The sequence below is a fragment of the Taudactylus pleione genome, unplaced genomic scaffold (genome assembly GCF_031769625.1).
Source record: "Taudactylus pleione unplaced genomic scaffold, aTauple2 ptg000055l, whole genome shotgun sequence".
NCBI lineage: Eukaryota > Metazoa > Chordata > Amphibia > Anura > Myobatrachidae > Taudactylus > Taudactylus pleione.
The window spans coordinates 8,558,341-8,702,519 of record NW_028284457.1 but is presented as its reverse complement, the minus strand read 5'-3'; positions in this window follow the sequence as shown (position 1 = coordinate 8,702,519).

Genomic DNA, 144,179 nt, shown 5'->3' with positions numbered 1-144,179 from the left:
CCACTATGTTGCTGACGATAAATGCTCCTGTGGGTATTCAGTGTCATCCTCCGTCGGCCCTACATGCAGGGCCGAAAGGGGATGTAGTTAGCGATCAACATGCTGTCGAATGCAGCCTGACCCCTGCCGCTGCGCCGTCGCTGCCTGCATCAACAAGTGTGTATGAACTTGTCAATACCGGTTCCCCTGCCGGGTCCCATAGCTGCTGATGTCAGACTGGCTACACATCATCTAATGTGTATCCAGCATTAGTCTTCCAGTCAATCACAAATATAAAGTCAATATGCAAACATATACAAACTGGCTTACTTAATTATCTATTCATTTAGCTTGAACAATGAATGAACTTGCACAGCCAATTTATATAACTATGAATGTTGATATCTATCTTTCAGTCTATATGTAACAAATATCTACAAATGGTGAATAATTAAATATTCTCTAACAGTGAACTTGAAAGTACACTTTCTGAACAACCACTTAGAATTCTTTCCTGAAATTATTGGAGCCATTAGTGAGGAGCAAGGAAACTATTCCACACATACATAAAGAGATACCAAGGAAGATAGAACATTAATATGATGGGAGACTAATGTTGGAGACCCACAAGCAGAGTATAAAGAAAAAGTATCAATAAAAGCTTTGGTACATATTTTTGTACATCAGAATATTTTTAAAATTTTGTTAATAAATTTAACATTTCACCAGAATACACAATAGTTTATTTCTATATCTTCATATTCTTTTTGTGAAATCTTTACGTCTTAGAAAAAAATCATATTCAGTTTTTAAATCAGCACACAAAATACCTTTGGAATCAGCCAGGGAAATGCAGACAATTTTCAGTGAAGTTCTGTGATTATTGGAAGTATAGGTCTCCAAAGTTACAGAAGCACAAAAAGACATACTGTACAGAATTAGATTAAAAAAAAACTTTCAAGTCATGTCAAGTGCTTCAAAATATGTTTTATTTAATTAAGAAAAATATAACTTCTTTTTCTAAAAACAATAAAATTTGTATGCTTTTTATTTTTAGTTAGCTGTGCTTTTAAATTTACCTGTGTCAATTTTGTATACAATTCTTTATTCAATAATATACAGCTTTGTACAGTTTGGGCTACAAACTACCCTAGTGGTGAATTGTTTGTTGTGTGTCTGATGAGCATTTTTTATTTTGCATTGAGTAAGCTAATACATTCTGAGCAAAAAGCAGTTTCAGTTCCTTGCTCATTGTCTCCCCCCTTGGTGACACCCAGAGTCAGTCTGCCTCTCCATAATAGACTGTAATCTCTCAAAAGCAGGCCCTCTGTCCTCATGTGCTTTGCCTTCCCTCATTATACCATCAACTAACCACTACCTACAACAGAACCTATGCCTTTGGTATTTTGACTGCTGATGCAGTAATGGTTATAAACCATGTCCATGTCCTGTAATGTTCTGTACTGTAAGTGAGTCTGTTCTTATTTTATTCATACTGTTTCTGTCTGTATACTCCGCAAGGTGCTGCAGACCCCTTGTGGCACCATATAAATAAAATAATAATATTATTATTATTATTATTATTATTATTATTATTATTATTATTAGTAGTAGTAGTAGTAGTAGTAGTAGTAGTAGTATTAACAACTATGAATCTACTATCAACATTTCAGGGGCATGTAGAGAATTTCTAGACAGGGTATTCCAAATGCTTGATTTAGAATCAATGCAAAAAATATATATTTTAATCACTTGCTGTTTATATAAAAATGTTTTAAAAGTTGTAGTAGCATGGACACACATGTCACTTCCTTGAGGGGTAGATATATTACCAGTGGAAATCCCTCAAAATTGTTTGAAGTTAATTAAAATGATTGCATTAGCTTGTACACTCCAGGAATACTAATTATTAGATATGTGTGCAGACATCCATGTTTCTGTATTGGTTCTATAGGTAAATCATCATCATGTTTTGGTTTTGACAAAGCCACCCTCAATTGTTTTGCTTTTGGGCCTGGATTTCTGTACAAATTGATAAAAAACAGCTAATATCATGTAATGTTAACCTTTTTTGATCCTACAGTATTATTACCATCAATAAAAATATTTTCTAATAATTTCCAGTCAATTTTGACCACCTCACCACTCACAATATTGTTTTAACCAATATTGGTCAAAGGCTGCAGCAAGCAGGTTGGCTAAACTAAGCAACAGAGCAGCGGCACAAACACATGGCAGTTTAAAAGAATATAGTACATCTATAACACAGTGGCACAGTAGTGGCAAACAGGATGGCAGTTTAATAAACTATATGACCCTATAGAATGCTTTTATTAATCAATAACTAATAGCCTAAAAGTAAAAGCCTAGTAAAAAAAATATTATATTTTAGCAACATACTTCTCAAACCAGCAAATCATAGGCCTTGGTCGAACACAAGTGGTTGGAGGTGGAGGTACTGTAAAGCATTTATAAAAGAAAAAGAAACTTGGAAACATGGAAAAAACAATCAAAAAACAACATCCAAATGTACGTTTTCAAACACACTGAGGGCCTGATTCAGCTTTGGGAATATAGCAAGTAACTGAGCATCTTGGTAAAACCATGCTGCACTTCAGGTGGGGCAAATTTAAAATATGCAGTGACTGGGGAGGGGTGTGTTCAAACTGAAATCTAACTTGCAGTGTAAAAATAAAGCTGTACAGTATTTGTGGGCTTCATGCAAAAGCAGCCAGTATTTTTCCAACATGCAAAAAACATTATATGTATTTACACCCCTTGCATTGCAACATGGTATATCCAGGTTCACAATTACTTGATATATCGTACTCTATTCCCAAAGCTGAATCAGTCCCTGAGTCCAACCAGCAAATCACTGGTCTCAGGACAATAAAAAATGATAATTTTAGAAATCAGAATGTAAGAATCACTAATTATATGGGGGCATAGTGGTGATAATTGCATGGAGACTTGTAACCTTGACTTTATGCCTTGTATTAATATAATTTTGATTCAGTGCCAAAACTCTTAGTAAGTAAATAATATCCACTGCCTCTTCATAATGAAAATATATATCTTGGTTTGTTAAACCAAGCTACCAATGGGTTTAAGGTTAACCACGTTAATCATCCTCACAGTTGAAGATGACATCATCCTCATCCTATCCCTCATCACTGTTACTAATATCTTCATTACAAAATATTAGTTCATCCACATTGGAATCTACCATTACACTCTGTATTTGTTGCAATTGTCAGCAAAGGTCTTCCTCATAGAATTTGTAGTTCATTCTGATGAACTTCAGTTTTTCCACTGATTTGAAAGTATTATAGTTACCAATGTCAATTGCTTGCCGGGTTCTTGAGTGCTTAACACTCTTTCCAAGTACACACTGGAGGGTGGGCTGATTTATTTTGACACAAACAACATCCTCACCCTGAATTTTATAAACTTCTTGTCCAACATATTCATCATCATCATCCTCATTAGTATCAGATACAGAATTATCCCCCTCACCTTGAAGCACTTCTAGAGTAGTGTCCTCAATTTCTATGTCTAAATAATTAACAACATTACGTTTACTGCTACTCATCCTCACATGTGCAGAGGCTGCAGAAATGGTGGAAGGATTATAGTGTCAGAAATGTCAGACTTACACATAGCACAAACTCTCCTCAGAGATCTGTGAAGTTTGTGAACACACAGTTTGTTCTTCAGCCTTAGGGGATAAATTTACTAAAGTGAGAGTTTTTAGAAGTGGAGATGTTGCCCATAGCAACCAATCAGATTCTAGCTATTATCTTCTAGAATGTGCTAGTTAAATTAAAATATATAATCTCATTGGTTGCTATGGGAAACATCTCCACTTCTTCTAAAAACTCTCACTATAGTAAATATACCCCTTAGTGTTTTTGTGCCAAGATTTGACTGTTTAAAAGGTGACATCTCTAGATTAGAAGGTGTTGCATGATTGGCTACAGTAGATACCTGACTGTATTTGGCCTTGGCAATAGACATTCTAGTGCATGAAAGAGCAGTAGCAGGACCATTACTTTCAAATGAAAGCAATTGAATGAGCCTTTCCTTGCCACTGTGTATGGTGTATGGCATGTTGGCAATTTTAAGTTTTTTAGCAGTAACTTTTCCCTTCATAGTTAGAGGGGGATAAATTTACTAAAGTGAGAGTTTTTAGAAGTCGAGGTGTTGCCCCTGGCAATTAATCAGATTCTAGCTATTATCTTCTAGAAGGTGTTAGTTAAATGTTAAGTAGAATCTGATTGGTTGCTATGGCCAACATCTCCACTCCTAACGACTCACACTTTAGTAAATATACCCTATGATGTTTTCTGTAAAACACCTTCTTACCCCTTGACCTTTTTAAATGTATTTGTTGAAAAAGTACTATAGAGCCAGCCTTAGTACTGGGTTGCTCCTGTACTTTTATAGACAGATTCATGATTGATATACACAAGAACTGGAGTAAAGCTAATTACTGCAACCACACCAAGTGAACGTGCAATAGGGAAATGAGGGACTGTTACCTTTACCATGCAGTTTTATTAAAAGACTAACGCCGAGAAAAAAATATTTGTTCAACTTTTATTATTTTGGGGTGCAGTTGACGTGGCCGCAACACCCAGTATATACAGTAATATATGCTGCCTCTACAATACACATACTGTTGAAATACGATTTAAATAATATTAAAAAAAACGTTTTGACACTAGAATTTATTTTTTATTTGTTCTACTTTAATTATTTAAGGGTGCAGCTGATGGAGCTATGATTGCACCCAGTAAGTACAGTAATATATATTACCTCTCTCACATACACATACTCTTGAAATATGACTTAAGATGAACTATAAAAAAAAAAAAATTGTTTTTTGATATCAGAATTTTTTTTTTTTCCAATTTTATTATTTTGGGGTTTAGCTAATGGTGACACCACACCCAATAAGCACAATAATCTATGCTGACTCTCTAAAGCACACACTCTTGAAATATAATTTAAATTGAATTATTAATAACTTAAAAATGTTTTTTTACTGTAGATAAAAAAATATTTTCCCACTAATTATTTTGGGTTGCTGCACCCAGGGTCTGATTAAGAGATCAGATCAATGCTGATGTTTGCACAGATTGTGTGATAATTTGTTATTGTGCATGCATGTAAGCCACACTGTCCAAGCGCATTGATTAATTGTGAATATGCTCACACAGGTTTTGTGCATGAGCAGCGAATGTCAGATTTTCTTAATGGGCATCTATAAGCATGGGACATTGAATGAGTCATTAGTATATTTTTACAATTGATGACCCAGAACAAAATCAATTTACAAAGTGTGAGGCAAATCCAGTGCTGGTGACTGCCAATCATAACATTTGTGAACAAAATGAAGTGCGACCACCACATAACTGAACCTAAGGATGTTGGGTAAGCACAATTAAGTTTATTATTGAGAAATTCAGGAAAAATAAATAAACTATTGGCCTAGGGGTTATGTGAAAAAAATTGTGCCCTGATTTAAGAAAGTGTGGGAACCATTGCAGTTTAAAATCAAATCAGCAACATATAAAAAAAATTCAAAACATTAAAGGAGAGTGAAGCTCTTACACAGCTATGTATGTGGACAACAAAGTGAATATATGATTATGTAACTGGTTTCCAACTCCTATGTGCAGAAAGTGAGCAGCTGGAGCTAGTAACCAGTGATCCTATCTCTACTTAGTAATTCACCATAGGTTAGATCTAATTATACTGAAAAAGAGTCTCAAGTCAAGCATACACACAACAGCAAAAATGTATTTTTAAATTCAATCCAATTAACCACTCTTGGCATTACTAAACTTGCTTCTACATTGGATACAGGCTTGGAATAAATGATTGCTATATACAGGGCCAGATTAACAATGGGGCAGATGGAGCTACAGCTCCAGGCCTCCACATAAAAATAGGCCCATTGTCATGACAACATGATGACTGGCCATCTGCTCTCCACATGGTCAGTCATAAATCATAAGTAGTAAAATTCTATTCTATTTACCTCACAAAATGAAGCATTTTTTTCTTTTACATATTTAGGGAGACATTGGGGCTGAGAGTATAGGGGTGTACATACCCACATGGCACTGGCCACACCTCCTCTGCTTCTCATAATAGGCCCTTGTTTATTTTCAGCTCCAGGCCCATGTGGCCCTCAATCCGGCCCTGGCTATATACGACCAGTTCTAGCATTGGTGGTTTTGTGCATTGGCTCCCTCCCTCTTACCACATCTATTATATATGAGATGAAGAATGCACAAGTTTATTTTTTGCTACTGACCATTGTATCTTTATTGATAACATCCATTCATCCATGCTGGATATAGCGACCTAGGTGGTGGTTCTGTCTTGAAGAAAGACCAGTCTGTGGCCAAAATGTTGACTACTATGCTGTGATTGAACTTGTGATTAATACATTTATTTTGAAAAGTCCCTGATGAGCGCACTCTTTTTTTTTAAGACTGTGATTGTGGTTCTATTTTGTGGATACACTGGGTTTTCACCCCAGGCAGCTGTGATAAACTGTAAGTGTGCATGGCAATTTACTATATTATATATATATATATATATATATATACATTTATTTCCATTTTTAAAAATAGGCTATAACCTGTATGTTTTTAATGCCAGCTTGTTGTGTCAAGCATACAGCACATGTTCTATCAGTGTAATCCTGACCTAGGTAGACTTTCTATTTTTCACAGAGCATTGACTCTAATAAGCACAACTTAAAAAGTAGAAAGAAAAATTCACTCTAGAGTGGGTTATGGATCCATGTGTACTTAAAAACTATCAGTCAGACCAGAGAAGGAGCACTGATTTTCATGTTATTTTACATTTGAATCATTTTAGCTCCAATGAGTTATTACTTCTATAAATTTTAAGAGCAAAATGTTAAGTCTTCCCCATGGGAAACAAAAAGCAGTGCAAGTTTAGCAAGGTAGCTACATTTTAATGAGAATATGCATACGTTTCAACAATGTAGACTTTTACTCTATTAAATCAAAATGCCTCTAACCATCTAAATTCTTCATTCACTTTATAATAAAATTGTCAAAAATATATTAAAATGAGTAATCCTAACGGCAGTTGTATTCATTTTGAGAAAATTATGTTTCTTCTTAATTAATGAAAAAGCTTAATATGATTAAATATTTATATGGATTTACTTGAGTTGCATCAGTATATGTCAAATATTTTTTAACTGGAATGTTTTGATCTGCTGATAAGCAAGAGGAGAAAATATATTAACTTGGATGCTTTTCTGAAATGTGTTATAATTTCATTGGGCTATAAAGAGATAACTTTATTAGTCAATACTTCTTATGGTTTACATATTTTGTAAAAAAAATAATTAGAAATTGGTGAAATAATTTTTTTGCCAATATATGTTATATTATAACAAAGAACATTTGCAGAGCATCCATATTTGCAATTTAAATAAATAAAACATCAAGCCCTCTGTACTGTAAGCTGAACTAAATGCATCAATAAGAAACTTTAAGACAAAAAATATAAAATTGTCACATTTTGTTGTGCTGATCTGCCTTTTTCCTGTTTTCCTTTTTTGTGTACGAGTTGCTATTGCTTTTCACCCTGTTTTCTTCAGCTCAATAGTTCTTAGCAGCTAATTAGACAGCACCTGCCCTGTTTAAACAGCTCTTAAAGCTTCTGCTTCACAGCTGATTAATAAAGCACTGTTTTAATTTTGATGCTCACATGATTCTCTCTCAGCACCTGATTGGGTAAAATTTACATAAATACACTCAGTGCATTCCCTGCTGTGCTGGTGTTAGGTTTAAGGAGGAGGGGTCTTGGACTGCACACTCTAATTTTAAACATAATAAGAAGTACTACCATGCTGAGACTTGTAGTACAATGCAGGGGATAAAGAACACAGATGCACACTCTGAGAACTAAGAACAATGAAAGTCAAAATAATCCTGATAAACTCTACAATTAAAATGTTGTATAAGTGAGGTTCTTAATACAAGTTTGGTCAAAACTGTTTGCCCATCCACCAGGTGAAGATGAACCCCATAAGATGTGTCACTAATACTAACACATTATGTCAATGAATCTCCTTCTGCTTGGTATTTGCATCCCACCCATCTGCTCTTAGGTGCTTTTAATCATCTGCACTGGTTCCTACATCAGCACGGATCGCTATTGCGATAGCATACACAGATGGCTGATTGTTGCGCACTGCGCATGCATATGCACAGCAGTGCACAAATTAGCATTGTGATCGCACTGCAATCACTTACACAGATACAAAGCAATTGCAGAGTGAGTGATGTTGTTAGGTCAGCATTTAGGGGTGGTGATCGGAGTGGTCGGAGAAATGTAGGTGTGCCTGTCAATTTGAATGCCATTACTTGGGCATGCATAAATTACCCACTGCTACAGCATGCACAGCTTGAGTACTCACTGCATGCGAAGAGGTTATGACATTTCTGAGTAAGGTCAAACCTGTTGTAATTGTGCATGAGGGGCCAATGTTACTCCTGATGTACAGTATACGCAGGATTGCAAAGTATTATGAATGTGAGAAAGCGGTAGTGGGCATCTCTATGCTGGCTCTGGATATCTCTATAATCTCTATGCGATTACAGTCATTAGCATATTTTTGCAGCAGACCTGCATGCGTAATTGCAGCTGCAATCGCAATAGCAATCCTTCATGAATCAGGCCCTGTATTCAGTCTCATTGTGGTGGAGGGTGTTATTTGGAATGTGGAGTTTCAGAGTTTGTTACAGCAGTTTAAAAGTATGTGAGTGTTGCATCTGATAGACTACCAAGCATATTGAAACCAACAGCTTAAACACAGGTGTAGTGATGTACTAATCATGGGCATAACTAGAACTTTGTGGGCCCCATAGCATAATTTCTAAGGGGCCCTCCAGGTCAGGTATCCACCACAATGCCCCTCACAGCTGCTTCCGGACTCATGTGATGATGGTATCATCATCTTGCAAGATTCGGCTCTCCTCAGTACAGGAATCCTGGTAATACCTGAAGGCAGTGGGCCGGCATAACTACAGAGGGTGCAGCAAGGCTGGATTAAATAAACTTTCTAGTGACATAATCTTTTTTTTTTTAAAAAGGTGCAGATTGCTTGATGGAACTTGCCCCCCCCTGCGGTGGGCCCCATTGCAACTGAACCCTCTGTAGTTATGCCACTGGTGCTTCGTGCTAATCCTGCCTACTTTGTAGATTCTGCCTATAGTTGTTTTAGAGCTGTACATGTGAAGCCACTTTTGAAATATTTCCGGGGCCACTTTCAGTTCCTAATCTGCCCTGGATGCTGGGTCCCTCAACTCAGCAAGAGGGAGTCATTTGTTTAGTTAGAGCCGGTCAGGCTAGATTTTTCATTTATGTTTTATTTATCTTTATGCTGAAAAAAAAACTAGCTGCAGATACTTGTACCAAGGCCCTGGACTGGTGAGCTACTATTTGGCTGCTGTGTGAAAGTGCCCTGTCTAGCCAAGGAGATAACATCCTTACCCTTATCTTGCCACAATACCAATGCCCTGGAGCTTGTAATTGTAATACTGATCTCCATACAGATGTGTCCTCATACACCTAGCTTCAATACGCCATGCAGACTGAGAGACCTGGTGTGAGTGAGCTGCCAGGTCCCATGTGACTCAGCATGCTCCAAGAATCTTTTTTGGACATTTTACACCCAAAAATGCTTCTCAGTTGCAAATACATGCAACAAATCACTTCGTGAAACTGCAATGATTAATTTGCTATGTGACACTTGTATATCTGTGTGAGTCTGTATATGAAGCACAATGGAACTTGGCATAAAAAAAGCTATGGATGCTGCATCATAACACTTTCATTTTTTTGCATCTGATTGAGACTAAGAAGAATTTGCTTTGCAAAAAATGCCCCATGGGCACAAGTAGAGTCGTACAGGACCTGATGCGCCTTTAAAGGCTATTTGGCATGACTGCTGCAATAGTGTTTTTGGAAACATCTGTATAGCCCAGTGGTTCCCAAACTGTGTGCCGTGGCATCCTGGGGTACCTCAGTACACTTGCAGAGGTGCCTCGGGTTGGTGGTCCAGCACCAAATTATTTATGGTCAATGTAATCTAAATATGTGGACAAACAGAAGCATAAAACTTGTCCACCACCACATAACTGTTAAGGATGACAGGTAAATACAATTTACTTCATTTTACTACTTTACTACATTTCTCAATAACAAACTTTTGGCTTAAGGGTGCCATGAAAACAATGATAATACTCTAGGGTGCCGTGGTTCAAAAAAGTTTGGGAACCACTGGTATAGCCACAAAATGATGTGACCTCTGGAAATAAAATATTGACAATAAATATGTAACCATGGATTATTATAACATAATAACAGATTTTGGTTTAATTAATATTTTAATTTTATCTTACAAAATAATTGTATTAAGAAAATAATAAATCAACATTTTTTTTTACTATATTAACAATATTTACAATGCCCTAGTGAGCAGTGGTGATTTTTTGGCCACTACATTGAGTTCACAGGCCAGTTAATTAATGTCAGCAGCAAATTGGTTAATTGTAAATGAATAAGAAAGTAAACATTCAGCAACAAATTTGAACAAAAAAAATTAACCCAACAACTGATATACTTTTTGATAAAGGCCCAATTTCTTCCTCCCAGGAAAGATCTTGTGGTCCACAGATGGATCTGTGGATCCAGGTAAAGGGAAAGTAATGGATGGATGAGGGATGGAAGCAAGGAATTAGGGACTAAGTGGGGTATAGAACCCATCAGGTGTGGGAGAATGGTGAAATGGCTAGGAGTGCGAGGGAAGATAACATGGCAGGAGGAACTGGGTAGGTGATGGATTTAGGAAAGGAGGATTTTCAAAATAGGATAAAGGATTGGATGAACCATGAGATGAATATGTGAGGGGGCTTGTCCAATCTTGTCAGCAGCTGAGGCATCTTCTTCTGCTTCTAAAGCTTGGGGCATCTAAGCCTTAGATGCCTCCTCAGCCAACTTCCTTGCTGACTTCTCCCTTGGGTTGTTATCAGCATCCTCTAATTCCTGAATGGGTACCTGTCGGATGACATCTGTCATCACAGCAACATACAAATATGTGTTAATAAAATGACAATATGTATACTTTATACAAGTAAACAAGTTAGGTACTTTGTTTATATTCAATTGTTTGGCAAATATTAATGTCCACTGTGGAAACATAGGTGAGCCAAAATATATGAAGGGAACAGTAATTTGAATGCATTCTTATTCTTATTCTTATTTGAACATAAACAAAGGCAGACAATAACCCTGTGGTGGGCACAGGGAGAAGGTCGCTCCAGAAATACTCTAACTGCACCACAGTTTTAGAGCCAATCATCCATCCGATTATTCTCATCTCCGCTGTTTAAGCAGTCACCTTCAAACTGTTGGTTATGAAGGGCACAGCATGATCCAGATGATCAGATAAGTTGCAGCAGGGCTTCTTAGCTGCCTTTATGTTAGCACAGTGGTCTCTGCATGAAACATATACTTACAGCAACTTGACTTTTAAGTTCTAAGTAGCAGCAGCAGCATTGTCTCCTATGTTTCGATACATCATTCCAATATGGACTTGTTATACAGTACATGTATCTAAAGGTTTGTTCAAATATTTCACAATTAGTCAAAATTATATTTTTACATTTAATGCTAAGTACTATTTTTTTCTTACTGGACCAATGATAATGCATCTATTCTGCACTACATGATTTCACATGACTTTATAAGCATCACTGACAATATTTCCATTGTGTTTGAATTAACTTTAGAAAAATATTTGCTTATAAAAATTTGTATTATAACATTGCACAAAAAAAGATTTATATGAATATAAGCTATAAACTACATGAAAATCCTAAGAATCGGAATTACTTAATATTTTAATAGATACAATAAGAGAATTTTTATATATCACAACTCAGACTATCACAACTGATTTGTATTAATAAATTATTACCAATAAAATTAGTTATTTGAAGAAAACTAAGAATAAATTTCTGTTTTACATACTATTCACAATTGTATTAATATGAGACATAGATATAAATAAAAACTTAGCATTTTATATTGTCATTTTTCACAGTATTAAATCAAATACTAATATTGACTATAAATTGTGATTCTGGAGATTAATCTCCAGATCGATATAGAGAGGAAGGGAGAAGGGAAAATGATAAGTAAAATTTTAAACATATTCAGGTTAAGATAACGCTGGAATATCCAAATGCTAATAGACAACTAAAATGGTGAGAAGAGGTAACATTGTGTGTCACTGTAGAGGTGGAAAACCAAAAGAAGACTGTGTCTTGGAGACCAAAGGAGTAAAGTGTTTGCAGAATTAGAGGGTAGCCCACAGTGTCCAAGGCAGCAGTGAGGTCCAGGATGAGTAAGAAGAAATTACCCTTAGGTGTAGCTGTGAGAAGGTCATTAGTGACTTTGGTAAAGGGATGCATAATACTGTATAATCAATTAAGTTTATTGAAATGATAGCTCACTCATTACCTATTCACCAACTTTACTACATCAATACTCTTTACCTTGAACTTTGCTGAGGTTAACCATTTGGTTTTTCAAAGGCTTTTATTTTTTGTTATTCAATTTTATGTTGCTAAACAACTTTATTTAAATTTAATAGACACATAAAAGTATATGCAGCAAATTCTCCTTATAGAATCAAGTCCAAGCCAGGAATATATTGAACTTTCCTAAGTGGCATTTTTATAGTCAGAAGAATACTAACAAAATTAAAACTGAAAGTTTTTGCTTGCATAAGTATTCAATCCCATGTGCTGTGGAAGCTACACGTTTACACAGATGGAAGATATGGCCCTAACAATTGGCTTTGAAATAACATGTACAAGTACTGTAAATCATAAATATTGCTGGTTTTATAGTTAAAAGATCCCCTAATAAAATAATATGGTAATTCTGAAGGAAAGCTGTGAACATTAAGACCATTAAGAGCATTCTAAGACAATTATACATCTTGTTATAGATAAGCACAAGATAGAAAAAGGCATGATTTAGTATTGAACTCATTGTGAGTGATACTTAAGAATCCAACTCACAGCAAGGGATAGCTTACACTTGAGAAATTCATCATTGCCCCGGTGAGGGGAGGGGACAGCTTCTCTGAAAAGCAGCTGTCCCCTTGGTTAGTATCACATCTACAGATGTAGCTGCATTACTTACCACCTCCCAGTCAGCCTTGCTATACATGTGTGACCTGAGGTCATGCATGCTCACAGGCACCAAGGAGAGAGTGAGGAGGCAATGGAGGGATCTGCTTGGATCCTTCTTGGCATTCCTGAAACTCCTTCCCATAGGAAGGAGTGGGGTTCTGAGAACAAGCGCCGTCTGAAGTTGGCGCTTGATCTTGACAGCAAACTCCAAAAACTTTTGGTTTCCAGAGTTTGCTGAATATCAGGGGGTCCTATCTGACCCCTGATGATGATGATGATGATGATGATGATGAATAGGCCCCTTAGACTGGAATGAAGATGCATCTGTCAACCATATCAAGAGCTCTGTATAGAACTGGCCTGTATGGGAGGGTAGCTAGAAGGGCAGCATAAGGCAGTTAATATCTGTTTGAGCCAGGTTAAACCCTGGGGTTGTAGTAGCAGGGTACCTCTAAGAATTATTGTGGTAATTAGTGACAGGCATTTGAGTTAGCCTTTAGTGTTTTTTGTGCTAATATTAGGGCTGGTCACCAGGAATCAGTCTCTTTGCTTCTGGAACTCCCTCCATCCCTCCCTTGTTTTTTTTGTTGTGTGTTATGCAGAAAGAAAGACAGTGTGTTGTTTATTCATTATATAATTTAGATGGGTGCACTCTCCTTACTCAATATAGGCCAAATTGTCCCTATAGGGAAATGACACAGCCCATCCAGGCATGCTTTTCTGGAGAGTTGAACACCAATATGTGAGTGGTTTGGTCTGCATGTGGTTTGGGAGTTGTCCATTCTTTGTTGTTCGCCACCATACTAACTTTAAGTTACTTCAATACTTAATTCAATAATGAATAATCAGAAAAATACATTTCAATTGGCATATGTCAAAATAAAATGTGACCTTTATTTGATTCCAACTCCTGTCGTCCATATGTTTATTTTAGATAAGTTTCAATCATGATAAGTATTTAAGGTATAATGCAGATATCAACCATTAGGGATTTTAACAAGTCATTACAGAAGAAAAATAAACATCATCAACGTAACCAAGCCAAAATGTGGGATACATGTTTATGGTTATATGAAACAAAAATGTAGCTTTTTGGCCTCAATACAAAATACTTTCTTTTGCACAACTCTAACACTGGCCTCTCATCAGCAGACACCATCCCAACAGTAAAGTATGGGAGTAGCAGCATCATATTGTAGGGCTACTTTTCCTTGCTGGGGACTGAGCATCCTGTTTAAATTGAAGGCCTGACGGTGGGTAAAAAATACAGAGGGATTTCTCTAGACAAACTGCTTCAGTCTACTGGAAAACTAAAGCTTGTGAGAAAGTACTGTACTGTAGGACAATGATCCAAGGCCAAAGCAACACTGGGTTGGTTGAACACCAAAAATGTGAATGTTCTACAATGGTCAAGTCAAAGTTCAGATAACAATCCAATTGAGAACCTATGGCACTATTTGAAAATTGCAGTAATCCAACCAAGATTAACAACATGGGGCATATCTTCAAGGAAAACTGGGAAAAATTACTGTAAAAAAAATGTGTGGCAGAAATTTACTCTGACATACTTAAAGCTGTTAATGCAGTGACATGTGGTCCTACCTCCATGGGTGTAACTAGTACCTTGTGGTACTAGTACCTAGCAAAAGGTTGATGGGCCCCCTGAAGCTTCTAGAGAGACACCTCTCTGCAGAGCTGCCCCTGAGTGTGCAGGACTAGTGCTGCCCAAGGGGTTTGCTTATTGCTGCCTATACATTTTTAATACAAGCATTAAGCCATAGATATTTGAAACTGAATAACTCCATTAGTTGATACATATAGATCATTACACCCCAAGGGATTAACTAACTGACCCTTACCAGCACACAATGACCCCCTCCTACACTCAATGACTCTCTCCCAGCACTCACGAACCCCTGGCAGAATGCACTGACACACAGCCCTTCCCAGCACATAAAGACCTCCACCCTGAATTAAAAGACCCCCTCCCAGAGCTCACCAAGCCCTTCCCAGCACTCATTAACCCATCTCAGCATGCACAATCTACCTACCAGAATGCACATACCCTTTCCAGCACTCACAGACCCCCTACCAACATGCACTGACCCCACCCTGCACACAAATACCACATACCAGCATTTACTGAACCACTCCCAGCACACACTAAACACATTTCAGCATGAACTGAACCCCTCCCAGCACTCATTAACTCCCTCCCAGGACTCACTCATCTCCTCTCAGGATGCACTGATGCCTTCCAAGCACTACTGACCTCCTTTCAACACTAGCTGCCCTCCTCCCAGGACTCAATAACTCCCTTCTGGGATGCACACAGACCCCCTCCCAGCATGTACTGACCCCCTCCTAGCATTAACTGCCTCCCTCCCAGCACTATGCACCCCACCCCTGGATGCAGTGACCACCTCTCGTCATATACTTCTATCTTATGGTTTTATCTCCTGTTGTAATCCAGTCTAATAGTTGACAACACTGTCTTATTTGCCGCTGTTCCAGCTCGGCTCTGCACTTGTTAGACGGCTGGCTCCCCTTCATTCTGCAGTGGTCTGCAGTGCATCATGGCATAATTACATCACGATCACACCTCCAATACCCACTGAGAGAGGAGCACAAGGAAGCAGAGCTGTTAGACTTCCATATCGATCCCCTCAACAAACCTCCACTGGTCAGTCACACAATCCCTCCCAGCATATAAGCAGCCGTGTACTATTAGGTGACATGACTGGGTGCAGGGGGAGGTGAGCCCTGAATATGGAACAGACCTCATAGCAACCATGCCACCTACAACCACAGTAGCTATGCTTTTGCCTACCTCATACTAGTGTGTAGGGACTGAATATTTAAGCAAGCAGAATTTTTCAGTTATTTTATTTTATTTTTTTAAATCTGCAGGAAGTGATGAATTAGAAGTTAAAAAATGTACTTCACAAGCCTACTGGTTCTCATTAAATATACTTTCTAGGACATTCTGAAGTATTTTTTGAAATACAGACAAATATATTGAGCTGTTAGGTGGTGAATACTTTTGCACACTCATATGCATTCCAACTTAGGAGTATACTAGAGGTAATTGAATCTCTGTTTTTTGTCCCATAGGTAGACATGGCAATGCTATGCTGGTTATTGTGAAGCTCATAATTCGATGTGTCTGAACCTGCGGTTTGACTAGCTTAGTCTTTTTTGTTTGGTCACAGTGAGTGGAAGATCTTTGTACATTTTGTCATGGCAGATGAGGAAGACGTGTCTGTGAGATGACGTCAGAGATGTGTGATTGAATTTTGTATTAAACTTGGAAAAAGTGTAACTGAAATTTATGAAATGTTATGGCAAGCATACAGTGGAGAAAGAATTCGGGTATCCTCTTTGACATTCAAACAGTGTTCTTGCGTGATTCAAAACATTGTTACATCTGCTCTTCTGTGAGATTTCTGGGTATCCACCTGGTATACATGCATTGCATTTTCAGTTCCTTTGTCACAATGTGCTGAACCCGTTCTGATGAAATGCCAAGTGAAGCCAAAAGTTTGTGTAAAGTTATCCTTCTGTCATTTTGCAACATCTCCACAACTTTGGCAATGTTGATATTTGTATCCACGGTGAATGGTCTCCCAGAACACGCTTCATCGGTCACTCACTTTTTTTCTCTCTTTCGCTTCCACCACCGAAACACTGTAGCACAGCTAATTATTTCTTCTCTGTATGCTTGCCATAACATTTCATGAGTTTCATTTCCGCTTTTTCTAAGTTTAACACAAAATTCAATTACACATCTCTGACATAATCTCACAGATACATCTTCCTCATCTGCCATGATGAAATGTATGAAGATCTTCCACTTGCTGTGACTAAACAAAGAAGCCTACGGCAATACGACTGCTGGTTCAGACACATCGATGTATGAGCTTCACAATAACCAGCATAGCATTGCCACGTCTACCTATGGGACAGAAAAACAGAGGCAGTCTCATTATTTTTCAATCAGCCCTTGTATTTACTAAAGTGTTTGTTTTTAGAAGAGGAGTTGTTGCCCATAGCAACCAATCTTTTTCAAGCTAGTATCTTTTAGAAGGTGCTAGATAAATGATAAGTAGAATTTGATTGGTTGCTATGAGCAACAACTCCACTTCTAAAAACCTGCACTTTTGTAAATATACAGTACCCCTTAAACTCTACATATAACAAACTGCCCTGGTGCTAGTCCAGAAAAACTAACAAAGAAAAGACAGCACTCAGGTTCTGTTATCACTTCTTTTACAGGGAGCTGTAAAACTTGAGGGAACTGGGTAACCAGTGTATTTTGACTATGGCCATTTTAGAAATACAGGGTATGTTTTACTGTGCAGCAACATAACAAAAACTATAGAACACTCTAATGCATTATTATAATTGGAATTATATTGTGTGGTAGTGTCCTTATTTAAAAGGAACAGTCTCTCCTTGATCTATATCCTAATATGTTTACCTGGTGCAGTGCCAAGTACTTGTTAATTGAGGATCAGTCAATGGAAGAAGACCATCATCACCCCAGTACCAGTAACAGCAGTAGCACATCTAGAACAAAATGTACATGTTTGAAAACAGAGTAAGGGAGTGCTCTCCAAATGTACACACTGTTTGCCATTCTCTAATGAGAAAAACCTCTTTTTATGTAAGTATTAGCTGAAGAGATAATGATGAATGTGGTGAGTTGCATAAAAAAGGAAAATAGCTAACATTTCATATACGCACACAGTGGCAAGGAATGGATCAGTCCATTTGAAGGTTCTGCTTGTAGTGGTCCATTTGTAGGTTTTGTTTGTAGTGGTCCATCTACTGCTGTTACACATACTAGATTAATGCCCACCAGTGCAACAGCCAGTGCCCAGCACTGTTATACATCTTCTGTAACTTCCCATGCACCACCTTTTGCTGAAAGTATAGTGTCACATCCAAAACTGCAACATCACTTCATGGAAAGTACACTGAGGCTGAAGACTAACTAACTGGGCTTTCACAGACTCCTGAGGTAAGGATGTCCCTGAGTGTAATGTGGTAGCCTGATATTTATGAATCTGTAATATGGCATTCTCCCTCTGAAATCTCTGCTTAATCAGAAATGTGAGGATGGGTAATAATTCTGATCATTTAGAGTTAGATACAGCACTTGAGAATGTTTATGTGGAAGTTGATAATGTGCAACATAATAAATAGGATTTTTGTGGATCTGTCAATAATAAGTGTAACACCCTCTAGGGGATGATATTTGTAAATACACCCCTCTCAGTGTTAAAGCTTGCTTCCTGTTGTAGATATTGCATTCCTGAGACCCTGGGGATCAGTTTTCAGATAAAGGAGGGGCTGGAGAGATAGACACGCAGGGGTGGGAAGACTGGGTGTGTAGCAGGCAGATAAGAGAAAGGAGAGGGGAGGAAGGACAAAGAGATTGAGAAGGAGAAGTTGGGAGAGAGCAGAAATCTTTGGGGAGAGTCAGAGCTGGAAACAGAAATGTAGCCCTCATGCTCTCCTTGCAGGGGGAGATTGTCGGGGCCGTGGTGGCTGCAACGATGCCCATCTAACACCAAAGGAGAGAGAGAGGTCTGGAGTGAGACCGCTGAGATAAAGTCTGTGAGAGACCACATAGAAAGAGCTGGAAGCCTTCAGCATGAGCAGCCCAATGAAGTGTTTAGCACCCATGAGAGAGGTAAGAGCTGTCAGTATATATGTTGGAGAGATGGGGAAGAGGAATTTCCCAGGAGCTTTATTGTTAGGGGACAAGTGGAGTCCCTTATGCATAAAAGCCCAACAGCAGCCATTAAAGGGGGGTCACTGTGATAGCAGTGTGGCTATAGGAGCCATTCCTGTATGATAGTGATGGGCTTCACCTGAGAGTGTGATAGCTGCAATAGAAAAGTCTGTGTATTGCTGTCCCATGTGAAAGAGAAGAGGAGCAGAGAGAGGCAGACTGTGTATGAGATACTCTGTATATTGTCTTAGAAGAGACAAAGAAGAGGCAGAGTGCAAAAGAAGGTATGTGACATGTGTGCACCAGCTAGCAAACTGCAAAAGTGGACCTGCATGTATGAAGTGGAGAACTACAGGCACCAGCCAGCAAAGGGCCAGATGGACCTGTGTGTGTAAAATGCAAAGCATTCATTGTGACTGTTCTTAAAGACTGTGCTGGTGTAGAAGAGTGTGGTATAATGTAACCATATCCATAAGATTGTCATATACCATCTGACATGCCAAGTATATCAGCTGGAGGGAGAGGAGAAGCCGCTATAACCATATTCTTGTCCTTTAAAGTCATGTACAGGAGGAGAGAAATAAAGTGGTATATTTTTATAAGATAAGGTCTGGCGTCCAAGTTATTCAAAAGAACTGTTGCTGAATGTGTCTATCTATACCTTTAACTATATGTGTGACTGTTATAAAGCCTGCATGGGATGGGACCCCCTTCTCAGGTATTGCCTACACCCTGGAGAGCTAGCCTGAGGCAATAGGAGGTGTATCACTCCAAATGCACCTATGTACCACACAGCACATTGAAGGGGGGGTTACATAAGTGTAATGATAATGAATGTTATTGTTGAAAAAGATGAGCATGATGTTGCTTATGAAAAAAATCTAAATAAAATGTATTATCAAATCTGCAAAAAATCCACCTCTTCTGTGTTGAACTTTTTTGTAGCCCAACCCAAACAATGAGTGTCAAGTAATATATAGTCTTTGTGATGCAAAACTAAGTTGAGGAAGGGATGCTAACCATCTGGGTGCCACCTCACTGGTACATCATTTTCAGCAAATTAATGCAAGTGTTTAAAGCAAAAAAGGAAATTATGTACAGCATTAGCTGCCAGCAGTATGGATAGCTTTCTTTATACATTCTTCACCAACAACACCTTCATCATCAGTCTCAACCTCATTATTGTTATAATATAGCCTTGCTGCAGAAAATAAAAGCCAAAGTAATTAGTTCCCTTGAAAGTTACATTATGTTTGTCTTCTTAACTACAGATTTATGGTCAAGTGTGCTGGTCAAAGAAAATTCTACATGACTGCGACACTCCTGGGTAGGTGGATCATCATCCGCAGCAGTAGCAGTGCCAGTAACATCATAATCATCATCATTACCATTATCAACCTCATCCTGTTAGCATAGTAGTGATAGCACTTAATGCCAGCTCATTCATAGGCAAGATGCTCTATGTACTCGTACTGTATAACTGGATTCACTAAAATGCATACTGGTGTCAATTTGTTGCAAAAAAATTATAATCTCCTCAGGATTCCTCATTACTGATAATGGAGTAAACATTGTGCATGCACTATGACTGGGTGGATATAAATACATACCATGATTTGAACAAACAATAAACTTTGTGGTTTAGTATTCAGTATTTCATTAAAAAAGAGTGCTCTGTGCAAGAGATGCTGTCTGCAGCCTATAAGATTTCAGGGTATTTTTGGCACTTAGCAATTGCATGTAGACAATTTAACCACCTGCAAAAAATATAAGAGCTAACATAATAATAACTTAAGCAGTGCTCTCACCAGAATTGTTTTACAGCATTGTGAATTATGAACTGAACTATAACTGAATTATAAAGACTCAGGTGGTTAGTGCCCACTTGCTGGCTGTACTGAACACTTTAGTAATAATCATAAATTCTTAGGTGGCTAGTGCACACTAGGTGACTGGACTGAACACTCTTAAATTAATTATAAAGACTTAGGAGGTTAATGCTCACTTGCTGGTTGGACTGAAAACTATACATTTTTGCAGCTCTAACATGTGCAGTAGCACAGATAAAATCTGATTTTGTTCTCCCTGCTTCAAATTCATTCCTAAACTTCAGTCCCTAAATATTTTGAACAGCGATTCACCTAGTATATAGTGGAACAATGTACAAAATATCTGTGAGTACTGAACAATAGCATGGCACCACTGAAATAATCTGTCTTTGCACTTTTTACAATATGAAGTATGGAGTGCTGGGTGTGAAGAGCATGTCTTCACTTTCTGACTTTCTGCACAGAAGTGTTTCCCTCTGAATTATAGAGAGCTAATGAGGAGTGGATGGATCTAATCAGATCTAATCAGGAGTGGGATGGTCAGTGAGTGGGAGGGACTGAGTGAGGATGGTGATAACTGGGGCTTGCTGCCACAACTCCCTGGCTGTTAATCACAGACATTGAAATGTATTGACAGATGGGCAAGTTTGGTAAAATGCAAAGTAGTGCATCTATGAAAAGGCGAGAACACTGACTTGAAATGCTGGAGTGACTAAATGATCAGTAAAGAGCTATCAAGAGCCAAACCTGCCATGAGATAGGGAGAGGGAGGACATGTTATATTATTGCAGAACACTGTAGAATCCTTTCAGTTTTATGCAAGCTACTAAAAACATTTGAAAGTGTAATAAAATAAGTGAGTTAAGAAAGTACCAATCTGAGTCAAGTCATACCCCTTATAGGGGATGCAGTCAGGAAGTCGACAGTCGAAATGCTGAGTGCCAGCTTCCAGAATGTCAAATCCTGGCAGGGGTACTAATGACAGGCACTGAATTCCCGACGCCTGTCATTGTACCTATGCCGGGAGCCCGGCATACCAAATAATGGTAAGCTGGGTGGCGGATGCAGACAGCCATGGGGGGGGGGTTAGGTTAGGGGCTACTGGGGGGGATTTAGGATTAGGCACTGCCTAGGAGGTTTAGGGTTAGACTAGGGGAAGGGGGGGTTAGGGTTAGGCACCCCAGGGGGGAGGTTAGTGTTAGGCAACCCCCTGGAGACTTAAATTTAGACTGTAGGGATGGGGGGGTTAGGTTTAGGCACTTAGGGGGGGAAGTTAGGGTTAGGCACCCCTAAAGGAGGGTTAGGGGGGAGTTGAGTTAGTCTTACTTACCTTTTTAGCTGTCGGGATATTCACTCCTACCGGTCTTCTGGTATCGGGATTTGAACTGCCGGACACAGGTCTGGCGGTATTTCATACCGATGCCCAGGGCCAGATTAAGGTCTGTGGGGGCCCCTATATACCACTGTTTCTTGTCACAGGAACATTTCACCCTAGGAAACAGTTGTCACCATAGGAACACCCTAGCAGTGCCCCCAGTAATGGTCCCCCATGCAGTGCACTGTAGTAGTCCCCCCTATGCAATGCCCCCTGTAGTAATGTCCCTTATGCAGTGCCTCCAGTAGTGGTCCCCATATGCAGTGTCTCTTATATAATGCCCCCAGTACTGGTCCCCCTATATAGTGCCCCTTATATAGTGCCCCTAGACCCAGTAGTGGTACCCCTATGCAGTGCCCCTTATATATTGCCCCCAGTAGTAGCCCCCCTATGCATTGGCCCCAGTAGTATTCCCCCCTATACAGTGCCCCCAGTAGTAGTCCCCCATACGCATTGACCCTAGTAGCACCACCCCAGTGCCCCCATGAAGCAGCCCCCTATACAGTGACCCCTTACACACACACACACAAAAAAAACACAACTTACCTGAATCCTCACTCCTCCCCACTCAACTGCCGCTGTCCGCTCTGAGTCCTGGCTCTTCCACTGCACTGTGGGAGAGACATCAGAATCATGATGTCTCTCCCATCATCACCTGCTGCGGAGGGAGCCGGAAGGTGGAGCTCATGATTGAGCTCCAGCCAGCTCCCTCTGGGGTCGCAGCAGCCAATGAGAGTCTGTCTGACTCTCATTGGCTGCTGTAACAAACACACAGCTGCCAGCGGCAGCTGTGTATTTGTAACTGTGTAGTGTGGCGCACTCACTGCGGTCTACACTACACTAGAAGTGGGTGTAGACAGCGGACCCCGGTGCAAGCACTTTCTGCACTGCTGCTAGTGGGGGCCCTTCTGTGTGTGGGGGCCCAGGGACAAATGCCCCTGTCACCCCCCCCTTAATCCGGCCCTGCCAATGCCCCTTATAGAACTACCAAAAAGCAATAGGAGAGGTTGAAGATAGATATGGAGGCAATCAAGTCTGCTAAACATACTGGCCTTGTCGATCAATTTTTTTCATCCTTTCACAAGGATACAAGTCTATGCAAGATCTTAAAAAATTATGATTACGTTTTGGTAACCATGCTTGCTCCTACTGTAAGTTTTAGATTTATGCCACTTCTTTACTCCCAAATTATCCTGGCTTTAAAAGATGCAAACACATTCTTGTGAGCAAGTTGTTGGTTCAAGTGGCAGATTTCATGTCTCCTGATTTAGCCTGTCCTACTGCTACTGTTAAGAAAAAACTTAGTTTTTCATAGCATTGCACTGATGATTAGTCAACACAGCACAATAATGCCAAAGGTGTCTATGACATATAGGAATGCTTAATCACTTTTCTGCCCCATGTGATCACTTGGCAAAACCCCCTGCACCACAGAAAAATCATGGATCCCTGGTATGGGGGTCTACCTCCAACCTGGCATCCATGAAATCAGGAACACCCATTTTAGAAAGAAAAAAAGGAAAAAGTATTGTCTCATTGTTAGGCGCAATATAGAAGTTGATATGTAATATTAACTTTTATTTCATTAATTAACATTGTGTACCGTACAAGTGAAATATTAAAATAAATAATTCATATTAAAGATAGCATGAAGTAATACAGGTTGCAAATTTGTAAAAAACAGATTTTGATTTTTTGGTGTCATCTCGCTCTCAGTTTTATAAGCTATAATATTGTAAGTAAATAATGCTTTATATTGTTGGATGAGGGTGTTCCCTCTTATTGATGAATGCACTTGCACACTATTAAAAGTGGATGTGTCAATTAATTGTCCCCACAATTGTATCTGAATTCAGTAAATACATATTAGCAGTATACTGAACAAATTATGAGGTTACCAACATATCAATATGATATTGAGAATAAAGTAACTGACCCTGTAATTTATTGATCAAGGCAAGTGACACTCATTTATATCATTTAAATTATTTGGTTTATCATGCAACCTTATTCTTAAATAATGTTCTTTTAGATATTAGGATTCCAATCATCTATTTATTATCAGTATTAGCTGCCTTACACTATTGTGCAGAGATTGGTATTTGAACTTAAGTACTTATGTCCACTTAGTGCCACTATGTTTTTCAATAGCCTCAAAGGTCTGAGGAAAATAATCAGAAAATCTGCACTATCCTACAATAAATGAGCTTGGAGTTATAGTTAGTATTAGTATTAATGAGATGGGACTCCAGGCAAAAACTCCTGGGTAGGTCAAGGAAAGTCCAAGGTATCAGGTACCTTTTTTTCCATTAAATATTTTGAAAGTGTGTGACAACCCTTTCTGACCTTAAGCTAACCTTTCACAGTCCTCCCCTCAGAGAACTTTATGTGGAGAGGCTGAGAAAATACTATAACCCATTCCATACCCTTTGTTGTTCCATGTTATGTATAGTTGTACTGTAAGTTACATTTATATATAGATGATTTCTAATAAGTCCTGGCCAGAAAAATATTACTACCATTAAACTAGAGATGTGCGCGGACCCCCGTGTTTTGGTTTTGTTTTTGCCAAAACCACCACCAAAGGTTTTGGTTTTGCCAAAACCAATCTCAAGTGTTTAGGATTTGGATTTCTTTAAAATTTAATAAAAACAGCTAAAATCATGTAATTTGGGACTGATTTTGTTCCTACAGTATTATTAACCTCAATACCATTCATTTCCAGTCCTTTCCAGTCTCAATTTTGACCATCTTACACTTCACAAAATTGTTTTCACCATTATTTTCCAAAGGCTGCAGCAAGCTGACTGGCTAAACTAAGCAAAAGAGCAGGGGCACATGACTGTTTAAAATTAATATAGCACATCTAGAAAACAGTGGTACTACAGCGGCAAACAGGATGGCAGTTTAATATAAACTATATGATGTTGTTGAATGTTTTCATTAATCAAGAACTAGATCAGACAACCAAGGCCAGCACAGGTAAATGGAGATGAAGTATTATTTAGTGGAATCCAGGTACAACATGGATTGATTGCTTGATTGATTAATTTATTGTTTCACTATCTGTGAATGCATTTGATTACTGAAAACTTGCCATTTGCAGACATTCTGTTTAATGAAGTTGTGTGTTTTCATTATTGATTTCATGTATCAAAATGACTGCTAAATTAAAAAAAAAGGAAAAAGATTTTCAAAATGAACCTTAAATGGACCACCTTAATTGACCACCTTTGGTAGATGTTGAAGCACTATTGACTGGGAGCATCCACAGCACCAGCACTGAGTTGCTGATTCTGTTCTTCTTTCGACTGGTGATTGTTTTTATTTTTACACCTCCACAGGAGTAAAGATACTGTTGCTCAACTTATTTGCCAGCTAAGCAAGTGAATATACAACAAACAATGAGATAGGGAAAGGAGGAATTGTTAGCTTTACCATGCTGTTTTATTAAAAGAATAAAGATTTTTTTTTTACACCAGCCAAGAGATTATTATTTTACACTTGAGAATTGTTTTGTGGTGCAGATGATAAGTTGCACCACACACCATTGCTTGGACTTACAAATAATGTAAATTGTTTTTGTGCACTAGGAGGAATAGATGATCTTTGTGAGAATTGTTTTGGCGTGCAGATGATGGGGGGACACCACCACACACACAGTTGCTTACACTGGAAGAAAAACACACAATGAAAATTGTTTTGCACTAATTTATTTGTTTTTTATACACAAACATGCACTTGGAGAACAGGTCTTTCTGAGATTTGTTCTGAGGTGCACATGATGGGGAGACACCACTGCACACACTGTCATTTACATTAGATGTCAAACACACTATAAAAAGTTGTTTTGCACACATAACAGTAATATATGCTGTGTCACTCATCTCAGCACACCCTTCACAGCAGCCTAAGACAGAGAAGAGAATTTTTTGGGATAGATAAACATATATATATATATATATATATATAATAGTATTCTTCAGTAATAAATTTCCTAGGGGAAAAAAGGTGCACATTCACTTTAACAAACAAAAATAAAAACAATCATCAACACCACACACATACAGTAGCTTGTTTGTTTGCAGAGTGTGTGAGTGTGCAGTCAGTGTGTGTGTGTGTGACAAATTATACACACACACACCGACAATGAGGATGCCTGAGCCACCCTGTCCCTTTCCACCATTCACTTACTCCAGCTACTATTCAAAAAACTAATTAGTAATGTTTAAATGAAAACTATGATAAGCCATACTTGCAGACATTGGAGTTTTCCTCCCCAGGAGAAGCAGGTGGGAGGTGTTGGGGGTACGGAGGGATGGGCCTCATCATTAAGCCCTACCCCCTCATGGCAATTACCCATGAACGACGCATATAGAAATAATGGGCAGGCCCAATATGATGCGGTTCTCATAGAATCGCATCATTGGGCCATGCCCCCTACTCGCAGACACACCGGTCCAAAAGAAAATCTCCTTATTCTGCCCACTTCACTAGGAAGTGGACAGAAAGTGGGAGAAGTACCTACCCTTCCTGGATTGTGGGGGGTTACCCAAAAAATCGGGAGCCTCCTGCAACTTTCAGGAGGGTAGGTATGTATGTGACAAGTCTGTAAATATTAAGCATGTCTAATCTAGTAGAATATACTGTATTGATTTTTTTTAAATACTGTATATACCATAAACCACTGAACTTAATTAGCTTTAATAACATAACCTAACTGACATTCATTGTTGCAAGCTCAGGTATGTACAATTTTTGGCTAAATAACTATTGATAAATGTAACCCTCCTCTATTTCAACCAAATCTCTAACCCATTCTTATCCAGCCTTACCTGTAATCTGGTAAAATAAAATATATTTTAAATTATGCAGTTCATCAGGGTTGAAATATCTCTCACAAGAAGAAAGTTTTCAGTGAACCCTGACTAGAGTGCCACAGCTCTTATCTACTGTATATTTGATTCTTATTACTCTAATAAATAGCTTCCAGATAAATTATTCTCAGTAAATAAAAATGAATGAAAATGTTTAATTTTGCTTAGCCTCAATATGACTTAAGTAGGGATTATTTGTGTTCAGAAACTCAATGTACTGTAGAATAATTGCAACTAAATTATATTCCCAGGTTATTTTCTTTGTGAAAAATGTTATGTATAAAATTATGCGAGACAGGCTTTTGTGTTTTTTTGTTTTTTTGTATTTGGATGTACGTGCTGGCAAAGTGCCTAGAGAGAACTTATTTTTGGCAGCAACCTGCTATGTAAACGCACTATGTCATGGCCATTAGCTACTTATGCTGTGATAAACAGCCTCTCTACAGTTTTAGATATGCAGAGGTAGCCAATGTCATGTTATTGTGGGTATGTGTTTATGTAATATACTCCGTACATCAGAAGTTTAAAAGTGAATAAACATTATATAATTTGTGTACATAATGGATTATATTTACTGGTCTATTCCAAAACCTTTGTTGCTCATCGATACAAAATATTTGTAAGATATGATGAATTATTTTCAAATAATCACATTTTGTGAATTTTTTTTAAGTTAAAAAATCAGACACATCTCTGAATTTCTTGTCAGCTAAAATATTGAACTTCAAATGCAACCAAACTTCATTATGAGTAACTGCTCTATAAGCAGTGAATAAAATATTAGAAATAAATAATTGCAAATAAATAATTCATGTTAATTTCAAATGTACTGTATATCATCTCTATTCACCTTAATGAACTTATTATATAAAGCAGACCATGTAGAAAAGATGGACCATTGCCTTAACTTTCATTCCAAATATTCTTCTTTATTAGAGTACAGTATACTACTAAAAGCTGATATTTGACTGGTGCATGTGTTTACAATATTGTCGTTCTTTGGACCAGTGGTGTCCCTTCCAGTGGTGACATCTGTTGTGGGGAGGGTTGTAGTGTGCACTGCCAATGTGTGCACCAGCAAATGTGGACATGGCCTCGTGGGCCAAACCCCCATTTTAATCACTCTGGGGGTCCCAGAGATGAAAACTGCCCCCCGGGGACCTCTCTGTGTGCAGTGCCAACTGCCTCACTCCTTCTGAGTTCTGGCAAACTCTCACAGCCAGAAACTCTTAAGGGTAAATTTACATATTTTGCTTTGAATAGTATTGTCATTTTATATTTCCTGATTCATCTCACTTTTGAAAACTAACACTTAGTAAATTTACCCTTTAGTGTATTCTGGCATATGTATAACTACAAGTACCAGCATACAAATGGCTGCCAGAACATGCTGGCACTTGTTGTCCCATATTGTAAGCAAACAAAGGCAGGCTTGCTGGGATCTGCAGTCCCATTGTAAAGAATAATACCACAATCTATTTTTCTTCATTGGGGTCCATATGGACAACAGTAATTACCTTGGGGTATGTGGTTGGAGTGATACAGGCACCAAACAGTTACAAGCTTTAGCTCCCAGGATGCACTAGGTCCTCCTCCATATATACCCTGCCCCTGGCTACAGGCATTCAGTTTTTTTGTTTGGTGCACAGGAGAGCACCTTGTGATCGGGGGACTGCTTTTTTATTTAGCGCTGAGCCCAGGACTGCAGCCGGAGACATCGGGGATGCAGGTAACGTGGTTCCCCATGGACCTCTGATGGCGGGGAACCACATGGCAGTCTGTACCTCCAGCAGTGGAGACCTCCCGGAGGCAGTTGTAAGTAACCAGGTAAATGGCTTCCCAAACTAGACCCCCGGGACATGAGATTCTCCTGACAGTCGGGGACGATAATGGTGGTGGCAATGTATAAATCAGTCAGCCCAGTGGATCCATACAGCCTAGGGGAGCTACGCTCTCCCCGGCGGCCCCTCCCCCAACCCAGACGCTGGTCCACAGCCGAGGTTTCCTGTATCTGGGTTGCTCCTCCCTGCCTCCCTGTATATGAGATGGCCAGAGACCACTCTGAGGTGATCTTGGTGGCTGCAGATCTCAGAAGGTTTGGTTAATCTCCCTGTATACCTCTCCTTGGATGGCCAGGTTATACAGAGCTTGATATCCTACTCAGTCTTGTGTGCTGTTCGTAGTTGACTAAGAGCTTATTGCATATATATATATATATATATTATATATTTTTGTATTGCATGTTACTTGTGTAAATATGCTGTGTTATACTTCCTTTTTTATTCCTGAATCACTGTCAGTTATAACTATCACTGCTGTTTCTCGTCATAAGCCCTCTGCTATAGATGTGTGGGTTATTTTGGGTGTGAAACAATGTCACATTGTATTATATTACTTTGCATAACAATAGGGATATTGTTATGTCCAAAGAAAACAAGAAGCAGGAGGCAAAAGCCCCTGTGCTGGTTTCATGTATAGCCTGTCATGCGGGTTGTCCCCTCAGGATTTCATACAGAATAGATAATGTGGTCATTGTTACAAAGAGTCACCACATTAGTCCAGCCTACCAGTTCCTGGGCAGGATACCCCTTGGGCGTCTTTATCCTAGATCATGGCCCTGTATAACTCCCCTTTGGTGGCCAGGTTATACAGAGCTCAATATCCTACTAAGCTGTTTGTGCTTTTTGAAGTTGATTAAGAGCCTATTGCAAATATATTGCTTAAATGCATTACATTTTGCTATATGTTATACTGCCTTTTCTCTGAAAAAACTGTCAATTATAACTGTACTTCACATTTTCTAGATATTTGTGAAGGTGGTCACATTACACTGTTGCCTTTTTATGACTAAGGAAAGTGCTCCAGTTAACCACCAGCTGCAGATGTGTAGGGGTTAAAATGTACTTCACATATACTTGTGAAGACTGGGCTGCCCATCCCCCTCTCTCCTAATTAATTAGGGATGCTCAGCTGCAGTTGAGTGCTGGCTGAGGGGAGATTTGGTCTATCTGAGTATACCTTTTTCCTGTGAAGGTATACTCTATAGCACTGGAATCCTACCAACTTTTGTTGCTTGTGGTTCAGTGCCTATTTGTATGCATTGCACATATCCTACCAATATGACCGCGATTTAGTGCCTATTTGCAAATATATTATATGCAGGTAGATCCTGTAGTTCCATTGAAAAGAATAATATCACAATCTATTTTTCTTCTTCAGGGTCCATAGGGTCCTCCGGAATTACCTTGGGGTATGTGGTTGGAGTGATCCAGGCACCAAACAGTTACAAGCTTTAGCTCCCAGCAATGCAGGACCTGGGTTCCATGGTATTCACCTTCAAACATGGTGGCATATGTCCAGTTCCCTGCCAGGTCCCTGCAGTAATGGACTGTGTCACAGTGGGACAGTCAGTATAATCGGGTTTGGTCTCAAATGATCCTCATCTCGCCAGAAGTTTGGCTTTACCTCTCATGGTGAATACAGAAAGCTCATGAGAACAGGGGTCACCCCTTCTGGATTACACTACCAATGAAAGCCTCCGCGATTGGGTCATCACACCTTTTAGGGTGGATGGATGACCAAGGAGGGTGTCCTGTCCATAAATATATCACAAGGTCCCCAGGTATGGGTCCAGAGCCAAGGATCCCTCAGCCGATTTTGAGGGATGCTCTAGTAGTGAAGTTGGTCTTCAAGCTCACGTATCTCTGTCCTCTGATTTCCTTCCTCCCAAGGGTCATCAGGAAATTCAATCAGGAGAGCGGCACAGTAATACAGATAGCCCCTGCTTAGTCAAGATGTCATTGGTTCACCGACCATCAGTGTCTCTTCATAGACACCCCATTGCCTCCTCCTCTAAGGCTGGACCTATTAACAAAGGGTCCCTGCCTGCATCCAGAACTTCATCATCTGTCTTTGACGATGTGGCTCTTGAATCTTTCAATCTTAAGAGCCAAAGTTTTACTAACTCTGTAATTCAGATGATGCTTAGGGCATGGAAGGCTACCTCTGCCCGTATCTATTATAGGATTTGGCACTTATATTTTCAATGGTGTAAGCAGAGAAAATATGATCCTAAAGATTTTAGGGTCTCCCAAGTGCTTGATTTTCTCCAGGCTGGTTTAAACTTGGGTCTCTGCCTGGCCACCGTGAGGGTTTAGGTATCTGCACTCTCAGTTTAATTTCAGCAAAGGATCGCCACACTGCCTGATGTTAGGACATTTTTTCAGGCTGTTCTGAGGGTTCAACTTCCCTTTGTCCCTCCGTTAGCTCCGTGGGATTTGTCTTTGGTTCTCAGGGCTCTACAGGCTCCAACATTTGAACCCCTGAAATCAGTAGACCTTAAGTGGTTGACAGCGAAGACCATTTTTCTTCTTGTTATCTTGCCTGCCTGCATGGTCTCTGATTTGGCAGCCCTTTCTTGTCACTCTCCCTTTTCGATTATTCATCAGGATAATGCTGTTCTTCTTACCAGGGCAGGTTACCTTCCTAAGGTTGTATAGTAGTTTCAGGTAAATTAAGAAATTGTAGTTCCAACCTTCCAGTGTTCAGGCCTCTCTGTAGGTGAACCTTCTCTGGATTTTGTACGTGCCCTAGGTATCTATGTAGATCACCTTGGGCAGCACAGATGGTGTAATGGTTAGAATTACTGCCTCCAGCACTGAGGTCGTGGGTTTGATGCCCACCACGGACCTAAATGTGTGGAATTTGTATATTCTCCCTGTGCTTGCATGGGTTTCCTCCGAGTACTCCAGTTTCCTCCCACACTCTAAAAATACACTGGTAGGTTAATTGGCTCCCAACAAAAAATTAACCCTAGAGTGTATATGTGTGAGCATGTGATAGGGAACATAGATTGTAAGCTCCACTGGGGCAGGGACTGATCTGAATGGCCAACTATGTAAAGCGCTGTGGAATATGTGTGCATTATATAAATAACTGGTAATAAAAAAAAACAACACCGACTCCATTAGGAAATCGGATACTCTTTTTGTGTGGTATGGCTGTCATAAGCGAGGCTGGCCAGCTAACAAACAGACCCTGGCTAGATGGCTTTGTGTGATGGATTTCTCAAGCTTACAGAAAAGCTGATCTCTCTGTTCCAAACACAGGGGCAGCACATTCTACTCGATCCACGGAACCATAGTAGGAATTTCATTGTGGTGCCTCTGCTGAACAATGGTGCAAAGGCAGCCATGTGGTCTAATGTCCACATTTTTCTCAAATGTTATGCATTTGATACATTTGCCTCTCAGGATGCTTTTTGGGCATTGGAAGCTCCTTTCTACTAAACAGGAGCATCCTTACCCTTAGGGGAACTGCTTTGGGACATCCCCAAGGTAATTCCTGTGGACCCTATGGACCCCAAAGAAGAAAATAAGAGATATGTATAACATACCTTTGTTAACTCTATTTCTTTGAGGTCCATAGGGTCCACAGAACACCCACTAATCTTTTTATTTTGTATTTCAATGCTTCCTTCTTCTTAGAGTGTTTCTGTGTTACAATTGTACTTCCTTCTCTTCTTTCCTTCTCCTGCCTTGGGCGTGGTAACAAACTGAATGCCTGTAGCCAAGGGTGGGGTATATATGGAGGAGGACCCAGTGCATCCTGGGAGCTAAAGCTTGTAACTGTTTGGTGTCTTTATCACTCAAACCGCATATCTTAAGGTAATTCATGTTGACCCTATGGATCTAAAAGAAAAAGAGTTAACAAAGGTATGTTATAAAATAACTCTTATTTTTACTCCATTAACCCTTAATCTGCTGCCACCAGGGGTACGGGGGACCCAATTTTATTTTTTGGTTCCTGACTTTCTAAGGATTTCCATCCATGAGTTGAACAGTTTGGGGCAGGATTTACATTATCGCAGGTCCCTCTGTTGATTACTGGAAAATCGGGGTGACCCCAAGCCAGTTTTTCCCACAGTTTTCCAGTACCAGACCAGACTGAAAGGTTCAAGGCTGATTATGGATTTAGGGAAGGACTACCAGCAGTTTTAATTTTTAATTTGTAACTGTTTCATTGCTTAAACCTAAGAAACCTATACAGATCTGTACAGTGCTCCTGTTTAGATGGGTTTGCCATCATATTGTAATTTCTATATGCATCAGAATTCAACTGAAACAATAAACAACATACATCCACATTGGGTTTCAATTGAAGCTGCAACCTGATGGATGATGCATCAGGGTTCAGCCTATGATTGGGTATCTCTTACCTCCGTGCCAGCTTCCCTTGACTTCCTTGTGGTCAGATGCATGGTGCAGTGAGGGGTGAGATGCTGAGTATTCAACCTTAGGTGCTTTTGCGGACTTCCATGGTCAGCTGTGTGTTTTGGGGATTGGAGTTCCCATCATGGGCGCCGCCATGACAGTTCCTCTCATGTGACAGTCCTCCTAACCAATGGTAACATGATCTCAGTCAGCTGACACTGTGCTCCAATAATCTGCTACCCCTGGGTATAAATCCGCCCCCAGAACTTCAGGAAGATGCTGTTCAACATCGTTATTCCAAGTGCCTGTGTTACTCCCACTGATTTAGCTCTGTGCTAAATCCTTCAGCGTGTTGCTTCAGCCTGCTCACAATTTTCCAGTTTCCTGTATTAGCTTCCATGCTAACCCTTACTCTGAGACTTTAGCTTTCTCACAGTACTTCAGTGTTTCATGTCCCTTCCCTGTGTGTCTTTGTATATGTGCTGCTAATTCTATTGCAGCTTTCCTGTGGCTATTACCCTGTGTCACTGAGGTGTCAGATTACCTGCTAGTACTATTAGCTCACAGCTGGACCTCCAGCACTCTCCTAGTAATTGCCTTTGTCCAGTACCAGCATTACTAGCTTCCCCAGTTTATTCCTGCCTTCCCTCTGTGTTTTACTGTGTATATCAGCTCCAGAATCTGTTGCAGTTCCTGTACATTTTCCTGTGTTTCCAAGCTAGCCTGCGACTGGGATTATTACATGTACCTGTGTCCACTTCTCTCTGTGTTTTGTTTGTGCAGTCAACACCTACATTTATAGCTTTCCATTGCATGTTGGTGTTCTTTGCTCTGTGTCTTGTCTCTGCAAATCAGCTCTAAACATATCTTGCAATTCCCAATATATGCCTCTGTTTTTCTGTGCAATCAGCACTTGGATTTCTTAGTGATTCTCAGTACACTTTCCAGTATTCCTATGCTAGCCTGTGATTAGGATCCCTAAACAGCATTTCAATATCTAAGCATCCAGTTTACCTCCTGTGCTCTAGCATTTGCTTCATTAAATATAGTTTCCGGTCTTCTGCCATTCCCAGGTACCTGTCCAGAGGGCCGCGACCTGCTCACTTGGTGCAGTGGAAAACCAAATCCCAATTGGAGGGATCACTGGAGAAAACCACCAAGTGAGTTAGACTCCATGCCTCTGGGCAGGTCTAGCCAAACCTGTGTTCAGCCGCAACTAGGAGACCTAGTCCAGTCACTTCCCAGGTCACCCGAACCCCCCGGCTTACCATCCTCCACAGAGGAACATTTGCATCGGATCGTGACAATAAGTAAATAAAGAAAACACACACTCCATAGAAAAAAAAGAACTATTAATATTACTATTATTATATATAATAACTCATCAAATCTCTTTTCCCTACATTTTTTACACCCCTAAAGAGACTAATATTTTGGTACTACAGGTAAGTATTTTATCTTAAAAGTAAAACAAGTAAGTAAATTCCCTGTTCTTTTAATATTTGTAACTGAGTTTAAATTAGATTGGTAAGCATTATACTGTAGTAATGGTTCAGTTGCATTAGTGGTTGCAAAACACATATTACCTAATATATTGTACTTTTTGTTCAACTAGCCTACAGTCTTTATTCAGCTCAACTCTATTCAACATTTATATTCTAGTTTGTCATGAAATCCCAATGGATTTCCAAATAGGAATAAGAGTGAGTTCAGAACTTAACAAAGAGCATATAGTAGTCTGTGTGATTATTCAGTGCAACTTTTTACTACTACTTCAATAAAATTGATTTTTAGCAGAGAAAATAACTTTTAGCATGTAAATATGTGATATTTGGCACACATTCTAGCTGGATAAGAATACACAATAATTTATATTCATGTCCACTGTCAACAGCACTAAAAGGAAGCTTAACTAGTTTATTTTGGAAGAATCATTCACATGACTATGAGCTTCAGATTTATTTAAAAAAAACCTGTACTGTATGTGAAAAATTATTTAGAAATGGTTTGGAAACTAAAGTGCTGATGCAGAGTGAGTTTGGCAATTTGCAACAATAATAGCTAATTGGGCAAACGCGAGTAAGAGTATTTTCTGCTGTGGTTGTTCTGTTGAGTTATGCAAATGTTTTTTATTCTGTTTACACAGATTCATACATGCATGTGTCTTGTTAGCAAAGAAAATTACTTCAAAGATTTATGCTTAGCAAATTACAGTGCAATTAGATTTTGCTAGATTTATTCAACTATGAATTCTAAAGTTGGGTACACATGTTAAGATTTTCTGTGCAACCATCCAACTAGTTGATTGGTTGGAATGAAAATCTGGTAACATATGGGAGTAAATGCCAATCAGCAATTTGCTCCCAAACACTGGAAAATGGTCAAAAACTGTTGTTTGAACCAATTGTTTAGATCAAACATTTAACAAACTTGTCTGACGACCATTTTCATCTATTTTTAGGAGCAAATTGCTGATCATCAGTTACTCCCATACGTTACCAGATTTTCATTCCAACCAATTAACTAGTTGGATGGTTGGACAGAAAATGTTTGTGTTTATGCAGCTTTAGTCTACACCTATTTGGCCTGCAGAAGAACATTTACCTTAAAGTGGTCACAAATCTGGGTCTTAGCATTTCAGACAAGCTTAGACACTCTTTTATTGCTGTCTCCAGGACTGTGCAGAAACATTCCATTGCAATTACCTAAGCACCTGTGTGCTCACCAGGTCAGCCAGGCCAAAAGCTATTCACCACTCCCTATTTAAACTAGCTCTTGGAAATAACGCATTGCCTGAACAATGTGTTCTTCCTATGATAGTTATAGGTTCCAAGTTTACACCTTTAAATTTGACATCATGTCCTCTGTGACTCTCATTGCTACTGTACTTTGTGGACTCTTCACTATTTACCATCTCAACCTCCAGTGCCATTCTCTGTAGCCATAACCTGCATTCCATCTGCTGAAGTGTATTCGCTATCTTCCATGCTGCATACAGACCTGCTCCAACCACTTCACTCAGCCAGTGAGTATACCATTACTTGCTTTCCATCTGCCGCTGTGTGTCCACGCTGCATATCAACTTGCTTCTCCTCGGTGCATAGCTAGAGAGTGCAGCTGTGGTCTTCATTCTGTCTACCGCTAGAACAACATACTGCTGGGACAGTGCATGCAAGTTACCTATACTGTATTACTTTGTGCCTTGTGGTTATTCAGGTTATTGTGTTATACTACTGTGCTAACCTTGTATTGGTTTCCCTGTGCTATAGGCTATTGTCTTGGGCTGGTTCAGAGAAGTGTGCTGGTTCCAGGGGTAGGGTTCAGTGTAGAGTATAGAGTTTGTAGACTGAGGTGTCCAGTAAGCAGTTTTACTTATCCTGGCTTTCATTTTCTGAATTCCTCACTAGGTCCAGTCCCAGGTCTTGCTTCAGAGCAGTACCAGAGTTGCAGCTTCCTCAAGTTGTACTCTAACTACATTAGGTTCCAATTCCTAGTTTGAGTTTTAAATTCCAATCAACCAGTACTATATTGTTCTGAGTCCTGGAGGTCACCTTAGTCCCTGTAGTGTATTCTTGGTATTGCTGCATATCACAAGTCTATGGTCCCTACACTGTCACTATTGTGCATACACTCCAGTTTAAACTTACATTAAGCCTCCACATTTCATCTGCACCTCTAATCAGTCCATGGGTCCCAAGCCATATCTACAGAATATCAAAACCATGCAAGACGGGGGATTAACCCTGAGGCATTTAATGTAGGTGCATGTGTCAGATATTGGGTTGTTTCTCTAGATTAGTTACCAGTGCGAAAGCAGGGAGTGGTTTGATTGAGGGATTCTATATTATGCTCTGTGCCTCTGACTGAAGCCTCTTCTTCAAGACATTATACAGGAAATTCCTGAATGTCATATGCTATTCCTGTTTTTGCCTGTCTGCACTAAATAGCTTAGTTGGCTTTCTCTCCCTCCTTGATTTTTCCCTTGTTTCTTCACCGCTCTTTGTTGGTTATTTTCTCTTTCTGCATAATCTCCTCTTTCCCTCTGCTCTCCCTTTCTACCCTTTATCCTCTAGTGCTGTATATAGCAAGCCATCTCTCCAGCACTTGGTTGGCCCACCTGTCTTTTTATATGTTTGGTGACTGCTTCCTTTGTTAACAACTATTCTCCTATGGGCTTCTGTTATCGGTGGCCACGTAAAAATGTAAACCACCACTAGCTTTGCCCTCTCTCACTGCCCATATATGACAGATGGTGGGCATATTGGAGCAGGACAGTTTCTGTTGCTGCATTCTTATAGTGGATACCTGCTCTACAGCACTGGCTCAAGTTATTTGTTCCTGAGTACAGTATGTTTCTAAATGTGTTCTCAGTGAAAGATATTAATGATACTGCTAAGTTATTATACCAACAGAATTGTGAAAACTACCCATACTTCATTAAATCATAATGAACTGTTCATTTTTCCAGAATTAATTCCATAGCTTGCACTATTTAATTTAAACCACATGTTGTAGGTAATGTATGCTATCATATGAGATATATATATATATATATATATAATATTTAGAAAGGAGGACACTCAAAAGGGACTTTAAAATAAACATTTTCTTGAGAAAGCTGTGGTTATATGGAGAAATGCGTTGAAGGCACAGGTGCTATGCTGTTGCTCTGTACTTGCTCTGACCACCTTGTCTGCATATTGGATTGAACAGTCTTACCCAGAACGCCACCAGTGTGGTATTCCCTTTGCTCTGAGGTTACTTACTCAGCCCAGCTTATTTACATCTGTAGATGTTATACTGGCCGGCAACCTGAGCGTGAGACTTCCACATATAGCGGGAGTATCAGCCGGCACTTACCCCTGCCGCCAGGGACACCACATTCCTGGCTCCATTCGCGCAGCCGGTCACTAGAACAGCATGCTGACTGGCTTCAACACTGGCTGTGAGACTGCAGCTCCCCAGTGAGACAAGTGATAGCTTGCGGTAGCTGATCCAAATAACATACGCTATCGACCTATCCACTCTTCATTCCTGGCAATTTTGAGGACATTTACCCAGCCTTGATCTGTGAGTATATTGGAATATTTCTGAAGGTGGACTAGAGTCCAGAGACTGCTCTATGTATTCATTATTTACTCACTAACATCTATATCCAAGGCAATCAGACTACAAGCCTAGGCTAGTTTGAGTTACACGCTCTGTGACTTATTTCACAGTTTTTGACACTTTGTTCTAATTTATAAGAAAAGACAACATTGTGTCATTTATATCAATCCAACTCCTGGAACAATCTATCTAAACCTGCTTGGGTTGAGTATGTTCCAAAAGTTATAGGACAAATTATCTCATCTTGTCCATTCTGGTTTACCTGGAGTTCTTTTAGGAATATTTCACACATCAATAACAAGTGCAATATTTGAAGGATTTCACTGTGTATTTTTTCTGTATCTTTTCTGTACAATATTATTACTATTTTATGTGTTGTATTATTGATCATTCATACACTCCTGAGAGTTATTAATTATGTATTCAATAAATTATATTTAATAAAACATTTATAAATGTACTTTACTCATCTTGTATTGTTGAGCGCCACTAAGCACTGCACACTTTTTCTGTATTTCTTAATTGTGTGGAGATTGGCCTTCTCCACGTGGTTTGTGCTGAAGGTTGCTAAAGATACCGGTTTATCACTATAGACAGATGTCACTTCTAGCGCAAGGTGAATTGTTCTTTTTCTCTTTAAAGATATTAATGATTCAGCTAAGTTAGTACACCAACAGAATTGTGCAAACTACCCATACTTCACTAAATCATAATTAACTGTTCATTTTTCCAGAATTAATTCCATTGCTTGCACTATTTCATTTAAACCACATGTTGTAGGTAATTTATGCTATCATATGATATACATATATATAGTATTTAGAAAAGAGGACACTCAATAGGGACTTTAAAATAAAACTTATCTTATGGAAAATATATTTTGGCCCAGGACAGTTAATGAGCAGTTCAGAAACTGAGTTCTTGCTTGTTCCTGCTGAAAAATAGCACTACCTAAAACTCTATCACAATTGCAAAGGCTCAGCCACAAAAACTAACATGCAGTTAGCTTGGTTTTCCTTTGCTTCTAGCAATCAATAACAGTTATAGTGTACACTCTATAACAATTAGGCAGGCTCAACGACACAGACTGACACACAGTTAGTTGGTTTTTACCTGTTTCTAGCAAACAATAATAGATATAATGTAACCTCTATTAGCTTCATCAAAGACTGGGTTCTGTAGCTTATATAAAAATACAATGCTTAGTTACAGAAATTATATAAAGAAAGATGGTTACAGATTACATAGACAAACATGTGTTGCAATTTCAAATAAAAAAGGAAAAACTCACAGAATATAACATGCAGCTGGGCAGATAGATGACAGGAAATCCAGAGACAGACTTCAATTTAGAAATTGATGCCATAGTCTGACAGAGCACTTTCTGATTCCTGCTTTTTAATAGCTTTCCTCCTCCCATCACGATATCATAACTTAGACTCCCCTAACTGGCTGACAGTTAATTAAATCAGGGTCTATCCTAAGACTGCCCATGTAATTTTTAACTTAAGTACAGATATTATACATAATATCCCCTGTGTAATAACTACATAAAGTATGGTATGTTCACATTAATCTCAATTTTTATGAGTGTAAATATGACATACCTTAGCTGGCAGGTGTGATGTGTCAGATACCTGATTTCTCCCAACCCATCCATCCTAGAGATTCCCAAATTGCACCTAACAAGCACACTGTTAGGCATATTTATATGATTTCTGAAGCACCTAGGTTGTAGAAATACTAATTTTCTGTCAACATGGATAACATATGCTTGGGGTCTTTGTTTTCAGTTTGCAGTCCGAATACACCTTATGGTAGATGGCTCTTTGTTTACCCACTCCTGTGCTAGAAGCCAGGCAGGTGCAACACCACAATAAGCATAGACACAGGAAATAGATTGTCTACAAAGTCCTGTAAAGGTAATGGCTTTTTCTGGTCACAGAATGTCATCAGCAATATACATTCTAATAAACTACCCTTCTCAGTTGAATTAACATTCTATTGATCTGTGTGGGACAGACCTATAACCTAACAATAACCTTAATATAATAAGAAAACATAACTTGTAATATATCCTAATATACCCATATCTCTACAGGTCTTTTTCATAGGTGGCCTTTTTGTGATCACCTGTCTGTGACTTTCTGCAAATGCCACTACAAAGCCTGGTGTACATCCACATGTATCAATGTACAAGAATTGAGAGACCCACTGTAAGCATTTGTAGATGCTGTGACACCATGTGTCTCAAAGGCAACAGATCTTTTGTGTGTAGTCTCTGTGTAAAACATCCACCTTAAAAGTTTTTAGAGATTTTTGAACACACACAGTAGCAAAAAAATCACTCAATTCCATGAACACTGGCATTGCTTGTGGTTCTGAATCCAAACTATACTGTGTATTCTTTTGTGTGAAAAAGGGGCATAATATGTGGTGCTAGGAATACTGAAACTAGGTAAAGTATAAAGGGAAATGTTATTAAATTATCTAATATATTATAATAAATAAAAATTAGAACAATATATTCACAGAAATCATAAATTTAATATAGTAATAAAAGCAATATAAACAATTAACTCCTGAGGGTTGGTAAGATAGATATAAAAAGAAATTAGTAAGTTGCAGATAAAATGTATCAATAAATGCTAATATTGTAATACTCAAACAAGAGTACAAAAAATTAAATATAATAGACTAATAGACTAATGTCCTACTCCCCACTACTCCTATTCAATAAAACGAATAGGCCAAAAAGTGCTGTCTGTGAAAGTTGTAATATGGTAATCACCAATATATATATATATATATATATATATACATACCAATAATCGGCACTCCACCTGGCTGTATATAAAGTCACAAAGTTCCGGTGCCCTCCGACTCCTCAGAGAAATATAAGCCACAATTGGCGGCACTCACGGAGAAAATAAAGAGGGGTCACATGGACCTCACTGCGTTGGTGGATTGACTTTCTGAATACCTTGAAACCGCACGGTTTAAATGACTCTTTACAACTTAATTGCTTTCTGTAATCAGTTTAGACTGACTTGTTGATTGTAAGTTTATTCAGCATGTACTTTTTTAGGTATTTTTTGTATTGTTGATATGTTTCTATGGTGATGGTGATGTCACTTTTTACCCTGACAGGAATGAGCTTCTTAGTATGGACATCACTTCCGCACAGGTGTGCTGCAGAGAACGCCGGAAGTGAGGGCTCCGAGGTGTTTATTTCACTTGCGGGTGTACCTATTTAAGGTAAGATGTCTTTTGTATCTTTCATGTTCCTGATGAAGGTTTAAGAATAAACCGAAACTGTTAAAAGAACGCGGTGAGGTCCGTGTAACCCTTCTTTATTTTCTCCGTGAGTGCCACCAATTGTTGCTTATATATATTTAGTACCAGTCAAATGTTTGGACACACCTTCTCATTCAATGGTTTTTGTTTACTTAAATTATTTTCAACATAGTAGATTAATACTGAAGACATCAAAACTATGAAAGAAGACATATGGATTTATGTTGTACACAAAAAAGTGTTAGTCAAATTAAAAATATATATATATTTTTAGATTCCTCAAAGTAGCCCCCTTTTGCTTGGATGACAGCTTTGCCCATTCATGGCATTTTCTCAATCAGCTTCATGAGGTAGTCTCCTGGAATGGTTTTCCAACAGTTTTGAAGGAGTTCCCAGAGGTGCTGAGCACTTGTTGTCTGCTTTTCCTTCACTCTGCGGTTCAACTCATCCCAAACCAGCTCAATTGGGTTTAGGTCGGCTGATTGTGGAGGCCAGGTCATCTAACGCAGCACTCCATCACTTTCCTTCTTGGTCAAGTAGCCCTTACATAGCCTGGAGGTGTGTTTGGGGTCATTGTCTTGTTGAAAAACAAATGATGGTCCCAGTAAGCGCAAACCAGATGGGATGGCATGGCTCTGCAGAATGCTGCGGTAGCCATACTGGTTAAGTGTGCCTTGAATTTGGAATAAATCACCAACAGTGTCACCAGCAAAGCACCCCCACACCATCACACCTCCTCCATGCTTCACAGTGGGAACCACACATGCAGAAATCATCTGCTCACCTTCTATGCATCTCACAAAGACACGGCAGTTGGAACCAAAAATCTCAAATTTGGACTTATCAGACCAAAGTACAGATTTCCACTTGTCTAAATGTCCATTTCTTGTGTTTCTTGGCCCAAACAATTCTCTTCTTCTTGTTGTTCATCCTCAGTAGTGGCTTTTTCGCAGCAATATGATCATGAAGGCCTGATTCACGCAGTGTCCTCTTAACAGTTGATGTTGAGATTTGTCTGCTACTTGAACTCTGTGAAGACTTTATTTGGTATCTAATCTGAGATGCTGTTAAGTAGCGGTTTCTGAGGCTGGTAACTCTATTGAACTTATCCTCTGCAGCAGAGGTAACTCTTGGTCTTCTTTTCCTGGGGCGGTCCTCATGAGAGCCAGTTTCACCATAGCGTTTGATGGTTTTTGCAACTGCACTTGAGGATGCATTCAAAGTTCTTGAAATTTTCTGTATCGACTGACCTTCATGTCTTAAAGTATTGATGGACTGTAGTTTCTCTTTACTGAGTTGAGTGGTTGGTGCCATAATATGGATTACAACAGTAGTCAAATAGTGGTGTCCACTGTGTACTAACCCTACCTCTGCACAACACAACTGAAGGTCTCAAACACATTAAGAAGGCAAGTAATTCCACTGACTGACTCTTGACAAGGCACACCTGTTAATTCAAAACCATTCCAAGAGACTACCTCATGAAGCGGATTGAGAGAATGCCAAGAGTGTGCAAAGCTGTCATCAAAGCAAAAGGGGGCTATTTTGAGGAATCTAAAATATAAAACATATTTTGATTTGTTTAACAGTTTTTTTTTTACAACATAATTCCATATGTGTTCTTTCATAGTTTTGATGTCTTCAGTATTAATCTACTATGTTGAAAATAATTGAAATAAAACCATTGAATGAGAAGATGTGTCCAAACTTTTGACTGGTACTGTATATAAAATAATGTCACAAATCCATGGACAAGTTCAATATTGCTCAAATCCCTAAACATGTGAAAAATATTGCATCCAAAAATACGTCAACGTTTCAGTCCTCGAAGGACCTTCCTCAGGACATTAATTTTCAACAACCAAGTAATAATTGATAAATGATAATACACACAACATTATCTGTGAAAAAAACACAAATATAAACAGACTAAGTCTCTCAGGCTTCATACAACATAAAAACATACAGACATTACAGATGCTCAATATATACAAATACTCCATTTCTCCTAAATAAATGACCACACTTATTGTGAGTATTGAAGTACACTGCTGATTGAGATATGAGCATATCACCATGGTAAAATGGAAATAATTTGCCCAAATAAACAGGGGCTCAACCAACTGAATAGTCAGAAACATAACTGTATGACTACAGTCCCATGACACAGAAGTCTAATTAGCTACTCATAGCTGACCTCAATATGTTGAAAATAGAATCATAACAAAACAAATGATGATACCTGTTAGTGTGAAACCAATGCCATCTTAATGCTGCTACTTAAAAGCGGCTTCCATAAGATAACATGCTAGGTCCATAGGTATGCGAGTTAAGTTGTATACAAAAAGCAAAATATAGCATATATATATAAAATAGAAAGTTACCAACCGTGGTATAATGCCCCACGTTACAGTGAAATTCAAAGAGCAAAGGGGAATAAATCATAATGTGTACTCACCACCTCATAGTCAGAATATGGTCTACAATTGCCTAGTGTGTGTAAACAAGCACCCACTCAAATGGCAAGTATAGTGTCCCAGCATTAGCCGTCCGGTTCTTAAACCCGGCTAAACCGGAACTATGCCATCAAAAGTGGCTGCACATCACTGGACCCAGCTGAAGCCAAAGAACTATAGGGCGGAAATGATACAGTGGTAGAGTGCCTAGCATTCCATCAGAATGTACGCATGTCAGCTAGAATCTAGCGCTTGCACAGGGCAACAGTGCGGGACTCAACACCTCATACCAGAGGTATCAGCAATTAAAAATTTCCAAAGTGATACTGTATATGACTGAAAATGGCGATGAAGCCTGAGGTTAAGTACCTGCAATTAAAAATAATTAATGTGTCATATCAAAAAATATAAATGAATAAACCATAAATGAAACCGTGTGCACTCTATACCTCTATACACCCCCATAGGATTAAATTATAAAAGTAAGCAGTATGCAATGCACTCAATACTGCGAATAGACCCCCTAAATTCCACAAATGGGTGTACCACATAAGACAACAGTATAGATGAATAACTATACAAAAAAATTATACATAAAAAGATCATGTGTGTGTAATATATATATATATACATATATATATATATATATACACTGTGTGTGTATATATGTGTGTGTGTGTATATATATATATATATATATAATGTGTATTATATATGTATGTTTCAATAATATATGGAAGATATTTGGTTAGAAAACAATTAAAAAACTTATTCTTAGAAACATACTGTGCTTCATGTAGGTGCAATATTAATTGAAACAGTCTAACAGAATATGCTTAAAGTTTTATTTTATGTGCTCTAAAATAACTTTCATTGAAGGAATGTTAATGAAGGAATGAATTATCCAACCTTTTTGAATAATAAACACAGTATCATATAATATTACAGTACAATTATTTTAAAGATCTGCTTAAAATAAGTGACTTTGTAATGTACTGTACAAAAACATATTGTACAAAAACATATTGCCTTTAATTAATAATATGGGTCCTCATAAGTTTCTGTCTCTTGTTTGAGAGAGAGAAAGATAGAGGGGTAGAGAGAGAGAGAGGAAGTCACTTTTTCACCTTTGTTATTTCTGTTATATGAACATTTGTATTTTATTATAAAGTGTACTTAGGTCAAGATGATTGCTAAAACTAAAAAATAAACCTATAGGAATAATATAATTGTTGTAACAGTCTGCAAAACTAAGTAAAAGGGGTATGATATACAGTAAATGAATAAAAGTACTAGGATTTTATAGTGTATATTTTATATACTAAGGGTAATTAAATGATTATGAATGGCCTAGGTGAGAGGTTCCCAAACACAGTTCTCAAGGCACCCCAACAGTTCAGGTTTTAGAGATATCCATGGTTTAGCACAGGTGGTTAAATCAAATTGACTAAGGTACTAAATAAGCCAACTGCGGTCAAGCATAACTATCCTTAAAAACTGGAGTGTTTGGGTGCCTTGAGGACCATGATTGGGAACCTCTGGCCTAGGTATTTGGGGATAATGTACCTCCATTCTCTCTCATTTCTGCTTACTCCGTATAACTCCTGGTCAATAATAAAGTCCACTGCATTCTGCTTGCAGAGGCAATAGCCACTGGTTCCCCAGGCATGACAAGGTATTCTAATAATAAAAGTAGTAGATGGTCTGTGAATTAATTGCATAGTAAATTCTGCTTGTGTGATATAAAGCCAGGCCTTTCAACTACATAACATTTAAATAAAAATAGTATCCAGTTAGTAGGGTTGCAATTAGAAATATTCACGCTCACATGATCCAGTTTATAAAGTACACCTACAATTTCAGTCCAAAATAAAATAAGGGGGTATATGTCTTCACATCACCATTAATGGATTGTCATGTAATGGGGTTTTCTATAGTTGAAGTACTCATCAAGATTATTTCTAGTTACTTATCTTGTGTAAAGATTTGCAACCAAAATACTCAACATGCTACTAAAGGATAAACATCAGAAATGGGAGAAATCATGCTGGGACTTCTTGAATTCATAACTATGTAAAGAAGGCCATAACAAACAATTTTAGATAATTTAGCAAACACTGAAAAGGAATTTTCAATTTTGATCAGGAAGTGTTGGCTGGCATGAGATTATGAAGATGACAAATGGCAACCAGGAAAAAAAAAATCTCAAAATCGAGTCCCGTTATGTATACTTGTGCTTTGTATTTACGATTTTCTGACACTGTTGGTAGAAATTTGCGTAAAATTTGCTTTACTCATAAAAGTAAACTTTGAAGGTACAAAAGGAATAAACCAACATAAAACAAACCTAATATTAAAAAGTGGGAGGCACATATAGAAACTGTTGTAATTCCTACACCGTTCACCTGATTTAGATGTAATTACCCTCAAATTAAAACTGAAAGTCTGCAGTTAAAGCACATCTTGTTTGTTTCATTTCAAAGCCATTGTGGTGGTGAATAGAGGCCAAAATATGAAAATTCTGTCAATTACCCAATATTTATGCACCTGACTGTATATATTAGTATACAGGTAAGATAGGCAGCACTCAGCCAATCCAATAGTTAGTAATAGCACAGGAGGCTCAGATGGGTAATGCTTCAATTCATATTCGAGAATTTTGATAAGGACAAAGAACACAATAACAGATGTACCTAAATACCCTTACACCAGGACACCCAAATGTGCAGCACCCATCCATCTCACTGCCAGACTTCCACTCGTGCCATCCTTTAGCCCATCATGGCCGTGTGACATCAGAAGCAGGAGACATGTTACTAGGAGACCAGTGAAGACAAACATAAACCATTACAAAGCACAATGATTACAAGCGGTTACTACAGTCTATAAGCATAATGTAAACAGGTGGCTAAAGCTGGAATAAATAACATGGCTTAGAAGGTACAAAAAATACTCTAATAATATAAAGATCATGTCTAATCCATAGCTACACACTCTAGGAAAATAACCTAGAATAAAATCAAGAAAACCATATGTAAGATACCACAACTAACAAAGATCAGAGAATAGTAAAAATATACAGCATCAAAGGTCAAATAGAGTAATCATAGAAAATCACTAAAGGTACTGTACATTGTTCATTAAGTCCTTTGAGGTTCACAGTGTCTAGATCATATATCCATTGGGCATCTTTCTGAAGTACAGTAGCAGCTGGGACCTGTCCCCACCATGGTGGCTCTCAGGGACCATATCAATCATCTTATATCTTAGGGAGGAGAGACTATGTCTCTCATCCCTAAAATGTTTGGTCACTGGCTGATCAGTGGGCTTACCATCTAGGGCCATCTGGATGGTAGGCTTACCAATGTAAAGATAACCACAGGGACACTGTATAAAGTATATGAAAAACTTGGATGAGCAGGAAAGAGTATGTGGATATGAAAAATAATCCCCAGTCTCTAAGAAACTGCAGTTATATAACCAAAACATTGGTAGTTTCCTGGTCTTTTCATTAAAAAATATGGTTCAATCGTATTTTTGTCCCAAGTGGTGATATCTGTCCTGACAACCCAGTCTGATATTTTTAGATCTTTTGTAACATGGTATCAATGTGGCATCTTTTAATAGAGGTAATACCACTTCATTGTTAATAAGATGCCAGTAGTTCTTGGCAGCTTTAGTAATTATTTTACTGACTGTAGAGAACTGATTAATCCAAATGATAGGGTACTTATTCTGTTTATCAATAGATTTTTTATTTAACAGCTTGTCATTTGGTACTGCTGATGCCTTTTGGCTGGCCGACGTAAGTAGGGTACTGGAGTATCCTTTCTGCAAGAACTTCTTTTGCATATGGTCCAGCTTCTTGATTTTATCTTCTTTATTGTCGTAGATCTGATGCATCCTTAAGAACTTAGAGAATGGGAGTCCTCTCTTAAGAGCCTCTGGATGATGACTACCCAATGCTAATAAAGAATTGTAATCAGTCGGCTTGGTGTAAACTGTAGTAGATTTTATCACATCAATCTTTTGTAGCATTACATCTAAAATGTGGACCATATCGACACTAATATCAAAGGTGAATTTAATGTTTGCATCTTGCATGTTAATTTTCTCCATTAGCACCACTAGTTCATCTTTTGTTCCATTCCATATGACAAATATATCATCCCATTAATTGAAGAAAAAATTCTCCATTAAAGATTAAAAAAAAATTCTGGTTAAAATCTATCTCAATAAATCCAAGAAAAAGTATAAATCTGGTCCATTATACATAGTTATTAGTAAGCAGTCTTTTTGTGGCTTCTATTCCCCTCTCATGGGGAATGTTATTGTAGAGACTCACAATATAAATAGTTGTCATCACAGAATTTGGTGGTAAATGTGCATATGTCTTGAAGCTTGGTTAGGGACATCATTGTGTCTTCAAGATAGGTTGTCTCCTCTTGAATGACCGGTTGAAAGTACAGTAGTATAAAGAGTCTCTCGACAAATTTATTGGCCTACCTGGTGGCTGTACATTGTTTTTATGCAGTTTAGGTAGTAAATAAAACCGCAGTACTCTTGGTGTAATTTTTAGGAGACTTGATGCCATATGTTGGGAAATTATGCCATTATTGGCCACTTCAGTAAGGAGTGCTTCAAGTTCTTTGAAAAAAACATCAGTCAGATCATTGTCTAATCTCTTGTACACATTACTGTCATTCACTTGCCAGTATGCTTCTGTTTTGTAGTCACTAATATTCCAGATGACCAGCCCTCCACCTTTATTGGCTGGGCGTATCACTAGGTCATTATACCTAGCCAGATTTTAGTGCTGTTCTTTCATTCTGTGATACATTATCTATCTGTTTCAGAGATAACCCTTCTGCACTCTCCATTGATTTTAGCATTGCTTTATTTAATGCTTTAATATTGATGTTATTAGAGGGGGATGAAAGAGTGACTTCACTCTCTGATCGGACACTCACTTTATTATGTGACTGGACTACTTGTTGGTCACCATAAACTTCTTTCAGATGCAACTGCCGGTTAAATCTATATGTAGATGTATATTACTTTGGAAACCATTATGTTTGTTGATGGGGACAAAACAGAGACCGCATCTCAGAACACTTTGTTTCTTTTCTGTCAGTGCCCTAGAGGAGAGATTGAAGATTACTTTCTCCTCTTTGAATTTGACCTTCCTCTGCCACACGCATTGTCCACCTCTTCGAGTAGTGGATCTCTTACAGGGTCCCTTGTTGCATGGGTTGTAACCCCAGCATATTTTACCTCACTGTTAGAAGAAGGGGATTCACCCGAGGTATCTGTTTTCAATGAAACTATTCTATGTTCACTATAGTTAGTGCAGAATCTTGGTCTACTTGAGGTCATGCTCACCTGGTGAGGAGGGTGCAGTGAGCACCCTCCCTGGTGCATAACCAGTGGGGGGCATGTTCAGCTTGATCACTCCCCCACAGACATAGGAGACTGCTGTGGCTGCTTCTTAGCAGCCATGAGCAGTCTCCCAGTGCAGCCCAGCACACAGCAGCATGTGCTGGGCTGCTGTGATGTAAGAGAAGGGGGGGAGGGGTGCCCCTCCAGCAAGCCCAGGTAATTAGTACCTGCTCCCCCCCTCTTGGCACCCCTGCTTGAGGTCACAGTGACCAGGGACATATTTATAATGGGTGCAGGGTGTGCGGTGCACATGGGCCTGCACTGCACACCTTCCACCCATATTATACTTACCTCTCTGGAGTCCCACATTGGTGTTGGTGTTGCACTGGAAAATGGCCACCGCAGCCATATTCCCAGTGACCTGCACATGCGCTATAGACTCTGGGCACACTCTAGTGCCCAGAGTTTATCAGTGCGGTGCTGACCGTGCTGCTGGCCATTGGAATGAGAAGATAGGGCCTGTGATGGAGACTGCTCATGGGCCCCCTCCTCTTTTGAAATGCCCCTTGCAGTGGCCCAACTATAAACTATTTTCTCTACGTAGTCACAAGTGATAGATGCCAGCTTGTTTTTTCAAAATTGGATTAGGTCCTACTTGTATGTGCTCACCTGAAGCTGCAATTTTTCTAGCCAATTACACGATGTGTCTTCAGTCAGTTTCACAAGGTGCAAATCTTCGTAAACTTTAATTTTGCTTCTGATCATTTTCAATTCTCGTGTTGCTTCTTCAATCACGAGAAGAATGAGGTCAAAGGATGCCTTGTTAAGTATCAACGCCCATTTGCTGCAAAATTCTGTATTGTGCTTCCCGATAATAGGGCAGTTTTGAATCTTAGAATCTTAAAGTCCCGAAGGTTTTTTTTCTCTTTAAAGTAATCTGACAGAGTAACCCTGTGTAAATAAAAATCAAGTTCTCACTTCTTCTGCTTAAGTAGAGAGAAATAATGCTGCTGTGCAGATTCTTCATCTTTAGTCTCTTACAGGTTTTCACTGAACAAAATTCTGCTTGCTTCTTTATCAGAAAAAATATGTACATCACCAAGAGGTTATTCTACCTCATGGAATCCCAAATTTGCAGCTTGTGATGTGCTCTGAGACATCACTACACCATGTGAGACAGTGGTATAACTAGGGCCGTCAGAGCCCAGGGCAAGTTTAAGATTGGTGCCCCCCCTATATAGAAAAATATATCTTGTGCGCTGAAAAGAAATGAGCATGGTCACATACTGGAAGGGGCATGGCTACTGAAAATGGGGCATGCCAACATGACCCACCACCAATTTCTTGTCACATTCCTTACATTCCACAGGCACCTTACCTATGTGGTGGTTTCTCACAATTTGGAACCTCTTAAGAATTGTATCCTCCCTAGGACAATGGCATCTTCAGTCGGTATTCACTATTCATGTAGGTCACATTGTCCAGAAGATGCCTGTTTGTATAGAAATATTAACAAGGTCATCATCATACAACAGCGGTTCAACCAGACTTGTGCCCCCTGTGTAACTTCCTTCCCCTTGCATCTCTCAGCCACACCATCTCATGCATCATCTCTTAGACACACCATTATCTCCCTCCCTGTGTTATCTCTCAGCCACACAATCGCCTCCCCCTGTGTCATCTCTGTCATGTGATCAGCTCCCCCTTGCATCATCTCTCAGTCATGCAATCAGCTCCCCCTGCATTATATCTGTCATGCAATCAGCTCCCCCTGCATTATATCTGTCATGCAATCAGCTCCCCCCTGCATTGTCTCTGTCACGCGATCAGCTCCCCCTGCATCATCTCTGTCATGCAATCAGCTCCCCCAGTGTGTCATCTCAGTCACACAATCAGCTCCCTCCCTGTGTTGTCTCCCTGAATTGTCTCAGTCACACCATCATCTTTCCCCCACATTGTCTCTCAGCACAAAGACACCGATACACACTGACACATACACACACTCTCTAACACATACACACACTCTCTGACACATACTGTACACACACTCTCTGACACATACACACACTCGCTGACACATACACACACTCGCTGACACATACACGTACACACTGACATATATACACACACACTTACACATACACAATGACATATACACACTGACATATATACGCACACACTGACTCATATATACACACAATGACACTGAGATATAAACACACACGCTGACACATATACACTGACATATACACATACATACTGACACATACACTACCATTCAAAAATTTGGGGTCACTTGAAATTTCCTTATTTTTTAAAGAAAAGCAGTTTTTTTCAATGAAGATAACATTAAAATAATCAGAAATACACTCTATACATTGTTAATGTGGTAAAAGACTATACTAGCTGCAAACGTCTGTTTTTTAAAGGAATATCTACATAGGTGTATAGAGGTCCATTTCCAGCAACCATCACTCCAGTGTTCTAATGGTACATTGTGTTTGCTAAGCGCATTAGAAGACTAATGGATGATTAGAAAGCCCTTGAAAACCCTTGTGCAATTATGTTAGCACAGCTGAAAATGGGTTTGCTCGTTAGAGAAGCTATAAAACTGGCCTTCCTTTGACCTAGTTGAGTATTTGAAGCATCACATTTGTGGGTTCGATTATACTCTCCAAATGGCCTGAAAAAGAGAACTTTCATGTGAAACTCGACAGTCTATTCTTGTTCTTAGAAATGAAGGCTATTCCATGTGAGAAATTGCCAAGAAACTGAACATTTCCTACAACGGTGTTTACTACTCCCTTTAGAGAAGAGCACAAACAGGCTCTAACCAGAGTAGAAAGAGAAGTGGGATGCCCTGGTGCACAACTGTGCAGGAAGACAAGTACATTAGAGTCTCTAGTTTGAGAAATAGACGTCTCACAAGTCCTCAACTGGCAGCTTCATTAAATGGTACCTGCAAAACACCAGTGTCAATGTCTACAGTGAAGAGGTGACTCTGGGATGCTGGCCTTCTAGGCAGAGTGGCAAAGAAAAAGCCATATCTGAGACTGGCCAATAAAAGGAAAAGATTATTAAGGGTAAAATAACAGACATTGGACAGAGAAAGATTGGAAAAAAGTGTTATGGACAGACGAATCGAAGTTTTATGTGTTTGGATCACAAAGAATAACATTTGTGAGATGCAGAAGAAGTGAAAAGATGCTGGAAGAGTGTCTGATGCCATCTGTCATGCATGGTGGATGTAATGTGATGGACTGGGGCTGTTTTGGTGCTGGTACAGTGGAAGTTTTGTACAAGGTAAAAGGGATTTTGAATAAGGAAGGCTATCTCCATTTTGCAATGCGAATTTCCTCCTCCAACAGGACAATGACCCAAAGCACACCTCCAAATTATGCAAGAGCTATTTAGGGAAGAAGCAGGCAGCTGGTATTCTGTCTTTAATGGAGTGGCCAGTGCAGTCACCAGATCTCAACCCCATTGAGCTGTTGTGGGAGCAGTTTGACCGTATGGTACGAAAGAAGTGCCCATCAAGCCAATCCAATTTGTGGGAGGTGCTTCAGGAAGCATGGGGTGACATTTCTTCAGATTATCTCAACAAATTAACAGCTATAATGCCAAAGGTCTGCAATGCTGTAATTGCTGCAAAAGGAGCATTCTTTGACAAAGCAAAGTTTGAAGGACAAAATTATTATTTCAAATAAAAATCATTCTTTCTAACCTTCCCAATGTCTCTATTCATTTTGCAACTCATTTGATAAATAAAAGTCAGTTTTCACGTAACACATTAAATTGTCTGGGTGACCCCAAACTTTTGAACAGTAGGGTATACACTGACATATACACACACATACTGACATATACACATACATACTGACACACATACACACTGACACATATATACATACACACTGACACATACAAACACTGACACATACAAACACTGACACATACAAACACTGACACATATACCCAATGACACACCCACACACATGATATACCCAATGACACACATGCACACTGACACATATACACATACACACTGACATATACACACACACACTGACACAAATACACATACACACTGACACATATACACATGCAGCCAGCAGCCCCCTCCCCACACATGAAAAATTAACACATAGCAACCCACCCCCATCCCCCTTAACCCACCTATAGAGAGCGCCGGGGAAGGAAAAATCACTCCTAATCCGGCACAGAGTCAGATGGCCGCTTAAGTCTCAGGCAGGTCAGGAATCAGGATAGAGTTTTCAGCTTGGTAACAAGACTGCCTGGGAGGGGCTGAGTGCTTCCGCTGCAGCTCCCCTTAGAGGCAGCCCAACCAGCACCAGGCTAGCAGGCACAGCACTCTTGCCTGCTTGTTATTAGTCAGCCAGGACACAATGGTGGCAGGGGGAAGGGTGGGCGGGCATGTGGGTACGATGTACTGGTGGTTTCACCTCCTCTGCTGGGCTTGCTGCAGCACCCAGGGGGCATGTGCCCTGCTCAACCCCCCCCAAGTTACACCACTGGAGACACATGTTAGGAAAAGAAAATCACTACTTCCCTTATGGGGTCCACTGATGGGTTAAATGCAGTCTGTACCTTTAGTTAAGTGTATGCAATAGAATACACACACATAAACTAGGGGTGAGCAGGTTCGTGTTTCTGAAATCCAAGCCCCCCGGATCTGAGCCGGGAACTGAGTCAAGTTCGGGTTTTCCCTTCTAGCTCAGATCTGAAATCGAGGCAAAACGTCATCATCCCGCTGCCAGATTCTCGTGGGCTTTGGATTCTATAAAAGGATCCCATTATTGCCCCCATTTTTCATTCCAGCCCTAGAGTTAGTAGGGAGCTGGGAGCTCAGTGTGTTAGATGGACTGTTATAAATATAAAAGATAATAAAGCACGGCTGGCTACTGTGAAGAGTGAGGGAGCTGTTGCTTACACTGACCATAGGGGCTGGCTGGTTACTGTTTTCCATATACAATACATAGGGGCTGGCTGGCTACTGTTGTCCTTTTCCATATAGGGGCTGGCTGTTGTCCTGTCCATAGGGGCTGCTGTAGTGCTGTGTTGTCCAGGGGCTGCCCTGTCTTCTGTAGGGGTACACTCATACAAATATTTTTTACAGGGGGTGCCCTGTCTGCTGTAGCGGTACGCTCTTACAAATATTTTTTACAGGGGGTGCCCTGTCTGCTGTAGCGGTACGCTCTTACAAATATTTTTTACAGGGGTTGCCCTGTCTGCTGTATGGGTTACACCCATACAAATAAATTTTACAGGGGCTGCCGTCTCTGCTGTAAGGGTACGCTCTTACAAATATTTTTTACAGGAGGTTCCCAGTCAGCTGTAGTGGTACACTCATACAAATATTTTTTTTACAGGGGTTGTATGCTGCCCTTCATCAAACTAATTTTTAGAGGGGCTGTCCTGTGGGTTGTATGCTGCCCTTCATCAAAATAATTTTTACACGGGCTGTCCTGGACAAAAGTCCATGAAAGATGATGTTTGTCCATGAAAGATGAGGTATTACCTCTTTCTGAGACCCAATTTTTGGCGGGAAAAATCTGAACTAATACGAGCCTGCAAATCCCTAGTCTCTGCTACTGTGGTAACTCTCCTTTTTGATAAGGATGAGAGCTATGGCTTCTACTGGATCGGTGGCTGGAAGAGGAATCATATCTGTGTGGGGGAGAATGATCGGATCGTTGACTGTACCGACTTTAATGAGGCAGATAATGTGATGGCGAGTAACTGGGTTGGGCCATCATTGCTCTGCTGGATCCATGAGGGGTTTCTGACCTATAGAAGTTATTCATCATTGCTTGTCTTTGAAGATTGTCCGGAGAAGAGTAAGATCTCTGATAGTTTGGAACAGAAGGTTCAGAGTATTTTGTGAACTCAGCATTGCCATCATACCTGCGGTCATCTGTTGATGGACTGTTTCCAGTAAAACTGCCATTTCCTTGTGAAGAGTAGGCTGCACTATTTGTTTCTGCAGAGCAATGGGTGCTTCCTGATCTGCTTGAATTTTCAGCGGCCTCCCAAAGAGTTTGATTCCATTTAACAAACTGATTCCATAGGGAACAGACACCTCATCTTTGAAATTGACAAAAGCAAATTGTTTCGACTTTCCATCCTTGTCCTTTGGTATTTTAACATTAATTGCAGGACCAGCCTGCAGAAACAGCTTGAACAGGATCTCCTTGGTGGCCCTGGGATCTAAGATCCCCATGAACAGTGTCCTATCAGCCTTGGAGTTCACCCTCTCTCTCCTGAGACCTGTCCTGTGTGCCCAGCAGCAGCAGTTGATGGGTGACGCTATAAGTCACTGTGCAGTGCCTTTTGGAGCCTAGTTTTTTAAACTGCCATCCTGTCTGCCACTGCAGTGCCACTCCTAGATGGGCCACATGTTTGTGCCACCCACTTGTGTCGCTTAGCATAATCATCCAGCTACCTTGGTGCAACCTTTTGGCCTAAAAACAATATTGTGAGGTATGAGGTGTTCAGAATAGACTGGAAATGAAGGGTGGTTTTGGCAAAACCAATCCAGATCCAAAACATGAAGAAAGATCCAAAACATTTTACATGAAAAGTGGCCAGTGCACACCCCTAATATAAATACATAGTACTCTGCACTATGACTTCAACTTGCAGCTGACAATCCAATAGTTAGTAATAACACATATTAGAGCTGTGCATCGACCCCCTTGTTTTGGTTTAGGATCTTTATTAACTTTGTGTTTTGGTTCTAACAAAGCCACCCTCACATGTTTTGGATTTCTATTTTTTTTTTTAAATGATAAAAACTACTAACATCACATAATTTGGGCCTGTTTTTGTTCCTACAGTATTAGTCATTTCAATAACATTAATATTCAGTGTTCCAGTCGATTTTGACCACCTCAAAGCTCACACATTTTTTTCATCTAGTTTAGGCCAAAAGGTTGCACCGAACTAGCTGGCTGACTAAGCTAAGCAACAGCACTGGGCAACACAAACACATGGCAGTCTAACTTCCAAAATAGCACATCTAGGAAAGAGTGGCAATGCAGTGGCAGACAGGATGACCATTTAATATGAGCTATACAATTCTGTTGTTTTCATTAATCAAGAGGTGGATTATGTAGTGGAAGAGAGATTGATTGAGTAATTTATTGATTAATCATTATTGTATTTCTGCTATAACAAATCAGAGGGAAAATGCTACTAAAAAACAAGCACCCAAAATAGATGAAAGTAGAGTATTAATTGATTTAATTGATTAATGTTTGATTAAGAAAATTAAATTTAAAGATTTAATTAAATAAACATTATGTTGGCAAGGTTTACTCAAAAGGGTAAAAGGAGAAGCCAAGAATCTTAATAGTTACACTGCAGAGCAGCTAACTCCAAATTAGCCTTGTATTCTAAAAAAAAAGAGTAGACTGACTTGTTGGCCATACTATCCCCCCAATTGGGAAACACAGCCCTGTAGTACTACATTTAAAAAAAAAACTTAAAAAGGAAGACCATAAAAGATTATGTTGTTAGTAGCCAAGGATTCCTCAAAAGGGAAGAAAGCAAAGAGAAGAATCTTAATAGTTGCACTGCAGAGCAGCTAACTTCAGTTCAGTATATTGTATACTAAAAACAAGAGTAGACTGACCTGCTGGCCATACTACCTCACCCCAATTGGGTAACACCCTGCTGTAGTACATTTGAGTACCAGAGTCTGAGTATGAGGGATAATAGCGCTACGGAATATGTGTGCGCTATATAAATAACTGGTAATAATAATACTCACTATAAAAGTTTGATTGATATAAAATACATAAAAAATGGCTACCTACTACAACACAGCTCTTTTATGAGTTTGAAATCACCCAGCTGTAATGCTCTCACAATAATTGTGGCATTGTCAAAAATCACAAATCATAAGGAGAGTCAAGTGGAATAAACCACTTTGCAATGACTTCCCTGAGTTCAAAAGGTTGACAACGGTATGCCTTTTAGTGAAGTAATTGATACACAGAGTAGCCTGCCTCTGAATGAGCTGGTGTTTGTTAGATGCTGCTGGTAAAGGAGGCAAAACACCCACCCAGTGGGCTGTCACAGGGTTCCGCTAGTCTACATATCTGTGGTTAATTGGACAGTGAGTACAATGGCATTTTGGAGTGCACTAAAGTTATTTTTAATGTTCATGTACAGGCAGGAAATTACTTCTCTAGTGAAGCAGAATCTAGACAGGATTTGGTAGCAGGGACACAGAACCTCAATTAACTGTCTAAAATCAACTGAATTAATGGTTGATATTGGACACAGATCTCATACCAGCATAGCTGTTATGGCATCAGTGATCTGCTATGCAACTGGATGATAGCTACCATACTTATATAAAATTATTGTTTTACAGTTGGTTGATTTTTTTTAACTACTATTAGTAGTAGTCTTTTTGGTCCCCTTCTGGAATGAAGAACCAACCCTAGCAGCAGCAGGTGTAGCGCTCAAGGATTTTTTGGAGGAATCCTGGATAGGGAAGAACTCACTTAGCCTTATCAAATCGGATGCAGAACTAGCTCCGGTCATGATTAAGGATATTGATGATGAAGGTGTTGGTGGGGGATATTGCAGGTACTTGGATCTAGCAGAGAGAAGTGAACTAGCTGATGCTGGACTGCTTGTTACTATTTTAGGAAAAGTTTTTGATTTTGCCAAAAGCATTAAGTGCACATGCTACAAATTAAGTAACAGGGAGGAGGACCCTAAATGGTTTAAGTCCCTACCTCTGCTTACTGTGGCTTCACAAACACTACATATGGCAAGACAAATAATTTTTTTGGTTTTCATTTTCTTGACACCTCTCCTATACTCTGAGTCAAAAGGGCTTGTATCAGCATCAGCATCATAGACAGTATATGCCTCACTGGCAGGAGTTACTGAACCACCACTCATAAAGTAAGGCCAAAGCCTGAGCCTTTCCTTGCCACTGCATGTGGTGAATGGCATGTTTTTAAATTTTATATTTTTTGCAATAAACTTTCTCTTTATTAGATGATGCTTTAGTTGATGATGTTGAAGGATTAGTATTGGGTTCATCATGATGACTGGCTGCAGCAGCGCTAGCATTTGCTTCTACTATTCTCACAAATTACCATTATCCATATTATTGAGTTATCAAAGAATACACAGACCTAGTGTAACTATAAACAACAATAGAATAAAATATTTATTTAACATTTTTAAATACGCAGCTCAGCTGACAGATACTGCATGCAGTCACAGCATTTATATGTATGTGAACAAAACGCACTGGGGACAGCACACTGACATAGTACAAACAACAATAGAATAAATTAATTTACATATTTTTAAATGGGCAGCTCAGTTGACACTGCATGCAGTCATAGCAATTATATGTACATCAACAAAACACACTCAGGGACAGCACACAGTACTAACTACAATAGAAATAATTATGTTTTTTCCACTTTTTTAAATGTGCAGCTCACCTAACACTGCATGCATTCACAGTGCTTATACATACATGAACAACAGCGCACTGGAGAACACTGCACACAGGTTATTTTTTTAACTTATTGTTTGTTTGTTTTTTTACTTTTATTGCAAATGACAACTGCGGAGTCACACTGCTTATATCGCAGTGGGATATGGACTGCGGAGTCACAGTGCAGCACCACTGTGTGACCACTATAATAATTGCTGCACTATAAAAATAATAAACAATGATTTGCTAGCTGCCTGTACTGTAAATCAAGCTCAGCCAATATTGACACTACAGTCAGTGTTTAAAACTAAGTGGATTGTAATGGACACACAAAAGCAGCAGCTATTGGAGGTGGAGAGGCTGGACACAGCAGCCACTGGACACAGGGAGTGGATGGACACAGCAGCAGCCTCTAGACACAGGGACAGGAGTCTACCCAGCACAGCAGCAGCCACTGTAGTTGGGGAGGATGGATATAGCACAGCAGCCACTGGACATGTCAGTGTTAAATGGTGCCTGAATCACCACAGGAAACCCATGAGAATCCGACTCCAGGAAGATTATGTTTTGCCTGGATTTGGAAAATGAGCAAGACGGCAACACCTCCGGATTCGGAAAGTTTGGCTGGACTCGGTCTTCAGAAAACCAAGCCTGCACATCTAAAAAAAATAATAATAATATATATACACAAACACAACACATTTTGCAATTTAACTTTTTACTTAATTTTAAAACATGAACAATTGGTTCAAAATAATTAATAAAATTAAAACCATAAATACATATATTAATAATTCATCACTTAATTAAGTTCTGGATTGAATTTTGGTTGGCCCATATGTTTTCTTTTATTTGTCCCAGATCTCTGGACAGGGCCTCCTGGAGGTTGTATATCTGAAACAACATCATCATCTAAAAATGAGGGAGGAAAAACATATTAATGCAACCATGCTTATACTTTGGTGTGTCACTGTAATAAGAGTGCAGTGCGGTGCCTGCTGACATGCAGTTGTAACCTTGTGGCTTACCTGGAGTTGCACCCTCTCACCTTCAGGCCGTATGTTCATCAGTTGGTCCTGGAATTCCAAACTGGAAACGGACACTACTGCCTAGGAGGAAGGAGATGATGTGAGAACCGTCCTCCCTCACATCAACCGACATGCCCTACTGGACCTAGGACAACTACAAATAGATTTGGGATTTAAGTGAAAATCATCACTGGCACTTTTGGCCTCAGATCCTGAGTTTCACCTATAGGTACTCGCGCACCAGGTGAAGACTCAACCTTGCACCGGAGTGCAAGGTCCACTGTCCACCCAGAAGAAAGAAAGACAGAAAGGGGCAAACAGACAGTGAGAGACAGTATGCACAGATATTGCTCACCATGTTCACTCTTGTTCTTCATCTGCTCACTGACCAACAGGTCCCTGTAAGGAGATAATCAAGCAACACAGGCATGCAGGGCCTTAACCTGTGTCATGCTACTACAATTCTATGACAATATCACCCTCAACCTACAGTGTGTGTGTGTAGTGTGGCATTTATAACCATAAACCATTAAACTTTTGCCCTGCATGGGACAACAATCACAGACGGTAATCACACAAGAGTAAAACAGGGTGCTGTCCCTTTAATTGTTTGCTACCTGCCTAACTAACTGGAGCTGGTCAGCTCCTTTTCTAGTTGACTGGGAATACACTACATTTTGGTGGGAGTCTGACAGCTCTCCACTTTGTACTTTGAAGGGGGCTGCCTACTTACTATACCAGTGGTCTGGGCCTAGAACCAAGAGCCCCTGTCAATGGGCTCAGTGCCCTGGGCATAATAACCAGGGTCTTACCAGCATCTCTGGCTTCTAGCCTGCCTAATGGAGGGGTTCAGCTAGTGGCATGGGTCTAATGCCCAGGGACACTTTTATACAGGGCTCAGGCCTATGGGCCTGCCTAACAGCGGGGCTTAATCAACTGGGCATACTGCTCTCCTGTATGTGTACAGGCCTAAGGCCTGGCTGATGGCCATGGGCCTAGTGCCCGCCTACTTTCTTGATTATTGACCTGGGTCTAATACCCAGGTCACTTTCACCTAATTGGGGCAATTAATCAATAGGGCCTAATGCCCGCTTACAGTGCTTGGGCCTAGTGCATACTGATATGCCACAGGCCTAATGCCTGACTGTGCCCCATGGGCTTAGTGCCCGACTACCCTGATGGTCTAGGGAAGTGTTAAATAATACCGGTGACCTCAGGCCACCTACCGGTATGCTGAGAGAGGCTGCAGTGGGGAACTTTGTTAGCTCTTTTGCATTCCACCACTGCAGCACTTCTTCAGTCCTCAACTTCTTTCTTCTGCCACTGGCCTGTCCTGGCCAGCGGCGCTGCCTCTTCCTCTCTTTGTCCAGCTGGCACATCCTATCTTCACTCTTGTTCACAGCATCTTCTGGCCTCTTCCGTGGCCTCCAGAACTGTTGCTGCAATGCTCCTCTCTTCTACGGGAGGTCTTCTCTCCTCTGAGCCGGACTTCTTTTTTCCACTCAGCAATGTCTAGTACAAGATGCTGCAAGTGGGTGGGGCTATGATGCGGCGAGCCATGACTGACTCATCGCGTCAGCTTCCTATTCGCTGCTGGACCATGAGCCATGTTTGGCTCTTGGCCAGAGCCAAGCAACCACTGTTGCTTCAAGGCTACCGGGCGGCGGGCTCCAGTAAGTCCACATCCGGAGTCAAGTACTGCCCACCACTTGACCGGTGCTGGGTACAGATACTCTGTCCCAGCGCTGGCTTCCAGATGCTTCTGCTTATCCAGCGCTGGGAGCAGACACAGCATCCCAGTGCCAGCCAACGATGTGTCCCACAGGGGACACATCTCTGCTTGCTGTGCTGGGATCAGACACTTGATCCCAGCATGGCTTTCCACATCACTATCAATACATGTAACATTTCAAATGTTTTAGCAAAACATGTTAATTGCAGTGTCATATTAAACATAACTATGTGTTGTGTTTTTCTGAATGTAACATACATTAAAATGTTAAGAACTTTTAAGTACAGTTTAAGGCTTATTGCTTTTTGTAAACAACTGAACCAGATGCTGCTGTATACCTGCCAATTAGGTAGTTATAATTATCAGCTGTGCTGTCAAAAAACTTGAGGAAAGCAAAAGCAATCACACCTCGGACTGTTATATTCTCTGAATTTATATAAGCTACACACAATTGCATAAAGTGACACATTTTCTTTAGCTCCACCTGCCAGCACTGCTCTGGCCTCAGCTTCTTGGTCCCTGGCTGGCGGTGTGGCAGAGTGGGCAGGAGAAAGGGGCAAGGAAGGGAAGATTGGAAGGTCCAGGAAATGAGGAGGCTGTTGAAGACAGGAAAATGGCGTAGACAAGGGATGGGTTTAGGGGAGGAGATGTGGACTGGGAAGGGGTTAGGGACTGGCAAGAGCATGGGAACTGGGGAGGGCAATGGATTTAACTCTTGGCATTGAGCTAAATAACAACATTTAAGCTGTTCTTTCATAAACACAATATTAATCTTTTTGTATCTACATTTTATAATTATATCACTAATTAGAAGCTGGCAAATATAGTATTGTAATATGTAAAAACAGATTTGATATTTATTTGCTGAAAAAGTTAATTGTTTAAATTGTATTGTGGAACTGGAGACCATACAGGTCTTTGTAACTGCTGTTTAATTATGTAGCTCTTTAAACTAAGTAACATCACTATCCCACACCTTGACAAAGACACCAAGTGCATTGAAACATGTAGGTGCTTCTGTCCCATACCCCCCTGCATCATGAGACAGGTGTCCACAATATATATGGATCACATCACATGAGCGAACCACTTTCCAGCACTAGATAACATCTGGCTATAAGGATCTGACCTGCATCTTGGCGCATGTAAGGAGACTGATTGGCACGGCTCACAGCAACCTTTGGGAACTACCACAGTGATATTTGGACAGCACTTATATTGCTATGCTCCCCGCTGCAGGTACAGCAAAGTGCTTGCCAATAGGGTAACTGTCCCTGCTGCTGTATTATGGACACCAGGCTCAGTGTACGCATGGAACTATCCAAGTCCAACTGCCGGATACTTTCTCCATGTATTAGTCTATGGTGCAGGATCCATATACAGCAAAATAAATGCCTGGATCAAAAATTCAAGGTATTGGGTGCATTGCATCATCTAAAAGAAATGTGCATTATCTTTGTGGTCAGTACCATGGAACTTTTCTCTAAATATACATTTATACATGCGTTCAGAAGTATAATACATTCATTTAAAGATCTGCATATCTGATTATTAGTGGCCATTTTTACTATATTTGAATATGTAAAATTTATGCTTGAGAAATTATCATTAACATGGTGAGTTTTCAATTATATATAATTGTTTTTGGTCTGTGAAGCTGTTGTGGAGTTATTCCAATACACATTGTTAAATTACACTCTAATTAATATATATATATATATATATATATATATAATTATAATATAATATAATTTTTTTCTAGTTAATTTAAGTTGGGCCATCATGGTCATGGTGCCTTGTTAGAACTTCCAGCTACTTGCACCAGAGGTCACTCCATCAGCACTCTAGCTGCACGGTGGTTTCCAGGATCTCAGCTCCCGGCAGAGTCTGTGCCATACTGCCTAATACAGGGAAATCTTGACCATGTTGGTCACATATGATATAGCCAGTCTGAACTTTGCATCCATTTTCTCCATGAGAGCACATCACTCCTGGAGACTTTCATGATGGCAGTGATCGACACCTAATGCTTGCAACAATATACAGGGACAGCTGTGCTTATAGGCTGTTACAGACATATGAGACCTCTGGAGGGAGACACCACATTCAGCAATTACATTGATTGAATGAGAATGCTTCTTGTTCCTGAAAATATGTTAATTTCAATGTGATGGCTCTAGGACTCTAACTTGTGGAAAGCTATAACTTGTGGAAAGCCTACCCTAAACTGGTGCTTTTCCACAGCTAAGGACTGTTCTAAAGGCATGTCTGCACACTGTCTGAGGCACACCAGGAAGGCCTTTGCAATGTGCTTCAGGATCTTGATGAAGGTTGGCTGGGAAATGTCAGCAGCCACAGACATGATGGTTTGAAAAGAAACTGAAGCAAAGAACTGTAACACTGACATGTGTCAGTGGTGGGATTACTGTATGAATGTCTATTAAAGACTCACTATGTGGAGAGTTTCCAAGATGACATGAGGTGGAAGCCTAAATATATGCCCCACCTCAGCCCCACCTCATCATCCGTCCAAATAAGGTAACCTTTGTGGTAAAAGCATTCCCTTTGGCTGAGCATTGACTTCTTTGAGGATAAGGAGAAGGGTAGGGATTAAGCCCCAGCCTGATACTGTATATGCCAGAGAATGAGAATGCTGCATATGGTCAATAAAACAAACAAAAGAAAAATTAAATAAAAAATCTAAACATATAGTATAACCAGTATACAATCTAGGAAAGGCTAGTCATCCTATAACTGTTGGCACAGAAACCGAGAGATCACAGGTGGAAACTCTGAATTGCTGATTATACTGTATATATAAATCCATTAATCAATAAAATTTTCCAATAAATGGAGGTTTTTAGCATAATTATGGCCAAGGATATGGGCCTACCCACCATATCCAGGTAACATCTGTAGAGTAGGTCCCTAACATACTAGGGTTCAAATACAGAGTGCAAGACACCCCCAAAACAGCTCAGGCCAAAACACTACTTACTATCAATCAAAAAGAGTGGGGTTAAAATAACTACCACTGCACAACATGCCCATTTATTGTTAGACACCACCCTGCTGGGTATCTGGATGGTGTTAAGAACCCCAATGTATGTGGTATGAAATAACTACACCTGACAAGGAAATATTCTCCTGACCTTATTTTGCATCTAGTGTGACAACAGGATGCAGTTATTGGGTGTGGATTAAAAGATATACAGTAAAAAGGTAGACAATGTCTAGATAGACAGCAGACAGGGACAAAAAGTCAACAGGTTCAAATGGTGGACATGGTCAAAAGGTGGACATGAAAATGGTCGACACAGAAATGGTCAACACATTTTTTTTAACCCTATTCTTTAATAAACCTAGACCAATAACCTTAAAATAAACCTTGGATGATCTTGGAAGGAGACTTGATAGGTAAAATGTCTTTATATGATTTATTATGGATTCCATCTGATTCCAGAGTACTCTCAGGATTTACATCTAGGGCAGCAATTGAGAGCTTAAAAGGCATGGGATAGACTTATTGGTCCTTTTGAAATACATTTACCTACAAATAACTTTTCTATTCAAGGTCTATCTTGTCTTATCCCAAGTTTAAACTTGCCTATTTGGATTTCTCATGGTATTCGTAATCTTAATGATCTATTTCTTGGAGATTCCCTTCAATCATTTCTCAATTACAATCTCGATTCTCTTTGCCTCAGTCTGAATTCTATACATTTCTTCAAATTAGACATTGCATATATTTTCTCTCTTATCTCCTCACCCTCTCGAAAGGGAGGTATCTTACTGGTATTTCTTACTCCTCCCAATAGATCTACCAGATAAACAAAATTTAATTTACAATGGGAACATAACCCACAAATATGTTTGGAACCACATGTTTGGTCTCAAATATTTTTGTCTGTTTTTAAGAAGTCCAAATGTACTTCACATGTTTAAAATGTTCATTAAATTATTTTATCATATATATTTAACTCCAGCTAGAATGCACAAGATTTATTCTTCTCAGTCTAATTTATGTTGGAGGGGATGTGGTCAAATTCATGAATTGATACATATTTTCTGGGATAGTCCAATTATTTGCCCACTATGGCTTGAGGTAGAAAATTTGTTACTACAAGTCACCAGTCTTCAAATTTCTTTAACACCTGCCATTGCTCTCCTACATATATTTACAGAAAAATATCCCAAAATATCATAGATAACTTAAAACCCATATTTGTATTTCCACTAAAGCTGCCAAAGCCTAATTTTGGAAACAACATAAACCTCCTCCTATTCAGTTATATATGTCTAAATTAAATTATAGTTTCCTAATGAAAACTTTAAATTGTTCCTATTCCAATTCTGCTAATTCACCATTCAAAAAATCTGTATATTCCAGTCGATTTGTGAAAATTATTTGTCATTTGTCATGAATTACATGTTATGTCATTATTATTATTATTATTATTATTATTATTATTATTATTATTTTCATTTATTTATATGGCACCACAAGTATTACGCAGTGCCTTACAAAGTACTTAAACAAATAGGTTCATTTACAGTGACTTACAGTACTATACAATACAGGACATGGATAATATACATTGCTACATTTGTGACCATAACACTCTAATACTTTAAGCAACAATGCAAAACAACCAAGTGTTAAGTGCCCTAGTAGAAAGTAAGAAATAGATGAAAGTAGAGTAAGGAGAAGCACAAGAGGGTAGAGGGCCCTGCTCATAAGAGCTTACATTTTAAAGAGGAGGGGCAGACAAACAGGTGTGACACAAGTTAAGATGTTATGTAATTATATTATGATGCAAATGCTTCCCCCCTTTGTATTTCATTTTATGTTTTCTGTACCCACTTTAATTTACCTTATTTTTAAAAGATTCTAATAAAAATTATTGAATTAGAAAAAAATACCCTCATCTTCACCCTAACCCTCCCCTTGGTGCATAACCCTCTGGTAAGTGTCTAATCCTAACCCTGCCTCCTGGTGCCTTACCCTAACCATCGGGGTAAGTGCCTACCTCTAACCCTATACCTAACCCTAAAAAAATCAACCATTTTGTGTTAACCTTTTGACCATGTTGACCATTTGTACATGTCGACATTATTACATGTTGACCTTTAGTGTGTTGACCTTTTGTCCTTGTCAACATATTGACTGTCTAACATCTGGTGTCTATCTAGAGATTGTCGACCTGTTTTACTGTAGATCTTTAGACCAGATACCATAGTTATTATATCTACCATCAGGATGCCAGCTGCCAAAGATACAAGTGCCGGAATCCTGAACCATGGACAGCACCAGAATCCTGACACCATTGGAGATGCCGACAGTCGGCTTCCTGATTGTAAGTATAGCAGGTGCCTTTAGCTGTTAGCCACGGGGGGGGGGGTAGATTTATGCAGTAAGGGGGAGGGTTAGGGTGTGGGGTAGGAAGGGTTAGGGATAGGATGCAGAAAAGAAGGGTTAGAGGGTTAGGATACTTACCTAACTCTTGTCAAGATGCCTAGCATCAGGATGCCGCTGTTGGTCTTTTGACAGATGTCATCCTGACTGCCGGTATCCCATATCCATCCCTGTCGCCACTGCTTTCTTTACCATCAAAGCCAGGTAGCAAACCAAAACCACAGCCCAGGCCAAGACTAGCACATCTCAAACAAATAAAAAAACAATTCCAACACACTTCCCCCACACAGCCTCACAAAGCCCCCTGAAAAACTGATCAATAAACAAGCCCAGGCCCTCATACTGTACATCTAGTGAATTCTATCCAATCTGTGCAGACCTGCAGATCTGCATCTCAATATGATACATGAAACAACTACTAATTTAACCTCTTTCCTAACTGTGTCAATCACAGCACCAGGGCCATAAAGAGCCATTATTATTGGGGTGTGGCCTAATCATGGGAGGCATGGCCATGCCCCCTTAGTAGAAACAAATTCTATTTGTAGCACTGTGCTGTGCACTAGGGAGGAGAGGGCTTTGAGCCCCTCAGCCTAGCACAAATCCAGGGGGTGCACAATCAGTGTGAATTCCCCCCCCCACAGGCAGAGGAGAGGAGACTGCTGCTGCTCAGTGGCAATGCAGCCTAGCACACAGCAGTGTGTGCTGGCCTGCAGACCACTAAGAAGAAAGGGAGCAGTGTTGGATCCTATCCCCACCAGGCCCCTCCAACAAGCCTGGGCTTGAGTAATTAGTACCCTGCTCCCCCCTCCTTGGTGCCCGTGCACAGAAATACCATTCCTACACCTCCAAAAATGATGAGGCACAATCTCTGACCACAAAACATTTGTTCCATGCCAACATTAAGCCACCCACTCTACATGGCCAAAAGCAAATCAATTGGCTTCTGCTTGCCCAGTAGTTGGGATATGCCAATCTGGGCTGCAGACTCAACAAATAAATTACACCCACCAGAAAAACCCAACACCCACACACCTAACCAGTGGCAAAAAGGCACACTGGGTAAAAGATGTTTCCCTGGCAGCAGAGTGCCTGATTACCAAAAACATATGGCCTATAAACCATACACGCTGCCTAGCAAACATTTACCTGCAGAAAAGAGCTATACAAAAAACAATGAGCAAATGTCAGAGCAATCAAAACAAAAGGAACCCAAGCCCAACCCCATGACAAACAAAGAAAGCAACGGGAATAAGGAGGAGATGAAGGGGATCATTAACCCACATGAAGGTGATAAAAACAAGCAAAATCTTCCCAGATGCAACAAACCCATCAGGATCTGGGTAGAAAAACAGTAAAAATCTCTCCAAGCCCCAGTTGAAAACATTGGTATGCTTGTAGGCCCTAGGTTACATAATACAGGAAGCATCAGAAACTAAATGCATGTATGTACTTCTTAAAACAGGAAGGAGACACCATTTTACCAATCCAAAAATCCTCAAAGAATAAGATGGCCAGGCTGTACAAGGTCTCCTCTTACAAATTAGCCACCACAGAGTTCAGTCAAATGATATTGTGCTCTATGAGGCAGTGCATATCTGCCAAAACAATGGAAACCAACAATTTCAGAGCTCTAGCAATTAAAAAGATCTTGAAATGATGAAAAACCCTATGCAATTTAGCAAAAAAGCAGACCTCAACCAAAGCTTTAGACATACAGTAGCTGCTGCGGGCCACCAGCTCCTATTTCTGCAAGATTACTTACATATAAATGATGCAGATTAAATGCAAGTCTGTTTGCACAGTGTATCTTTCATGATCTCATGCTGAAGCATATGGACAATGCAGTGTTGTACACAAGCTGAATGAATGAAGGTGTGTAGCTGAGCTGTAATTGGGTACTCTCAGGAAAACAACGTTTATAGAGAATGTGTCTACAATATTTTAAGAAATGTAGAGTTGTGCGTAAAAGTTACTCTGCCTGTTTACAGATGGATAACTTGCTAGTGCAAGTAAGCAGTGAAAAAGTTATTTTGTAATGTCACATGCACACTTTTGGACAAATATTATGTGGTCAAAAAGAGTAATTTTTTAGCATGGAATTACATAAATGGAATTGCAGTATATGGTGGGGATGAAATGTTTATAGTGTATTGTCTTGCTTTGTAGAAATACAGCATATTTCTCCCATCTATCTACATAATTTTCATTTATTTCATAAATAAATTAGCATAAACTGATTATTTATTATTTTCCTCTTAAAATAAATAAGTATCAGCAGACTCGTCATGCTAGGCCAATATTTATTTTACAAGGATGTTTCAAAAGTCTGTGACATTTGCCTGAACCTTAAAATGTGGACGTGTTGGTCATGTAGGCATAACTTAGCAACTACAAAAGGGATATGTACTTTCTCTGGTTGGTAAATGACTCCTAGATATTGGAGACCGTAGATTAATTTTGAAGTAAAAAACAATATTTGAGAAACCACATTGGTGGCAAAAAGTATGTTGCATGTTGCTAAACCACAGACATTGCTCTTAAGCAGCAGTATTCCCAAATTAGGACCTTGTAGATAATAGAAGCTGCCCAGCAGACTTTGCGAACAACAAAATTAGCATCTGCTATCTTAGTTCTAAAGTATAAGAGAAGGAGAAATTATTTACACCCATCCAATTCTGATTTAACATTTAAGAGATAGCATACATAGCGTGAAACAGGTCCTTAGTTCCTATATAGATACTACAAACCAAGAAAGCAAGGACCTGGAGAGAAGCCAAAGATGCTTTGCAGAGGAAGAGTTATAGGACAACTATATGCCGCTTCCTAATTTTCCAACCAACATTCATATATGTAATAAATCTGCCATAAGTGAGACTGAAAAGTTTAGTAGAAAAGGTTTTTATACCAAGAGAGCTCCTTTCTCTTGAAGACTGAACAGAAACATTGTGCTTATTGTTGAGTTAATAATTCAGTGTAGATGTACATCTTATATTAGAAGACCCAGATTTTTTTCTCAACCTAGCAAGACTCTAATGAACCCAAAACAATTTCAAAAAGAAGCATTGACTATAATGTTAGAGGAGATAAAATATCATTGCAGGACTTGTATGAGAATTTGCAATATATAAAATGGTATTACACAAAGGCGCTGGTGCAATCAAAAAATGAAATAAAATTAAATAAAATATAAAAAATAATAGCAAAAATTAGCAGGATAGAGAGAAAACAAGGAATGTCTAAAAAAGTCTCTCATATATTTCACCTTTCATTTGTTGATCTCAGGTTTTTTCTAATGTAGTGAGTCCAGTTCCATGCTCCTCCAAAGCATTTGAAAGGGAGAAACAAAGGGAAAAGAGGGGACTGCAATATCCAGAAGCCTCCCGTTTTCATGTCTTCTTGAAGCACCTAATCTGGTGCCATACACGGTACGGTTCCAACCTTTTTATGTCTGGATATCATTTGTACTTTGGATGATCCCAGAAAGTGTTCACATTGTGCATTATTTTATCTTTATGAGAAATATTCTGTTTGTGTATTATTTTATTTCTGTGGAAATCTTTATGAGAAATCTTTTGTTTGAACTTTTTTCTTTTTTCAATTAAATTGTGAAATATTCCACCATATTGCGGTCTCCTCTTTTCCCTTTTGTGTCTCCCTTTCATATGCTTTGGAGGAACATGGAACCGGACTCACTACATTAGAAAAAACCTGAGATCAACAAATGAAAGGAGAAATATATGAGAGACTTTTTTGGACATTCCTTGTTTTCTCTCTATCCTGCTAATTTTTGCTATTATTTTTTATATTTTATTTCATTTTTTGATTGCATCAGCGCCTTTGTGTAATACCATTTTACATATTGCATTTTATCATTACTGTTCTCGGTGGGAACATTGGTTTTTTTATACTTTGGCAGCGAGCTTGCGCCAGTGTGTGCTCTTAAATTTTGTTTTATTGTATGAGAATTTAACTGGGAAGTTCCAAGCATTGCTAAAGTTATGAAGAAATGTAAAATTGCATCCAAGGTTGAAGAGAGCAGTTTTTGAAAAGTGTACTTGTGGTTAAGAAAATCATTACTGACAGAATGCTGATCCATACAGTAGATTTGGCTTAATGTGTATTGCTGTGTCATCATACTAGGTCTTCCATACATTTGCTATGCCCTTAATATTATGTTTCAATGAGAACATTTTATTTCTTTCTCAATATAAGCTTGATAGAGCCTCTGTTGAGTTGCCTACTTACTGTACATAATTATCAAGGCTGACAAGAGAAAACAATTCAATACCTTCAGGATGTTCTTAAGGTATATAGAATAACTGTACTGGTCCAGAAGATGGCAAATAAAATGAAGCAAGGATGCCACCAAATGTTTTTCTTGATGTATGACAAATACATTTTTAAATGATAATAAGATCAATTGTCTGGATCAAACTCCTATTGATGCAGTCTAATAATAATAGAGATGGCCATCAACACCACTCTTTATAAAGAACTTAATGGTCAGATTACCTTTTCAGTAAAGAACCACTTTCTATGCTTCATGATGAAAATTTATTTTTTCAATTGAATTGCATGTCCCCTTTTCCCTTGCACAGAGGGCCTGATTCAGACTCGGACAAAATTACAATATTTTTTTCAGCACATGCTCCAGTCAGAGGGCTTGATTCAGTACCGATCCCAACTGTGATTACGCACGAAGATGGCAGATTATTGCGTTATGTGCATGCATCGCAGTGCAAGTGCATGAAGGTATCATTGCGATTGGATTACGATCACAGTGACTATGCAAATCCATTGCAGAGTGATTGACAGGAAGTGAGCATTTGGGAGTAGTGACCGGGGGTTGTCGGCAAAATACAGGCATGCCAGTACATTTTGAATGCCTTTACAGGGGTGTGCATAAATTAGCCACTGCAAAGCCATATGCAGCTTGGGTTTTCACTTTGTGCACTGAGGTTAGCAATTTCTGAGTAAGGTCAGACCTTGTACAAGTGTGCGTGAGGCTCCCATGGTACTCGATGTTAACAATGGTATTACAGATGTGTGTAAGGTGAAGTGGGTGATATTATGTTATGCTGTGACAGCATTGCAATAGCAATCATTAGCATATTTTTGCAGTGGGTCTGCGTGTGTAATCACAGCTGTGAACGATCTGTAATGAATCAGGCCCAAAGTGTGGAGTTAGCAGCAGGTTGCAGGTGTTTGGGGTCAGAGACGGAGAACAGACTTTAAAACATAGATGTAAATTTGGGCAGAAGTTGCTGGACCAGATTCCATGGGAAATTATGCTATAGGTGCTGTGCTATAGTATTACAACTTACTAGCCATCACCACTTTTTAAACCGGAACAGTTTGCATAATTTTCCTTTTAGATGTTTTATATTCACTGAATATATTTGAATATTGAGAGTATATAAAGAATATTGAGAATATAAAGCAGTTTGCTATTGGCAAATCTTGGAAATTACCGTAAAGTTAGATCCCACCAAATCAATTCACCTACCAATTCTCAGCAGCTACTCTGAACATCTCCATAATATTTGTTACTGTGAATGATGCAAAGTGTTATGCACACCTCAATTCAAAGCCAAGTTTATCAATTTCATATTACATATTACAACACAGCCCTTTTAATTGCCAAGCAAGCATACTTTTCAAAGTCTTCCAACTACTGGCGCCTCTTTGCTATTTTCAGTCAGCTTATCTGCTACCATTCCTCCTGCACAGCCCATGATTTTGCCACCTACTTCCAAGACAAAATAAAAATAAATTGAACAAGTTATTTCTTTATGCTATATGAGTTACTTACTGAACATTTTGCTATATTCTCAAATACACCATCAGTTGATTCTCTCCATTCTCTCTTATCTCACCATGCAACCTTCTTTCCTGACCCTATAGGCTCCCAACTTTATTAACCACACTGCATATCCACAGCTCATCTCTTTAACCTCTCCCTTTCCCCTGCCATATTTCCAACCTCATTTAAACATGCACTTATCCTACCAGTCTGACAGAAACCATCTTTGCCTTCAAATAATTTAGATACTTCTATACGATCACTGAAATCGCTTTCCCTTATCTCACTCCATTCATGTGCCTCCAACATTCCACTTTCCCTGCACTCACAGCAAAGTATAAGGGTCACTTCAATACTTTCAACACTGTTGATCAACCTCTTCTGTTGCACATCCTTCACTCCATTGGTCTTGTTAACATATTTCTACCCTTGTTCTCTTCCTATCAAAAGTGCTGCTTCAGTGTTCTCTATATCTGATACATCCACTTATTCAATCCCATTTGATTCTGTCACTGTATACTTTTTTCTTGATTAACTAATTTGCTCATTCAATCTCTGGTGTGCTTAACACCCATATCTACCACTCATGCTCTATCCTTTCCCCTTTTGTATCTGCCTCTCTGCTATATCTACATGAGTAGCCCAACCCAAAATCAATATACTGGACCATATTAATGATAATAGACTCTCTTATAATAACTTCATGCACAGCTGCAAATTAAATTTCAAGCTCCATCACCAAACACTGCTTTAACCAAGAAAGGGGTATATCCATCTAATTGGTCATTGTTTGCTGTTGAAGCATTTGAAACTTTAAAGAAAGCATTTGTTTCTTCACCTGTCCTCTTGCAATCTAATCCACAAGTTCCATTTATTGTGGAAGTTGATACCTCTATTGTTAGGGCATGATTGTTTTGTCACAAATGGCTCTATTTACTACAATCAACATTTTGAATGCAGATTGTAGTGTGATATTACCGACTGAATTTGCATTGTGAATTCAGGCAATATTACAGTGATTTACTAAAAATCCCTTGCAGGGACAGAGCTTGCAATAAAGCTCAGTCCCTGCAAATCCCCTCCGCACACTAATCATGGTATTTTTGCAAAAAATACCATGACAAGTGCCTGCGGATGCGCCGACAAGCCGCCATTTAGCCCCGGCCCCTGTCGCTAAGCCCTGTCTCCCAATAATCATAACCCCCCCCTTTGACACCCCCTCACTTATTTACACTAACCTGCAGTGATCGGGGTTCTGTTGTTGTCCTCACCTGATGACCGTGTCCCAGTGCATGATGGTAGACCAGCTTAACGGAGTGAGGACAGCACCTGAGAACTGGTCTCCGGTCCCCTGTTTAGACCACACAGCTGATCACTGGGGCTGGCTCCTGCCATTAATCCTTTTGATTCTCATGTATAAGGACAGTACTACATGAATGATGGCTTAGCATTGAGATTTCAGTATAGAGATCGCAGTGCTGAGTGCCCATTGGCTGAGAGGTGATGTCTCACCTTTCACTTCATAGATGCCACCGTGAGCCAATCACATCTCATGACATCATCACCCCACCCCCTCGGCATGGCAGTCCATCAGCCTGGAGGGAGAGTGGTAGATCTCCTGAAGAAAGAAGATGTCTTGAAGTCCTGGGGTGGTGGTGGCCCTGTAAAAGAGCTTAAAAAATGCCATCTCCAGATGAAGGTGCAGCTTAATAAATTACTTTAAAAAATCTGTGTAGAGTGTTTATTTTAATATTTTTGCTGTGGAACTACAGGTACAAGCGGGCCAATAATGCCCACCATGCTGGTTCTTGTGGATCTCCAAGTACCTGCATGCGGGGGAGGCTTGCTGGGACCTGGAGTTTCACAGCAAAAGACAATATTTTGAACACCCTCATTTGCCTCACATTACATCAATCAACCTGGCACCCACCGGCCAGGGGTGCCGAGGATTGCCCTGGGCTATCAACCTAGGCCTGGGATGCCCTGGAAAGGGGGAATCCTTTATCGGAGGGGTCCCCAGCTCCCCAGGGACCCCTGGCTGGGCTGACTATTGGTAAGGGTTTAAGCTTCAGCTGGGGGACCCAGTAAAAGGCTCCCCTGGCTGTGGAATTATCACCCTGTTAGAAAAATTCTGGTGCTGGTTCTGGAATTTACAAAGGGACCCTACTCATTTTTTCCCCCTGCATTTCCAGAGCCAGGAATGGATCAGAGCCTAGTGCTGGTTTTGCTGAATATGGGGGACCCCTATGTTGTTTGTCCCCTGTAGTTTGGCAACCAGGGCAGGTTCTGACTAGCCTGGTGCTGGTTGTGCTTAAATACAGGGGACCCATATGTCATTTGTCTCCCGTATTTTACACAACCAGCACTGGGTCACTAAAAACCCGGGGCTGGTTGCTCTTTTTTTTTGTGGGGGCACGACATTTTTTCTTAAATTTTACACAGGTTTTTATTTATTAGTCATAGATGCATGCATCTATGTCTTGGTGCTTGCAGCATGAATCTCCCTGATCCATGCCTACAAGCATTGAATGCAGATCTGAACAACATATCGTTTAGGCATAAACACTGAATGATATATATTGTGTATGAGATTGGCAGATCTTGCCTGCTGTAGGAAAAATCTGAAGATGCAATGTACAAACTTCAGTGATGCGCATTGTGATTGTGACTGGACATACACCATTTGGACATATTTAGCATAATTTTATCATTCCGATGTATCGGAAACAGGCGAATTGTGCAAAATATCATCTAGTGTGTACACACCTTAAGAACAGTACTACCAAAATGATAGCTTAGCGATGGGATTTCACTATAGACATCCTGGTGCTAAGCACTCATTGGCTGAGAGAGGCAAGCTTTCTGCCTCTTAGCCAATGAAACGATCCCACCATTAACTTCAAAGTTGGCTGCCGTGAGCCAATCACAGCCAGCAAAATCATTGTCCCGCCCTCTTGGCTGGCTTGTATAAGCCAGCATGAGGCAGTGGCATGGAAGTCCAATGGCCCTGAGGGAGCGTGGACAAGCTCCTGAAGAAAAAAAATGTTTGGAAGTCCTGGGCTTAAAGGCTGCTGCCCCCCAAGTGAAGGTACAGCTAAATAGATTATTTTCAAAATTCATTGTAGTGTGTTTATTTTAATATTTTTTGATGTTGTGGAACTACAGGTACCAGTGGGCACCGCATGCTGGTACTAGTGGTTCTCCAAGAACCAGCATGCGTGGGATGCTTGCTGGTACCTGTAGTTCCACAGCAAAAGACAATATTTTTAACTTTCATTTGCACCACACACTACACAATCAATCTGGCAACCATCACTCCAGGGGTGCCGGGGACAGCCCCGGGATATCAGCCTAGGCCTGGGGTGACCTGGAGAGGGGGACACTTTTATTAGGGATGTTCCCAGCTCCCCAGGGAGCCAGTTGTGCTTAATACAGAGTACCGCTATATCATTTGTCCCCAGTATTTTGGCAACCAGAAATGGCTCTGATTAGCCTGGTGCTGATTGTGCTTAATATGGGGGATCTCTAAGTCATTTACCCCCTGTATTTAGCACAACCAGCAATGGAGCTCTGAAGCTCAGTGCTGGTTATTCGTTGGGGGCATGTCATTTTTTTTTATTACACATTCATTTCTTAACAGATGCATGGATGGATGTTACTGATACATCCATGCATCTGTGTCTTATTGATTTGATTTTCTCAGGTGCATGCCCAGCACAAGTGAGTCCCTCTGTCAACTGCTAATGCTCATGTGCATGACCCTGTTACTGCCATCGCTCCACATCCCTGCTACTACCACTGCCCCACAAAAAGGCAGCCAGTCAAAAGTTTGGACACACCTTCTCATTGAATGGTTTTAGTTTATTTAAATTATTTTCAACATAGTAGATATACTGAAGACATCAAAACTATGAAATAACACATATGGAAAAATGTTATAAACAAAAAAGTGTTAAACAAATCAAAATATGTTTTCTATTTTAGATTCCTCAAAGTAGCCCCCTTTTGCTTGGATGACAGCTTTGCACATTCTTGGCATTTTCTCAGTCAGCTTCATGAGGTAGTCTCCAGGAATGGTTTTCCAACAGCCTTGAAGGAGTTCCCAGATGTGCTGAGCGCTATTTGGCTGCTTTTCCTTCACACTGCGGTCCAACTCATCCAAAACCAGCTCAATTGGATTTAGGTTAGGTGATTGTGGAGGCCAGGTCATCTGATGCAGCACTCCATCACTTTCCTTCTTGGTCAAGTAGCCCTTACATAGCCTGTGTTTGGGGTCATTGTCTTGTTGAAAAACAAATGAAGGTCCCTGTAAGCGCAAACCAGATGGGATGGCATGGTGCTGCAGAATGCTTTGGTAGCCATGCTGGTTAAATGTGCCTTGAATTTGGAATAAATCACCAACAGTGTCACCAGCAAAACACCCCCACACCATCACACCTCTTGCTCCATGCTTCACAGTGGGAACCACACATGGAGAAACCATCCACTCACCTTCTCTGCATCTCACAAAGACACAGCAGTTGGAACCAAAAATCTCAAATTTGGACTCATCAGACCAATTTACACATTTCTACTGGTCTAAAGTCAAGTCCTTGTTTTTCTTGGCCCAAACAATTCTCTTCTTCTTGTTGTTCATCCTCAGTAGTGGCTTCTTCACAGTAAAATACGACCATGAAGGCCTGAATCACGCAGTCTCCTCTGAACAGTTGATGTTGAGATCTGTCTGCTACTTGAACTCTGTGAAGACTTTGGGCCTGATTCAGACCTGCTCGCGAGCGCTGAGCGCTCACAAGCGGGTCGATGGTGCTCTAGTGTGCATGCACATGCCAAACACAGGCAAATAAATAAAAAGAAATAATAAAGAAGAAAAAAACTATTATATAAAAAGATCTTAGAGATAATAGTATCTTCATGTGCAAAGTCAAAAATCAGTAATAGTTGAACAAATACACCTTTCAAAAAATATTACTTCAAAAAAATATTATAAGGGTTGGACTCGTTGAGTCCTCTTGGGGCCAATATATCAAGGTCGAAAATCCACTTGGCTTCACATTTGCGCAAAGCTAATTCCCGATCTCCTCCCCTAGCAAGGGCTGGTATGTGGTCAATTATCATGCACTTAATACTTGCCACAGAATGTCCTTGTTCGAGAAAATGGGTTGCCACTAGCTTGTCTGATTTCTTCAGCTCCAATGCCGCTCTAGTCATAGAGCGATGGTTGGCCATCCATTCACGGAAACATTTCTTAGTCATCCCCACATAGTGGAGGCCACACGGACAAATCAAAATGTACACTACAAAATCCATCATGCAATGCAGTCGATGTTTAATCTTGATTCTTCTTCCACTGTGTGGATGAGTGAAGGTACTGCCAGTAAGTAAATATCTGCATGTGGTGCAGTTGGCACATTTAAAGCAGCCAATTCTCTTGGGTGGGAACCAAGAAGTTGTAGTAGTTGTTGGTTTCAAAGTAGGTCGCATGAGAAGATCCCGTAGGTTTGGACCACGTTTATAAGCGCATACTGGTGGTCTTTTACCAAGTGCACCCAAGTCAGGATCGGTTGCAGCAACCGGCCAATGTGTATTGATTATTCTTCTCGAATAATGTGGTGTAGCATCAAACTTGCTGGAAAAAAGAATCCTAGTAGGATCAAGTCTGGAGCCCCTAACAGACTTGCCATCTGAGTCCCATTTGATAGCTTTGTGCAGACATCTCTGTATAGTAGTCAAAGAGTATCCCCTAGCCAAAAATCGTTCCGACATTTCGTCGATCTGAACATTAGCCATAGTGTTGGAGGAATTATTCCTTAGTATCCATAGGAATTGGGAGATCGGCAAATTCTCTTTTAGGTGACATCGGGAATACTCTTCTCCTTGAATGGAGAAGAGTATTCCCAATCCATGTCCTTTCTATACAGGGTGGTCCCAAGAGTGTTACCTTCACGGAACACTGTAACATCCAGAAAGTTCATTTTGGTTTGATGAATATTACTAGTGAACTTAATGGGGGAAGCCAAACCATTAAGATAATGAACCATGTCCATGAACTGGGTTTCTGTACCTGACCAAATCATAAAAAGGTCGTCTATGAAACGTCTATAAAAAACTATATTTTCAACAAAGTTTGGCAAGATGTGCATTTATTCATCTGCCGCCATGTACAAATTGGCATATGCCGATGCGAGATTTGACCCCATGGTGGTACCGGTATTTTGGATATAGAAACTTTTGCCATACTGAAAATAATTGTTAGTCAAGACTAGCTCAGTGAGTTCAACTATAAACTCAATAGGCGGGCCACAATGATCAATATTAGTCAATGCCTGTCTAATAGCATGAAGTCCACCATCATGTGGAATTACAGTATAGAGCGAAGGTATGTCTAATGTGACCAGCCAAATTGGTCCTACTGGTAAACTCACTAATCTCAAGTTGTTTAAAAAATCATCAGTATCTCTCAGGTAGCTAGGCATCTGCACTACTGCCACCTGGAGAAAAAAATCAATGAATTGAGCAACCGTCTGCAGTGTTGAGTTACGTGCGGAGATTATCGGTTACCCTGGTGGGTCTACCAGTTGCTTGTAGAACTTGGGAAGAATATAAAGGATGGGACACACTGGATGTTCCACCACCAAGCAACTGGCAACCCTGGCATCAATCCAACCCTGTTGACATGCACATTTGATAGTTGCATCAACCTTACATTTGACCGAGAATAGCGGGTTGACTGCAACCTTTGTATAGGTAGAGGTGTCAGATAGTTGACGTAATATCTCATTATTTTATGTGGTCCAATCCTGAATGACTGTTGCCCCACCCTTGTCCGCCTGTCTCACAACAATTTTATCATTTTTAATCAGAGATTTCAATGCCAATCTCTGGGCAGGGCTCAAATTGTCATATTTAGGCTTAGTAGTGACCAATGCCATATCATGTTCGATAAGTCGCAAGAAAGTTTTGATACTAGTACTATGAGGATCAAAACTACTGGGGGATTTGAATAATTGATCTGGTACAGTGTTGTTGTTGTTACCAAAAAACTCACATAATCTCATTTTCCTGCCAAGTTTGTAATGATCAACTGCCCATTCAAACCTGTCATGTGTCAGTGTGGGTACAAATGAAAGACCTAACGATAATACTTCCAATTCAGCATCAGATAGCTCATGACTAGAAAGATTAAATGTTGTATCTAGTACCAGCTGCCCCTGCCTCTCCTTCTTCTTGTATCGCCCTCTCCTCGTAGGAAATCTAGTCCTCCTCTGGTAAATCTGGTCACTCTGCCTAAAAAAGAACCACTGGGAGGTCTAGAATCACTAGGGTTCCTTTGGTTAGAGTCAGTATTTTCACCCTCAGAGTGAGACTGGGATGATGAAGAGTCATAAAAACGGGGTGTCCACGAGTATGATCTCTGGTAACGCCTAGATCTATTACCACACACCTCACTCTTAAGCCATTTGTAGACCTGATGATTAGCATAATCATAATTGACAGTACTCAGTTTTTTCTTCTTAAAGGCTATAAGCTCTTGTTGGAAGCCATTTATTTGTTCAGTAAGTTTATCACTCCAGTTATTTGTCTTATCAGCAGATAATAGTGGAAGTGAGCTTTCGTTGAACACGGTAATTTCCTGACGTATCTTAACCAATTCGGTCCCCACCTCCTCTATGACCAAAACCATCAGATCTAGTGAGCACTTATTAAGAACTCTGCACCATTTTGTGCAAAAAGTTAGGTTGTTACGGCCTAGGGTGGGTATGTTATTAACCCTAGGGATCTTCTTATTCCTAAAATAGTCAGATAAAAACTGACCGTGTAACACAAGCTCAATTTCACGTTTCCTAAGTCAAGCACCTATGGAATAAATCCTTAGGGGTTTCAGCAGGAAGACAAGAAAATTCTGTGTGGTTAAAAAACAAAACCTTATCGGCATCATCGTCAGTTAGTGAAATAACATTAGTCTCAATAGCACTAAACATTGCCTCATCAAGCTCACAACCATGGCCAGATGCCATGATGCTGCTACCAATCTGCTTTATCTAAAGTGTGCAGCTCTTTCTGTGTGTATTAATGGTAGTATTGCGTTTATGGTGATATGGCTACCCAGCAGGCTGTGCGGCCGGGGGTGGCACCCTAAGTTAATTGTTGAGGGTATTTAGTTTGGCTAATGTTGATGGTGTATATCTTGCACCTGGTTGTTTTGCTATTGGGAACTGCTGCTGTATGGTTGCTGAGTCTTGATAAAGATCCTGGATTGGGATTGAAACGTGAACTGGAATGAACTTTTGCACCTTGCTGTTATGGGTATTCTAAACCTTTTTTTGCGTATATAAACAAGACTTTTTATACATTTGGTGAGTGACAATTATATATATATATATATATATATATATGTATATATTTTAGTGATAACTTGGGTCCAATTACTTTGGTAGAGGGGTCAGTGTTAAAGTCTCTAGATGCATAATAAGGGCCTGCATTCAGCTTTTCAGGTTTAAATGAAATAGAATGGAGCTATACTCTCAGCATTCAGAAAGAAAATAAAACTAGCCTCCATGCAGGGCACTACTTCATGACTTAAATCCTGACTATTATGGGCAGCTAGTCTGCAAAAATTACAGTCTCTTATAGTCCTGTCTCTCACAAGTATAGACATAGCACCCTGGCCTTACTTTCACACAGTCTTTTTAGTGATCTTCTCTGCCTCCCTGGCTGCTTCAGTTTCACAGTTATATGCTTGTGGTCCTCTCTGCCTTTTACAGGTCTGTACACTGGCCTCCAGGCACACTGGGCTATAAGGCTGCCACATTGCCCCCTGGACTTTCTCCTCTGGCAGGCTGACTAGTCTGCCTCATTATTCTCACCTGAGCTCTGTACAAAAGGCAGCCATTAGGTTTTGTCACACTCCCTTTTTCTACCCTGTGCAAGGGGATCTCTCCAGCCCCACACATAGCCATGGTTTACTATCGCCAAGTACCTTGGTATTGACTATATATATATATATATATATATATATATATAAATTAGTCCATATATCGGCACTCTGGACGAATTCGAAGAATAACAAACAAACTGCTTATGAATGCAACGTTTCAGTGCATTTAATTGTACTTTTCTCAAGCCAAGTAACAAAATAAAAACAACACTTACCCTCCATATAAAGCCACAGACCCACATGCATGCTAGACGCTACTGCCCACTTCCGGTGCTCCAAAGCAGTCGCAGGAGGAGTGACGTCAAGCCGACCATTACCATGACAACCAACATAAATACACATTGGACACCTAAAATTACAGGATAATACAGACTATAACATGCTCAATACAGTACATGAACAAATCTAAATTACAGTAGGTGTGCCATTAATAATATAAACAACAATTGCTACGCACTAAATCTAAAAATGCATAACATAGCTACATACTTGTAAACTATATCAACATAGCATGTCAGCAATTGACAAAACCTAAGTTACTGAGAATGCACTATATATAAGTAATAGAACACAACTTAGACTAAAACTGTAGTTGTAATCTAAACTAAAAAAATAACATACCAATATTAGAATCAAAAGGAATGTATCCACATACTGTTACTATGTTCAAATTAATTAGATGAAACACTGGAGCTCAATGTTTCATTGAGACCTTGCGGGGATAATGTATCTAATTTGATAATCCATTGGGTCTCACACTGCAGCAGTTTACGAGACCGATTACCACCTCTAGTCATAGGGGGAATGTGGTCTATAATTCTGTACCTAAGTGCTGCAAGATTGTATCTAGCTGTAGCGAATTGTCTTGACACTGGCTGTTCACTAGAACCAGTGGTGATTGTAATTTGAAACACAGACCAGTGCTGAGCCATGCGTTCTTTCAGGGTGCATTCAGTCTTGCCTATGTAAACCTTCGAGCAAGGGCATGTAATGGCATAGACAATAAACTTACTCTTAAAAAGTCAAATGATATCTGATGTCAAATTTCTCTCCAGTATATGGATAATAAAACACGGGACCTGGCTGTTGAAATTAGCATGTCATGCAATTGGAGCACTTAAGCAGCCTAGTTTGGGGGTACCCAACAATTATGTCTTGCAAATTTTTCCTAACTGGGAAATATAATTTCCTATGAAGTCATCTTTAAGATTCTTGACTCTACAATAGCATGTCGTTAATTTGGTGTTATGTAGAGGTTTTAAATTTTTATTAGACGTAATGATAGGCCACAGTGATTATGCCTGTCTATTAATGGTGTTACTCATATGATTATACTTATTTACCCAAACATGTCTATTATTGATGTTAGAGTGACAATCATGTCATTTTTTGTCTAATAACAGTTCTGCTTCTGGAATATTTAATGCTTTACACTTAGCCTGTTCAAGTACTATTGTACTGTAACCCCTCTGTAAAAGTTTGGGGCTACAGTGTTTCATCCAATTAATTTGAACATAGTAACAGTATGTGGATACATTCCTTTTGATTCTAATATTGGTATGTTATTTTTTTAATTTAGATTACAACTACAGTTTTAGTCCATGATGTGTTCTATAACTTATATATAGCGCATTCTCAGTAACTTGGGTTTTGTCACACTATGTATTGCTGACATGCTACATTGATTCCATAGTTTACAAGTATGTAGCGATGTTATGCATTTTCAGATTTAGCGTGTAGCAATTGTTGTTTATATTATTAATGGCACACCTAATTTAAATTTGCGTATGTATTCAGGATATTATAGTCTGTATTATCCTGTAATTTTATGTGTCAAATGTGTATTTATGTTGGTTGTCATGGTAATGGTCGGCTTGATGTCACTCCGCCTGCGACTGCTTTGGAACGCCAGAAGTGGGCAGTGGTGTCTAGTTTGGGTCTGTGGCTTTATATGGAGGGTAAGTGTGTTTTTTATTTTGCTACTTGGCTTGAGAAAAGTACAATTAAATGCACTGAAACATTGCATTCATGAGCAGTCTGTCGTTTTTCAAAACAAAACAAAACAAACAAACAAAAATATATATATATATAGATATATAAATATATATATATATATATCTTTAACTTTATGTAATAATTGTTTTATATTGACTTTGGAATTACATATAGTCATTTTTTTTTCTCAGCATTACTCATTGTTTTACCACTACTCTTGTTAACAATTTCTTCATTGTGAATACTTATATAACAGTTCAATTAGCAGTTTTGCCAAATTGTTTTGAATTGCTCCAATAACCTCTTGAAAACTAAATATGTTTTGAATTACAACTGCTCAGAGATCCTGGTCTTTCATTTAACCCATCTATCCTTAAAAAGTTTACCAGTAAACCATTCCCAAATTAATTTAGTGGTCCTGGTACAATGCTCATATTCATACTTGCAAAACTGAAGTTACTTCTCAGAGAAAATGGTTCACTACATATTCTAAATGTTTAACAGCAGGCCAAAATCACATACACAGAATCTGGAGAAGAAATAATGAGATAAACATTGTGTATTTTATATAGCAAGACATGCTTGCTCGAAAAGAGCACTGCAACCACTAACAGCATCACTCTGCAATCCTTTAAGCAATAATATACCATTTTCTAGATGAGTTGCCTTAATCTTCTTAACTCAAGTAAAGCTGCTTCTCTGTGATAATACATCTGTACTCCTTTGCTATACATCACCAATGGCTTACAGTGTACTTTATTTTCTCAGTCTAGCAAAATTCTGCATAATCAGATTCAAGAGGGAATAATTAGGTAGGAAAGGCAAAACCATTGTGGCCATAACTCCCGTTGACTAGCTTGGTTGCTACAGCTGAAATTATCTTGATAACACATAATATAGCCTGATGAATAATGCTGAAGGTGGTTTGCAACAATAGGAATGAAAAGTGTTTTAGTGGAAGAACTGCAGAGAAAAGCAACTTTCCTTGGAGAAAATGCTCTAGTAATTTTTAAGTTTCAATTTATTTTTTTTTCCAATCCAAATTATTTTTCTTTATTTATTTTAGATTTATTTAAAATTGTGGGAAATTAATTATCCTTAGGGATAATATGTAGTGGACAGAAAATCAGATAGCAATTTTTCAAAGACTTGGGCAATGGAACTTTCACTAATAAACATATGCAAACATTGTTAGAACAGTAGATTAGGATAATGCCTCTATAAAGTATAAACAATTATAGAGAACTTAATATATTATATAATTATGAATAATGTCTGTCAATAACATGCTCAGTGGGTTGGATATGAAATACCGGCAGCTGATCCCACCGGCGGTGAGTTCAGAAACTCTCCCCCTTTTCACCCTAACCCTCCCTTAGTGGTGCCTAACCATTACCTCACCCCAGTGGTGCCTAAGGCTAACTTCCCCCTGTGGTGCCTAATCCTAACCCCTCCTTTCTGCACCCTGAACCTAACCCTCCCTGGGATGCCTAACCCTAACTTCCCCCGGTGGTCCCTAACCCCCCTTCCCCTAGCCTAATCCTAACCTTCCTGGAGGGGTGCCTCACCCTAATCTCCATCCAGGGGTCCCTAAGCCTAACCCTCCACCCTGCAGCTAATACCTAACATACCCCACTTACCTTCGTTTGGGATGGCAGCTGTCGGGATTGCGGCATCAAGCTAAACATAGGCATTGGGATTTCAACTTGAGATGTGTGTTGATCCTTGTGTTTTGGTTTTGGATCTGGATTGGTTTTGGGAAAACCTCACCTCCTTGTTTTTTTTTTTCGGTTTTGGATCTGGATTTTTTCTTAAAAAAATCATAAAAACAGCTAACATCGCATAAAATGGGCCTGTTTTGTTCCTACAGTATTAATAACCTCAATAGCATTTATTTCCACTCATTTCCAGTCAATTTTGACCACCTCACAGCTCACAATAATGATTTTTTTCATCTAGTTAAGGGCCAAAAGGTTGCTGGCTCAAAACTGAGTGATAAATAGAGTTGAGGACTGTGCAAAGATGATGGTTGGGGTACTCCTTGAGGATTCAAGAATTGATAGTTGATAGTTGGCGCAGCCACTGGCTGAAGTAAGAAGAATTGATACTTGATAATTGGTGCAGCCACTAGCTGAAGAATTGATAGTTGGCACAGCCGCTGGCTAAAGTAAGAAGAGTTGATACTTGATAATTGGTGCATTCACTGGCTGAAGAAAGAAGAGTTGAAACTTGATAATAGGTGCAGCCACTGGCTGAAAAATTTATAATTCATGCAGCTACTGGCTGAAGCAATAAGAGTTGATAGTTTATAATTGCTGGCCACTGGCTGAAGTAAGAGTTGAAACTTGATAATTGGTGCAGCCACTGGCTATAGAATTGATAAATGGCACAGACACTGGGCTGAAGTAAGAATAGTTGATATGTGATAATTGGTGCAGCCACTGGCTGAAGAATTGATAGTTGCTAGTTAATTGATAATGCAGCCTCTGGATTGAGTAGTAGTAGTGGAATACAGAGCTATGATTAGGAATGAACCAGTCCTGCACAGCCTTGAGGTCTTGAACTCTTGGCAAGTTGCGGCCATTACAGCCTTGAGGGCTGGTGAGGAGTGATGACAGCTGGCCTTTGGGCTGTAAAGCAGGATGCAGCCTTTTGGCAATAAAGCAGCATGTGGACTTTGGGCCGTGTAGCAGCCTTGAGGGCTAAGAACTCTTGGCTGAATGTCACTGTTGTGCAACTTGTGCCACCGAGCTGACACAACAAGCAGCAGTTAGTTCAGACTTTTCTTTAAAAAAAATGAAAGGGACATGCAGGAGATGCTGTCTGTGGCCATTACAATTTCAGGACATTCATAAGCCATAACATTAAAAATGTCAGGCAGCAATGCCCCAAACAGCACATAATAGAAAGGAAAAAGGTGCAAGATGGAGTTGTCTTTGGGCCCTCCAACCCACCCTTATGTTGTATATATGAAACAGACCAATCACTTCAGTGACAGGGACTGCTGCTTGTGGCTGAAATGATTGGTTTGTTTGGACCCCCCACACAACAAGCTGCTAATGTGCAGTGGACATTGGTGACAATGATCCCATACACAAACTGGCTTTAGATTAGAAGTTGTCAGCGTCATCATCATCATCATCCCCATCAGTGTGTGCATCCTCCTCTTCTTCATACAATATGAATTTGTCCCAGATGGAATCCGCCATTACAGACGCTTCTTTATTTTTTGGACTTAAGTGCTGGTAAAATGTCTTCCTTGTGGAATTTATAATTAATTTTGATGAACATCATCTTTTCCACATTTTGGGGAAGTAATCTCCTACAACGATCACTGACAAGGTTCCCAGCTGCGCTGAAAACTCTTTCAGAGTACACACTGGCGGGTGGACTAATTGAGTAAAGCAAAACCAGTTTGTGTAAGGGACTCCAAATTGCCTCTTTTTCCTGCCAGTAGTGAAAGGGACTGAGTGACATGCCTATTTGGATGCTATCCCTAAAATAATCATCCACCATTCTCTGAATGGTAACCGTATCAGACAAAGTTATGGTAGACATGTCACTCATTGTAGCAAGTTCTCTCAGACCGAACAAGATGTCATGAGGTTTTTCTGACTGATCAGCATCACCACAGCAGTGAGTTTCTTAGGAAAATTTATTTTTTCCTGGCAGCTTTAGAAAATAAAGGCAGCTGCCGTGTCATGTTCTGCTTGAGCTGACATTTTTTCACCACCAGCTCTTTGCATCTTTTCAGATTTATGTCCATCAGAAAGAAAGACACAAGGTATGACTTAAACCTAGGATCAAGTATAGTCGCCAAAATATAGTGATCTGATTTCAAGAGAATGATGACACTTGGATCATGTCAAAGCGAATGAAGGGTTTGATCTACAACTCTGACATACTTAGCAGAATCAATTCTGTTTCAGCTCCTCCTTCACTTTCTCCAGCTGCTTTTGCAAAAGTCTGATTAGGGGAATGACCTGACTCAAGCTGGCAGTGTATGAACTAACTTCACATGTGGCAAGTTCAAAGGGTTTGAGAACATTGCACAACATGGAAATTATTCTCCACTATGCTTGACTAAGGTGCATTGCCACTCCTCTCCCTATGTCATAGGCCACAGTGTAGCCTTGGATGGCTGTTTTCTGCTCCTCCATCTGCTGAAGCATATAGAGGGTAGAATTCCACCTAGTTAATACTACCTCTTGCTTCAGCTGATGGCAGGGCAAATTCAATAGTTCTTGTTGGTGCTGCAATATTCAACATGCAATTTGATGAATGCACTGCAAGTGACATAACAGGGAAGAGGTTCCAAGATGGTTAAGGTCCTTACCTCTACTCACTGTTACATGGCAATGGTTACAAATGACTTGGAAAAGGTTGTCCGGATTTGGGTGGAAATGATTCCACACATGAGATGTGGATATTTTGGTCCTTTGCCCAGGCATGGCAACAATGGGATTTTTCCCACCATGGGCAACAACTATTGCCTCATTTACAGTTTTTACACAAACATCCTCGTCATCAACATCCTCATCATCATCAACATCCTCATTATCCTTATTGTAATCGGCAACTACATAAACATCCTCCTCATCCTCCTCATGCAATTCCACAGAAGCATCCTGAATTTCTACATAAGCATGTTTACTTGTGCTGCTCATCCCCACATTTGCAGAGGGCACACAAATGGTGGAAAGAGGATCATCTTCAAGTACAGTATTAGAAAGGTCAGGCTCACACATGGCAACTGTGGACACACTTGGACTCTCCTCAGGGATTTGTGAGTTTTCAGAGTACACAGTTGATTCCGGTGTCTTACTTGTCTTAACAATTTGCATTTTTTTTGTATCTCTCCTACAAGCAGAAGGGCTTAAATCATCACTAGAACCACCAGTCATAAATAATAAAGGCCAAGGCCATATCCTTTCCTTGCCACTTTATGTAGTGAATGGCATATTGCCAATTGTTTTCTCTAAAGCTGACAGTTTTAGATTAGTTTTTCTTTAACAGGGTAAATGTTGATTTTTTTTTCCTGACTTTTTGGCCTGACATAAGCCCTGGTACATCTGCCTTCATAGATGACGTTGACGGCCTTGCATCATCATCGTGACTGCTGCCAGCAGCTGCAGGACTGGAATGTGGATCCTGCTCTCCTGTCATGTGACTATACTCCATACTCACTGCAGTCTTAGAGCAGTGTCACCAAGCAATTATAGTGCAGATAAGTTGCGGCTAATGCACACAACCAACCACACACAAAAAAAAATTTTATTTTCACACTGGTGGTGTGGCAGCCTAACACGCACACACAAAAAAAATATTTGACACAGGTGGTGTGACAGGCTAACACAAACACACATTTTTTTTCACACTGGTGGTGTGGCAGGCTAACATGCACATACAAAAAATTTGTTTTTATTTTCACACTGGTGGTGTGGCTATTATGCACACAAAAATAGTTTGGATCTAAGCGCACTGTCCTCAGAGGTATAGATTAAACCTGATATTAGTCAGGGAAAATCCACCATAAATAATACAATAATAATATTATGTAAAGCTGTCATATAGTCACATAAATAGTCCCCTTTGTAATCCAGAAAATTTAGTAATTCAAAGGAAAATATCCAATTCTGATTCCGTCAGATCTTCAACACCATGAATTCATTAACCACGTGTATTTCCTCATGGACATATGAAAAATAGAGGAAAAACCACATACATAGTGTAAAATCCTTAAAACTATTTTATTTCAAACACACAAAATAAAATGGCTGCGTTCAATAAATGTCCTTTTTCAGAAAAGGTGCAGTTTAGAACACATAGGGGTCACCTTGATAAAGACCCTATAGGGTTGAAACGCATTGGTGGAGTTTTGATGCAGCAGTACCATTGCCCTACAGGAAAGAAGGTATAGCTCAATAGGGGGAGCTTTTCTATAAATGACCCCTATGTGTTCTAAACTGCACCTTTTCTGAAAAAGGACATTTATTGTACTCAGCCATTTTATTTTGTGTGTTTGAAATAAAATTATTTTAAGGATTTTACACTATGTATGTGTTTTTTCCTCTATTTTTCATATGTCCATGAGGAAATACACATGGTTAATGAATTCATGGTGTTGAAGATCTGACGGAATCAGAATTGGATATTTTCCTTTGAATTACTAAATTTTCTGGATTACAAAGGGGACTATTTATGTGACTATATGACAGCTTTACATAATATTATTATTGTATTATTTATGGTGGATTTTCCCTGACTAATATCAGGTTTAATCTATACCTTTGTTGGACAGTGTGCTTAGATCCAAACTATTTTTGTATACTAATGTGCCTATGTTCCGGTGTTTATCATTGGGAGATAAGCTGCCAGTCCGTCAACTGTGTGCGCAAAAAATTACCCTCTTTTTAGTGTTCATATTATGCATACACACTGGAGGTGAAGAAGAGCACCCCCTATACAACACAGCAGAACAGCCAGCCAGCCCCTTTGGACAACAGCCAGCACCTATGGACTACAGCCAGCCAGTCTCAATGGACAGGACAACCGCCAGCCAACTCCCAGCACAACCTCACAAATCACAATCCACAACAGCAGCGCAACACAGCTCACCGCTCCCTCCCTCTTCATTCTCCACAGCTGGAATGAAATATGGCAGCGATCGCAGGACTTTTATAGAATCCAACCTGCGAGAATCCGACAGCGGGATGATGATGTTTTGCCTCGTTTTGAGATCCATTTCAGGCGGGAACACACGAGTTGATTCGGATCTGACTCATTCCCTAAGTTCATGTTCGCTCATCTCTAATTTCAACGCCTATCTTTAATACCGAGTCAGGTTTTCAACATCAAGATTCTGACGGACAGCATCCTGGCCACCGGTAAATTAACTACATCTCTGCTAAGTAAATATGGAAACCCAGCAGTTGTGAAGTTACTTGTGCCCCAACACAACCTATTAGCCATCAAAATGCACTGGTGAATAGAAGAGGTGCATGCATGCACAGTCAGGGAGGTAGTAGAACTTGGGAAACTCAGAAGAGGAGTGTGTGAAAAATCAGTGGATGGATGGAGTTTAGAGTTTGAATTGAGGGCATGATTGATTGATTGCATCTGTGAATGCAATAGCGATTACACACGCAGTCTCACTGCGATAGTATGCTAATCCATTGCGATCCCTATGCCATTCAGCACAACATAAGGATGCTCACTTTACCTTACCCACATCCATAATGTTTATCAAGACTGCAAAATCATCGGTACCATCGAATACCATCGCAGCCTCATGCACAATTGCACTAGTTCTGACCTTACTCAGGAATTGCTAACTCCATAGCAAGCTATGAGTACTCAAGCTGCAGATGGCTTTGCAGTGGATAATTTATGCATGCCCATGCAACAGCATCCCAATGCACTGACACTGCATATCGCTGACCACCCCCATCACCTCCCACAAATGGCACTTCCTATCAATCATGCTGTGATGGGTCTGTGTAGTCACTGCAATTGCACTCCAGATCGTAGTGGCTGGTTCGTGCACACACACTGCAATGCATGCACAGAAAAAAACAATTGTCCGATTACATGCATAATCGCAATTGCGATTAGTAATGAATCAGGCTCTGTGTTAGATGTGTGAGGACACCATAGAGAGAGGTGCAGAGGAATGTCACTGGAGTAAGAAGTGCACTATTATTTAACCTATGTGAGATGGTCTGTGAGGGAAGTCTGAAAGTAGAGCACTGGCACCCCAACTAACCATCAAGTTAGTTTGCTTTTGAGCTAATCTACTTACTGGTCATATATATCGCATATGGACAATTCAAATTTATATTTGAGTGACAATATTAATAACCTTTGAGTACTATCTGGACTAACCTTTTTGCAGGCATTATAAATGTATTGTGGCTACTTAGTTAATAGACTAATGAAAGTAATCTATAAATCTTTATATGTTTCTTATTGTGTATTACTAACTGATGGCACATTGGAGCTAACACTCTTTAGAAATTTATAATAATAATTTTGATATTTATTGTAATTGATGTTTTTCTTATTCTCATACATGCAGGAGAGCACCACTAATTCTCTTTCTGTTTCAGGGTACATGCCTCTTTCTTGATGCAATAGCCTGTTTATTTTGATTGATTAATTTGTGTGTACAGTGGTTTAACTTCAACATTTAATTGGTGCCTTTAATGTCTAGTACCTAATAGAGTATATTTTTCACTTAATACATGTGCCCCAACATAGACTATTAGCCCCCATAAAGCCCTAGGGCATGGAGAAGATCTTGTGAAAATCAGAAGTGGAGTGTGTAAATATTCAATAAGTGAAGGAGGTGGAGAGCTTGGACTGCGTGAGATGTGAGAGGATGCTATATAGAGCAATGCCACTGGAGTGAAAAGTGCATGATCAAACTACAGTATACTTACCTACCTTTATTATCTCCTCTGCAGGAGCAGCCCAGAGAAGAGAAGCAGATGGGAGGTGGTGGGGGCGGGACCAGACAATTTGCATCATTAGGCCCCACCCGCTCACAGTAAAATGTTGCAATTCAGGCATATTTAAATAGGGGATGGGCCAAAGGATTCAATTGTCATAGAATTGCAATACAAACAAAATTAAGAAATATGCAGAGGTGCTCCCTAGTATAGCAGCCTAGGTAATTTCTGGGTGGCACCCCACCACCAAAGTCAAATGTCTATAAAATAGAGTTAGAAAAAACCTTTGGCACTACTAGTGTTTCATGGATCCAGGGTCTAGAGCAGTCTTAAGTTCCTTAATGGGGTTCCCCACATGATTGTTCTTGATGAATTCCTCTATTAGCTGTGAGATATTGCATTTAATCCATAGGTTGAGTCACACATGGGATTTCATAAAATCGAAAGAAACAGCTCATATAGTGTACTATTTGTGAGAATGAATATATATATATATATATATATATATATATATATAGTGTATAGAATGGTGCTCTGGTTCAAATTACAAGTGGTAATGCACTGCAGTGCAAAGATGTAAATAAAATCCAGTTGGTGCTAACAGGTGAACACTTTGATCCTTCTGTTGAAGGTGGCAGCAGTCTTCCCGTGTTCCCGAATGGCAATCAGGTTGAATGTGTTCTGTAAGTGAGGTTTGGAAAGAACATGCACCTGATAGTGTAGTCATTTAAAAAAGGTTTTAGCACGTGCTCAAATATAAATGTGCGTACCAGAAAATAAAATTTTATCGCTTATCTGTGGTTCGTTTTACTGGGACCTCATATGGTGGGATGCACCTGGAACTCCAAGGTATCCAGAAACCTTAAATAAGATCGTCTCGCACCGAGCCAGAAAAAACACACATATAGTGTAGTATTTAGTTTAAAAATAAGTGGCTTAATAAGTGTATAAAATGCGTACCAGAAAGTCACTTGAATCACTGCATATACTACTATATATCTTGGTGACTCAACATCCCATAATAGCCCCAATGGTTCACATATAGGTTGAGTAGGTCAGCTTTAAATAAGCAGAGAATGACCCTTACTCAGAAATGCTTCATCACAAAGGGGTTTTAATAACACTTAATACATAGGGATACAGGATACACAAAGGGTTAACAAAACATATAAATAAGATAATGGAGTGCTTATCTGTGAAAAATCAGCAGTATGGAGAGAGGCTGGAACAGGGGCCCCAATGTGTTTCACCTGGATAGACTTCCCCAGGGGTACTGGTGAACCTCTTGGGGTGCCCTTTTTATACTGTACCTAAAAAGGTACTGAATAGCGCTAAAACAGCATCTATCGCTGTTCTGCGCATGAGCAGTTGCCTGCGGCCATCTTGTGTGACATCATACACGACATCCTACAACTCCCAAGATGCAGCGCGATATTCCTCATGCATGCGCAGATCGCAGCAGCCAATAGGCAGTGCCTGCCACGATCGCGCCAATGCATTGGAGTGGAAAGGTGATCCTTTATGTGGGGGAGACACTCCGTATTGCAGGGCTAAGTATCAAGCATAACCGCCACCGTCAATACACACATAGATGGCGGTGGCCATTTTTATTTGTTTCTCCAAAGGTGATATGACCGGCGGCCAATTTTGTTGGTGGCAATAGCCCTACAATGTGACATATAGCGGCCATTTTGTTGGTTTCTCATTGTGTAACTGAGAACTGACATACATAAAATCGGCTGTATTATTAAACAACAGAACAAAAAATAAAAACAATGAGAAGAGGAACACATAGCAAAGGTAAATTACATAAATGAAATAAATGCCCCTTAAAATTAATAAAAATATCAGGGACTAAAAATACTTTATATAGATATAAAATTAAAGTCTAAAATCAGCATCAGTTAAGGAGGGTTGCTAGGAGTGAAAGTCTGGATGGTACTTAAAAATCATAAAATCATAAGAACCATAAAATCCACAGTTTTGATTTAAAAGAAAACATAATCAATGCAATGTACTAATACTCTAAAAACAATCCCATCACAGAATGATAATAGCTCATACAAAGGTCACAATCTCATAGCTGTCATTAAGACCCTGATGAAGTAGGGTATTCAACTCAAAGATCCAAAACATCTCTCTCTGGGACAGCCAAATAAGCCAGATCGCCACCTCTTGGACCCAATTTAACATGTTCATTACCTCTAAATAGTAAGTTCTCAGGATTAGCATTATGATGTGACTTAAAATGTCTGGACACAGAGTGGCTCTCAATTTTGTTCTTTATATTTCTGATGTGCTCCTGTATTCTGAATTTAAGATTTCTCTTATTTTTGCCAATATATTTAAGGCCACATGGGCACTCAAGAATATAAATAACAGAACAATTATTACAGTTAATAAAGTGTTTCATGTTATACATTTTAGAGTTGTCAGAGATAGAGAACTGCCTTCTGTTGGAGGTGTAAATACATACACATATTACAGTGTCCACACTTATATGCACCCAGACATTTGTCCTGCCCATTGGATTTCGGTAGTTGGAGCATACTGGGTGCTAGAATGTCCTTGAGGTTTCTTGCTTTCTTGAAAATGATAGTAGGTTTATTAGGTAAAATACCTGATAGGATGGGGTCCATCTTCAAAATTCCCCAGTGTTTATTTAGGGCCTGCCAGATTCTGCCCTCTTCCTTATTGAACTGTGGGCCTAATTCAGACCCACTCGCGAGCGCTGAGCGCTCGCAGGCAGGTCGATGGTGCCTTAGTGCACATGCGCACAATGGAGGGAGCTCCGTCGTGCGCATGCATGTCACCCACATAGCGTCAGCCAAGCCGTTGCTATGGGTTTTGCACCAAAGGAGGCATGCTGTCAATGGTGAGTGACAGCACTCCCCCTTTGGTAGACGTGCCAGGAGCGTTGCTGCCCAGACGGAGGCGTTCCCATGGGAACACCTACTGTCTGGGGCTGGCCCCACTGACATCACTAGTGATGTCAGTGGGAGTGCTTTTGGCTCTGATAGAAGCAATCCCATAGAGCCAAAAGCACTCCTGGGCTTGCGTCAGCAAGACACTACCGCAGGGTCTCGTCGCAAGCCCGATGGTTGCGATGGTCTTGACCATCACGACCATCTTTTTGGCCGCTCGCATAAGCTGTGGGTGGTCACCCACACCTATGCGAGCGGCCAGGAGGCCGCACCAATTTTAGGTAGGAGGAGCTCTTTTGTCAAAGCGTCCGGCTCTGAATCAGGCACTGTGTAATGAAAGGCACTAAATCTTCCTTTTTGGGCCTGGTTTTATACTTAAGAAGTTCTTTTCTATCCAAATTTTATGTTCTTGAAATATCCTCTCTTATTAGTGTTTCTGGATACCCTCTGTCTTTAAATCTATCTGCATACAAATTTATTTGTTTGGAACAGATCTTTCTGTCGCTGCAATTACGTTTGATATGGTGGAATTGTGAATATGGGATATTGTTTTTCCAACTTGTAGTATGTCCACTTCTATAGTGCAAATAGCTGTTGGTGTCGACAGGTTTTATATACATTCTTGTGGAGATATTGTTGGTTTTTCCTTCTAGGATAACATCTAGAAATTCGATTTCTTTCTTTTGTAGGTTGGACGTGAACTTTAAATTAAAATTGTTAATATTAATAAAATCCATAAAATTGCTAAAATCTCGTTTGTTACCTTTCCAAATGATGATAATGTCATCAATATATCATTTATAGAGGTGTATCATGGGTTTAAATGGGTTATTACTATATATGTGCCCTGCTTCCCAGTTACCCATAAACAGATTGGCATAACTGGGTGTAAAAATGGTACCCATTGCTGTTCCACAGATTTGTAAAAAGAACTGATCTAAAAATTAAAAATAGTTGTGTGTTAAGATAAATAAAACCAAATCACATATAAATTGTTTATGTTCAATACTAATGGAAGAGTCTTCATCTAAAAATGTTCTGCAAGCTTCAATACCTCTAGGATGCTGTATACAAGTATAAAGAGATTGAACATCTATAGTGGCCCACATATAACTGTCATCCCAATTAATCTCTTCTAAAATATTTAGAAGATTTGTCATGTCTTTCAGATAGGATGGAAGTTCTTTCACATATTTATTCAAGAAAATATCTAAATACTCTTATATGTGTGATGTCACAGAACCAATCCCTGCAATAATGGGCAGGCCGGGTGGATTCTTTATATCCTTATGGATTTTTGGTAGATGGTAAAATATAGGAATTACCGGACTAGACACCATTAAATAATGGTATTCATCTTTAATAATAATATCTCTATGAAGCCCTTGCACTAATAATGTTCTAAGGAGGTTGACATATTCCTCTGTGGGATCTTTAGTTAGTGGTTTATATGAATCCAGGTCACCTAAGAGCCGGACAGCTTCTTTAGTGTAATCTGTCTTATTCATAATCACTAGGCCTCCTCCCTTGTCAGCTTGTTTTAATACTAGGTTACTGTTTTCTTGTAAAGCTTTGAAACATCCGTATAGAGAGTGGAACAAGCCATCTAAAAAAACGTATACACAGCAAGCTGGCTTTAACCATCAAATTAAACAGGATCTACCATTAAGAAACAGATTCACTACACTTTAAAGACTAGAATCCAATAGTGATAGCGATTTATCTTAACACACAACCATTTTAAATGTTTAGATCAGTTCTTTTTACAAATCTGTGGAATGGCAATGGGTACCATTTTTACACCCAGTTATGCCAATCTGTTTATGGGTAACTGGGAAGCAGGGCACATATATAGTAATAACCCATTTAAACCCATGATACACCTCTATAAACGATACATTGATGACATTATCATCATTTGGAAAGGTAACGAATGGGATTTTAGCAATTTTATGGATTTTATTAATATTAACGATTTTAATTTAAAGTTCACGTCCAACCTATAATAGACAGAAATCGAATTTCTAGATGTTATCCTAGAAGAAAAAAACAAAAATATCTCCACAAGAACATATATAAAACCTGTTGACACCAACAGCTATTTGCACTATAGAAGTGGACATACTACAAGTTGGAAAAACAATATCCCATATTCACAATTCCACCGTATCAAATGTAATTGCAGCGACAGAAAGATCTGTTCCAAACAAATAAATTTGTATGCAGATAGATTTAAAGACAGAGGGTATCCAGAAACACTAATAACAGAGGCTATTTCAAGAACAGAAAATTTGGATAGAAAAGAACTTCTTAAGTGTAAAACCAGTCCCAAAAAGGAAGATCTACTGCCTTTCATTACACAGTTCAATAAGGAAGAGGGTAGAATCCAGCAGGCTCTAAATAAACACTGGGGAAGTTTGAAGATGGACCCCATCCTATCAGGAATTTTACCTAATAAACCTACTCTCATATTCAAGAAAGCAAGAAACCTCAACGACATTCTAGCCCCCAGTATGCTCCAACTACCGAAATCCAATGGGCAGGACTTTGACAAATGTCTTGGTGCATATAAGTGTGAACACTGTAATATGTGTAGGTATTTACACCACAACAGAAGGCAGTTCTCTAACTCTGACAACTCTAAAATGTATAAAATGAAACACTTTATTAACTGTAATACTTGATCTGTTATTTATATGCTTGAGTGCCCGTGTGGCCTTAAATATATTGGCAAAACTAAAAACTAATAGAAATCTTAAATTCAGAATACAGGAGCACATCAGAAATATAAAGAACAAAATTGAGAGCCATTCTGTGTCCAGACATTTTAAGTCACATCATAAGGCTAATCCTGAGAACTTACTATTTAGAGTTATTGAACAAGTTAAATTGGGTACAAGAGGCGGCGATCTGGCTAATACGCTGTCCCAGAGAGAGATGTTTTGGATCTTTGAGTTGAATACCCTACTACCTCAGAGTCTAAATGACAGCTATGAGATTGCGCCCTTTTTATTAGCTTTTATCACTCTGTGATGGGATTGTTTTTAGATTATTAGTACATTGCATTGATTATGTATTCTTTTAAATCAAAACTGTGGATTTTATGGTTCTTATGATTTTATGATTTTTAAGTACTGTCAAGCCTTGCACTCCTAGCAACCCTCCTTAACTGATGCTGATTTTAGACTTTGTTTTTATATCTATACAAAGTATTTTTAGTACCTGATATTTTTATTAATTTTAAGGGGCATTTATTTCATTTATGTAATTTACCTTTGCTATGTGTTCCTCTTCTCATTGTTTTTATTTTTTGTTCTTTTGTTTAATAATACAGCCGATTTTATGTATGTCAGTTCTCAGTTACACAATGAGAAACCAACAAAATGGCCGCTATATGTCACATTGTAGGGCTATTGCCACCAACAAAATGGCCACTGGTCATATCACCTTTGGAGAAACAAATTAAATGGCCACCGCCATCTATGTGTGTACTGATGGTGGTGGTTATGCTTGATACTTAGCCCTGCAATACGGAGTGTCTCCCCCACATAAAGGATCACCTTACCACTCCACTGTGTTAGCGCGATCGTGGCAGGCACTGCCTATAGGCCGCCGCGATCTGCACATGCGCGAGGAATGTCGCCCGGCGTCTTGGGAGTTGTAGGACATCATGTATGATGTCACACAAGTTGGCCTCGGGCAACTGCACATGTGCAGAATAGCAATAGATGCCATTTTAGCGCTATTCAGTACCTTTTTAGGTACAGTATAAAAAGTTACCCCTGAGGAAGTCTTTCCAGACAAAACGCATTGGGAACCTTTTCCATCCTCTCTCCATACTGCTGATTTTTCACAGATAAGCACTCCATTATCTTATTTATATGTTTTGTTAACCCTTTGTGTATCCTGTATCCCTATGTATTAAGTGTTATTAAAACCCCTTTGTGATGAAGCATTTCTGAGCAAGGGTCATTCTCTGCTTATTTAAAGCTGACCTGCTCCACCTATATGTGAACCATTTGGGTTATTATGGGATGTTGAAGTAGTAATCAAGATATATAGTACTATATGCAGTGATTCAAGTGACATTCTGGTATGCATTTTATACACTTATTAAGTCACTTATTTTTAAACAAAATACTACACTATATGTGTGTTTTTTCTGGCTTGGTGTGAGACGATCTTATTTAAGGTTTCTGGATTCCTTGGAGTTCCGGGTGCATCCCACCATATGAGGTCCCAGTAAAACAAACCACAGATAAGCGATAAAGTTTTATTTTCTGGTACGCACATTTATATTTGAGCACGTGCTAAAACCTTTTTTAAATTATTACACTATCAGGCGCATGTTCTTTCCAAACCTCACTTCTATATATATATATATATATATATATATATATATATATATATATATATATATATATATATATAATTCCAAAGGGATTTTATTTTATTATTTATTTATTTTAAATCATCATAGTAAAAGTACAGACATGATGATTTATAAGAAAATCAATATTTTCATGAAGAACTTATGAAGTCTGTTGAGTGCACCCCTACCCTTTGGAATAAGTTTTAGCAAGGTGTTTGCCTTGTTTGGGTCAGCTACCCCAGCATTGGATCTTATTGACGTGAGTGTGGACAATTTGTGCTATATATATATATATATTAAACAGCAGGCAAATATAGTAACAAAGATACATTTCCTGGAATATTGGTGATAAGAGTAACCATACCATGTGGAGTCCTGGTGAGGAGCAACATGGTGAGTGTGAAGTAGGGAGTTTCCAGAATCCTCCTTCACCTCCTTGCTACCACTGGGTATCCTCAATGTAGTTTAGCATATGAATGTCCAAACAACCAAAGCATTTTGAATCCTTTGGTTCCTCCTCAGGGCTGGACATGTCACTACTTTACACTCACCTTGTTGCTCCTTGCCAGGTGCTACACACAGTATGGTTATTCATATCACTAATATTCCAGTATTTTTAAGTTTGTTACTATATTTACCTGCTTTTTAATATATATATATATATATATATGTATATATATATATTTGTGTGTGTATATGTATATACATATATATATTTATATATAGAAATAAATACATTAATTGTCATAAATACTACACTATATAAGCTCTTTCTTTCTTTTTATGAAATCTCATGTGAGACTCAACCTATGGATTAAAAGCAATATCTCACAGCTACTAGAGAATCATAGAATTGCGTCAATAGGCCCAGCCTCCTCCTCACAGATCCGCCGATTGCATGTAAGTTTCTTCATATCTTTCCCACTTCTCAAGGAAGTGGGCAGGATGGAGGTGAAGTGCCTTCTCTGCCGGGGGTGCGGGGGCTACCCTAAAAATCCAGAGCCTCCTGCAACTTCTGGGAGAGTAGGCAAATATGGATTAAACCTGTGTCTCATGGTCTCTGAGAGCAGACTGAGAGGAGAACCATCAGAGATAGAGCTCATTCAGACTTGAGGGATGAAAGTACCCCTCTATGCAGAGTAAAAGGAGACAGAGGGCCTGCAGGAGCAGCTCCAAGAGCTGAAAGTGAATTACCATTGAGTATCTGCTTTAAAACAAACAGGGTCTTTGTAACCTGCTACAGCATTCTTTAAGAAAAGATACAGTAACAAGAGGCTTAGACTTAAGGGTATATTTTTTAAAGTGTGGGATTTTAGAAGTGAAGTTGTTGCCCATAGCAACCAATCAGATTTTATTAATCATTTATCTAGCACATTTTAGAAGATAATAGCTGGAATCTGATTGGTTGCTATGAGCAACAACTCCATATATAAAATCCAGCACTTTAGTAAATAAGCCACTTATAGTGCCAAATCCAGATTCAGTTGTTCAGCATAGAGGGGCAGATGTACTAATCTCAGACACTCATTATTCTACCGCTCACCAGTCCTTTGGCAAACAAACTGCCTTCTGTTGAAGCCAAATATATAATATTTTGACTCATCAGTCTAGAGCACCTGCTGCCATTTTTCTGCACCCCATTTCCTATGTTTTCATGCATAGTTGAGTTTCTTGGCCTTGTTTCAATGTCAAGTGTATGAATTTTGGCTGCAATTCCTCCATGAAGACAACTTTTGGCGAGACTTCTCTGAAAAGTATATGTGTGTACCTGGGTCCCACTGGTTTTTGCCAGTTCTGAGCCAAAATGTAAACAATTCTATGTTGCATTGAATAATTGATCGGGCATTTGATTTGACGAACACTATGTTAATCAGCCTAAAAGTCCAGGAATTGGACATCAGCCTTTACTTGATAGCAGCACATGATTGGATGAATTTCATGTAAATCATTTCATAAGCCCGGGGATTGGCTGTCGGTATCTACATGATGGCAGCACTTGGAGTTGATGTTAGGCTCACAGGTGAACTAGCCCAAGAGGTGAAATGTATGTCCTGCAGATCTCCCCTCAGCTTACCATGCAGGGGTAGAGCTACTCACAGCAATAGAAAACCTCACTTGACAGCCCTACAGTGGTGAATCTGGCTTCTGCAATGTCTCTATGATACCATGGGTCACCTAACTCCTTGCATGGGAGTGACTGCCCTCATGTTCCTGTTTCCTTCAGCACAGTCACCTGTCTCACTCTCATCTGATGTCCTTCCCAGCAAGACACCAGAAAGCAGAAGGCACTGGGTCATTTTTGCACTGTACTTATCATCTTTGTACCATTTGTGCTTTGGTACTTACACTGTGATCCATACCTGAGTATATTTGTCTATCATCAAGAGTTTTCAATTTCTCCTGTTATACTCATATATGTATATTATGTGTTAGATTTTGAGACCTACTGCATATTGGAATATTGCAGCGACATTATAGAATTGGTGCTATATGTGAGGAGCAACACTATCCTGTAATGATTTATCTTTCTATGCTAAACCAGGAATTGTTTATGGCATATATTTGATTATTAACATTTTTGTTCTTTGGACACAAGGAGACCAGTGCAATATTAAAATAATATGCAGTATGTATAGATATGCCCAGCTAGATTGTTGTCTGTAGCACAGCATTTCATGCCATGTGTGGTGCAAGATGGACTCACATGATCAGAGACGTCCATTTGCATCTCCATAGGCTAGAATGGAGAAGCGCTCCCATGATCGGGGATGTGCCGTAGCGTACCATGGCGCATATGCGATGCGTGTGCATGTTTTTGGCGTGATCAACCACAATCATCATGGGCGCATATGTATGTAGGAGGATATCCTTAGGATTTGACTTGCTGTTAAAGAATATATTTAATGTTTCCATTACTGGTGGCTACACTTAAGTGCATTATAGATATATAGGAATATTTTTCACCGGACATTAACTCATGCAATTTTGATTTGTTTTGTTTGACTCCTATTAGAATATAAGCTTCTCTAATTATTTTCATTTGTACTAGTGTGTTATGTTGTGGAGGGTGGACCTGCCAATATTAAGAGTCTGCTTACCCTATTATTTTAGATGAGAACAAATAAAAGGTTTATTTTAATTTCTATTATATTTCTCTTAATCAATTTTGTAAATTTTTCACAAGAGTACCCCCAAAAAGGACTTTGTTCTTCTTTTTGTAGCCTCTTATTCAGTAGTGAAAACTATTTTAGCATTATTTACTTTATTCTGGGGAGCACCACCAACCACATTATGTAATTTAGACATATGCCCGTATTAATTTTGGAGCGAAAAACTGGAAATGGAGAAAAAATTTTGCCGATGACGTCATTTTGCCAAGCGGAAAAGTATCACCATATTCAATTTGAAAGACTTTCCACCTAGGCAGAAAGTCAATGCAATGTAATAGGTGAAAAAGTTTTACCTATGAGTAGCAGGCGGAAAAAAGTGCAGAACTGGGGTTTTGGGGTGCAACGTTGTGGGAACCCCCGTGCAGACAGTCCCCCAAAGGTAAACTGCATCAAAAAATTGTAAAAAAAAACAATTTAAGAATACCCCAAAAAATCAGTTTAATTTTAGGGGCGAAAAAAAAAAAAAGTTGGGGGACAAAGTTAAAAACTAGCGAACTAGACTCTAAGGGGGTCCCCAAGTATGTCACAGGTGTTTTTTTTTCATTGCAAGAGCTTGTGGCAGGTGAATTTTTCATGATTTTTTAAACTTAACTTTAGCAACTTTAAAATATGCTGGCCCCCATTCTCAAGTACCTCAAATTTGCTGGGATAAGTTATTTTCTGCAAAAAGACCTCCAGAATACTATTCTTCACCACTTGTACAAAAACGCTATTTAGCAGCTATTGAGCCCGTTTAAAAACACAAAATACCTTCAGCAAGCCAAATCTGGGGTAACCATAGCTAACCCCCATGTCAGAGCATCTTTTGGGGGGTGTCAGGCTGATTTCCCCAAATCTGAAAGGACTTTCAACTTGTTTCAGTTTCACCAGGTCCCATTTTCGCATACTTTAAAATTGAATATGGGGATACACGGGCACGCGTATGATACTTTTCTACATGCAAAACAGGTGAAGTAGGCAAAAAGTTCAGAAGGCAGAAAAGTATCGTGGGTCAACTCGAATTGAACATGGCTCATTGTGTGCAGTTAGCATATGAACCATAAAAAGAAAAATTCAAAATCCTGGTGCCTAGCCAACCGAGCACTTATGGATATAACCAATTTATTTTGCTGCAGCTATGTGTTGTATGGGACTTGCCAGCCCTTACTCAAAAATTGGAAATAGTAAAATATAACAGACAGTGCTGCAATAAACAGGATTATCCACAAAAAATAGATTCAATTTGGAATATACATATTTATTAATACAATTTTAATAACGATAACGACGACCAGTATGAAAATAAAAAAGAAAACAAAATAACAGTAAAAATTTATATATTTTATACACATAGAGCTGACCTATATATTTGTTCAATCACCTGATCTAGATAACAATAAATTTGGGATGCTCTGAATGTTAAAATGGAACACCATTAATATAATACCATCAATTTGTGGTTAGTTGCTTCCACATACACAATGACCATAAATTTACAAGCAGGTAAATGGATTTCAAATAGTCAGCTTTTTCTAAATCCTGCTTAATTGCAAAGCTGTTGAAGAATCAAAAATAAAAATAGTACTTGTCCAAACACTGAAGTGTTGAATAATATCTCAGTCCTTTTTTTAAAAAAGAGAACACAGGGCCTGATTCAGGGCCGGACGCTCTGACCAGAGCGCTTGCTCTGAATCAGGGCCCTCCTACCTAAAATTGGAGCGGCCTCCGGCTTATGCGAGCGGCCAAAATGATGGTCGCGATGGTCAAGACCATCGCGACCATCGGGCTTGCGATGAGACCCTGCGGTAGGGTCTCACTGCCGCAAGCCTAGGAGTGATTCTGGCTCTATCAGAGCCAAAAGCACTCCCACTGACATCACTAGTGATGTCAGTGGGGCCGGACCCAGACGGTAGGCGTTCCAATGGGAACACATCCATCTGGGCAGCAAAGCCCCCGGCATGCCCACCAAAGGGGGTGTGCTGTCACTCACCATTGACAGCACGCCCCCTTTGGTGCGATATCCATAGCGACGGCTGGCCGTCGCTATGCGGGTCTTGCGCATGCACACGACGGAGCTCCCTCCGTCGTGCGCATGTGCATTAGGGCACCATCGACCCGCTTGCGAGCGCTCAGTGCTCACGAGCGGGACTGAATCAGGCCCACAGTCCAATGCTTACATAGTAGGCACACTGTGGTGCAGATCTCAATTACTCAGTCCTCTTAGTGGATTTTCAAGAAAACATATATTCATGTGATTATCTTCCACCAGGAGCTTAATAGAGGGATTTATGCAATAACATCAGCACATTCAATGATATCTCAGTTATTTAAGTTCTTCTTGAGAGAAAAAAAACCTCCAGCATTGGAATAGTTAACACTGAAATAGTTAGCACACTATGGTGCAGATCTTAATAGTTCAGTCCTCTTGATAATTTTTATAAACACATAACTATGTGAAAAAACTCACTAGGAGTTTGACAGAGGAACTTGTATTGATCCTTTCCAGCCTCAGTGCACTAAGAACTGGATGGTCCTTGCTGCATGCAACATAAAGCATAGGTAAACACACTGGTGTGCAATCTGTCATACTGGTGTATACTCTGTAATGCGTTTCCCCACCTATCTTGGAGTTTCAGTGGCTTCCTCAGACAGAATACTCCCCACACTCTGGATGGGGGCTTTTAAATCACCTTAATTGCTTCCTAATTGCAAGATTTAATCCTGCAGTGTTTCTTTGTCGCTACTTCTGGTTTTTGCGTTTCAGCTGATGTCATATGCGTTCCAGCGCCCATTTTTGATAGCTATTTGCTTTTTAGATGGTTTTTCCTGCCGCTACTTCCGGTTTATGCATTCCAGCTAATGACATATGCGTTCCAGCAGCCATTTTGGATACTATTTACTTTAATCATGTATTATAAATGGTTTTTCATGCATTCCAACAGCCATTTACATTCCATATCTATAGGACTTAGCCCATTCTCATTCCCTCACACATTTGCATGGTTTTTTTATATAATTAAACAATATTTTTTTACAATTAGACAAATAATTTTATACATTTCTAAGCCTTTTTATTACCGATCTCTTTTAATCCTAGTGGACTTTTTCCTATTATAATCATTAATTGATATGTCCAATTAAAGTATTACATATCCTATAGATAGCCATCATAATACTAGAGAGCCACAATAAACATATACATAATTAATAAAAATAAAAAATTAAAAATTAAAAGACAAGAAGTAAAATTTAGATATAAATGTAAATTTACATAATCGTCCTTTTACTTCCTTGTATACAGTTATTGTATCCCCTCTATATGTTAATTTTACCCATCTCAGATTACATTATCAAGATTCTCAAAAAACATCTCTGACAAGGAAGATATACTTAATTCACATTTATATCCCTTTACACATTATTTAATTCAATGTAGTCAATTAGGCCTCCTGAACACTGGGCGTGATTCAGAGCTGGACACTATTTGCAGATGGTCGTTCTAAAAAAGGGGCCGGATATTTAAATTAAGCATTCACTCTTTGCGGTGTGTTGACGCCTCTGTGTCTGAGCGAGCGTTTGAAAAATGCGCTCGTTATTTTGTAAAGATTCCCCTTTGCCGTTCGCATCACACGTCCTCTCCGGTATTTGTTAGATTAATCGGGAACATCAAAAGGCATCTGAACTGCTCGCAATGGTTGTGGTAGGATTTTCATACCGCTATCACTGTGAGCAGTTCAGGCTAATAGACAACCAAGTGACGTGGTCGATGACGCTCCTTTACTAATTATGCACTCCCATTAAATGCCCTATTGAACGTTAGGCATGCCTGCATTCGGATCTCCACTCCCCCGTGTTCAAGCACCTTCCCCTGTTACCACCCACAAACGGTATATTCTGTCAATCAAATTAGCAGCCCCTCACTGCTTTATGAGTGCACGATTTCTGACCGCAATGACTGGTTTGCGCATGCACATTACGACCCATATGCATGCGCAGTTGTGTGAACATCGCTAAGGGCAAACAAGCGGCCGCTTACGAACGGCTCTGAATCAGGCCCACGGTGTTTTCAAATTATAAATCCAGAAGGCCTCCCTCCTGCAGAGCATATTATATCTATCCCCTCCCCTCTTAGTGATTTTAACCTGTTCTATTGCTTTAATCTTAATGTTAGCTACATTTCCCTTTTGACAATCAGTTATGTCTATACAAGAAATTTGTTCTTGAATTCATAAGCACGTTCCTCATATGTTCCATAAACCTAATGTGTAATGGTCTGGTGGTGTGACCCACATACTGAGAGCCACACCCACAGTCCATCACATATATCACATAATCTGTTCTACAGTTTAAAAAACTCTTGATATAGAAAACTTCCTTCGTCATGAAAGAAAAAAACTCAACAGTTTTCCTATTTGCACATTTACATGTAAAACACCCCGTTTCACCACATTGATGGAACCTTGATGATTTTTCTGGAATCCATGTGCTAATATTCTTATCACTACTTTCCCTTTTTCTTTTAAAGAAACTTGGGGCAAGTTTCTGCTTAAAATTATCTGATCTTCTAAAGACGACATTACTATCTAGAAGTCCAGTGCTAGCCAGAATATCGTCTAATTCTAAAATATGAAAATTCTCTGTTATAAATTTCTTATTCATATATGCTTCTGCATTATATTGTGTCACAAACATGACTGTTCTATCCTTAACTCTATTGTTCCCATTCATTGGGATTGTATCTTGGCTAGCTAGAAGTGAAGATCTATCTTGCTCCCCTACTTGTATTAATGTCTGATCTAAAAGGTCAACTGGATATACTTGGTCAACAAATGAATCATATAAAAGTTTTGCTTGGTTATGAAAAGTTTGGATAGATGAACAGTTCCTCCTTAGCCTGAGGAACTGACATTTAGGGATATTTTGTTTCCAGTTAATATGGTGACTACTGGTATAATTCAAATACCTATTCTGATCCACCTTTTTTCTATAGGTCTCCATTGTGATAGAATTACCCACCACCGAAAGTGCAATATCTAAAAATGTAATATGTGTAGCATGTATACTATTTGTGAATTTTAAACCATATTCATTGTGATTGAGATGATCTTTAAATTTAATTGGTGAATCCAAATCCCCATCCCAAATAAAAAATAAATCATTGATGTATCGACCGTAGAGGACCTGGTTCGCCCTGCAGCTCCCTGAAATGTGTTCATCCTCAAACCTCCCCCTGAACAGATTGGCGAACCTGGTCCCCATTGCAGTCCCCCGTACTTGTAAAAAATATTGTGCATTAAAAAGAAAATAATTGTGTTGTAAAATTAATTCTATGGAGGCAAGAATAAAAATTTTTGTGTCATATGTTATAGTGTCATCATATTTCAAATAATAATCCACCATTTTAATACTCAATGTCTGTTCAATATTACTATAAAGCGACTCCATGTTGCAGGTGATCAGAAGATAGGTTGGTTTCCATTCTACATCTCTTATCATATTTAAAAAATGTGTTGTGTCTTTTATATGAGATTTTAGAGATTTTACATATTTTTGTAGAAAGCTATCTACATAGGCTGATAGATTGTTAGTCATTGACCCCACTCCTGAGATGATGGGCCTTCCCGGTGGTGAGGTCAATGACTTATGAATCTTCGGTAGATAATAAAATGTTGGAACCACTGGGTATTGCAGCACTGTCTGTTATATTTTACTATTTCCAGCATATCAACCTGTTGGTTTATTATCAGTACTTGATGTGTTGAATCTTGTGCAGGATCATTCCATATTTTTTGGAAATAATAGCCTCTCAGTTACTGTTGTGAGAAAGGGGAAAAGCAACAGTCCTGCAGAAGTCAGAGCAAGAGCAGATTCCTGACAACACATTGCAACCAGCTAACATCAGACCTGTATTATCGAACACATAACAACATTCATAAAAGTATTTTGGGTACCATTTGGAACTGTCAGGTACTAATCTATTAAACACTTATGAGAGTTCAGGCCAAATGTCATTGACAGTAATGCAGCTACAGTACTACTTGTTTTGTGGTTACACCTGTTATTAGCACCAATCTACAGAGACAAAGTTAAGATGGGGAACATCCAGGATGCATTTTTCACAAATAACAGCATACATATTTATATACCCAGACAAAGCATGAATTCAGCACCAAGCGGGATCCTGCATATGCAGGAAGTTTGCATCAACAGAAAGTGGCATCACCATAGTAATCAGCCAAAGCCAGATCTAATTGTAAATAGAGAGAGATGGAAACATGTGAATAGAAGTACAGAATAATACAGAACAAAGCTGCAAGATAACATTAAAAAATATAAATACCTATACATAAAGTACAATATGAACAGCTTAATATATTCAAAAATACAGATACCACTATCTGTATATAAAGAATATAAATATGTATATAAAGAAGTATAACAAATATGATATATTAAACATAATAAAGATAAAAGGGACTGAAAAAGTTGTTACAGCATTTGAAACAATGGAGCCCGGGTGTTTACTTTAGACCCTTAGGGAACAATGAATCCAGACTGAAATTTATTTGGATTCTACATGCAAACATTTTGTGGTCTGGTTTTTCCATGTCTAAGTGGTGGTATGACATTAATATTCCCTATACACACAGGCTGTTTACTGTTGCCTTTTTAAAATGTTGCACACATAAGATGATGTAGAATGTTAGATCTGTGTAAGGATGATGAAGACTAGTATCTGTAAGTAAATACCTATAGGTCAGGCATCCTGGAGATTAATATCAGCCTTGCCTACTATGGCCCAAGAAATTACTTGTTTAGCTTGTCCATGTCTGTGCAATCTGTCTTGACCACACAATCTCTAAAGTTTGGACCTATGAGTTAAGTTGGCATTAATTTGGTGTTATTAAGCGAACTTAAATCTGAATGAGAAGTTATTATACTGTAGGACAGAGATATTTCCCTGTTTTATTGATAAAGCTATTAGCCAGAATATTTGTATTAATTTATGGGATTTTCTGAATACTTGGATTATTTTAGACTGGTTTGGATCTTGCTGATCTATCTAATAGAGTCCCAATGAAAAGGCATGGGAGAGAAAAAGAGTCAGTCAATTACATAGGTTCTATAATCACCCTCAATACAAAATAGTATGATGGAGGAAGCCATCTATTACCTTGATCAACACCTAATCAAGTCTGTTTTATGTTCCTCGATTATTGTGTGATATGTTGCAGCTAATGTACGTGACAAGGCCAAGCTACAGAGAGTAGTCAGGTCTGCAGATAAGATTATTGGCATTGCGCTACCTTTGATTCAGGACTTCTATTTGGCTCTGGTCAGGAAATAGTTAAAGAATATTGTGTCAGATGTGGCCCATTCCGGCCATGATTTGTTCCAATTACTAATGTCAGGACCTCAAGACATGCTAATAGTTTTTTCATGCAGGCAATTATGCAGCTAAATTACTAATTAACAACTGTTTGTTAAGAAAGACCTACAGTATATGTATTTTATTTGTATTTTATTTTTTCTAGGCTTAGACATATTAAGTATGTATTGTGATATATAGTTGTGTAAATTGAGTACTGGAATCCTTGTATACTGGCATCCAACATACAATTTAATGTCTTTCTCTATTATTGGAGTTTGTACTAACCAGGATTTTTTTTACATTCGATGATGGCTTTTTCCATAAATTATGAGGAACCGCTATGGGATCAGCTTGCTTGCCAACCTATGCAAACTTATATTTATACTTATAAGTTAGTGGGAGAGTAAACATATATTTACAGAAGAATATTTATATTTCAAAATACATGTGTTAATGTAGTTGAGTTATATAGGTTCATCATATGGTATGTATATAAATTACTTTTTGAATAATTTATCAAAATCTTAAACACCAACTCTTTAAACTAGAAACACAATACAAATGAGCAAAACATTAATTAAATTTATTGACCTTACAATACAAATTGAAGAAGATGGGACTCTTTCAACTGATATTTATTGGATATCAATGGCCACCAACAGCATCTTGCACTTGGTGAGTTCTCACCCAGCACCAACTATAGCATAAACTCCAAAAGGAGATTTCTTAAAAACACACAGGCAAATGCCCAAAATAGGAAGTCTTCAATAACAGATCCAGATAATTAGAACAAAGACTCCTATGTAGTGGCTACTGTTGAAAGTCTATTATAAAGACACATCATTTAGCCAAAAAGAGGACACAGTATTTACTCATTTTCCTCAAAGATAGGGCCCCTGAACAATCTAAAATCCAAGATACCATATTATTCAGGTACATTCTGTAGAGAGAGCCAGATGATCAAAAATATTATTCAAAATCACTGGCATATTTTACAAGCAGACTTGGACCTATAACCAATCCTGGGTGATAAAGTAAAAATGTGTTTGGGAATGTCTAGGATTATCAAGGACAAGCTTGTCTATAATCACCTTACCTCAAATAACAAGCCTAATCAAATAACCACAGGCTTTTATAGCTGTGATCATTGTAAGGCCTGTCAGTACATCATAGGAATTAATGAGTTTACAGATTATTATGGACACACAAAGTTCATAACGGATTTTGTTACTTGAAAATACTGTATCACAATGTCATCTACTGTCTAACATGCCCATGTGGACATAAGTATATTGGCATGACCAGTAGGTCATTTAAGCAATGTCTACTGGAACAAGTGGGCACAATATGTAATGTCGGATCAGATCCAATGAAATTTAAAGTTCTTACTATGGTTGTCAAACAATTTGTTTTTATGTATCAGAGAAATTTTACATTTTGTAAAGGCATATGTGATGGGGAAGGTGCCCTCTGATATTCATAGAGGAGACATGATAAACATGCTCCTCAGAAGAGAGAAGTTCAATAGATTTTTCATATGGGCAGTACTCTTCCTAATGAACCTAATAAAAGGAATAATTATTCAACCTCCATTTGATCTATTTACAACAGAATTACTTTCCTATAGCAATGCCATCGAGATAGAGACAGCCCTTCATCCAAGGATATTATTGCAAAATTCCTCAGAGAATTGGTACAATAATCTAACTATGAAAGTTGTTATAGTATCAACAAATTTTATTGATAACTTCTGAAGTGCTATTTCATAATATAAAAAAGTATAAGTGAACAATACATATTCACCACATCACCAATCACATTTTGAGTGGTTTATTATTTTTATATTTTTCCCTCTTTGGTTCACTTTTGCCACCAGTTTATATTAATACCCTTTTTACTTTCGGTTTTATAAACACACATATTGTTTATAGATCACATACATATATCAGCAATGAAATGTCCATAGTCATTGCCCAAGAAATGCATCTGGTGACTTTTTCATAACCAGGAAGTGCTGCTGGAAGTGTTTTGATGTTGGGAAGCCAGGAGCTGGGAAACTGCACAGACTTTACTAACTAAAGACGCAGTGTGTGCGCTATCCCTTCACAGGGAAGCATTGAGCCATGGCAGGGGCAAATGCAGGATTTCTAGAGGGTGGTTCCAAATGCTTGATTTTAGAAGCCAACCCATGAAGAGGACATAATTTGCACTTAACCAGCTTTAATATGCATCATACAAAGTGTAGTGTATGTCATAATATACACATACAAAGGAATGCGACAGTAGGGCCATCCTGTATAAGATGAATGTATTTATTTCACACGTGGGAATCATTCCAGTGCATGGATAGCAAAACAAGATTCTGGGGGAGCAGCAGAAGAACCTAGCACTGCTCTGGACATATATGTACACATTGGTCTTCTAAAGCACATGATAACGGTATTAATAATGAACCCTAAAGATGGTCCATAGCAGTGCACCCTTAACAGTGCAGGTATTCCAGGTCTCCTAGTTGGTGCACTGGTGTATTTATTACTGGCTGACATGTTAAAAGATTCATGGGTGGTGCTGATTATTTCATTTGTGATACTGAGAAGAACATGCAGCACTAGTCAAATTTTATTATGTACTATTTATTTTGTGGTCATAGTGTGGACTGGAGAGGGAGGTTTCAAGGCAACTGAACCTCCCCCTGCATTTGCCTATGCAAGGCAGAATATTTACTCACACCGCTAACTAATGCTAACCAGGACTCTGCTTGCTTTTTCTGAATTTGCACTCTTACAAGTCTAACCCTGCTTTTATCATCTTATTACTAACATTATAAATGACTTCTAATCTGCTATAATACAGACTACCATCATCTCCCAGCTTGCCAGCAATATAAGTGAAGAAAACTGTTTGTACTATCTGGCTGAAACTCAGCAACAATAACATTGTCTTTGTCTGCACACATAGGGCCTAATTCAGCTAAGAATGCACGCTAGCAGATGTACGCACCCAGCCACTGCGAGAATATGGTAATCAATGCATATGCAAGGAGCCCACAGAACAAGAAGAAGACACCCAGCAAAACATAAAGCTGCCCACCTATGCCATGATTGACAGGGTAAACATTGGGAACATCGAGTGACATTGAAGCTGCTTGTAAGCTAAGGGTAGACCTGACCCTACCACAGGACGTGAGAGATTCCTGCATGCAGAGAGTGTGGCGGCACAGAGATTAATTTATGCACACCCCTGTAAGGGCATACGAACACACAGGCATGCCTGTGTTCCGTCGACCACCCCCATATCACCTCCAGCAAATGGCACTTCCTGTCAATCAACATCAAAGGTCTTTGCGGGCTCCTTGTGTACTCTGAGAGAACCCTTAATGTACTCAGTGACCTGTTTATGCACGCACAATGCGATGCATGCGCAAACCGCAAACATCGGCTTGCAACATGTGTTCTCTCACTTGCATTGCTTGCTGAATCATGCCCATGGTACATTTATGTATTTACATATTTTACAATTTTATGTATATATTACCATTGTCTCGTGCTGTTTTTGATAATATTGTAATTTTGACCTTCCACTTCTGGTTTAAATTCCAGTTCTGCATTTCACTTGTTAAAAAATATTCATGCCCTTCTCTAAATTTGAATTGGGATGAATAAAAGCATTGGTCATTTTCTGAATCTATTCAATACTAGTCATTAAGCATTTAATTATACTTGGGAAACATAATTAATACAATATTCTAGACAGTCTCATTTTTTTCAAATTAATGCATATATGCTATAATACTTATCATATACTTATCACAATATCATATTATAACAATATACCATCACATTATGCAAAGGTTCAATTTTAGTACAGACACTTACCATTATCTTAATGATGGCAGAGTTATTTGATTGATGATGATGATGATGATGATGATGATGATGATGATGATGATGATGATGAGGTCTATGAGGGGGATGTACATCTATTTAAACTTAGCTGACCCATTAATCGAGCCACACCACGGTTAAGCCTTTAGTGTAACATACATTGGAGCATTTCAGGATCTAAAGAAAACAAATGTATGAGATGCTCTCTTAATCAGCAGACAATTCTCCTATTTATAAATATTTAAATATGATTTTTAGCAGTAACACTGCACTGGAGAATCACTGTGATCAGTGTGAAGCAGCAGAATGCAAAATGTATGCTGTGTCATCTGTGATTACTAATGGCTTAGATACTGTTTCCTGACTGAATGTTATAACTAAATGTAACATTTATTATAACTATCCACTACTGTGTGTTAAAACTGCACAGAAAAATAGCTGTGATCAGAGTGAAGCAGCTGAATGTAAAATGTAAGCTGAGCCATCCATAATTATTAAGTTGTTATATGCCCAATGAATGTTACAACTAAATGCAACATTTATTATAATTAGCCACAATTCTGTGTTAACTGCTCTCCCTAACCATACCTTTTACGTCAGTTATTAAATGTGTGTGTGTATATTGTCGAAACTGGATTATTGGCTGTGAAAAGATCAGTTTAAAATTGAAGCGTGCACGACGCCATCTTGCGAATGGCAGCTAGACTCCATTTTAGAAACAAGAATCTACAAGACGCCATTTTGCGACCAGCGCCATTTTCAGTTACAACTCACAAGCTAAGTACAGATGGCAATGTTTTTGATAATCTACCAAGGGCAACTGGAAGAACAGCTTCCTGAGAAAAAGTAAATAGAATAGACAATGAGTGTTTTTACATACAAATTGGGAATCCCTGTATGTAGACAAGTATAGTTGTGGCAATTGTAATATAATCCAGGCATTGATCTACACAATTGGATTTGTCTGAATCCTAAACAGGTTTTAGCCCCACACCCAGACAGGATGGCCCCAGCTTCACAGTTTGGGGTAACACATTTGCATTCACACAAGAGTCTGAGAGAATAAAGAGCTTTTCTTTTGAGCCTGGGAAAGGTGGGGGCTGCTGAGATAGGGGGCATGTGGAACTATAATGCTCAGCAATCCACACTGCTAGGTGTTCACTTAGTGAGATTTAAGTGCACCATTTCTCATACACACATTAATACGTACAATTGCCCTGGTAACTAATCACATTTAGTGAATGCATAAGACCTTGTATGAAAACACTGTTTTATTAGCTAAATGCGCATGCATCTGTCCCCAGTTAACTAGCGTCTTTATATCAAACCCTGTATGCTCACACGTTACATATCCACATAGAAGGTTTAATAAGCTTTAAGGTATAAGATTTAAGTTGGTTCAGTTAGTAAAATGCTGTGAAATAAAGATATTTGATAACTAAGGTTTTATACATGCTAAGAAAGCCATGTTTGATTTCATATTGATGCGTACTCTTCCGGTATTATCGGTGTGGAGATCACATCATGCATTCTCAACTTATGGACCGCAGAGACTTCAAGCAACAAAATGTATATTATAGGAACAACTGTTAGGATAATTGCATGGGGTGGGAGGGCAGAGACCCCCAGGCTGGGTTGAGTCTATTTGAACTAGCCTGTTAAATGCTCTGTAACAGATGCTTCCCCCATGGGAACCAATAGCATCAGCAACAAACTTCTCTATTGTACTGTCTATTCTGGGGGGTATAAATATGTGTGCTCAAGCACTGGGTTTTTAGTCTTCTTGCTGAATGCTGAATGACGACGGGTTTCTTCCTGATGCCTAACATCTGGACCAGAAAGCGCTGCGTATGTATACTGTACTTGGGGTCTGTATAATTCCTTTGCGTCTAATTGTGTCTTGATCAATAGCATGTAACTGACTGTACTTTTTAGTCTTTTATTTACTGTATGACTGCGTATGCAAATTGGCATCATCCTTAGGGGTTTATAGGTAGGATTTTAGAAGGTACAGGCAGGGGTATATACTCACACAGCACATATGGCTATCGATATATCAGCAAAGGGTGGAGTGGCCCCATGCAGGGTTTTCCTGCAACCGCTTTGTGCTGAAAAATCGCTATCCGTTTTCGTGTGAGCTAAGGAAGCTGACTAGAATCCAGGGACAAGAAAGGAAAAAGTTTGTTTTCCTTTGTTGATAGAACCTAATGTTTAAAAGGGTGCCGCAGTATTGAGTACATGGCTGAGTCGCAGTTTTGCACACAGTAAAGACACACTTTTGCGTACGCAGATAAAAAGTCATTATACGGTTGTGTGGTAGTCGCATTATTGTGTATGCGGCTGGTTGCTCAATAGCATATACGTACTTCCGGTTCTGCTGCCACATGTTTAAACAAAGCCGTTGAGGTTTACATTTTTAAATTGTTATCAATATCTGGGTTAACGTGTATTTTTCTGCGCAGGAAAAAGTGTGTAACAGTGAGAATGTGTTGGACAGTTAAGGGTATCGTATGATCCTTAAAGGCTAGGTGCAAGGCTTAGTCTAGGTGCTCGGTAAGCAGCTTACCGTTCAGTACACAGAGCAGGTGTATGGTTTGTTATTTTTGTTAGGGACCGGCTCTCAGTGTGACTGCAGTGTTCAATAATAAGGTTGGGTTATTTGAGAATTGTAGTTGAGCCACACTAGGTGTGATTGTGAGCTGAGAGATAATAGGTGAGCGGGGGCATCTAGAATTTCTTCCATAGGTGAGCGTGGGCATCTAGAATTTCTTCCATAGGTGAACGGGGGCATCTAGAAATTCTTCCGTAGGTGATCGGGGGCATCTAGAAATTTCTTCTGTAGGTTAGTGAGAGTATCTAGATTGTCTTTCACCAGTTTAAATCTTTATTGAAAAGCATAGGATTTTGTCTCAGAATGGGAGCCATGCAAACAGTAGAGATGTTAGACAATGATGTGCTGCTAATGAAAGCTCCAATTGGATCGGCCCGTCGTATTATGCATACTAAGTACGGTACTTATGCAGTAAGGTATTGTGATGTATGGTTTAAAATGACGATGAAGAGTGTTAGACCGTTTCCGAGAATTGGTAGTTTTGATAAGGATGTATTAGATGATGTCCGGGATCACATCAGTTTGATGCGCTTCCGAGAGAAAAAGGTCAAATATTGTGAATGTTTAAAATTGTGGCAGCATGAAGGGGATGCGTGGCTTAAAAATGTGCAAGCGATACAAACTAGCATTGCAAGCGCATTGCCAGAGAATGCATCCACAACGCTGAATTGCAATACGGGCGAGCCGCAAATTGGCGCGCATGTGCGGCAAGGTAGCGTTGTGGAAAGTATTGCCAGCAGTTCACGCTCACCTCCCCTACCTTATATGGATGGAGGTGCAAGTACAGTTACCAAAAATACCCAGAAAAATGTAACAAGCAATTTGTACCCTCTCTTAAGCAACCATAAAGAAAATGTTTATGATGTGGATGATGAGCCTATTGTAATGTCTGCCATTTCCCAAGCTGTGCAAATGATAGATGCTGCATCACCACAATCATGGGTGGTGCCGCCATCTCCATCGGTAACAGCTAGGGAAGTGCTAACACCCTCTGCCCCATAGAGGAAGTTGTTCATACCATACATAGCAGCAGCAGATTAAACCCCCAGCCAAGTAACCAGGTCAGAGGTAGCAACGCTACCAGTCTGCATCCCATTCAGATGATAACTGTTCTGAATGGAAATGCAGATGCGAACGGTGTAGTGTCCACGAGGGAAGTGGTAATGCATTGTCCTTAGACAAGAGTAGAACTAAATTCCATCATAAATGATTTCCCCGATCCAAAAAAGGAACTAGCCAAATGTCAAAGATTTTTGAGGAATTTGGGTAGTTCTCATGAGCCAACTAACAAAGATTGTCGTGTGGTGTTAAGGGCCGGTGTACCACGCAATACCGATGTGACAAAATTTATCACGGATTGTGTATTGGATGGTGACGTTCCCTTAACAGACCAAGTAAACCAAGGTAACATTTCCCGCATTGTGACTTGATTGGGTATATATTTTCCAGTAGTAGTTAACTGGAACAAAATTTTCACAATCAAGCAAAAGTAGAGTGAAACTGCAGAAGACTATTGCGACCGGGCTCTGCAGGCTATCACCCAGTACACTGGGTTAGAAGATATTAAATATAGCACTCACCACAGGGGAATGATAGTCACGGTACTCATGGATGGTCTGAAAGAGAATTTAAAGACTCGGGTTCAGACCTCACAGCCTGGCTGGAGGGGACTCACAATAGATAACCTCATAGAGTCTGCCATAGAACATGATAAAAATATCACAAAGAAGAGAGAGACCAAGAGCATAAAACTAATGGTTGTCAGTATCCAAGCTCTGGAAGGAATGACAATAACATCACAGCCAACCGACACACCTGCACCCACACACACACCTGCACCTGAACAATTACACGTCCTCACCAATCCCACATCACAGCAAACACATCCTTACACACATCCTCACCAATCCCACACCACAGCAAACACATCCTTACCCCACATATCATACACAACCACAGGTCTCATGCTACCCACAAACTTCATACCTCCCACCATACCCTTATCCTCCATATCCTTACCCATACCCACCACCTTTCCCTCTTGCTCAAATCCCACAACAATCTATTCATCCATCCCGCTCAAAAACATGTTTTAACTGCAACCAAGCAGGACACATAAGTAAGTACTGCAAAGTAAAGAACACCACACATGAACACGGGTTTCCCATGGGTTCATAGGCAACCCCAGTATCTTCTCCCAGGCCTTATATGACTGTTTACAATCTTTTCAATCTGCCAATGTATCTGTTCTAATGTAAAATGTGGATGATTTATTGTTGTATTTTAGGTCATGTTTAAATGATATTAAACTGTTGTGCTTTATCTCCCACTCATAGGACACAAGGTTGCTAAGGATAAACGGCAGCCATGCCAGGCTAAGGTCGACTACTCAGAATACTATCCAACCCAGTGGCCCAGGCATTATTTAAAGCAGTAGCTATTAATAACAAGATTTAATTGCAGGAACCTGTATGCAGATAATATATCCCTAGAATTATTAAAAATTATGGTGGGACTTATTTTACAGGTGACGTTTCCATGAAAATGTGTAAGGTGACGGGTAACAACACTAATATTATCCCAGACTGTCTTTTCCTTTATTTGCCCCCCCTAGGAGATACTGTTCAAACAGGCAGCCTCATGTGAAAATATGATAATGAGGTTACTGTGCAGGGTCTCACGAAGATGAATGAGAATAACTGAAATTGAAAGTATTAATAACTAACATGTGTAATGCAAACTGTCATGATGTCAAATCTGGAGAATTTGTTATGATACAAATTTTTTTTAGCTCAGGTTGTTTGACTGATCGGTGGAAAGGTCCATATCTGAAGATACCACATCCTCAAAGGGTGGCTGAGGAAGATACATGGGTCCATTCCACTCACTAAAGGGAGGTTAACCAACCGGTGGAGATACAAGGCGGAGACAAGGCCGATAACGTGGACCTGTCGATTGCGAGCTTTTGTCGGAAGGAATAAAAAGGTGACGGTGAGATATCTGAGCTAAAGAAATGTATAGATCAGTGCTTCCAGCAATGGAGTGGTCTGCTGTGGTCATCCTAGTTCTTTTTTTTCCAGAGTTTTTGTCGTGATGATCTGTTTGGGGATACTCAGTGTCTGTGATGGAGGACCGATTGAGGAAATGGGAGCTGATGGCAGTGCTGATGGAGTGGAGTCAGGAGGAGTGCAATGCCAATCAGGGGAGTGTCTGACCAATCTTAGTATTGTAATTGTTATGTTATTTGGGAAGAATACTTCCAGAAGTTATGACCCTCACACATGTTGAAATGCTTATTATATATAAAAACATACCATCACCATATCTTCACAAGCAAATAGGAACATAGAGGCATAAGAAATATGATACCTGGTGATGTGCATAAAGCCACTCAGTTAATTAGTGAGACAACTGGCTTTCAAGTTTTAGTCGCACTGGATCCCACCAGAATTGCTCAGGGTACATTAAATTTTAGATTTATTCAGAAACTTGCTAAATTGATAGATAATATCACCGAGATGTACGATGACACATTCAGGTGTACAGGGAGAGAATTGCAAGTGTACAAGAAAGAACTGGTGCAACACAGGCTAGTGTTGAATTATTTAACTGCTGTTACTGGAGGGTATTGCATAACGTTAGCCACCCAATTTGGAGTAAAATGTTGCACCTATGTCACCAATGATACCAGCAACCCTAAGGAGGTGATAGACCGGAGGATGGATGAAATTCTGCAGCTAAAATGGGAGTTTCGTAAAAACCATAATGCTTCAGTGGCTGAAGTAGGGGAAAAGATAGAAGGATGAGTTTCATGGCTGAACCCAGTGAAATGGTTCTCAGGTCTAGGTGAATGGGTCCAGGAAGTGATCACCAGCATAGGCAAATTCTTAATCCTTATACTGATTGTCATCATAATAATTGGCATATGTGTCCGGTGTGTTCCTATTGTGTTGAAGTGTGGAAAATGTAAAAATAGAGTAAAACGAAAGAACAAATCTATGATGGTGGTCAGTAATGACAATATGAATACTGAGGTAAATATAGAACTGCATTACAACCCTGAACTAGGAAATACCATAATTTAATGCATTATATTTAGACATGCATAGAATGTATTACTGAAATGTTATTTTTAAAATACCTCAGATAATGTAAAGTCTAAATTCCCCTTCAAGACTGCTTTTATAAGACTGGTGCATCCCCACACCTTTCACATGATCTTCCAAGATCCGCGGTGTGCGTATAATAGTAGTTTTATGTCCCCACCCAGAGACACATTATTGATGGATTAAGAATCACCTTGTGCCATCCCATAATAACACTAAATAACATGTAAATGTAAGCCTAAATTAAATTCTAATAGCAGATTGTGATAGCATGTTGTTCGCTATCAAAGGGTGGGCTGCCGAAATTGGATTATTGGCTGAGACATGATCAGTTTAAAATTGAAGCGTGCACGACGCCATCTTGCGAATTGCAGCTAGACTCCATTTTAGAAACAAGAATCTACAGATATTGATAAGGACTATCTTTTTTTGGTCGCCATTTTGCGACCAGCACCATTTTAAGTTACAACTCACAAGCTAAGTACAGATGGCAATGTTTTTGATAATCTACCAAGGGCAACTGGAAGAACAGCTTCCTGAGAAAAAGTAAATAGAATAGACAATGAGTGTTATTACATACAAATTGGGAATCCCTGTATGCAAACAAGCATAGTTGTGGCAATTGTAATATAATCCAGGCATAGATCTACACAATTGGATTTGTCTGAATCCTAAACAGGTTTTAGCCCCACTCCCAGACAGGATGGCCCCAGCTTCACAGCTTGGGGTAACACATTTGCATTCACACAAGAGTCTGAGAGAATAAAGAGCTTTTCTTTCGAGCCTGGGAAAGGTGGGGGCTGCTGAGATAGGAGGCATGTGGAACTATAATGCTCAGCAATCCACACTGCTAGGTGTTCACTTAGTAAGTGAGATTTAAGTGCACCATTTCTCATACACACATTAATACGCACAATTGCGCTGGTAACTAATCACATATCAGCAAATGCATAAAACCTTGTATGAAAACACTGTTTTATTAGCTAAATGCGCACGGATCTGTCCCCAGTTAACTAGCATCTTTATATCAAACCCTGTATACTTACACATTACATATCCACATAAAAGGTTTAATAAGCTTTAAGGTATAAGATTTAAGTTGGTTCAGTTAGTACAAATGCTGTGAAATAAAAATATTTGATAACTAAGGTTTTATACATGCTAAGAAAGCCGTGTTTGGTTTCGTATTGATGCGTACTCTTTCAACAGAATTCCGGTATTATCGATGTGGAGATCGCATCATGCATTCTCAACTTATGGACCGCAGAGACTTCAAGCAACAAAATGTATATTATAGGAACAACTGTTAGGATGATTGCATGGGGCGGGAGGGCAGAGACCCCCAGTTTTTGGAGGCTGGGTTGAGTCTATTTGAACCAGCCTGTTAAACACTCTGTAACAGATGCATCCCCCATGGGAACCAATAGCATCAGCAACAAACTTCTCTATTGTCCTGTCTATTCTGGGGGGTATAAATATGTGTGCTCAAGCACTGGGTTTTTAGTCTTCTTGCTGAATGCATCTTGCTGATGCCTAACATCAGGACCAGAAAGCGCTGAGTATGTATACTGTACTTGGGGTCTGTATAATTCCTTTGCGTCTAATTGTGTCTGGATCAATAGCGTGTAACTGACTGTACTTTTTACTTGAATAATACTTTGTGCCACACGTTCCAAGTCTGGAGTCTTTTATTTACTGTATGACTGCGTATGCAAATTGGCGTCATCCTTAGAGGTTTATAGGTAGGATTTTAGACGGTACAGGCAGGAGTATATAGAGGTTCTGATCCAGTATCATCTATATATATATATATATATATATATATATGTTATTGGTAACTAACTGCTGACATCAACCCACATTAGCAGTGATTTAACATAGGAGGACTATAGTAGGTATCATACCACAATTAGGTCTATAAGGTAAAATTGCATGTAATAACAATTATAACATACAAGATTATCCAACAGGCTGCTGTATAATCAATTATACTGTACACCCCATAGTTTTGTACAAGCTTGCAACAACATGAGCTTTTTCTATCTGCCCTATCAGACACATATAAGTCATTGGAGTATAGTATATACATATACTCATTAACCACACAGTACCTCTGCCACTTACTAATAAATCTTTGGTAGAGATTATATTACATAATTATATTGGCAGACTGTTTACATATAATACTGATCAGTGCACATTTTGAACTACACAAGATAACTAATATGTATTATGTGATACCAACTAACTTTTTATAGATTACATGTTGGGGACCCCGTTTTTATATAGTTATAATATATGATTCATGAGTGGTCATTCAATAGGGGCTGATTTTTGGTCCTAATTAACTGACTCTATCCGTTAATATTAATATTAATGTTAATGTTAATATTCTATTTGGAAGGACTGTTTAAATGACCAAATAAACTTATCCTTTACTTTTTATAGTCCTTATCAATATCTGTACCAATTACCAGGATACCCAACATTATGAGTTTTTTTCTTTACTATTCACAACAGAGCTGGTGCTAGTCACAATGGGCCATCCACAGATACCTAAATGTATTTCAAATTATTTATTAAAAAACATCTAATACTGTTGCAATCCACACATATAAATAAGTAATATATAGTACAATAATGACTCCTGGGAGTGAGATAGATACAATGAAAATAAATATTATACATAAATATAATAGTAGATAAGCACTAGAAAAAATGATGTGCCAGGAAAATAGTTCAACTGCCCAAGAGTAGAAGAACCTAAGTTTGCAACTAGAAAGAGCATTCAGGTGCCAGAGACTTCCTTGTAAAATAGGTAATTATGTACAGGGGTGGTTCAATAAATTAGGTTACAAGACCTCTCATTGCGTAAATTTATTCTAATCATATGTATAGTCAATATTAATGCCTTGGTAAAAATTATTTTTCCACATAGTTCCCATACTTGTCTAAGCATTTGTTTCAATGGTACACCCAGGCTTCTATCCCAGCATAGAAGAAATCAATGTCAAGTGCCTGAAGACAGGACATGACGGCTTGCTGAACTTCACCATCAATTGCGAATCGCCTTCCACCCAGGTGCTTCTTCAATAATCCAAACAGACGGAAATCACTCGGTGCTGGGTAAGGACTGTAGAGAGGATGGTCCAGCACCTACCAGTGGTAGCACCATAAGAAGTCACGCTTGTGTATGGCTGAATGTGGCTTGGCATTATAATGCAGCAATGCAATGCCTGTTCACAGCAACCCAGGTCTATTTTGAAAAAGTGCCCTCTGAAAAAAGCTCAATGTGTCACAATAGCGGTCAACTTTCACAGTAGGAAATCAACAAGAAGCATGCCCTTGTGGTCCCAAAACAAACTATGCATCTCAATGTTTGACCATGTTTTCACCAACATCGCTGCACATCCACTGCATGTATGTTTAAAGCATGGGAGATGAATCACATGCAATGTGTAGTAGAACAAGCTTACTATCAATTGCACCTGTATAGATTTAATTAAGGTCAAGATAGCTCTGTAGTCTCAATGTGTTTCTCCTCACATTGGAGGCTTGATGTGTCATAGGAAAATCAGTGCACAAAAAGAACACTAAGGCTGAAGAACAAACTGTGTGTTCACAATCTTCACACATACCTCAGGAGAGTCTAACAGTGTCCACAAATGTTATCTGTGACTATCATGGTTCTGACACTTTAAACCCAGAATAGCCTCCTTCCACCATTCTCAAATCCTCTGCAAATGTGAGGATGACCAGTTGTAAAAGTAAAGATGATGGTTTAGACAAAAATGAAAGATGCTATTTTGGAAGTGCAAAAGGATGAGGGGGCAATTGTTTATCTGATACTAATGAGGAAGCTGATGATAAATGCATTGGGCAACAAAAAGTTGATGAAATTCAGGACGATTATGAAGTTTGTTTCACAGTAAATCAGCTACCAGTGATAGCAGTTTTTGCCAGTGAAAAAAAGCCACATCTTCCACGTGGAATAATTTTTACCTAAATCCTGACATTTGTCAAGGCATCTGTACTATTTGTGATGCCAATGTAGAGGTAGGGACTTTAATCATATAGCCACCTCCTCCCTGTTTCGTCATTTGCAGTGAGATCAAACAAATCTATTATCAAAATCTGGAAAGTGATGTAAAATAATAACAATAACCAGCATCAGCTACCTAGAGCATGGATAGATCCCAGAATATGCAATCTCCATCACCATCCCCATCTTCTTCAACCTCCTCAATGATCGGAATTAGTCCTGTATTCAATTTGCAAAGGCAAACTGAATCTTTCCCTATCCAGGAGTCCCAAGAAAAATCTTTGCATGCTAGGACTGCTGCTGCTGTGAGTGCTTCTTCATCATAGAAGTGGACCAAGAAGACTAGTAGTTTCAAACAACAAATGACTGTGAAAAAATGATTTGCTATTGAACAGCGTATCACTGAAACTATGATGTTATGTTAGAATTAGATTTGCATCCAGTAGCCCCCATCATTGCACTTGGATTCAGATGATTAGTTGAGGTCATGTACCCATGCTACCAAATTCCATTTTGATTCTAATTTACAAGAACAGTGATACCTCACCTGTACCGGGATGTTAAAAAAGTTATTATTTTCCTAGAAAATGCCATTGTATTGCCTATCTACTTAACTACAGATATGTGGACTGGTCAAATGAAACATCACTACTGTGACTGTGACTACTGTGTATTGGGTGGGTATATTTCCCTTAGCAGCAGAATCTAAAAAACAGTGCCAGCTAATTTACAAGCAGGCTACTCTGTGTATCTCTGGCTTCACTAAGAGGCATATCCATGTCAATCTGATGGAAAAACTGAAACCATTTGAAATTGTAACCAATGAACTAAGTACAAACACTGCCAGCCTGAGTCAGGTCATACCTTTAATTAAACTACTTGAAAAGCAGCTGGAGAAGCTATTCCATTAAGAATGTTGCCTTAGGAAGCAGTACGCATGTGAAAAATCTGTTTATTTTTATTTTATGATTTTTCATCAACAGTTTTTATTGCCTATGTTTTAAAATATGCATTGTAGTGCTGTTACACTGTATATGTTTTATTTGTTCAGAAGCAATTAAAACCTCTTGGTTTTAATACACTTGCTTTATATTCTCCATTATTTATTTATTCATTTATACACTGCCAGTGAGATTAATATCCTAAATTTAATTTAACCTGCTCTATAATTTTGTACACAATTGGTTTCCAGGAGAGAAGGAATGAACACTCCAGGCATATGTTCTTTTATCATTTGATTTAAAAAAAATATTTATATCAATAACCAATTGGCTGATGTTTTTCTATACATCGATTTCAAATGATCATATGATAATTAGTGAAGATTAGTTCTCCACTATATAGGAATAATTCTGACCAAACTGGAGCCCTAACCTTGTTTTTTCTCTTTGCCAGGACTCAAGGGGTTGCAACATCTTTTACAATAAGAGATTCAAAGAGTTCCATGTGAGCAAGTCATCAGCTCAAGTTGCATATGACCTGACAATGTGTCTTAATTCAGTTTCAACTGCTGCCAGGAAAAACTGACCTTTTCCAAGAAACCCACTGTTGATGATTATGATGATGAGTCAACTCAGCACACCAGAGTGACACATTGTGACATTTATTCAGGTTTAAAATAATTACCTACAACTATTGATACTTCTACTATGATTCTTTCTGATACAGTAAACATCAATAGAATGGTGGAGGATTATTTTCATGTAAAAATTAGCACCTCACACAGTGCCTTTGAATACTGGGAGGAAAAAAAGTAAATTTAGAGCCAATTATACAAATTAGCTATGGCGTACTTAAGCTTCCCACCCTTCAGAGTGTATTTCAAAGTGTGTTTAGCACAGCTGGTAGCCTCATGAGTGATTGGTATAGGAGGCAACTGTGGCAAAACTAATGTTCATCAAAATGAAGTACAAATTTTATGAGGAAGACCTTTGCCGCCAATTATAACAAAGACCATAATGGCAGATTCCAGTGAGGATAAGCTAATATTGTGTGATGATGATATCAACAAGAATAATGGGGATGATGATATTAACTTTCTTAAGCCCATTGGCTGCTTTTTTGTGGGGGTTCAAACAAACCAAGCATTTCAGCCACAGAAGTGGAAGTCCTTGTTGCTGAAGTGCTTGGCTTGTTAAACTGTGCATGTCCTTTTCAATATAAAATATAAGGGGGGCTGGGTGCTAAGGTCCAGGTCCTTTTTCATTGTAAAAAATCTTTCATTATGGGCTTTACTAAGATTGTGTGTGTTTGACAGGCAATATATATTACTGTACTTTACTGGGACATTGATGTTCTGTATCTTGCAAGACCACCTTTTTTTGGTCTGTGAATCATTTATTAGTAATAAAGTAGACAAATAAAAAACACCAATTCCACTACAACTTAAAGTTTTCTCCCCTAAACAAAGACATATAAAACAAACAAAATAAAATAGTGTTTTTAAAATTGTTACTCTTTCCCTTTTAATATATACTTTGACAGTACAAAAACAATTTGGTGTACATGAACAGACTGATGAGAGAAACAATGTACAGCTATCTACACACTTCCAAAAGGTAGATGCAACCATGACAAATTATACAGGACAACATGGCATTATAGGATGTAATATGTCTAAAAAATGTTTACTATTTTTGTAAGTCTTGTGATTTTCTGTATGGATTAATTGTGTTTGTAAACTTGCATTTTGATGGTTGTTTCTTTATATTTTTTCCATGTTTCAGATGTACTTTTCTTTATAGTTACAACTAATAATCAATCAATGCTTTACCTTCCATTAAATAATGCTCCACCACCAAATACTTGCACTGGAATTGTGCCTGTGATTTATTGTTTGGAGTAAGTTTGATGGGGATCTAGTTTTCTACTAGATTTTACTTAGGCAGCAATCACCTATACTGGCCTGAGTCCTGTAATTTGCTGCTTAGATAAGATTTTATCAACTTAATAATTATCAATGTCTACTTTGTATTTTGTACTTTGTTTCTACTCAATAAAATTATTAAAAAAAAATGTTCTAAACCATGTAATTTGCTGGTTGGATTAATTGTGTTTGTAAACTCACATTTTGATGCTTGTTTTTTATATTTTTTTCCATATCTCTAATTGATTTTTAGTTGTAACTATAAAAAAAGTTAATCAATGCTTTACCTTCCATAAATAGTGTTATAATTTTAAATACCTGTACTGGCCTTGGGCCTTTGATTTGCTGTTTGGAGTTAGTTTGATGTTGATCAAGTTTTCTACTATATGTTATTCCAGCAACAATCACCTTTTCTGGCCTGTCAATCAGGGGATGCAATGTTGATCCCATGCAGTGCTATGCAGGAGGAGGAGTGGGGAGCCGGCATATAGGGCAGTCAGCGACCATGTGTGTGGACCGCCCGATATGTTGGAGGTCAGATCCCCCATGACCTCACATGGTGCCATCGAACTGGCAAGTGCTTGTGCTGCTGCTCTGTCACTTAGTTTAGCCAGTCAACTTGCTGCAGCCTTTTGCCAATATTATTGAAAACAATATTGTAAGGTGGTCAAAAATTAACTGCAAATGAATGTTATTTATGTTAATAATACTGTAGGAATGAAAACCAGTCCAAATTATATCATTTTAGCTGTTTTAATTAATTTTTAAAGAAACCAAAACCAATATCAAAATATTTGAAGGTGATTTTGCAAAAAACAAAAACACAATGAAGATTTCGAAAAAAAAAAAAAAAAAACCCAGGGGCCTGAGCACATCTTTAGTACTGTATTTTCTACAATAGCACATCCCTTTGTAGTAGGAACAACTATGTATTCAAATGTTCATCAACTAATATAAGAATAAACAATGTAGTTATTATCAGTTCTCATGCAAACATAAAAATCCACAATGCATAAAAATTATCCAAAGTCCTTCCCTTCGGGCTTGGTACAACCAAAAGAAGAAAGGCAGTGCATGTGTAAGAGTGGTGTCAATCTTGTCTTTTCAAATCCCCTGCCTGGGTTTCACTAGGTATAAATTAGGAAAAAAATGCTCCATATAGTCTAATACCATTTATTAAACCACTGTAATATCACATCTATTAAAAACATGCATAGACAATAAATCTACCATAAGGTGAGTATAGCAGCATACTAGATTTAGGAGATATTAAAGTTCATCACAGATAGTAATTCTGGTCCCTTCCTGGGAACATGAATTACTGCTGTGCTGAAAATAGTACATCCAGGTAGATTCCTGGCTTCTCACTATCCCCCAATGCATTTCAACCATAAAGTATTTCTGAAGGTGTGATGCATAATGGTGGAAGTAGCATATTTATACCCCATCATCCGATAGCATTTGATGGGTTGGCCAATCAAAAAAATTTCATATGCAAATTAAAAACTATACAACACATTTGTCAGTCATCAGTCTTTCACATACATTATCTCCATAGCCCCCTTATTCTTTGATTTTAAAGTAGTTCTATTTTTAGTGACCTATAATTTTTTTTATCCCTTTTACTTTTAAAACTTCCACATAATTTATGTAGTTGATACATAATATTATGCCCATATACCACACAATGTTCTCATATTTTTAATAAAATACATATTTTCTATATGCACATACAGTCAGGTGCATAAATATTGGGACATTGACAGAATTTTAATATTTTGGCCTCTATTCACCACCACAATGGCTTTGGAATGAAACAAACAAGATCTGCTTTAACTGCAGACTTTCAGATTTAATTTGAGGGTAATTACATCCAACTCAGGTGAACGGTGTAGGAATTACAACGGTTTCTATATGTGCCTCCCACTTTTTAAGGGGCCAAAAGTAATGGGAATATCAACTCAAAAGCTATTTCATGGACAAGTGAGGGCTATTCCCTCGTTATTTCATTATCAATTAAGCAGGTAAAAGGTCTGGAGTTGATTCTAGGTGTGATATTTGCATTTGGAATCATTTGCAGCGACTCTCAATATGAGATCCAAAGAGCTGTCACTATCAGTGAAGCAAGCCATTATTAGGCTGAAAAATCAAAACAAACCCATCAGAGAGATAGCAAAAACATTAGGTGTGGCCAAATCAACTGTTTGGAACTTTCTTAAAAAGAAAGAACGCACCGGAGAGCTCAGCGCTCAGTAACACCAAAAGACCAAGAAGACCACGGAAAATAACTGTAGTGGATGACAGAAGAATTATTTCCCTGGTGAAGAAAAACCCCTTCACAACAGTTGGCCAAATCAAGAACACTTTCCAGGAGGTAGGTGTATATGTGTCAAAGTCAACAATCAAGAGAAGACTTCACAAGAGTGAATATAGAGGGTTTACCACAAGATGTAAACCATTGGTGAGCCTCAAAAACAGGAAGATCAGATTAGAGTTTGTCAAAAAAAATCTAAAAAAGCCATTACAGTTCTGGAACAACATCCTATGGACAGATGAGACAAAGATCAACTTGTACCAGAGTGATGGGAAGAGAAGAGTATGGAGAAGGAAAGGAACTGCTCATGATCCAAAACATACCAACTCATCAGTGTAGCATGGTGGTGGTAGTGTCATGGCATGGGCATGTATGGCTGCCAATGGAACTGGTTCCTTTGTATTTATTGATGATGTGACTGCTGACAAAAGCAGCAGAATGAATTCTGAAGTGTTTCGGACAATATTATATGCTCATATTCAGTCAAATGCTTCAGAACTCATTGGACGGCGCTTCACAGTGCAGATGGACAATGACCCGAAGCATACTGCAAAAGCAACCAAAGAGTTTTTTAAGGCTAAAAAGTGGAATGTTATGCAATGGCCAAGTCAATCCCCTGACCTGAATCCGATTGAGCAGGCATTTCACTTGATGAAGACAAAACTGAATGGAAAATGCCCCAAGAACAAGCAGGAACTGAAGACATTTACAGTAGAGGCCTGGCAGAACATCACCAGGGATGAATCCCAGCATCTGGTTATGTCTATGCGTTCCAGACTTCAGGCTGTAATTGCCAGCAAAGGATTTGCAACAAAGTATTAAAAAGTGAAAGTTACATTTAGGATTGTTTAGTTTGTCCCATTACTTTTGGCCCCTTAAAAAGTGGGAGGCACATATAGAAACTGTTGTAATTCCTACACTGTTCACCTGATTTGGATGTAATTACCCTCAAATTAAATCTGAAAGTCTGCAGTTAAAGCACATCTTGTTTGTTTCATTTCAAAGCCATTGTGGTGGTGAAGAGAGGCCAAAATATGAAAATTCTGTCAATGTCCCAATATTTATGCACCTGACTGTATATAATATATAAATTTTTATGTTTTGATGATAATGATAATGTGGAATGTGTGTTGATCTGTCTCTCTGTACCTTGGGAGCAAGTTGGAAAGTTGCAGAGAGACACATTTGTTTGCAATTGAAACACCCAAAAAAGAAAATGTTTTAAAAGGAAGACTTTGGAAGAATGACAATAGAATTTAGTAAATTCACCTCCAATTGTACACAACGCCTGATAAAATCTAAATAATTTATCTCAAGAAGTAAATGTAATACCATTAGTGTGTGAAAGTCGCTGCAAGAACATTTTCCTGACCTACTTTTACCTTTATATTTAGCATTTTAATACTATCCAATGAGCCATATTGTTATTAGTGTCCCAGTTTCACCATCTGTTATTATACCCATTTTTGATTACTATTCACTTAGTTTCCATATTGTAACTAGAGGATGTTGTATCTCATTTTTTTATTACCATTTACTAAGTTTGAATGGCCCTTTTCAGTTATGTTACCTACCAAAGGAAACTGTAAAGTCCCACTGCATGTAAATGGAATGCACATATCTTTGGCCCAGTAGTATGCACAACAACTTCCAGCTCCCCCAGACGGAAATTGCCATGGCTGTCCATTCTGTTTATACATAGAATGATGCCACATTGTGATGAGAACAATAAATTGGACCTGACATTTTAGATGCTCAAACATGTAAATTGGCAGGTATGTTACAAGTCGCGGTCACGACTTGACCCTTTCTGACAGCTCTCCCAGGAAGGATGGGGTTACCCCTGTTGCTAGGTGATTGGCACGCCTCAGGAAGTGATGTCTCACTCACAGCTGCAGCTTGATTAAGTGCTGCAGCCTATTTATACTCACTGAACTATTGCACCTGTGCCGACTATTGCGTGTCTGTGGATTTCATCAGCTTAGCTGCATGGGCAGCTTTTGTTCTCTCCATGATATTGCTTCCATTCGGCTTCCCAGCCAACACCAAGCAGCTCCCGGGCTGCCATCGTCCTCCAAACAGCTTCCTAGCTGCATTTAGCAGCTCCCTTGCTGCCATCGTTCACTATACAGCTTCCTAGCCACACCAAGTAGCTCCCGTGCTACCATCAATCTCCAAATGGCTTCCTAGCCACACCAAGTAGCTCCCGTGCTACCATCAATCTCCAAACGGCTTCCTAGCCACATCTAGAAGCTCCCATGCTGCCAACATTCACCATATGGCTTCCTAGCCGCACCAATTAGCTCCCTTGCTACCACCATTCTTCATTCGGCTTCTTAGCCACTCCAAGCAGCTCCCATGCTTCATAATAGGCACCATCGATGCAACATTGGCACACTTACCGCACCATCGGCTCTCAAAGCCATTATTATACACTAGACTGTTTATCTACAGCAATTGCTGCAACATCGACACCATCGTTGCAACATCGGCACACTTGCTGCACCATCAGCTCTCAAAGCCATTTGCTAACCATAGACTGATTATCTATGGCTATTGCTGCGCCATCGGCACCATCACCACAACATCGGCACAGTTGCCACACCTTTGGCTCTCAAAGCCATTTTCATACTCTAAACTGTTTATCTATGGCTTTGCCACAACATTGGCACCATCACCACAACATCGGCACAATTGCTGCACCTTTGGCACACTTGCCACACCATCGGTATCATTGCCATATCATCGATGCAATTGCCAACTCATCAGAACCATTACCTGTATCAGCTCTAACTGTACACTTCATCTCTTGAATTCCCTTGTACCTCCGTGTGAGCCTCTACTACCCTGAGTGTCCAGGTCCAGGTGGCCATCTAAGTACTGGTGAACATATCATAGTTCTAAGGGAACAATGGGCAGTTGTTATTGGTGAAGATCTCACTAGCCAGGTTCTAGGGGTCTCACATGAAGCAGGTAGTGGGATTCCTAACAAGGTAGAGACATCTACTATTTCCCATTATCAGACATACTATATTCTAACATTGATCAGGTGACCTTAACAGGAAATACATATAGTTGCCTTTGCAACAGTTAAAACTTGGATAATATGTATGTGTTAACCTTGTAATACATGTAAAACAAGGATTGTTCTTGCATACATTATATGCTTATGTGTGACTGAAAAATGTGTTGCATAGTTTTTCATTTGTATATGGGATTTTTCTGATTGACACAGCCCCAAATGCCTTTGGATGATGGGGGTATTAATTTTCTACTTCTACTATTATGAATCACACCTTAAGAAATACTTTATAGTTGAAATGCACCAGTAAGAAGTCAGCAATCTACCTGGATGTACCATTTTGGAGGGTAAACATCAATGCAACAGGACTTCATATTCTAGGGAAGGGTCCAGCATTATTATCTGTAATGAAATTTAAAAACTCCTAAATCTGGTTCTGCTATACTCACCATATGGTGGATTTATTGTCTATATATGTTTTTAATAGATATGAATTTAAAGTTGTTTAGTAATAGGGTATTAGACTATATGGCATTTTTTTTCCAAATTTATACTGAGTGAAACCCAGGCAGGAGATTGAGATGACAGGATTACTTTATATATAATACACACTTTTGTGAGAAATATTACCATGTACAACCCTCTAAATTATCTTTACATTTCTACACATGTCCTGCCTTTCTTCTTTTGGAGGTACCAACCCAGAAGGACTTTATAGTCAGTTCTCATTTTAAAACATACAATACATGTCCGTTCACATATTTGTGGTTCAGTATTTTAGTACATAGCTACTCTTACCACAAAATTGATGTGTTATTGTGGGAAATACATATTTTCAGATTATCCATTTGTCATAAGGAGACCATTTTGTCCACGTTACTTTATATGCGGTAGTACATGTGTACTAGCACTAGTATTTTTAATTGTTGTTTGGTTTCAACCCTAATAAGGGAGTACTTGTTCCATTGCTTAAGATGCATGTCTCGGGACCTGATTCTAAAGGTTATATTTACTAAAGTGCGGGTTTTTAGAAGTGGAATTGTTGCCCATAGAAACCAATTAGATTCTAGCTATTATCTTCTAGAAGGTGCTAGATAAATGTTATTACTATTTGGGACACAAGGAGACCAACATCCAAAATTCCTGGACAATAACGTATAAGGTAAATCCAGTATGCATTATTTCGACACATGTCCCACAACACAGCCTAATTACCATCATAGATGTGGGCACATACAAACTACACACATATTCAATAATAGAAGCAATAGCTCTTAGATCAAGAGAGGATAGAGTGATCATTCATATCTGTAGTTGATAGGGAGTTACACATTCAAATGAAAAAGATATTCCTCAATTATTCGCATTTAGCATCATGAAGGCTAAAGTTATTCTTGTAAAAACTGTTAAGAGTCAAACTAAGTCTTAGTTATGAATACCCATACAGTGTACATATACATTATGTTTATCACTGTAGGAATATGTTCACACCACTAAGGGATCTCCACTGCATTATATGTAACCACTGTATTCTTGATGCAATCCATTACATCCATTAGATAGGATTAGCGATTATAAACAGAGCGACCTGTCACCATGGCAACCTAGGGCCCGTCTAGACACAATACCGGAAAGCACTAGCCCCGCCTATCACCATGGCAACATAGGGCCAATCAAAGAACTGCTGATGTTATCTCTAAACCAATCAGAAGAATCGCAACTGTATTTAACTCCTTCAAACCATACAGCCGACACTACATGCTCCAATAAGAAGACCGCGAAGGTCGAAATGCATTGGAGACTATCATCCTAAAGATCATAATCATCACAGTGCCGGACTGCCTGTATACATCCACCGCTGAGACACTCGATCACTAATTCACCGTTAAGAAAGGAGACCGCCACAAGCCCGCCACCATCAGGACAAGGAGAAGGGACAGGAAGCCCCTCCGAGTAAGTATCCTCTGGTGCGGGACTACGTTTGTGGCCCCCAGCTCGACTGAGCCAAGACCGCTGCCACGTCCCCCCTGCTTGCTGGCACACTCTGGGCACACTCGCAGTCCTCACCCTGGTTGCAGGGACAGTATCCGTGAGTGTGCGGCACAGTGCACCGCAGCACAGAGAGATCCCCGCTGTTGGCTCCAACTGGATGTCCCCGGACCAAAAGAAGAATCCTCCCGGGCAACGAGCATAAAGACTAATCATAAGGTACTGTACATTAAGACTAGCGGGACGCCGCTAGATCTTCTTCAGACGTTACCCTTGCATCCGTTTCTCTCAAAAACCACCAACAGGAAGATAAAGGTGGATACACGGCATATGTGACTTTTTCATCCTTAAAGTTTTTTCTCACACCTCTCTATACATTATTTGTTGAATATTACCATTGGATTCATCTTTATCTGTAATATCCTCAACAGGACATTTGTTCTGGATTCACATATGATCACTACAATTTTTATTAATTGATTAGTACCTTGGCATTTAGGACTTTTTTATTAATATATCATTAAACCATATTTTTTACTCATTTCCCACTCATTTCCCATGTTTCGTGACATCCTATTAACATACATCTATTTAGTTTAAGGGTCGTATGCAGCCCCTTGCTACTTTTTATATTAGATAAATGATAAGTTGAATCTTATGGTCGTTATGGGCAACACCTACACTTCTAAAAACCTGCATTTTAGTAAATATTCCCCTTAGTCAGGAATTAAGCAAGAAAGAGTAAGTGTGGTAAATATTGCCTGCTATTGCATGTAGCCAATAAATGCTATACATCTTTATTTTTCACTGCAATATGGAATTCAGTTTGGATATACCTCTTTCAAATCTAAGGCTGATGTGCATCTGCCCTAAATCTCTCTGCACATTTAAATTTGTCCCATATGCAGTGCAACATGGTTATACCAAGGAGCAGAGTTACTTTCTCTTTATTTCTTTATTCCCAACTGAAAATCAGGCCCTCAGTAAGGTGGTTGGTGATTGCCACCTGTGAACATAGCAGCTCCCAAAAAGGAGCAGAAAAGAAATTTTGTTTGTTTCAAAACAAAGCGGAGTCTGGTCACACTGCCAATCCACTGAGTAAAAATAAAAAAATAAAGATATTGGTTATAAATCTTCCTGTTAATACGTACATTAATAGTTGCATATTAAAGGACATAAAAACATTGATAAAAACTATCTAGCAAAGAATATATAAGGTAAGAAATGCAATATGTAAACATAACATTAGAAAAAAACACACTGCCAGCGGACACCATTAAAAAAATTAGAGAAAACAACCCCAAAACAGATTCTCATTAAGCCCATTAGTTGTCACCATTATAAGTTGATTGATCCAGGATTCTGTTGGAGAAGAACTCTATTGCGATCACCACCTCTTCTAATGGGTGAATTTGATCAATGGGCATCACAGGAAGATCAGTATTTTTATTGTTTGTTTGTTATCCATGAAATGTCTTGCAACAGAAGGAGTATAAGGAGTAAAATTATTAAGATTAATTTTAATTCTAGTTCAATCACGATCTTTATCGCTAAGACACGGACGTGTTTGACCCAAACAAACACGCAAATCTACCAAGAATAGTGTTTCATTGAATTGTTTATGCAAACGTGTTTTCTGGAGTCGTGTTTGTTCCGAACACAGGCGAACATTTCTAAACACGATCAAGTCCTCACTTTCAAAACACGCATGAATATGGAAAGCATTTTGTATCATGATTTGATTGGTGCAAGCTGTCACATGTCAATTTGTCATAGAAAAATATATAAATATGCCCCAAACCAGCTAAACCTCATGGGTTTGTGTGTAAAGAGTGATGGAGAGAGGGCAAATTAGTTGTGTTATTGGTTTTTCAGGGAGAATTTTCAGTGCTTTTGCAATATTTGCTTGGTGTGTGTAAGTTGTCTTGTCTCTATACTTTTTGTATTGTCAGTTTTCTGTTTGTGTAATTTTTAAGCCTTGATTGTCTTTTTTATTTTGTTCTGTCACTGATTTTCGTGTGTGTCTGTGATGTGTGGTGAGTGTTCTTGTGGTAGTATAGTTTTTTTTAAATGTTCTGTGTTTGTGCAGGAAGGGGGATGTCGAAAGCAGAGGAAAGGCAGAGAGTGAGTGACTTGGAGATGTGGCTGTTGCAGAGCCACTAGACTCCATTAATGTGGACAGTGAGGAGGCATCCACACGGAAGGTAAAGACTAAAGCTGGATGGAATGTCAAAATTACTTTTGATGAGAACATGGCATTGGTCTGGGAGGTAATGAAGTCTCATCAGTTGCTTTTGGCTCGAAGTCTGTAAGAGTTTCAGTACAGTGCAAAAATGCAATTTGAGCTAGAGTGGTCTGGGCCGTTAATGCTGAGGGAACTCGTTACTTAGAGGTGACCTGCAAGAAGCGGTTCTCAGATATAAAGAGACAGGAGAAGGGAATATGGCAAAAGAGGTGAAAGCTGCTTGGCAAACCGTATCTGGGTCACAATACCAACCTCACAAATTGGACTATGAGGAGCCCTTGAAGACTCTTATACCACCTGAGGTCATAAAGCACTTGAATGTGTGGGACATGGATATCCCCTAGGCGGTTTGGTAATTGTCATTATTAAGCATATTAATGTTTTAACTTGGTGTTTTGTGTAATAACTTTTGCTTACCAGAAGCAAACAGGATGTACTGCAAAGTATTTAATACACTCTAGCTGTTATGAGCAGGGCCCTCTACCCTCTTGTGCTTCTCCTTACTCTTTCTTCTACTTCTTACTCTCTACTAGGGCACCTAACACTTGGTTGTTTTGCATTGTTGCTTATCTGGTTGTTATGGTCACAAATGTAGCAATGTACAGTATATTATCCATGTCCTGCATTCTATTGTACTGTACTGTAAGTCACTGTAAATCAACCTATTTGTTTATGTACTTTGTAAGGCGCTGCAGAACACTTGTGGCACCATATAAATAAATTATGATGATAATAATAATCATAATTAGTTCTGTAATCCCTTTTTTAATATTGGTAGTGATTGAATTGTTATGTAGGGTATAGTATAACCTTGGATCATGCCAATTCATGTACTTAGAAATCTGTAAACTGAAGGGTTATTGGCTACAGCTATGATTTGTGTTTGATTTTCTGGTAACACATGCCAGGACTTTTTTATTTACTGATTTGTGCTTATTGATTGGGAGGGACAAGAGTAACCATGAACAGGTCTGAATTTGTTTGAAGTGGTTGTGTTGTTCAATTGCCAGCAGTGTTGTCTAAAGATACTGTAGGTACACACTATAAGATTATCTGTCCAATCTGGTTGGTTGAAACAAAAATCTGACAATGCATAATGTACAGTAAATGACTGTCAACCATTTGCACCCAAATACCAGAAAATGGACAAAAATGGTTGTTTGGACAAATTAGCTAAATCAAATGAATTTAATTAATTTTCTGAATGTCCATTTTTCTCTGTTTTCCAGTGTATGGGAACAAAAGTTTGAATTTCAGTCCCATATATTACCAGAATTTCAGTCCAACCAGCCAGATTGGACAGATAATCTTATATTGTGTACCTAGCTTTAGTACATACCCTTTTTTATAGGCTTCTTTAATTTAAAATAGTGTATTTTGGCTGAATCTCAATAAATTAATCTGTTAAAGGATTTTTTGGTACTTATTACATAACAGAATTTCCAGGCTGGTAAAATAAAATGCTTTTCAACCATTTAAACCATAGGGGTGAGCAATTAACAAACCACAACTGCTGTAGGACTACACATCCCAGCATGCACTGCAATAGTCTTGCTATCAGGGCATGTGAAAACTGTGGTAGGCCATGCTGGATTGTATAGTCTCTCAGCAGCTGGAGAGCCACTTATTATAGAAATATATATGATACCATATACAATTCAGGCACACATCAAATGTTACTTATCTCAAATGCAGTATTAATAAATGCACAGACTCTGATACAAAACATTGGGGACTAAATTTATACTGCTGAATCAGTGTCACAATCTATAAGGACATGTTGAGCTGATCACATGCTACAATCAAATAATTGATACAAGCCAATATATGGATACTAAGTGACAAAGTGTAAAGCACTATATTAAACATCCTGAGGTGCATGATTGCTAGCTGTAGCAGTATTGGTCATTTAACCCCATTATCTACCCGGATACTAGAGACTGCTTTGTGATACCAAGGAATCAGATGACTTCATACTATTAATATAGGAGACACCTTCTGCAGAGTAGGATCTCCTAGGTCTATATAAGAATTTTCATTTATACCAGGAACCAGTTAGCACTTCAAGTTTATATGTGTGTTTTTTAATTTCATTTCATTTTATTGTTTATATTTTTAGTTTATACTGTATGCAATAAATTAGTACATTTTATGATCAAGCGCTCCTTGTCTGGAATAGTTCATACCAAAGGTTGCAATAAGGCCAATTAAGGCATTAATTGAATTAATTAACTATAGATCTTGGCCTTTTACTTAGAGGGCCACTTATTGGCTACCATTGCTTTAAACTGTACTTGCACTTATTTTAATGGATGTGGTACAGTTGGACAATATTTTTGGCACAATTACTTTAAAGTGTAGTATCACACGGTACACTTTTTGAAAAACACAATTACACCCTGGACAATGTTACTGTTGACCATCTTCTCATATTTTGGCTGTCATTTTTTTTACCTTCCAAAAATAAACAACTGCAATCAGTCTGTTCTTTTAACTAGAAATGTTCCTCTTTTAGTAAAAAATAAATGGTTTGCATTATGACAACACTGATTTATTCATGTTTACATTTGTCAAACTTCTTCACAGCATAAGCCACAGCATCACAGAAACGCATCAGAACCCAGTAAGACAATAATGGTTCTGATCAGGCCAGTAAATTAATGTTCAAAGTGTTTGTCCTGCATACAGGAAAGATAAGTTAACACATTTTTTGCTTGTAAGTCCATCCTCTGTGCCACCTGTTAGACGGTGTCACTTTTGTCACAATCCATTGACATTGCTGGACTGACGTCCCCACATCTGGAAGGTGAGTCTGTGAAATTACAGCATACACAATAACACTGCATACTGCAAAATTAAGGCCAACAATAGCACACTAAAAACTTTTAAAAAGGAAACATTAGCCTTCTTGCAGAGTTTGGAGGTGAATTCTGCCAATGTTTTAAATCAAAGTAGCAAGACATACACCAGTGGTTCCCAAACTCTGTGCCGTGGCACCTTGGGGTGCCTTGGGACACTTGCAGGGGTTCCTCAGGTTGGTGGTCTACCAAATCAAACAAATTTATAGTCAATGTAATGTAAATATGGGGTCAAATAGAAGCATAAACCTGTCACGACCTTACCGGTAAGTCCGCGGTTTTTGCCATTTAGGGTGCTCTGGTGTGGGCCTTCTGGTGGCGGTGCTGGAGTATGGAGACTGGCATGGGGTGCATCTGGGTGTTCCTTGTTGGTAGGCCATACCAGCATGGGAGTGTTGCGCAGCATTCCCATGCTGCAGTTCTATGGGAGCTGCCGTCTTGCATTGGCCCATGTGACCTAGGGAACCAATCCCCTAAAGGTCAGCTGTTCTCTCCAGCCAATCATGCTCTGCAGTTGGGGATTTAAGGGAGTTCACAGCTTCCTTACTTTGCAAGTGCAATGTGTATCAGCCGAGTCTGGTCACATTTATCTGAGCTCCTCTACACAGCTGACTTCAGTTCTGCCTAGCTCCCTGCCAGTTTCAGGTAGCCTCAGGATTCCCAGCACCTACCAGCAACTCCTCCTCCTGCTACTGTTGTAATCACACTCACCAGCCAGACTACCTTATTACCGCATTGACCCCTGTCTGCAATTTTTTTTCCTCTGGACATACCTAAACATTATCACTCCACTCCTGTTACCTTCATTCTGGATTTTATTATTTGCTGCTGGACTTATTATTTTAATCTGACCCATCTCCGCTTTGCCCTGGACTTGGTTCTTTCATGTCTACCATTCTATTCATTAAACAACCCAAGTTTTTCAACAGTTCTGAGTCTGTGTCCCCTCCTGTATCCACCCTGGGTCCACAAGAAAACCAACCCCGGACAGTTGGAACTGGCCTCATGCATTTGGCCAATGGACAGGAGTCCAGAACAGTTCTGCTTCAGGACATAGCTGACTGACTGGGTAACATGGAGACATTACAGCAGCAAATGGCCCAGTTCCTATGGGAAGTAGCCCACTGGCAAGATACCCTGCAAGCCTCACTGACCTCCACTAGTTCCCTTGCGATTACATCAGTATTCACATCAGTGGTTTCAGCTTCTGGAGCAGTTCCTCGTCTACATCTACTTACCCCAAGTAGATTCATTGGGAACACCAAGCTATGCCATGGATTGATCAATCAGTGTGAAGTACATTTCAACCTACAGCCCTCCAACTTCCCTACATATAAAACTAAAGTGGCATATATTGTGTCTTTGTTATCCGGCCCAGCCTTGGACTGGGTTTCCCCGCTCTTGGAACGCTCTGACCCCATTATGGATTACTATTCAGTGTTTCTGACCTCTTTAAGGAGGATATTTGATGAACTAGGGAGAATTATTTCTGCAGTATCTGCTATTATGCACTTGAATCAAGGTACTCGAGACCGCCTTACCAATTTAAATGATCTTATCTCCCTGTGTAACAAAGTGGATCTTCGTTTTAGGGAACGTCAAGCTGAGTAGCTCAAAACCGACCATCCTAGGTCTTACCTGGCTACCCCATCTGCTCCTATCCCTCCTGTACCTACCAAAGAATAGCCTATGCAGGTCAACCATACCCATCTCTCCAGAGAAGAATGCCTGAGGTGTCACAGAGATCATCTCTGCTTGTACTGTGGAGAAGCAGGACATCTTGTGGCCTCTTGTACCCGCAGGCCAGAAAACTCCTGCTTCTAACTAACTTCCAGTTAGAAGCAATATTTCCATCCTCTAAGAAAAAAAAAAGACTCTGAGCTATCCTTAGCCATAGACTTTAAACATGGTCCCATTTCTGTGTCCTCTCTTCTGGATTCTGGTGCCACAGAAAACTTTCTGACCTCGCAGATGGCTGATCAACTTTAGGTTACCCTGTGAGAATTTAAGTCTTCCCTTCACTTTGACCTCCATCGATGGGGGACCCATTTCTAGTGGAGTTGTGACCAGGAAGTCTCTACCTCTATTGCTTCACATTGGAGCCTTACACTCTGAGAAAATCTGCTTTCTGATTATACCCAAAGCATCTCATTATGTTATACTTGGCTCTCCCTGGCTTCACAAACATAACTCAAGGATCGATTGGAATACCATGCAAGTAATGTCCTGGAGTGAGGACTGTCAGAGGTCTTGCCTACCCAAGATTCGACATGTGAGAGAGATAAAAATTTCTGAAGAGTCGCGGATTCCCGTGGAGCATTGATTCTTCATGGATGTGTTCTCTGAGAGAAAGGCCAATATTTTGCCGCCACATCAGGACTGGGACTGTCCTATTGAATTAGTTCTGGGTAAAACTCCTCCACAAGGATGAACCTATCCCTTATCAGTACCAGAGACCAGTGCCATGTCAGAATACATTTTGGAAAACTTGAGAAAAGGCTTTATAAGACCTTCTACATCACCTGCTGGCATGGGATTCTTTTTTGTTTCCAAGAAGGATGGGTCTATCAGACCTTGCATTGACTATACAGGACTGAATGACGTTACAATTAAGAACAGATATCCTCTACCTCTAATTACTGAGCTCTTTAATAGAGTTAAAGGATCCACCATTTTTTCTAAATTAGACTTGAGAGGAGCCTACAATCTTATTAGAATCTGGGACAGAGACGAATGGAAAACCACATTCAATATGCATGATGGGCAACTCGAAAACCTAGTTATGCCCTTCGTGCTCTGCATTGCACCTGCCATTTTCCAAGTGTTTGTGAATGAGATTTTTAGAGATCTGTTGAATGTTTCGGTGGGGGTTTGTCTGGACGACATTTTAAGTTTTTCATCCTCTCTTCAAGAACATCACAGTCATGTCACAGAAGTCTTGTGACGACTGAGACAGAATCATCTTTACTGTAAACTGGAGAAGTGTGTCTTTAGTGTATCCACTATTCCTTGTTTGGGATATATTATTTCCAGTTCTGGTTTGGAGATGGACCATCAGAAGGTCCAGGCAATCCTGGATTGGTCCTGACCTACCTCATTGAAAGCAATCCAGAGACTCCTCAGGTTTGCCAACTATTACCGACGCTTCATCAAGGGATTCTCATCATTGGTTGCCCCAATTACCGCTTTGACATGCAAAGGGGCTGATCCATCCCAATGGCCTCCAGAGGCTGAGGCTGCCTTCTAGCTTCTAAAACAAGCCATTATATCTGCTTCAGTTTTGAGATAAACTGACATTGACAGACCATTTCTTTTGGAGGTTGATGCCTCATCAGAGGCCTTTGGTGCTGTTCTCTCCCAGAGATTCAAAGATGGTAGGCTCCACCCATGTGGGTTTTTCGCAAAGAAATTTTTACCTGCAGAGACAAACTAAGCCATCAAAGAGCAAGAGTTGCTGCCAGTCAAATTGGCACTTGAGGAGTGGCAATAATTATTAGTAGGTGCCAAACATACCTTCATTGTCTTCACAGACCATCGGAATCTACTCTTCCTGAAGAACATACAGTGCATTAGCCCTCGCTTGGCTCATTAGGCAATCTTCTTTGCCCGCTTCAAGTTTACCCTTACCTATCATTATGGATCCCTCAACCAAAAAGCAGACTCACTGTTCCATTCCTTTCCTACAGACAATAATCTGGGTCTACTCCTGGAGACCACTGTTCTGAATTCTAAAGTTTTTGCTACAATTAAATTGCAGCATCCTACCAGGAAAACATACGTATCTCCTGATTTGTGAAAACAGCTTCTAACCTGGGCACATTCATCTCACTTTGCTGGACATTCGGGCACTCATAAGACCCTGGAGTTCTTGCAATGTTCCTACTGGTGGCCTTCTATGAGATCTGAAGAGGCAGAGTTCATCGCTTCCTGTACTCAGTGTGCCCAGCACAAGACTCCTTCGCAAGCACCTGCTGGAGAATTGATACCTCTTCTGGTTCCTTCCCATCCTTGGACTCACCTATCCATGGATTTTGTTATGGACTTGCCTCCTT